The sequence below is a fragment of the Melanotaenia boesemani genome, chromosome 22 (assembly GCF_017639745.1).
Source record: "Melanotaenia boesemani isolate fMelBoe1 chromosome 22, fMelBoe1.pri, whole genome shotgun sequence".
NCBI classification, from domain to species: domain Eukaryota; kingdom Metazoa; phylum Chordata; class Actinopteri; order Atheriniformes; family Melanotaeniidae; genus Melanotaenia; species Melanotaenia boesemani.
Genome location: NC_055703.1, coordinates 27,146,560 through 27,269,059, shown reverse-complemented (window position 1 = coordinate 27,269,059; position 122,500 = coordinate 27,146,560). Strand labels below are relative to the sequence as shown.

The 122,500-nt window shown below is 42.1% G+C and overlaps 3 protein-coding genes across 8 annotated transcripts in view; all 3 read right to left on the bottom strand.

The window, feature by feature from the left end:
* Window positions 1–1,145, bottom strand: part of LOC121634100 (gastrula zinc finger protein XlCGF57.1-like) — a 540,387-nt gene extending 539,242 nt beyond the window's left edge. The window contains exons 1-2 of one of the 4 annotated variants that reach the window (XR_006009178.1): window positions 1,059–1,145; window positions 849–985 (exon numbers count right to left, since the gene is read on the bottom strand). The gene's annotated coding sequence lies outside the window, so the exon portion shown is untranslated. Of the gene's footprint in view, window positions 1–848; window positions 986–1,027 lie in introns of all 4 variants that reach the window. The other 3 variants (XR_006009179.1, XR_006009177.1, XM_041976549.1) reach the window with 3 other exon arrangements.
* Window positions 1,146–26,161: 25,016 nt separating this feature from the next.
* On the bottom strand, window positions 26,162–35,048 carry LOC121633786 (solute carrier family 35 member D3). The gene is made up of 4 exons (XM_041976031.1): window positions 34,459–35,048; window positions 33,090–33,300; window positions 29,094–29,251; window positions 26,162–28,040 (listed from the first exon to the last, which is right to left on the bottom strand). Exons 1-4 carry the CDS (start codon window positions 34,681–34,683, stop codon window positions 27,303–27,305), a joined length of 1,332 nt encoding a protein of 443 aa, XP_041831965.1. The 5' UTR covers window positions 34,684–35,048; the 3' UTR covers window positions 26,162–27,302.
* Window positions 35,049–40,613: 5,565 nt separating this feature from the next.
* Window positions 40,614–105,142, bottom strand: pex7 (peroxisomal biogenesis factor 7). Of its 3 annotated transcripts, none has more exons than XM_041976032.1 (11): window positions 104,981–105,142; window positions 104,379–104,496; window positions 102,577–102,634; window positions 101,868–102,018; window positions 101,693–101,770; window positions 101,388–101,496; window positions 80,125–80,231; window positions 79,027–79,140; window positions 75,846–75,901; window positions 54,150–54,249; window positions 40,614–41,502 (listed from the first exon to the last, which is right to left on the bottom strand). In XM_041976032.1, exons 2-11 carry the CDS (start codon window positions 104,485–104,487, stop codon window positions 41,422–41,424), a joined length of 963 nt encoding a protein of 320 aa, XP_041831966.1. In that variant the 5' UTR covers window positions 104,488–104,496; window positions 104,981–105,142; the 3' UTR covers window positions 40,614–41,421. The 3 variants fall into 3 exon arrangements, with proteins under 3 accessions (XP_041831966.1, XP_041831968.1, XP_041831969.1); XM_041976034.1 differs by having other exon boundaries at window positions 104,379–104,493; XM_041976035.1 differs by having other exon boundaries at window positions 104,379–104,490.
* Between the last annotated feature and the right edge of the window lie 17,358 nt (window positions 105,143–122,500).

Genomic DNA, 122,500 nt, shown 5'->3' with positions numbered 1-122,500 from the left:
TAACTCACCCAGAATATCTTTCTTCTAGATTGTGTATTAAATAACTTTATTTAAACATTGTTCTTCATCAAGCTGACTGTTCTGAAGTGTTTTTCTAAAGCTGGACTGATAATCCTGAGATGTAGTTTTCAGTCATGTACAGCGAGTTATGAGCTTAACTGCAGAGCAGGAAAGGGTGGTGTAAACTTATGGAAACAGTCCTGTTTGACCATGAGGAGAAACCCACAGACAGGAACATAAATGTCAGATTAAAACGGACGGTTTTATCAGCTTGTTTCTGAAATACACTTAAAGCAGTTATCAGACGTTATTGAAGCTGGAAACACTTCATTTAACTTTTCACTCTTTACTTTTGTTCTGCAGGTCAAGTCATGCTAAAGTAAATTTCTACTGTTTGTATCATTGTTAAAAACTGGAAAAGGAGCCGCTGGAGAAAAAACTTACCAAAGCTGAAGCCATCAGGAGAAGCCTTCTGCTGCTCCCTCTCTGCATCTCCCTCCTCATCCTCGCTGCTTCCTCTTCAGCTTCAAAGTAGAGCATGCTAACAGCAACTTTTGCTGTTTTCAGCTCATTTTTTGTGTTTATTTTTTTCAGCAACAGCAAAGGATGCGGCGTCTATGTACAAATGTCTGTGTGCAGATTTCTGCAGGAGCACTTTCATTAATGGCGTTAAACGTTGCAGTCAAGTTGTGTGTGTTCTCTCGGTCTGTTGCACCATCGGTTCTCTTTTCTCATCGTGGTGAACATCCAGCCCCCCACTTAGCACCAAACATCACAACCACACAATCCCTGTGAAATTTACCACTTACCGATAAAAACAAACACGTCACACCAAGGTCAGTTCTCACCTTTCCCGACGAGGTTTCCCTCAATAACGACTCTTTGTCAGATCCTTCCTCCGCTCCGCCGTTTCTCCAGCGAGCTGGCCTCCGCAGAGGACAGAAACCAACAACCTTCAGTATTCAAGACACGTCGGAGTCTCCAGCTGGAGTTTAAAGTTTTAATTAAATTATGTTGCAGATGTTACCTTGTAAAAAAGCGAAGGGGATCCTCCACACCTTCAATCTCTACAATAAGTTTAATCTAGTGATGTTATGCTTGAATCCGTCTGCACCACTCTGCAGCGACCTCAACAGGAAGTTGCGTCAGCCTACCGAAGTCACGTGACCACACTAACAGCGGCCTCCATCGTGCGTTTTAAAAATATATTTTTATTTAACAGACAATACAAACTGAATATAGCCTATTGATTTTTTTTTATTCAATAAAAGTATAAAATAAAAAACCCACAATGGCAAAAGAAGACCTCGGTTCAGGTGATCACGTGACTTGGCAGGCACCAGTAACTTCCTTTTGACAGGATTCCGGCGGAGTCTTAAAATATAGATATATTATTATTCAAAGATGTACAGCTAGGTATATTGACAAAGGATAAGAAAAGAGAGAGAATTTTTAACGAATAATTTAATTTAATCACGAAATATTATTTTCATAAATGTTTTGGCAAAAACCCCCGCCCTCTTAAAACGATGCTTCCTGTAAAGTTTCTTCACTGTATAAGAAATATTCACATAATGAATCAATAACATGAAATAAGCATTATTCAGATCAGATGCAGTTCAAAGTCACAGCCACTAGATGGAGACAAAGTTCGACATTTTACATCTGTAGTCCAAGAAGAAAGAGAGAAGAGAAATGGTTCACATTAAAAAGGAACCAAAAACAAAATGTAAATAATAATAATAATGATAATAATAACAATAACAACAACAATTTAGATAATATAGTATTAGTGGAATGATAAAAAATGTAAAAAGTAAAGGGATATTGAGTCATTTAGCTAGTGGTGGAGATGACAGGAAGGTTTTCTCCTCATATTGTTTTTAAATGAAATTCATTATTGTCACTACAAATTGCTCTAACAGTAAAACAGGCTGTTAAATATTCAGTTCTGTGTAGAAAGTCGTGTTTCTACTTCAAATTATTTAAATGTAGCACATTAAAATTTCAGAACTTTTTAAAAAGAAAATGTTCAGAAATGTAAATTCTGACAATTTGTTAAATAAAATCATGAAATCAAAAGGTTTTAATTGACTTTAGCACAAGATGGACATTTTTTTTTTTGGTGGGGCGGCGTGGCTCAGTGGGTAGATTGGCCGTCTTGTAGCCTGAGGGTTGCTGGTTCGATCCTCGGCCTGTTCAGTTTAATATTGAAGTGTCCCTGAGCAAGACACCAAACTCCAAGTTGCTCCTTATGGGTCGTGGTTGAGCGCCTGCATAGCAGCTTCCACCATCTGTGTGAATGTGATGTATGATGTAAAGTTCCAGGTACAGTAAAGCACTATTTACCATTTAATTTTACTTGAAAATACACTAAAAATGTGGCATAAAATGAAGAATCTTGGCTTTAAAAACAGGCCCAGATGCTTTTTATTGCACAAAACTGAATGTTGAACTTTTTTTTTTGCCCCAACAGACAGAAGGGTCAGTATTTATTACACGGTTATATTTAATGGCTCAATAACAAATAAGCTGGACCATCACTTACACTCTCCTCCGTAAACCCAAATATGTGTACTCCACAGCAAAAATTAGGAAACTGGCCTCTCTGGTCCAATACTTGTGGAGGGAGTGTAACTGATGTTTAACTTATTTGTTATTGAGCCATTAAATACGACCTTAGAGGATTCTTCCTGCAGACCTGCTGGGATAAAAAGACTCAGGAGGATTTCAGAGGAGGAACAATGTTTCTCGCCTCTAAATGAGCAGATACGTCGACCCGGGAAGCTTCATGAATATTAGAAAGAAGAAAACAAGATAAAAAGCTTCATCACCCCGAGTCAAGTACAAAGAACTTAACATTTAAGATAAAAGTCCAACAGAGAGGATGAGGAGGAGAGGATGAAGACACGAAAGAAACAGCTTTGATTCCAGGCAGAAGGATTTGGTTGTTGGTGACAGAAGATAAGAGATGAATTAATGAGAAGTCCTCTTCATCATGTTAGAGGTTAAAGTCTTTTATTTAGAGTTAAAACAGAGCTGGTTTCCATGGAGATGAAGGAGGTTTTATAGAGAAGGATTCCCTCGTCCTACCATAGACGATCTGGGCTTCACTTCTTTCTGGATCCTCATGCTGGTTCTAAGGTGAATGTGGGGCTATCCCTGATCCTCCTGACTCTGACCATTGATAGAAGCGTCCATCATCATCATCATCATCATCATCATCATCATCATCAGTCGATGGCTTCCGGAGATTTTTACCTGCATAACACCTCCATTAAACACCTGGAAACCTGCTCAGGTTCAATTTTACCTTCTACTGTAGCACAGTTCCTCCTCAGATATTACTTTACTCATTCCTAGGATGACTTTTCTAATTCCAAGGATTACTTTACTCCTTCCTAGGACTACTTTACTCATGATTACTTTCATTCTTGAAGCTTTTGCATGATTACTGTCCTAATGGGATGAATTTGGACAAGTTTCCTTGCTGCACAATGAAATTACGTCAAAGATGCATCTTGTACTCTAAAAATAAAAACTCAACATTTAAACATCAGACTAACTTGTTTCCACTTCCAATGTGAAAATACTGGAACGCATCACCTTCTCAGTGACAAACATTTATCTGCTTCTGCCCACGTCTGCACTGTGCTGAATATTCTGGTGGTTAAATAGCATGTTGATCACGGGTTCAGATCCCAGAGGGGAATCTTTCTAAATTAGATCTGCTGAATGCCATCCTTTCAACTGCAGATCTGTCACTGTTATTTACATAACTATAGTTGTTCTGCATATTTTCACTGTTACAAATTCTGCTTTTTACCCACCATCTTCAGCCTTTGTGCATTTAATTTCAGTCATTCAGCATAATTCAGCATTACTACATTCACACATGTCGTTATTCAACAACAGCAATTTTCTAGCTCAGATTTGAGATGCTTGTATTTCAGCCTCAGATTACGGCTGGAGTCATCATTCAGCTCAGTCTGAAAGTTTTACAGTTTTCAATGTGGATGAATCTGCTGCTGAAGGAACTAAAGCTGTAATCTGCAGCTCAGCTCCTCACATCTGTCTGACGTCCACGCAGCTTCGCTTAAACTTCTGCAGCTCCTTTAAACCGAACGTTCACAGGTTTTAAACCCTGACTGTAAATATGTTGTTAGAAACTGCAGGTGGAAGATGTGAAGCAACACACACACCATATCTGCAGGAAACATGCAACACCTGCCTCCACACTGCAGGATACTTTCATGTGTGGGTGATTAAACTGAGCCAACCTGATTTATCTTCTCTATAGGATCAGCAGCAGTTGTGTGAAATTACTCTGACAAGGAGACAAAGAAGAGATGATGACGGTCTACCTGCTGACCAGTGGTTAATCCAGTCACACCTTCAGGATTCGCTCTCCTCTGTTACTGCCTGCCATTAAAAACCAGCATGTTTGATGCACTTTCTGTGGATGAATTAAAAAATGAGCCAAAGGGTCTGAGGGCCTAAAGATATGGTAAATGGTCCGTATTTATATAGCGCTTTACTGTACCTGGGATGATACCAAAGGCGCTTTACATTATACACCACATACACCTGTTCACACACACACACACACACACACATTCACACACTGGTGGCGGAAGCTGCCATGGAAGGTGCTCAACCATCAGGAGCAATTTGGGGTTTGGTGTCTTCCTAAGGGACACTTCGACAAGAGCTCGACAGGCGGAGAATCAAACCCACAACCCTCAGGCTACAAGACGGCCACTCTACCCACTGAGCCTCACCGCCTCCATAAAGATACAGCAGATACCGTCTCTTCTGTAAAGATACAAAAAGAAGCAAAAAGACTACAAAGAGATGCAAAAAGACAACAAAGAGATGCAAAAAGACAACAAAGAGAAGCAAAAAGACAACAAAGAGATGCAGAAAGACAACAAAGAGAAGCAAAAAGACAACAAAGAGATGCAAAAAGACAACAAAGAGATGCAAAAAGACAACAAAGAGATGCAAAAAGACTACAAAGAGATGCAAAAAGACTACAAAGAGATGCAAAAAGACTACAAAGAGATGCAAAAAGACTACAAAGAGATGCAAAAAGACAACAAAGAGATGCAAAAAGACAACAAAGAGATGCAAAAAGACAACAAAGAGATGCGAAAAGACTACAAAGAGATGCGAAAAGACTACAAAGAGATGCGAAAAGACTACAAAGAGATGCGAAAAGACAACAAAGAGATGCAAAAAGACAACAAAGAGATGCAAAAGGACAACAAAGAGATGCAAAAAGACAACAAAGAGACGCAAAAAGACAACAAAGAGATGCAAAAAGACTACAAAGAGACGCAAAAAGACAACAAAGAGATGCAAAAAAGACAACAAAGAGATGCAAAAAGACTACAAAGAGATGCAAAAAGACAACAAAGAGACGCAAAAAGACAACAAAGATGCAAAAAGACTACAAAGAGATGCAAAAAGATAACAAAGAGATGCAAAAAGACTACAAAGAGATGCAAAAAGACTACAAAGAGATGCAAAAAGACAACAAAGAGATGCAAAAAGAAAACAAAGAGATGCAAAAAGACTACAAAGAGATGCAAAAAGACTACAAAGAGATGCGAAAAGACTACAAAGAGACGCAAAAAGACTACAAAGAGATGCAAAAAGACAACAAAGAGACGCAAAAAGACAAGAGACTTAAAAAAGACAACAAAGAGATGCAAAAAGACTACAAAGAGAAGCAAAAAGACTACAAAGAGATGCAAAAAAGACAACAAAGAGATGCAAAAAGACTACAAAGAGATGCAAAAAGACAACAAAGAGACGCAAAAAGACAACAAAGATGCAAAAAGACAACAAAGAGATGCAAAAAGATAACAAAGAGATGCAAAAAGACAACAAAGAGATGCAAAAAGACTACAAAGAGATGCAAAAAGACAACAAAGAGATGCAAAAAGAAAACAAAGAGATGCAAAAAGACTACAAAGAGATGCAAAAAGACTACAAAGAGATGCAAAAAGACTACAAAGAGATGCGAAAAGACTACAAAGAGACGCAAAAAGACTACAAAGAGATGCAAAAAGACAACAAAGAGACGCAAAAAGACAACAAAGAGACTTAAAAAAGACAACAAAGAGATGCAAAAAGACTACAAATAGAAGCAAAAAGACTACAAAGAGATGCAAAAAGACTACAAAGAGAAGCAAAAAGACTACAAAGAGATGCAAAAAGACCACAAAGAGATGCAAAAAGACTACAAAGAGAAGCAAAAAGACTACAAAGAGATGCAAAAAGACAACAAAGAGATGCAAAAGACAACAAAGAGATGCAAAAAGACAACAAAGAGATGCAAAAAGATTACAAAGAGAAGCAAAAAGACTACAAAGAGATGCAAAAAGACAACAAAGAGACGCAAAAAGACAACAAAGAGATGCAAAAAGACTACAAAGAGATGCAAAAAGACAACAAAGAGATGCAAAAAGACTACAAAGAGATGCAAAAAGACTACAAAGAGATGCAAAAAGACAACAAAGAGATGCAAAAAGACAACAAAGAGATGCAAAAAGACTACAAAGAGATGCAAAAAGACTACAAAGAGATGCAAAAAGACAACAAAGAGATGCAAAAAGACTACAAAGAGATGCAAAAAGACTACAAAGAGATGCAAAAAGACAACAAAGAGATGCAAAAAGACAACAAAGAGATGCAAAAAGACTACAAAGAGATGCAAAAAGACAACAAAGAGATGCAAAAAGACAACAAAGATGCAAAAAGACTACAAAGAGATGCAAAAAGATAACAAAGAGATGCAAAAAGACTACAAAGAGATGCAAAAAGACTACAAAGAGATGCAAAAAGACAACAAAGATGCAAAAAGATTAATGAAAAGCAGTAGAGAATAGTGACCCGTGAACCATTGGCTTGGACCAAAAGGAGTTGAGTCAGATCATGTCAGAGTTTTCAGTAATCACTTGGTTAAAAGGTTTGGAAATCACTTCAACTGGTTCAAGTCCCTCTCTGCTAGCTGACCAGATACTGGGGATTAATTAAAGCTCATGGAGTAATTAAAGCTGTAGTTTTAGTTTCATCCACCAGAATGTCCCAGCAATCTTCCTGATGAAGACTGAATGAGCTCCTATGAAGAATCTGGACCATGAGAAAGCGAAACAACCAAACACAAAGAAACAACCCTTATGAAACCTCCAAAAATTGTACTTCTAGGAGCAGAAACAAGGATTTTTCTGCTGTTTCTGACACTGCTTCATCCACACACCAGTTTTCCCATGTTTTCATCTGGTTGGCCGTGTAGAAGCTGGCCTGAAGCAGCAGATAGCTCACTCCCTAATATCTGCAGCTAACAGGTATTTTATAGATTCAAAGATTACATCTTTCTTGGATATTTAGAGGTGAACTTACAGCTAAATAACAGCCTTTTTATGAGTGGCTGCTTCATAAAAGAGATCTCACATACATTGTTCACAATTATGGACATATACTTAAAAAAATAAAATAAAATAAAAACCTAATAAGCATTGACATGACGCTACTTCAGTTCGGAGTTCACGTAGGATGACGTAGGAATTAGTCTCCCACAATGAAAATAAATGTTTGATATCTCAGAGACAATATGTAAATGAAAGAAAAAACAGAAAACATGATCAAATTTATTTTCTTTTTAGAAAAAAAACAAAACAAAAAAACATGTAATAATTTGCCTCATAATGAGATAATTACTCATATTTACAAAAGAAAAACTAATATCCAAGTAAGGAAAATGTTATCAGACGTTTTAGAATGAATGAAATGGTCCTTTAGGACAGATGCTGCCCCTGCATGATGTTTAACGTTTAAGCTGGATGGTGCAGGAGTCATCGGGAGGCGGGGGTCCTTCAAAGAAAGGAGAGAAATCGGGAGCCTGAGGAGCCATGGCATCTTAATGCAGCCAGAACTATTAAATCATTTCACCCCGTTTCTGCTCAGAGAACAAACTGCACCAACCCTCGAGTACCTGCAGTCATTTCTGTCTCTGGAGGAACATCTTGTGTTTAACTGGCTTCAGATCTTCTGTGTCACAGTCGCTGTCACGGACAGTGTGACTGGGTGGAGGGGCTGAATGCATGGGTGATGGAGGCCTCATCAGCTGAACACAGAGCTCCCATTTCAGGTCTGATTGGTTGTAATTTCTGCCGGCCAGACGTTCAGAACAGGACGGTTCCATCAGGTGTTAAACTTCAACAACAACAAACTGATTTAATGCTGACAGAGAAGGAACGTTTCTCATCTTCACCTCGAAGCAAGAATCTTTTCTTTATAAGTAAAAAGAAACACCGTGAAAAAAACAAGCTACTGTCAATATTTACAATGAAGTTGGTTAAAAAGCGAGAGGATTAACTTCTTCACTCTGTGACAATAAAAACTCATTTTTACAACCAAATTCACAAAAACACGAGAAACACGACCAGAAATTCACCAAATCCTCACTGACCGACCAGGAGTTAAACAATCTCAGCGTCCGCGAAGAAAAATCCGGCCGTTAGATTAGAAAAAAATAAATTCTCTAAATAAAAGTTCATCTTTCTCTTCATGGTGCGTTTGCTTTACCGACCAGGACAGCCAGAGGGACATGGGTGTGGTACCAGACAGAGGACAGAACCAAAGGAGACTTATCTGAATCACAGGAATCCTCCTCTTTATCCCAGCCGGTCCAGCCAGTTTCATCCAGACCTGGTTCAGGACCAGCTCCACCCTGTTCCTCCATCGGTCAAGAGCCAGCTTCTCCTGAGTGGTTTTACATGCAAAACTCTACTCTGTCTGTTCTCCCCCAGATTCTCCTGATTTTCCTCCCCTGCAGCTCACAGGTGAGTCTGATTTGTCATCAGCCTCCTCTCCATCCGTCCAGCTGAAACTCTGAAGCTACAGAGGCCGACGGGGCAGCAGGAGGCCAGGATCCAGACCAGAACCCAGAATTTTCTCTTCCACTTCATGTTAAAGGAGATAATAAACCTTAAAACCTTGTTAACATACAAACTGTTTTACATGGAAAATCAGAAAATAAATGTGTGTAAAACAAAAGAACAAAGGCCTTCCCTGAAAGAGACGTTGTCTGGATGGAGCAGATGTTGCTCTAAAACCTCCATGTACTTTTCAGCATTGATGGAGCTTCACAGATGTGAAAGCTGCCCACGCCATAGGCACTAATGCAGCCCCATCCCATCAGAGATGCAGCTTTTCACCTGTCCACTGATAACAAGCTGGATGCTCCCTCTCCTCTTTAGTCTGCAGGACACGCCGTCCATGCTTTCCACAAACTACTTCACATCTTCATCCAGGTTTCCACTTTGCCTCAGAACATTTTAAATGAGCTTTGGTCCAGAGAAGACGGAAGAAGCTGGTTCTGGATCCTGTTCACATCGGGCTTCTTCTCTGCATGATGGAGCTTTAACCTACATTTGTGGGTTTCAGGGTGAACTGTGTTCACAGACAGTGGTTTCTGGAAGTCTTCCTGAGTCCATGCAGTGGTTTCCAGTAGAGAATCATGTCTGCTTTTAATGCAGAAGATCACCAGCATCCAGCCTTGTCCCCAGCACACAGAGATTCCTCCCGATTCTCTGAATCTGTTGATCTACACCAGGGGTACCCAAAGTCGGTCCTTGAGGGCCGCTGTCCTGCAGATTTTCCAATGTTTCCTGCTTCAACTCACCTGACTCAAATTAAATGGATCCAACAACCTATTAAGTTTTGCATAATGACTCATCAGTTTGAGTCAGGTGGTTCTGGAGCAGGGACACATCAAAAACCTGCAGGACTGTGGCCCTTGACGACCGGAGCTGGGCAGCCCTGGTCAGATGACCAAATTACAGGTTGAAGGTTTTCTTGCATTGTCCAGAAACTGGTGTTCACAGTTCATGTATTAATACACATTTTATACATGAATGCATTTTTCTGATCAGAAAAAAGACCAGAGTTCATTTAATCAGCACCTCCATCAGTCCTTACCTAACAGGAAAACCCGCCTTTTCTATTTTAGATTTTCTGTATCACTTTCATTGTTCCTTTTATTCTGTTAAAGATAGATTTAACAATAAAGAAAATACTTTTTAATTTCAAGTATCAGTTTTGTAATTTACTGACTGGGAGTTTTGAGCGACATGATCCAGAGATTCTGCTCTCCAACACGACCCACTGCCATCTTTTTCATTTTCACTGCAACCATTACATTTAATTTAACACTAATGTGGTTGTTCTGAAGGACCTGCACTGGACTCATTTAACTGGGTGCAGCTGCTTCTGCTTCGGAGACGTCACCACCTCTGCAGCTCCAAACTGTGGTTGTTAATCCTGCTTTTTAAGGCCTGTGAAACTCTAACCACAAAGGGAGGGGGATGTTGTGAAGTGGACCCGAACCACAGTTTCATCTGGGCTGGTTTCTGCTGATGCTGATGATCTTTAACAGCAGATTTCTGTCTTTTAGTGTAACGTATAATGTCTGGATGATCAAATGCTGCCATGAATGCTCTCTGTTTGCAGAAATGTCTTGAATAGAAGTAAAACTCAGAGTGGTTTTGATGCCATCAGGCTCGCAGAATGGCCAACCAAAGATAAGGAGTAACAATCAGACTGTTAAAGGGGCCTTATTATGGTGTTTGGACTTTTCTGAGCTCTCTACAGTGTTTTAGTGCTGACTCATCAGACAAGTGAGCGGCATCGTTTGATCATGTTTGAGTTTTCCAGTTTGCATGGTGCTGAAAACAAAAGGTTTTAGAGATTTCTTTACTTCGATATTTCAGTGACGTCCTGCAGGGTCATCTTTTCCAGGTTGTGCACGTTCACGAGAAGAAAGGCCCACCCACCTTCACTGCTCAGCGTGAGGTGGAAGACATCGCAACTTTTTCAGTGTCAACGTGTCACACAGAAATGCTTCTTGGCTGTGAGGGAAAGCTGCATTTGCTCAAATTCCCAAAGCAAACAACGGTTAGACAGCAATGGAGAGCCAGCCACAGAGTTGCTGCAACACTTCTGGATGAATAGGGGCTGGTACAACAAGGGATTTACGACCAGGCTTTAGATGAAAGGAGGGTCTGTTCCTACAATCAAGGACTGCCTTTTCAATCCTGAGCCACAAGCTGTAAGTAAAACTGAATAAGTTGTCTGTTTTGTTTTGATAGTTAATGTGTGAGCAACAGTCAAACTAAAGGAATTAAACCACACTTACTTCACCTGATCGCTACCAGCAGGTAACACACATGTCATGATAACCAGAAAGTTAGCGATCAGCGCTGTAGATGGAAATGCTGCAAATGTAGCAACCAGGCTAAAAAGCAACCAGGCTGAGTCGTCGCAGGTTGTTGAGTTGATGTGGGTTGCTGAGTCGCTGTGGGTTGCTGAGTCGCTGCGGGTTGCTGAGTCGTCGCAGGTTGCTGAGTCGCTGCGGGTTGCTGAGTCGTCGCAGGCTGCTGAGTCGCTGCAGATTGTTGAGATGCTGCAGGTTGTTGAGTTGCTGTAGGTTGCTGAGTCGTTGCGGGTTGTTGAGTTGATGTGGGTTGCTGAGTCGCTGCAGGTTGCTGAGTCGCTGCAGGTTGCTGAGTCGCTGCAGGTTGCTGAGTTGTCGCAGGTTGCTGAGTCGCTGCAGATTGTTGAGTTGCTGTAGGTTGCTGAGTCGCTGTAGGTTGCTGAGTCGCTGTAGGTTGCTGAGGAGTTACGGGTTGCTGAGTTGTTGCATGTTGCTGAGTCGCTGCAGATTGTTGAGTTGCTGTAGGTTGCTGAGTCGCTGTAGGTTGCTGAGTCGCTGCAGGTTGCTGAGGCGTTACGGGTTGCTGAGGCGTTACGGGTTGCTGAGTCGCTGCAGATTGCAGAGTTGCTGCAGGTTACTGAGTTGCTGTGGGTTGTTGAGTTGCTGTAGGTTGCTGAGTCGCTGCAGGTTGCTGAGTTGTCGCAGGTTGCTGAGTCGCTGCAGATTGTTGAGTTGCTGTAGGTTGCTGAGTCGCTGTAGGTTGCTGAGTCGCTGTAGGTTGCTGAGGCGTTACGGGTTGCTGAGTTGTTGCATGTTGCTGAGTCGCTGCAGATTGTTGAGTTGCTGTAGGTTGCTGAGTCGCTGTAGGTTGCTGAGTCGCTGCAGGTTGCTGAGGCGTTACGGGTTGCTGAGGCGTTACGGGTTGCTGAGTCGCTGCAGATTGCAGAGTTGCTGCAGGTTACTGAGTTGCTGTGGGTTGTTGAGTTGCTGTAGGTTGCTGAGTCGCTGTAGGTTGCTGAGTCGCTGCAGGTTGCTGAGGCATTAGGGGTTGCTGAGTTGTTGCATGTTGCTGAGTCGCTGCAGATTGCAGAGTTGCTGCAGGTTACTGAGTTGCTGTGGGTTGTTGAGTTGCTGCAGGTTACTGAGTTGCTGTGGGTTGCTGAGTCGCTACATGTACGCCTGTATGTTTTGTTTTGACATTGTTTACTGAGTTTTTATATCAATTTGGTTTGTTTACGAGTTCTGATGGTGTTTTTATGACGAAAACGGTGCATGCTCCCAACAACTACCCCCAGTAGTTCACCAATCAGAGGCAGCCTGCATCAGGGGAAGGCGGGGCTTAGGGCAGAACAGTCTCATTCTGTTTGTTTCTGGCAGAAGTCTCAGAGGATCAATATAAAATAAATAAAGGGGTCTGTGAAAAATGCTGGATTGATTCCTGCCCACTGAAATGAGCATAATAGAGCCACTTTAAAGAGCTGCATCACAGAAGCTGCCTTCCAGGGAGGTTTCATCTATGTATCCTGCATGTTTTGTACTTTTTCAGAGGATCTGAGAGGCCTGAAGAACAAGTTACAGTTTTAATCACATTTTTTATGCTGACACTACCAAACAGCACATGGAAGAGAAAGGAAAAAGTGACTGGAATGAATTTCAATCTCAAGAGTTTTTGTCTGGTTTGATAAAGAGGGGTTCTGGTCATGGTCCATTTTTTGTAGTCTTTTCAAGTCATTATTATTATTATTGATTTTTTATATAACCAGAAAAATCCCATTAAGATTAAGATGACTAAAATTATGTTATCTTAAAGAAATTACACCTGAAAAGAAATGAAATATCCAAAAGATTCCAAAAGTCCAAAGATTTTTCCCACCCATCCATCCACTCCAACATCTTCCTCCGCCTATCACCCAACTTCCTGATGTGCTCTGATAACAGTATCTGCAGCCACCAGGGGGCGTCATGACACGAGCTTTAACATATAAACTACCCCAAACTGTCAATTACTCAATAAAAACACCAAACTGTCCCATCACTTGACCTCGACTTTATGCTTTTTCTTTTTATTTGATGCAGGCTGGTTTTCAGCCTCATTCTGGAAGGATCTGCAGTGACAGTCGAGTCAGCTAAACGGCCACAGCTTCATGTAGGAACTGTGTGAAATCACTCGGTGTGAATAGTGCTGCTGCAGCTCGTCAGCTGGGCAACATTACCGCTGACGGCTCTTCACTTTGGCTTTCAACGCTCTCCCTCCAGATCAATGCTTCACCTCGCTGCACACATTTCCTACCCCGACTCCATTATTCACTCCAGAGCTTTGGCTTCATTTCTTTATTTACTCCTTGTTTGTGTAACTACATCCCTGTTTAAGGCCAGTTGTCTTCCAGTGATCCTCTTCATTCTTCCTGCAACCAGGAGGCTCATAATGAATGTGTCAACAGATACTGGATGGTGTTGAAATTAAAGTTTCCTTCAGAGGTCGGCTGATTCATTGATGCTAAGAAGTCTCAGTCTGGGTGGGAGGCTCTTTACATAAAATCTGGTAAATGTCAGTGTTTGCCGATAAAGATGAAAGATCTCCCAGTAAGAATTATGTCTCTGATTTTATATGTCTCACATATAAAGATCTCAGTGACCAAGCTCTTGTATATCAAAGATATATAAGTGTCATATATAATCCTAACAGAGCTCCCCTCTCTTAGTAGGGCTGTGCTAGAGTGCAGTTTACTTTATAAAGGAAAATATTTAAATGTTAACATACATGTCTAAACAGTTAAATAAATTATAAACCCCAACCTGGCTACTACCTACATTATTTGTGAGGAAATGGTCATCCTCATGCAACAAAACATAAATCTGTCTTCTGCTCTAAACAGCACATTTTCCAAACTTTTTCTATCATGTATATATAAGTTATATCCATTATCCAGTTATTCCAGTGACCTGTTTCTCCATATCGCTGTTTCTTTTCTCCCTTCAGTAAACCCTGATCTCTTCTTCTTCTTCTTCTTCTTCTTCTTCTTCACATTGGTTTGACTGCTACATTTTCCCAATCCCATACGTCCCCCCCCCCCCGTCATGTTGCCACGCCCTCCCAAGGGGGCCCACCCCCCAGTTTGAGAAGCACTGGTCCAAACACAGCGGACAGCTTGTAGCATTGATAAGTGCTTCATGTATTTGAATGTGATGGATTATGATATGAAAACTTTAACAGAAATTTCTACCATTGAAATAAAAAGTTTCGGCCTACCTGTCGTGTGAAAACAGTCTGTCCTCAAAACAGAAATTATGCAGTGCTGTAAAATTATCAGCACTGGGCACAGGAAACTTCCAAAATGTACCCTTAACATGACTCACTGCCCAGCATTTGGGAATTTGTAGCCTCTTCTGTATAACAGTAGTTGATCCACATGTCCTGGTTTCTTTGTGACGACATCTGCAGGAAAGAAAACTGGCTCTGCAGACACACCTGTGTCTGGGATACACAAGCATCGCTTTGACAGCTGGAGAGGAGGGGAAAAGTTATCTCATGGACATGCCACCAGTTCAAAGGGTCCTCAGTGGGAGGGGGAGGTAGCATCTCCCCATTTCCTCTTCAGCTCTGGCACCGGGGCTCTGCTGCACCTTAACAAATGTCTGTCCCAGCAAACTCACGAGCAGCAATGAGGACTTTCTTTTAGCAGCAGAGGGGCTGGGCTCTGTGGGTGTTTCTTCTTCTTGAGTTTCTGTTCCCCCGGTGCTCTGTCCTCCTGAACACATTCTGTGTTTTAACAAATGAATAGGAAACAGAAAATAGCACTAAAGTAGCTGTAACTGTGAAAAACATTTTGTTTTTGTTTTGTTACATTTTAAGTTTTACATGAAACATGGTGAAATTACCTCCTATGATGCAGACCCTTTGGTTACTCCCTCCTCTGTTAGGCAGGGCAGTCGGTGGAAGAACACGGATATCCATCTGACTCTGCACAAGAGTCTGCAGAGTGTCGACACTTGAAGCGCCTGCTGGGCTGCAAGACTCAGTGAATGGACGAAGCATGAGGGAATTTTCTGACTTGAACTGCAGTCACTATATTAGATGTGTTGTCTGCCACAAGCATTACATCTTTATTTGATAGCTGCCAATCTTCCAAAGCATGAGACAGTAGCCCATCCAGATGAGCACCTATGTGAGACTCATTTTGCTCTCGTTTGCAGGGCATGCAACAAAATCTGCCAGTCCTCTGTATTGTAAGGTGCAGTGACAGTTATACAGGACGCCGTTACAACAAAAGTCCAAGAATCACATGTTAAAAATACTCGTCTAGCTTGGTTTCATTGTAAAATGCAGATAGGACCTGTTCTGTAAACTTGTACCGTGGCTCCAACATCTTCAACAGTGAACCCAGAATTTTCCACAACCGAATAAGGCCGTTGATCCTTCGCGATGTAAGCTGCCACGGCCTGGGTGATTCACTTTCTTTTTGCAGAGTTGACAGCGTCTCATACATTCTTGGCTTGGCTGGATCCACTGATTGCTGTACAGTGGCAGGCATTAGCTTCTCAAAGTGAAAACAGCTAACATGGCTAACATAAAAGTAATTTCCTGAAAGACTAATCCCAAAATGAGCCTCTTCAGAAATAAAAAGTTGAGTTTCTCTTTGAATGCGAGCCAAAATGAATTAAATCTGACTGAAAAGATAAAAGCAGGGTTTCAGATGTGTCCTCTTTACTTTTATTCCACTACACCTGCTTTCTTCTCCTCCTTTTTTCTAGCCATTCTCTCATTGTAGCTCTTCATCCTCCTCCTCTTTCGTGCAAATGGGTCATTATTGGCACTGAAACCTGAAAAATGAGTCATTACATGCAGGTGTGTGTGTGTGCTCTGCAACCCTACTGAGGCGTTTCAGATGGTTTTCCAGTGGTGAAGTGCTGATCGAGCCACAGACAATTTTCTCTTTACTTCTCACTTGTCTTCTATTCCTCCTCTTCCTCCTCCTGTAGCTCCAAACTAACATTTCTTTTGCAGAATCCTGCAGTTTGACTTTATGACATTAGCTTCAGTTGTTTAATGTTAGTAAGAAAATTAGTTATATTTATTCTATAATTAACCTTGTTATGGCCCACTCCTCAACCTCATAAATATCTACTCAGCATTTCCTGTAATGGTGTCTCCCTGAGGACCCGGAAATTCAGCCACACACACAGTGATAGATTCCAAGAAAGTAATTTATTCAGTCTGGGTAATGGAAGAGATGAGCAGGGTTTGGTCCAGAAGGAAGCGGTGGCGCCTTCTTCAGGTAAAGCAGGGAATGATATCCTGAAAGGGCTCCAGAAACAGTCAGGATGATCCACAATCCAAACGAGCAGAGATTTAAGAAGCCAAGAGTCATAAACAGGGGTAGGAGGCAGACTACTTAGCTGGGGCAGGCGAATATCCGTGGTCGTTCCAAAACAGGTCAAAATCCAGGAGAGCACAAGGCAGGAGCAGTCCGACAGGGGATGAGGCAAGAGAAGTCCAAGGGCCGTAACTGGGTCAAACACAGGAATCAGAAAACAAGAGTAAACGCTGGACATCAACAAGGGAAAACAATGCTGACCATCTGGCAGGGAAGCAAGGACTGGAGTGAGCTTAAGTAGGGAGGGGAGCAGGTGAAGAGAGTGAGCAATCAGGATTGCCACAGGTGGAGCAGATGAGCATGATGAGGGACTGGAGGCCCAGCAGAGCAGCAACCATGACAATTTCCATACCATCTGTCACACTGTCAGAAAACTAGGTACAGTAGAGGTACGTTTTTGATCCCTGAGGTACATTGTGGAATTAAGTACCCACTAGGATCATAACTGAACCTCCAAGTGACTATGTGAATGTTTCTGAGGGCCTGAAAAGAATTGTTATGTTCCATTTATTGTATATGCTGTCTCTCATAAACATTACAATATCTGGAGAAAAAGAAGGAAGAAAGAAAGAATCCAATTGGGGGGGGGGGGGGGGGGGGGGGGGTGTGAGGGTGAAAAAGGCAGGGTAGGGGGAACTGAGTCTGGAGGGTTGGGCTGTGGGAGACCGGGTGGCACCAGGGTGTATGATGGATGGTTTCCTGGGGAGATGTTTGTAAGTGTGAGTGTATGTGTGTGTGAATGTCTGTTGGGGGGGGAGATATGACATATTTATAAAATCTGTCCGGGATTTTGCTTTATCTCAGACATGTATACATTGGATTTGGGTTGCGTTTCATTCCCCACAAACACTTTTTTCAGTCCACACCAGTCACACACCTTTCTAACAGTAGATGCCATACTGAGCCAAAACAACCACAAAACAATGAAGAACCCACTCCGGGCTCAGGGGTTATCCCGGACGAGCCCCCATTTATGTTAAGGCCCAGCTTGGCTAGGGAAGGAGGAAGTAACATAAAAGAAGCCCAGATCTAAAATGGAGTAACAGAGAATTTATTGTTCTTTGGCAGGTGAAAGGTAAAATAACACAAACAAACAGGAGGGATGGGCGGATGGTGCTGCTCAAATCAGAGAAACAAATAAAACAGAATGAACTACATAAGTGGAAGACAACAGCCAGTCTAACTAAGGTTCAAATAAAACACAAACAAAAACCTAACTGCAAAACAAAACACAACCGGAAACAGCACCGCTAACTGACTATAACAAACCCAAGAACTACTGTGGAAAGAAGACAAATCGAACTGGCCCAAATGACTTAAAACAAAACAACGGCTATGATGTCTTCCTGTCAGGTTTTTGACAGCACCACAGCACTGAGATGCTCAGGCCAAATACAGACAATAGAAAAATGCCAGTCTTAGTTTTACTGGACTTCAGTTTGATACAGTTGACCACAACATATTACAGAACAGAACATACTTTGTGTCAATAGGTAACTTTACATTTGAGCAGACAAGAATTACATGTGGAGTTCCCCAAGGTTCCATCCTGAGGCTTCTTCTGTTTAACATCTATATGCTCCCACTGGCACAGGTCATAAAGAACAACAACATTAGTTACCATAGCTACGCAGATGACACACAGATATATATGACACAGGTGCCAGTACCCCCACAGATCTGTAGGAATAGCATCTATAATCCAAACTACAGGTAGGAACGGGTCTTCAACGACCCGGCTCAGAGCTCCATGGTCCACGGAGCAGCCAAACACCAGAGCATCTGATTCAACAGATGAGGACAGTGTTCTGGTGGCAGGACCAGCGTCATTCAGCACATCTGCCCAGCAGAATAAACCATCTACCAGCGGGACATGTCCTATTTGACAAAAGGAGCTTCTATCCGAGATATTCGGGACAGATCCAGACAGAGACGTTCCTGCTCAAGATCTGAGGTCAGTGCTAGAGACCCACAGAGACAGCGAGCCTTGGCTCAACGAGCTGGTGCAGGAGCCACCCTGCACAGCCAGGATCCTGGACAGAGACCCAGAAAACCTGCAGAGTGAGCGCACTGCAGAAAACCATTTCATTAGTCAAGGCTTAGCAAGACGAACAGCATGTTAAGAAGCAGCTGGCTCCCCCAGCATGCTCTTCATCCCCAGAACCAGAAAGAGAACCGGCCACTCTCTGGTTTTCCTTACAAGGTAATGAGTGACGAAGGCAGCAGTCATCGTCTGGGTCGTCAGCTTCCAACTGCACCGGAAAATGTGACCATACCACATGACCATAAAACATGGCGGGAGCCCCTGACTGCAGTCGGTGTGCAGCTTCTTGTCTCTCTGTTGACGACAGATCTTGGTCCTCTGGTATCACCATTCATGAAGGTCCTGGTTCACCTCAGACCACAGCTGAAATAATCTAACAGGTCCAGACAGACCTCAGTTTGTACGGCTGGGAACTTCCTGTCTGATGAGGGTGTCGGTGACACCGGAGCACCTCTGGGAACTGTCCTGTCACCTCCCCTCTGCAATGAATATTACAATTATCTTCGTCTGGCAATGCAGGTTTAACCGTGCAGAGAAATGTAAGAGGAATGAACCGCCTCCCTGGTTTGGATCTTTGGGATTTCCAGGTACATAATTGAAAATGAAATAAACCCAAGTCATCGTACTGTAATATTTATTTGCTGAGGGGTCCCTTTAGATGCAAAAAACACAGAGGGAGTGAGTATAATTACAAGTAACCAACTTTATTTATGACAACTCATTAGGCAGCCTGTTTCAACCTGTAAAGGAGCCAGGATCAGTCAGTTCTTTCATCCAGCACAGGGCCGCGCCAGTACTTGCATTTCATGCACGTGAGTCACAGAAGAAGCCAAAACCGAGCAACCAAACCACCCCCATAAGGCACAGCAATAGCACAGCAATTAAAGAGCTTAAGCCATCTCACACGGCAAGCATTACACTGCAAACCAACATGATCTTCCCCAACCCCAAGTGTCTCTAAGACAAGCCGCGGGCAGCACCGAACCTTCCGACTACGCTGACTTCCCTGGATTCCCCCCGGACAGGTTTCCCCACTGGCTGTAATTAAAACTCTAACACTCAATCACACACTCATACACACAAATAAATGTTCTAAAAGGCCACTTAGCTCTCTGGGGGCTCAAGACCCTCCCCCGGGGTCTGAGCTTTGGCACTGGTCCGGCACGATCGAGTCTCTGCCTGGAACACCGCCCCAGCGCCGTGAGGTTTCCAATGGCGGCTGGAAAACCTCTCCCACAGCTGGAGAGTGGACAGCGTGCTCCTAGATGGCCCCTCTAACTCCCACTTGCCCTGCCTACACCGCAGCCTTACCCTATGGCCCCCTAACTATCTTCGCCGCCGGCAGCCCTAACCAGCTACGATCGGCACCCTCCCCCCAAATCCACTGAGCACCAGACAGTCTGCTTGGCTGAACTCAGGCCCAATAGCAGTCACCAAGCTCCTCTCTCCAGAAAACACACACACTGACTGAGCTTTCTTTAAAGACTCACCTCACTCCCAGGTGCTGCCACTCAGGCAATCAGGTGCTGCCACTGAGGTACTGACAGCTCTGTCCCAGTGCTGCTGCACCTCCTCCCCCTCACTAAATCCACCAAAACTCACTACAGTACAAACAAGCTCTTAAAATCCTGGATAAGAAGACACGACGCTGTCGTACTAAGCAGGTATAAGACGTTATGGTTGTGCAGACGTATTACATGGCTACACCTCCACCATTGTTCACCTCACCTCCGCACAAATGAAAAGTAACGAAGCGACCTCTAGATGGCGCTGTAGCATTCCTAAACGTTAAACTGGAGGTTTCTAACGTTAAACAATGTTAAACAATCAGACTGTAAAGCTATAAAGGAACAGAACAACCTGCACAAATGATCCTATTTTCTCCAGAGAAAAAAAGGGACTGTCGGCACAGAATACTTCTTTAATGTCTCGGTTGTCACGCCTCTTTTCTTCCTCTGCAGCGTAACAAAGTGAGTCTTTATGTACTTTTCTCACAGTAACGTCGTAGCTTTGTATCTTTGGTTCTGTTTGGACGAGCTTCTGCACTTCATGCCAATTACATTTTGTAATGCATTTTAAGTTTTTAGCCTTTTTAAAATTTCTTTCTATCTCTAAAGTCTTAGTTTCTCTTGCCTGCTACCGGGACTGTAGATGGAAACGAGCTGTAATCAGTCTGCTCTGAGTTTAACTTTTACTCTACATGTTTACTGACAAATAAACTGTTAAAATAAAAATAAAATAAATACTTCTGAAGGATTTTTTCAGACAATTTTTCCTTATGAAGAACTTTTTTTCATTATTTCTAAAGTAAATTTAATTTGCTGCTTGGTTCATTTTGCAGTTTTAGCCTGACAAGTTTCATAAAACCTGTCTGCGTAGAAAAGGGCAGTTTTAGAAATTCAAACAGTAAGCAAACTGTTTGTTTTGGGGGGGGGGGCTACAGATCCCTGAAGAAATGGACCGTGATCATATTTGCATGTCATTTAATTAAAATTGGAATAATAAAGCTGTAGAGATGACTATTCCTCTAAAATACAAACTTCTATGCAGTTCCAGTCAAAATGATCATCAGTCAGCTGTAAGATTAACTCTGTGTTTATAATTTTGGTAATTATCAGATTTTCCTTCAAGGATTCATTAAGTTGATGAATTTAAGTGAATTTCTTGTTCTGTGTGATTAAAATAGATTTCTGTGAACATCTTTCTTGCTGTTGTTAAGAAACAAAATGCCAACAGATGTCTTCAACTCATAAAAAGACAGAAATCATTAAGTAAATAATTCTGGATTAAGTTTAGACAAAAAACTAAACATAAAAAATTTTATTATCAAACCCAAAAAAGAATATTTTGCATTATGAAATTCTGTTTTTCGGATTTCCTTTAGATGATGTTGCAATTAAAACTTTCTGCTCTGTTTTTTATCTGGTCTCAGAGGACAGAAGCGACTTCTTCTTGTTTTCTTGCAGCGTGAACGCAGCAGTTTGGTGCAGTGCTGCCACCTGCTGGTCAGGAGTGTGTGTCGGATTGCCAGATGCACAACGTTAATTCCACAGATTGTCTTTGCATTAACGCCTTAATTTTTACAGCCACAATAAAAATCTCAAATTTATTTAATAAATTATTTTCATTTTATTTGTTTTGTTTGTTTGAGTTTTTAATGGTCTGGATTTGAATTGGAACCCCCAGTTTTACAAAGGTTGCAACAGAGCAGCTTTGGGATGGTGGAACGGGAGATTCTCATGGATGCAGGATGGAGGAAGGTTTCCACCACCTGGTTCCATCTACCACACCGAGGATTAACAAGGTCCGACCCGGTACTAGAAGGTGGACCTGATGAAGAGGACGGCTTATTATCATCATCATCATCATCATCATTATTATTATTATTATTATTATTATTATTATTATTATTATTATTATTATTATTATTATTGTTATTATTATTATTATTATTGTTATTATTATTATTATTATTATTGTTATTATTATTATTATTGTTATTATTATTATTATTATTATTGTTATTATTATTATTATTATTATTATTATTATTATTATTATTATTATTATTATTGTTATTATTATTATTATTATTATTATTATTATTATTATTATATCTTTGTGCATTTTATGTGTAAATAAAAATGACTGTGTTTAAAAAAAAAAAAAAGAACCAACGTTGCTTCTACAACCTTTTTTTTTTTCCAACCAGCTGATGCAGTTTTAGTCTTCACACTGAAGACAGGACCTTTAAAATGTGGAATTCTTGGAATTTGAGAGTTTTTTCTCTTGGTGATGACAGAGCATCCTCTCACTAACTGGACATCATCTGGCCTGTTTGTGCTGCACATGAAGAAGAGTCATATAAGGTAAAAAAGGGCTTTTCTGCATTTGAATTATGGATTTATTTAGACAAAAACATGACCGTTTGGTAGAGAAAATGTTTCTCGTTTCTCATGCATGGAACACGCGTGTCCTGCTCTTTGTCCAACATGCTGCTGCAGCCGACCTGAAAACGAGGATTTCTCTGAAACACAGAACAGTGGCTGCAGGTGGAAACAAGCCAGCTGCTTTCTATGTTCATCTCAAGGTCTCTTTGTTGTTGTTTTGAGTCTTTCTGGGTGTTTGTGTTGTCCGTGTTTATCTTTGGGTCAATGATCCATCCAGGCCTCTGAGATCAGGAACGTTTACAGACAGAAAAGCAAAAATACAGACAGAGAGTTGATGTTACAGATTCTTCACATGTACCGACAACATTTAGCTTAAATTCACATTTTTCGGAAGTTAAACTGACCTGGTGTTCAAAGATTAAAAGAACAAACAGAAAGGAAATTATTTCTTTGGAGAAAAGTGCAAAAAACCTAAAAACAAACTGATTTAATGTGAGCTGACGGACCGTTTCTGTCTGAAAGAAAAAACATGAAAACCTTCATGTTCTGGTACATGTAGTCTGTTTCTCCTGAGTCACAATAAAGCTCTGGATCAGGAGCAACTACAGTGGATTCATCAAAAACCGATAAAAAAGAAGAAATGTCACATCCAGCTTGGACTGGTGCATTTATCCTCTGAACGTGTTGATTGTGGGCGCGCGAGCGCCGCACAGCTGGAGGCGGCATCACAACTCCTGCTCCAGTAAATGAAGTTTGGAGAATGTGAGAGGAAAAAATCAATGCCGATCAATTTTCTCTCAAGACGCCCGGAGCTTCTTCTGAGAGAAAGAGGACACGTTTGAGGAGAGAGATGCTGCTGGGTGTGAAACGATGCTGCAGACACCGATGAGGAGGTTGTAGGTTTTTTCTTCCATCTTTGTCTGATCTAAACAAAAAAACCCTAAAACTAACCGGCAGCATCCGCCCTCCATCTTTGTCTGAGTTTTTCATTTTAATGCTCAAAGACTTACGAAAGTTGATCTTATTCAAACGGGAAAACTAAAGTAAAAACTAAAACCACAACGTCCACAGAAAGGAGAAAACACAACCTTTCACCCACCAATCAACACTTTTCTGATAAAGATCAGCCAGAAAAAACATCTGCTGGCACCATTTTAATAATGAAGGTCGTAATTTGAATCAGGTTTAGTTCTCCTTTGTTAAAGTTGACTTTAGACTGAACTCCTTTATTAATTTTAGTAAATCTTTGAGCTAATTTACAGAAAAACCTCATTTAACAGATTGGAAATATTTCCAGCTGAAGGATTTAATGTGGGACCAAATTCTGGCAAAATCTCCAAAAATGAGCTTTTCCTTCGACGGTTATTCTCCTGATGGAGCTGCAGTCAGCTCTCTGGCTGCAGCCTCTCACCTGCAGAGCTGCAGGGTGGATTTCTGGATGCTACCTGGACAGAACCAGCCTGCACGGCTGCTTCCAGTCTCCTCTCATCTACTCAGCACCTTTAGGCTCTCAGCTTGAAACTGAAGGACAGATTTGATGTTTTCTTTCTTTTAACTGATAAATGATCTCAGATGAACCTCAGAAACTTTGGAGGAACAGAAGCAGCCGTGACGGTTCAGCCCGTGTGGATCGGGCCTGACTCCAGCTGGCTGATGTGAATAATCCTTTCAGACGTGTGTGAGGCTCTCCAGCCCACTCACGTCCCTTCAGAGAGGCTGATTTTGACTGATTTTATTAGAAACTGTGGCCGGGAGGTGGGCGACGAGCCTCATCAGTCAGACTGCAGCATTCTGCTGAAACTCAGCTGCTTTCAGGCTCTGTTCAGGGCGCATCTGAGGAGGCCATTATTCTGGAATGGCTTCCTGGAAAACATTTCACTGATGTTTTATATCCTCAGCTGCCTTTTATATGCCACTAAATAAGGAACCTGTTTGTTTTATCATTTAAAAATGCAGCGTTTTTAGTGGAACTGAGCTCTTATCTTTATATATCAACTTATCTCTGAACCTAAGATCATGTATCTAGAGGCCACAGTCCTTCACAGAGCTTTATTGTTGTTCAGCTGTTTGTAGCCACAGTATAGAAGCAGACTGCATTCACTTAAAAAAGCAGATTTACACGTTCTGTGGCCATTTTCTACCCTGCAGGAGGTAATAATAAACTAAATGAATGTAACGTATCTGACAGGACGTCCTTTAGCTGCATCATTTATGGTGGACCTGCAGCTCATCGTGCAGGAAGAAAAATGGCCGCTGGTTAAATTTCTGCAGAACCACAAGCTGCAGTTTCAGGACCCTCATTTTCAGCACTTTTCTAGCTCTTTTCGGTGTCATTTACACCATTTTTCAAACTTTCAAGCTGTTTACGTTAATGTTTTGGGTAAAAGTACAAGGCAGGGTTGAGATTCTCTCGCAGAACACATCATAAACTCTTTATCACTCTGGGTTTTAATAATTTGTACATTTCTGAAGGAGCTCTCGTGAGGAATGAAGGTTCTGATCCTGCTGGTTCTGATGCACCAACCTCTGGTTCTGCAGAGACCCTGTACTCATCATGATGCACGTCCTGGATCATAATTATTTCATCTTATTTTTCTTTGGTTTTTGTGACTTTATTAGTTCTTTATTACTTTAATATTAGACAAATAAAAAAATATGGTTTTGTAAAATGATGTAATTAAATCAGAAAAGCAGCTTTTCTTTCTGAAGTGATTGCAACATGCTTCTGTACATTTCAAAGCATTAAAACTCTGAGTTTGTTAACACCGCTGACAGCTCCATCGCAGCAGAATTTTAGACATGCTGAACTTCATTTAGCTGCTCTGCTGCAGAAGCAATGCTGAATCTTCCCGACAGGAAAAGCAAATATGCCTGTTCTCTCGTTAGCAACCAAGCTAACAAGCTAAGTAGCTGCTGTTAGCTGCCTAGCGAGGTGTTAGCGATAACAGCTGCTATCTTATGCTAACGGCTGTTATCTGAAAACAGTAAAGGTTCAGCAGTTAAGACGTTCCTTATAATCAACATTCAGCCATATTTGTGTTTTTATGTCACGTTAATTTCAGAATAATCATCATAAACTCGCCTTTTTGTTGAAATTCTTCCAGATGTTTCAAAGTTGTGATGACTCCTCCAGCCCTGGGAGCATAATTTAATCATGTGTGCAATAAAAAAGCCTTGTGAATTTTGAATTTTAGCAGATCTGATACAGAACTTTGGTTCCAGATCACAGAACAAACAGTTGTTTTGGAGGTCGACCACTTCCCAAACTTCTCTATTTAACAGTATGGGGTCATATTTGTTTATTCTGGCTTTCCAGAGGGCAATGCACAGTGAAATGCTGAATTTCTGAGCTGGATTTATTTAATTTAGTAGTGTAACAATCTTTTCCTTAAAAAAAAAGTCCATAAGCAAACAGCCAATTAATGAAAGCAATGAAAAGAAGGAGCAAATCATCGTCTAAAGGGGCTTTCAAACTTCACTCTCTTGTTTGTGGACCAAAACATGGGACTGGAAACCTGGTATGTACTTTATATAAACCAGTTTGTTAGAAAAATAAAGAATTCTTCAGATATTGTGACACATTATTTCTCACATACGTGTTAATTATAATGACACAAGACAAGATCACACATCAGCAGTACAGACGAAGTCCCTTTATGAGATGAATGAAAGAAACAAACACATTTTACTGTCAAAACGGGTTTAAACGGTTTCACAAACGACTGTTCGTCCTGAAAAATGAAAACTCTTTTCGCCTCTGAATCAGTGGGTAAAAACGTTGACCTGGAGCTCACGCTAACATTTAAATCGTTTAAGCACTGAAGATGGAAAACCAAGAACCTGAGGAGCAGAAACCAGAAAACCTTTCGGCATCTTGATCAAGTACTACACACACACACACACACACAAACCCACACACACACACACACACACATATATATATATATATATATATATATATATATATATATATATATGTATATATATATGTATGTATTATGTCTTTCCCGCTGAACTGGGGAAAAATGACAAGCAGCACATTTACGTTCGAGTTACAACCAGATTGTTGCAGTTAGAAGTAAAAACGACGTGAGATGAGCTCCGACATGTATCATCTGGGAAATTCTTGCCGTCATGGTTTGTGTTGACAGTGAGGGAAACAAACGGTAAAGCGACAGTGAAGTGGACCTGCAGGGTTTGAGAGAAACATTTCAACTCATTTTCACACCTACGACAGCCAGGACAAAGTTAATCCCACTCCCACGCCGCTCACAGACGGTTCCCCAGCTTTTAATACAAACATAAAGTTTGGTCATGTGCAGATCTTTCCAGGTTGGATTTTCATCTTGACCTGGGAAATCAGCAGGGATGCAAACTGCATCATGCTACACCATGGCCTGCAATCTCCCCGCTGCATGCCGGAGGGACGAGAAGCTGAATTTATCACCACCAGGCAGCTTCTCTTCATCCACTTTTCCTCCACCGGGAACCTCTTTTCTGTCTCTCGATAAAGGACATGTCGACTGGCCTCCTGCTTAGAGGCGCTTCTTTAGTTCTGGGTGATGAAACTGAGCTTTTAGCACTAAAGCTTCCACTGAGGTGTCGCAACAGCAGCCAACATGACCAACAAGCATTTGTTAAGCGCTGCTGATGCTAGTAAAAGAGGTTCCAGGTGGACATCTGGTTGAGGTTTTGTCAGTAGTTTCTACTCCTCTGCTTTCTTCATCCTGGAAGTTATTTCTTGATTTCCTTTTCAGGTCCTGTCAGGTTTACGGACTCTCCTGCTCCATGTTGTCGATCAAGTTCTCTTTCTTTGTGAACTGCAGATGCCTGATGGACCTCCAAACCCCGACAAACCTGTCACTGGCTGATTGACCATCTCCGACGTTCTCCTTGTGGATGTGCTCCCTCTGCATCTCCAGCATCTCTTTTTCTGACATCACACCAGCCTTCAGGCCTCCTTCTTCTCCTTCATATGGTCCACTCTCTGTCTGCAACTCTCCATTAGCTAAATGATCTGTCACCACTGCCTGCTTCTCGTTCGTCTCTCCTCCGGTCCCTGGTTGTCCTGAATCTGAACCAGGGGTGGCCCCGTTGTCGTCCAGAGGTGGTTTCTCTCTGCAGGGCTCCCCAGGCTGCAGGGCGTCTCCTCCCACCTTCTCCAGATCCTCATACAAGCTCTTTTTCTTGGTCTCAAAGTATTTGACCACACAGTAGGTGATGGAGCCGACAGTGTTCACCACCACGCCGCCGATGAAGAGTTGCGTCGGCGCCACGTCTTTGAACGCCAGCATGCCGACGGTGATGGTAGCAATGCTCTTGACCACACCGACGAAGCTGGTGGTGACGGCAGAGTTGATGTAGGTGCAGTGCAGCGTGGTGAAGTTCATGGCGCAGCCGATGAAGATACAGAGGATGAAGATGCCCGTGATCTCAGGCTGCTTCCATCCCTCATACGACCACATGTTGAAGGCGTCCATGGACATGACGGAGCAGATCAGCAACACCTGGAAGAGACGAGAAGATGATGGATGAAGGCGATAGAGGAAGAGGTCACAGCGGGGTCACGGCTTGATGAGGGAGGAGCTGTTGCCGTTGTTCTCTTGGAGTTGTGTGAAGCCTTCGATACAGTAAACCATGAAGTCCTTATCACTAAATGTTATCTTAAATTTCCAACACAAACATGGTTTTCATTATATTTACTGAATAAGATGCAGCGAATTAAAGATGTATCCTCAAGTTATAGGAAGAACACAGTAGGCGACCTCTCTTAGGTCCTTTACTTTTTGGTCTTTATAGTAAAGATCTTCCACAACACTGTCATGGAGAACACATACACACCTATACTGATGATACTGTTTTGTACACATGTATGAACCACTCAGCTAGTACCTGGAAAGTTAACGTGTAGTTGAATGACTTGATCAATCTTGTCTTATTTTGAAAATTAGCAAAATGAAATGTATTTTACTTTGTAAAACCAGCTATCAGATATTTTCATTAAATATGAATCTACTGATATATTCAGTCATTTAAACATCTTTGTGTCACTTTAGATTCAAATCTTAACTTCCAGAAACACATCAAGAAAATGATAAAAAACTATTAAATACAACACTCCCCATAGATGTATGAAATATGCATGCTTACTTAAATTCCTTCCACATATTTCATAGTGTATCATTACAATCATTATATGAACAAGTTATAAAAATCTTTTATAAAAAGCTAATCCAGTACCATCACTATAAGTTTTTAATTTAATTTATTTAATTTAATTTAATTTAATTTGTAGGATTAATAAGGTTTTTCATTCATATGGGGCTCCATAAATAGTTTCAAATCTTAAATGAAAAATATTTGAAAACCCGAATCCACATGGGGTGCCTCCAAATGTATTTGTCTGTATGCTTGTTACTGTGTCCTGGCTGGAAGCTGCAGATGTAAATTAACCTAAAGCTAATTCTGGTACATTGCATCAAATGGCAACATTTAAATTTGAAATTCTACATGGGTCCTAAGAAAGAGAATAAATAGATTAAAGACAAAACATTCCTTACCGGAGTTGCCATGATGGTGATGGCATACTGTGCAGTGAGGGGTCCGTACTCACTATCCAGGCTGGTTTTCTGGATCAGAACCAGGTAGGAAGCATGGATGATCACTGCCAGTACACCGGTGATGTAGCCAAAGGGATCGCCAGTCAGATCACCGGCACCTGGAGGGAAAAATATGATGAACATTGTGATGATGAGCAAAAGAAAACAGTTTCAGTACAGATTCTATTAAATGGATTTATTTTAAAAAAAAGTTTTTAAAAGTTGCTTAAATTAAAATAATATCTTGTTTCCTCACAGTTCTGAAGTCTGAGGAGGATGTTTTCCCTTCAATTAGTGATTTTCTCACTTTTCCACAGTGTTAAATAAACTGGGAGCTGGGTCCTCAGGAGAAAAGCTGGAAATCTGGAAAATCCTACATCTCATTTTATTCCTGGAAGGGAGATTTTTTAAAATAAGATGAAGTCTTTCTATTAAGATGTATTCTTAGTTTTAGAGATTACCACACCAGAGAGGCTAAAACCGGAAACACAGGTCAGTCCTCAGGAACTGGAAATCTGGTGGTTTAGCTTTGATGTGATAAATGTTTTAGCCAGTTTTCTGCTTCTCTTTGGGCCCTGATGCTCCTGAGAAGATATAATCCCATATTTGGATTAGAAGGCTGTTCTAAACTAAAAACAGCTCCAAATAGAAAACTGTCCTAGTAAGTTTTTCATTGGTTGGTGGATTTCAGAGGTTTTCAGACCTAAAATCAACAATTTTCTTTTCATTCAGCAGCAGGAAATAAAGCTCATCCAGGACTGAACATCGCCATGAAAAACCTGCAGGAAAAACTGGTTAGTTTGGTCCAGTTTTCTAGACAAAGAGTTGAGTGTCATCGGCGTAACGTTGAAATGCATCCAGTCAGTTTCCTGATTAAGGGGGGTTATATCTATTTTTTTAAGGAGTTATGAGGTCATTTTCCTTGTACATAACTTTTTCTTAACAGGAAGAAATGAATAAACTAAAAAGCAGAACCAGCCATCGATCAATGAGCCCTGACCTGATTATTTAATGCTGCTCAACCTGGACGTGTTTCTGCTTAGACTTGAGAAGAAAGTGGTATTTTTCTTTTTATCCCTTTTTCTTTGCTCTAATGATAAATCAGTTTCACAAAGGTGGAAACAAGAAGTAGAGACGTGACCAGATTCTCTGTTAGTTTGAACAGATGCTGTAGAGATCGTTAAAATTTGTAAAACTGGACACAAACATGAACAATACCAAGACTTTTAAGATACTCTGTTGAAGTTAATTTCAATCTGACTCAGAATTCAGACTCTTAAATAACAGAAGGCCATGAAAAAAAAAACCTCTCCACTGAAAACAGTCTTTAAAATATTGACCTTTTCTGCCTTTTTGGTCATAAACTGTTTGTAAAAGATGGATGGAGTCAGTTTGGAAATGCACTAATGTGCATCACCCCTGAGTGCTGCCACAAAATATCTCAGACTCCAACAGAATCCTGTTTAAAAAGCCTCAAAGACACGGTGAAGACGACTTGCTGAATAACAAACTGAGCATCAGAATGAGGAAGAAATGGGATTTAAGTGAGTTTTAACGTGGCATGGTTGCTGGTCTGAGTATTTACTGGGATTTTCACCCACAACCATCTCTAGGGTTTCCAGAGAATGGTCTGAAGATGAGAAAATATCCACCGAGCAGCAGTTGTCTGGACCAGAATGTCTGGTTGTTTGGGCCCCTTAGTACCAACGTGGCCTGGTTTAACCAGCGCAGCCTACCTGAGTATCGTTGCTGACCATGTCCATCCAGCAGGATAATGCACCATGTCACAAAGCTCAAATGCAGCCAGCAAGAATTAAGGCAGCTCTGAATGAAAAAGGGGTCCAAATGGAACTAGAAGGTGGACCTGATAAAGTGGACAGAGTGTGTAATATCGGCCGTGTTCAAAGGATTCTTTGCTATGATTTTTCATCATCTGAGAGGCTTTTTTAAGCTAATTCATGTAAAATTTCCATCAGTGAAGCTTCCTTCATGCAGGATTTGTGTCTGCAGGGAGTTTTAAATTACCTGCCCAGCTCAGGGATTTCAATCCAGTTTAAAGTGACTGAAAATCATTTTACTCCTTATGACTTAACCTACTTTATAAAATTTGCCCACAGCCATGCATACATGTCTCAAATAGAAATTTTTCCTCAGATTTTGAGTGAAAATTGAGCAGTTTTGTCAGTCTGATTTTTTGTATCTCTATCACAGTAAACGCAGACAGAACGAATGAATGAAACAAGCTGGTTCTGCTGCTTTCCTCTTTTCTCAGTGTCCATCTTCATAACAGAGTTAAACTGTAAGCTGGTGCTCATGTTTCATTCCCATCTCTTCTGTAATCAGGTCAAAAGATAAATTTTTCATGACGTCTGACAACATGAGAAAATTGTTAACAAAATGAAATGATCTAAATCCTCAAAACATGCTTTTAAAATCACATTTTTTAACAACAGAACGGGCAATTACCACAGAGATTAAACCCAGAATGATGAATATGTCCATTAGATTCATATTCTACACATTTCACAGTCCATGTTTTCCTTTCCTGGCTCAGTAAGACTGTGCTGCATCAGCAGAGATTGATTCAGGAAATGAACTATGTGTAGATTTATTTTTTTTGTTTGCTCTGGGATCATTAACATTGATGGAAGAACCAATTCTGCAGCTGGGAACAACGATTAAAGCGCTTGTAAGAAGAAAAAGGTCACCAATAAGCTGTTTTAACTGCAGGAAAAAAGATAATGATCTGTGTTCATGGAAATCAGGAGCCACTCATGACAACATGTGATCACTTTTTAGGATTTGTAAAAAAAAACAAACAAAAAAAAACAACCCTTTTAACCCTCATGCATCACTGTGGCACTGTTTCCTTCCATTTGGGCAAAATTTCATCTTCATCTGGCCAGAATTTTGGCTGTTTTAGTGAATATGTCTCTCTCTCTCTCTCTCTCTCTCTCTCTCTCTCTCTCTCTCTCTCTCTCTATATATATATATATATATATATATATATATATATATATATATATATATATATATATATATATATATATTACCATTGTGTAAACAAACTGTAATTTAAATGGTTAAAATCCCAATAATTATGAAATATTTGATTGTTTTGATCAGGCCTGAAGTTGATTGGAAGATTTAAATTAAAAAAGCAGAAAACATATTAATGTGTTAAGTTTTTTAAAGTGGACATTTTTTTACCTTAATGACTTAAAAGGGTAGTAAATTTTAAATTTGACTCGACTCAAAATCTAATAAATCACCAAAGTCACTATTTTGGGTGCATGAAGGGTTAAAAATAATCTGCCAGCAAACTAAAATTTGTCTTATGAAAAATAAATAAAATCAGATGTAATATCTCTTAAGTAATTTCAGTACAATGTCTAATTGACTCCCATTATAACCACCTTTTAACCTCCTGACTACTGTTAAATATTATTATGCATTTAGTGATGTTAAGGTGTCTTATCAGAGAAAATGAGTGAATTTAGACATTTTTACTGTTCACTGCTAAAAAAATGACCTATGCATACAATGTTACAAGCAAAAACATCAGTGACATTAAGTCATCATGCTGACATTTAAAGGGTTTAAAGTCTTTTAAATCTTTGAATGTTTGGTAGTTTTGATCAGGACTGACGTTGTTTCAGAAATTAGTGCAGAAAAAAGCTGAAAAACACAATCTGTTAGATAGTTAAAGCAGTTTTTATTAATATATTTATGACTCAAATCGGTGTTAAATTAAACTGCTGAGAGTTGATGTGTTTTAACAACAAATCTTTGATATTGTTATTAGATTATATAAAGTCTTAATATTTAGGTTGCAAACAGAGAGTCTGCAGAGCAAACAGAAACCTGATGTGTGTGTGTGTGTGTGTGTGTGTGTGTGTGTGTGTGTGTGTGTGTGTGTGTGTGTGTGTGTGTGTGTGTGTGTGTGTGTGTGTTTACCGGCCAGCACGGCTCCACCGGTGGTGATGAGCACGGCGATCACCACGCCGATGGACGGCACACCGTTCCTTAACACGCACACACCAATGCTGAGCGTGAAGAGGGGCAGGCAGCGCTTGAAGACCACGTACATGGGCAGGCTGAGGCCGCGCAGCGACCACAGGGTGAGAGTGGACTGCAGCGTGGAGAGGATGCACACCGTGGCAAACTCCTGCAAAACACACAGACTTTTACAAAACGCTCCCACTTGTCTTTATTCCAGCAATGAGTGTGTTCGTCACATCATTTATGTTTACTTTAAATCCAGGTTAAATGTAGATTAGCATCCCCCTAAATGTTTATGGGTTTAAGACAAATTACATGATCCAGTTTCTGAAATCACAAACGTTTGGTCTCGGGTCTAAGGATCAGTTTCAGACTTTAGAGGAACAAAGTCTCAGCTCAGTCTCTGTGATCAGGATCATAAATAACAAAAAATACACGAAATGAGTTGAATGAGTGATGATGGGGCTGCAGAATGAATCTAACTGGAATTTTCTCAGACCTGGAAGAAATCCAGATAAAGAAATAATAATAAAATTAAATAAATCTAGTTTGACTAAAATGATTTTAGATCTGTTTCTGTCTAATACAAATATCCCCATTTAGATTTAAAACCTGAGAATTAGTCTTGATTACGTTGTGATTATCCATCCATCCATCCATCCATCCATCCATTTACAGCCGCTTAGTCCAGCAGGGTCGCGGGGAAGCCGGGGTCTATCCCAGCAATTAGCAGGCAAGAGGCACGTGCACCTGCGCGGGTCGCCAGTTTATCACATTGAGATTATAATTTAGTTATTATTGCTGGAAAGGAGGTGCGAAACTGGTCAATATGTAAGATTTCAGTTCAGTTCCCACACAGAAAATGGACCAATCAGAAAGCAGCTGATCTCTGCTCTTTATTCTGCACCAGTGATAAAGAAAAAATAAATGACTTCCAGCAGATTTAACGCTTGAGCTGCAGAAACGTCCACAAACAGCCCCGACAGTCAGCAGTCTGCCAGTCAGTTAATCAGTCAGTCATCAGCAGGCCGACAGGGAGCAACTGGAAGTTTCCATTAATAATTAAATAAAAAACACTGATGGAAATGTGAGTTTATGGTGTTGAAAAGTTGCCTGATTAACTTTTGTGATGCAACAGTCTCCTGAAGGAGGAAGTCTGGTTGATTAAAAATAAAAACGTGAAGCAGATTAACCCGCCTGGTTATAACAAAGCTTGACAGGTGCAGAATCAAGTTAACTTCGGGATAAAGCAGACTCTGCTGCAGCTACAAACAGCCCTCTAACGGGGTTCCTTTCTTTTTTGAAGCCATTCTTTACTTCTTACCTTGGAGAGCTGTATGCTGAACGGGGGGATCTGGACCTTCCCCAGCCGCCTCAGGGTCTCCAGGGTGATCGCCGCGGTGAAGCTGGTCAGGAACTGGATGAGCGTCAGGAAGTTGAAGTGATAATTACTGATGAGGAACTTCAGCAAAATGTTGAGCGAACCGGAGAAGACGCCGTGCGCCACGGCCACGGAAATCCCCAACAAGCGGCTCTTAAACACATCCATGTTAGAGGTGAGAGGACAAGAGAGACAAGAGAGACTGGAGATGCTGGAGGTGAGGCGGGCTGCGGAGGCTCTGATGAGGGGGAGGGCTGGGGTTTTACGCACTGCTGCTGGACGGAGACGCGGGGAGAGAGGAAGGACGCACCGCGAGGCAGTGAGGAGCTCACAGCATCACCAGAGTAGGAAACGACCTCTGCTGCGGGAAGAAGGGAGAAAAACTTCCCAAACTCTCCTCGGATGGACTTTCTTCTCAGTCCGGATCCAGCTGGAGTGACTTTTCTCCTCGCGCAGCAGCTTTCGGATGGATGCAGAGGAGGACGAGGATGAGAGGGAGTCCCAGGGAGAGTGAGAGGAGGCGCAGCAGCAGCTTTCCTGCAGAGACGAGCTCGTGCTCCCTGAGCACGCAGACACGCAAATTACATTTTTGCCGCAGCGCCTTTTGGCTGCGCATCTGGCAGAGGGGAGGGGGGCGGAGAGGGAGGGCTTGTGTGCGAGAGGAGGGAGGGGTGGTTGCTTTTTACATCACTGAGGGCCCCACGCTGAACAGACTCCCACATGAATGAAATATCTGTTGTTTCTCAACTTTTCACTCTTTTGTTTCTCATCTCCTGGAGCTTTTTTCTTTTTTAAAGACCGGTTCTGATCTGTGGACCCAAACCTGACCTATACCAGTCTTACAAAACAGCACGAGGCGTTCTTGTGTTATAACACGTGACCAACATATTTTAAATAATAATTCTTTAAAAAGCCACCTAACGCTGACCTGCGTCCTTCAGGCAGAAAAAGGCCCCAGACTGAAGAGATGAACCAGTGTTGGATCTGTTATTGGATCTTTAGGCTCTTTGTCACAAAGATGCTCATTTGTTCCCATTTCTTTCGTTTTTTTTTTCTGTGAAAACCAGCAGACAGACTGACAGAAAACAGGATTTCAGCAGCAGATGGACAGGTTCTGAAATCCAGGACCAGGACCTGAGAGATGCATCTGGACCTTCAGTTGATCCATCTACTGAAGCCTCATCAAAAATGTAGTTTACAACATGCTGTGGCTAGGATAACCTATTAACTCTTCTTCACCATGTTCATAATATGAAGTAAGTTTTTGTTTTCAAGAACCTCAAGAACCGTTTGAGGTCTGAATTAGTCATTAAATGGATATAAATCCATACATGACGGGGTGGAGGTGGAGGTGGAGGGGGGTATAACACACCAGTTATTACATGACAGTTCACGTCCAGAGTCCTAACAGTTGGCATGACACAGACCTTCAGAGCTTTAGTTTCAGAGAGCATCCTGTACCTAAAATTAAACTTTTTGATTTTCCCTTCAGTTTTTTGGGATGTAATTTCTAAACTGACTCACCTTTAATTGAATTTTTCACAACCTAAGACATTCATATCAGCGTGAAAGAGGCCAGATATGCTGGATTTAGGGTCAGCACACAGTCTGTGGGTCAGAGTCAGGGTCACACCACAGATTATCAAATATGTACATGCTCAGGCTAAGATTTCAAATCACTATTTCAATAGAAAAAATTAAATGACAAAGTTTTATTAAGGTGAAATCGGAAAGTAAAAACTGTTTACAGAAGCCAGTAACATCTGGTTTTTAAACTGGACATAAACCTGAAATAAAATATTTGCTTGTGCAAAAGTAATGAAATTATACACCGCTGGGTTTTTAATACAATACACGAAAGTTTGATAAAATAAATAAAAGTAAAGCTGGTTTTCACAGCTGATGGATCCGTTGTGATTAATTAAATAAAGTTATTATGACAAAACCTTTATATATTTTGGTTTCATGCTTTGAAATAAAAAACAAAGTAAAACTCACAATTTAATGTTTTTCCTTTAATTAACATTTAATCTGACTGGAGTTTTTTCTGATTTGTAGCTGCAGATGTTTTGCGTTACAAATCAAAATTAGAATTAAGGAATTCCGTAAAAAAAACAAAAAAACAAAAATGGATCCGGGAACGGCATCTGGACCAGATGCTTTCGGTCTAGCAGATTTTGCCATCAGTCTGAAGTCTGACTGGACGCTGAGATTCACCGAACAGCTGCTGCGACAGACTCAACATCCTCGCATGTCTGACAGCACACGGCCTGATTTCAGTCCTTCCAGCTGATGCTGACACTGCTGCAGGGATTCCCTCCCATCCTGAAACTGTGGGATGTTCAGGGATCCGTGCAGCACAGAAAACTTTATTAAAACCACGTTAAACTAGAGACTGGGAAGATTTCCTGTCTGTCTAGAAAGACGTTTGGATGTTTGCCATCATGGTTTACAGCCAAAGATAATTTAGTTTTATTTCTAAGAGTGTCCTCCTCCTCATTTTTATCAAAACCGGAAACATCTCTGTTGCTCCTAACAGGCGTGAAAATGACTCGGACAACATTTTAATTGGAATATTTCATGAGAAAATCAGCTTCCAGGCTGCGAGGGAGGCGGATCCACCCTTATCGAGGGGAAAACATTAGCTTTCAATTAACCCAGAGAGAAAGAAGACGATGCTTTAAAATGTGGGAGGATTAAGACCAGGACTGCAGACTCTGCAGGGTCTGAAGGAGGAAAGACTGACTGACTTCCTGCAACCATTGTTCTGAGATTAGGCTGAGAAAGTCCACACACACACACACACACACACACACACACACACACACACACACACACACACACACACACACACACACACACAGGTGAGTAAGGAGGAAACATGTCAGTCCGGAGTGGAAACGTGCACGTTTAACCCTGTAAAGCCCAAACCAATAAATAATACAGAAAATTCTTTATTGGTCCTTTTTGAACAAATGAATAAAGTGTCCATATGTAAGTTTTCATTTGTATCATATTTGATACATCCGGTCAAAATAAAATAAAGTATTTCTATTCTATTCTATTCTAAAAGGTCAAATTTCCTTTTTTTTTGTTGAAAACACTAATGTAACTGGCAGAATGGAAGATGAACATTTCACTTATTCTGACTCATTTTGTGCTTCACAACCTTTTTATCTTCCGGGTTTGAAAACAGTTTCCTTGTTCAAGCAGAGATGAACTCACATTTCTCACAATAGACATGGGAGAAGTGGTCTGTGCAGTGCTGGCCTCTCTGTCGTGTTTCCCATGTTGGGAAACGATCGAGGCCATCCTTTCTCACCCCAGTGGTTTTCCTCTTGCGGGGCGGTGTTGGTGTTCCTTCTGGAGAGGACACACTTTTTGACTTTTCCTGCGCTTGTGAGAGAGGTGCCAACAGAAGCCTGAAACCTTCTCAGCGGCAGGGGTTTCAGCTTGGGGTCCAGTTTTTCCAAATCTCTCCTGTAGCAGATCCATGCATTGATCACTGCCACCAGATGTATATGTACCATCTTCGGGATCTGAAGCTGAACTTGTAAAGTGCAGATAGCATGTCAAGAAGGTCCACACCTCCCATGAACTTGTTACATGCGTCAACGATGGCTGGTCTGGGGACCATTATGTGGGTTTTGGCTTTCCGATCCCAACGCTTCACATTGCCCAGTGGTTCAACGCCAACAAAAGGAGAGAGCAGGTTCACAGCTTTGTTGTCACGCCATCTTACGATAATGATGTCTTCCTGGTTCACTCTAAAATCAAGAGACCCTCTTCCTACTTTCTTCATTTCTTTCTCATCCATCAGCTGTTAGTTCTTTACCCTGTTCATTCGGACTGATGTAAAGAAGTTGTCTGCAAAAACTTTGTGATTTCTTCCTGCTGGAAGGGTTGAGGTCATTTTCAGGACAACGTCTCCGGTAGCACCAACATCAGATTTTTCTTTATCAGGATTTTCTGCCCCTTGAGTCATACAGAAAGCCACTGTTTGTCCACTTTGTCCAGCACGTCCCCACATCTTGAAACCCCACTTGTGAGGTTTTCCTGGCATGTAACACCGTAGATGTGACTTTCCTTTGAAAGGCACCATAATTTCATCGTGACATTCTTCAGGAGGTGCACAAAGAAAGCGTTGCCGTAGTTTCTCTAACCAGGGCCTGAGTTTCCACAGCTTATCTTCTTTTGCATCTTCAGACACATTGAGGTTGTCCTGAAAGTGGACCAGTGTCAGCAAATTCAGGAAACGACATCACATCACGAACTGCAGGACACCTTGTCTCCAACAGGCTCGTACGTTGGGCGTTTGTACTAACCCCATGTGAATGTACATACCCAGAATTTGCTCAGTTTCTTTGGCGTTTGTGTTCACTGACTTTCTATTTTTTGGCACGCTGTACAAGTTTGTTTCTTCTGCACTTTCCTGTAGCATTTCCTCAGTGACAAAATCTTTGAAATACATGCATGGTGTCCAGTTCAGCCTGTCTTCACAGCCTCCTCAACAGATTCCACAAACTCAACAGCTGGAGGATCAAACTGTTTTTTTCCACTGGTACTCCTTCCTTTTCACTTTGCCCTTTGTTGACTGCTTTGGTATTGTGTCCTTTGCTTTGGTTGTCTCCTCTTCTGGGACCTCTGGATCTTCCTCATCATCATTACGATCTGTGTTCTCTTCAATTCTTGCAGGAGGGGTCCATTCCTCCTCATCATCGTCATCATTTTCCCCTAGCTGCTCAATGTCACTAGCCTTTCCATCCAGAATCATTTTCAGAACTTCTTCAACGCTGTATTTTTTTTTTTTTTTTTGCCATCTATAAACATAAACACAAGCGACAGATAAAACAGGCTATTGTGAATTTTTTTGGTACTGGTCAGTTTTCAGTGAAAATCAGTAAATTACGGTTAATTATAGCGTAATCAGGGTATAACAAGTTGCATAATCTAAATGTGTTGTGTACCAAATTATGTCATTTAAACATTTAATCAGTTTATTTGAAAATTAAAAGACTATGTTGCTTGATGATATGTATAATTCACGAAATTCAATGAAATGACAATTTACTGATTTTGAGTTGCACAACCTTAATATACATTTTAACACGGTTTTATTAAAACATGAATTATGAAATATTAAGTAACAACTTAGTAACTGTTCATATTTATGTTTCAGTAAAAACTAAAATGTTTTTCTTACCTTAACCTGAGTGTCTCATTCCTCAGTAGCAGGAATCTGCTAGAAGCTCTGGAAAACCCTCTGGTGAGTGAATTACTGCCCCCTGGTGCCTAATCTGTGCACTGCATGTAATTAATCATATACAATGGGTTTTTAAAGAAAATGTTTGTCACACTGATGATGTAGAGGACTCAAAAAGTCATGTATCACATATGATACGTTTGGCGTTATAGGGTTAAAGGCACATTCCAGTTTATTCCAACCTAATTCCTGGAAGGACGGGAATGCCGGGAGAGAAGTGGAAGCCAAAGAAAACGAAAAAGATTAATAAGAATTGAAAGAAGAGAAAAACGACTAAAGTTGTAGGAAAAAATGTAGATGTTTAAAAGAAGTGAAAAAGAGATGAAGAAGTGGAAGATGGATGAAGAGCAACAAAGATGATGATGATGGACAACTAGAGGAAGATGAGAGGAGGAAGAGGAGGAGCGATGTGTGGAGAATTTTCATCCACATGATCCCAATATTTTTTTTTTATCAATTTATTTTAATCAGTTTTTCTTTTGTTCCAGAGCTGCAACTGATTTTTCAAACAAAATCTAAAATAAAAACAAAAATTAAAGAAATAAACTACAAAAGTAAAATAAAACTTAAAAAAAAGAAATAAAATAAGTAATGAGAACCACTACAGGTCAGGTCCATCTTCCAGAAAATTCCTTCGCATGACGGCGCTCCACTCGACCCTGAAACGTGTTTGTACTTCTTCATCATGTCCGTTAATGCCGGTTTCCGTGTGATGAAGCACGACACTGCATCACGCCATCATGTTCCAGGTAAACATTTTTCTCACCACAAACATCTGGTTTCTCCAATTAAACTCATTTCTTTGGGCAGACAGAATTTTGATAGAATGAAATGATTAAACAGTTTTATAGATTTATTAAAGCAGACAGATCATCATCATCATCATCATCATCTGTAACATTTACAAGTTCAAGTGATTTCTACTAAACATGTTCAGAATTACATGAAAATGATGCTCAGAGAACATTTACATTTATTCTCATAGAGAGAAGAAAGTAAAACACATTTCTGTCTGATGAAAACACAATAAACTATTTCAGGGTGAAGCTTTCATGTTTGTCCTAAAAGGTGAATTTACCTGAAGTATTTCTGGAGACAGTTTTTACAGAAAACATGGAGGAAGAGGAGAAGCGGCAGCACAATGCCTTCCAGCTGGAATATTCCATGAACGGACGTCTGGATATTTGGTGGCGCGTGCCAAGGCCAACTTGTATCATTAGCTTGTGCTACGTTAGCCTAAACAAGCTACCGTGGCTTTATAGAATATTTAGCAGTGATGTCCCGCTGTAGCATCTCCATCTGTTTATTTCTTTCACCAGTCTCTCTTCTCTGCACCATGTTCGGTGCTTTCCTCTCTTCTGTGGAGGTAAGCTGTGTCTCCTCTGATGAGCATCAGGTACAGGTGGCGTTGGAGGCCATTTTGATGATTTGGTGACCACCAAGCCCTGGTTCTCACCTCCAAAATAAAAAACCAATTGCCCAAAAAGGAAAATTTGCTTTAACCATCCAGCTCATTGGATGTTTCCAGTAACGACGGAACTCGTTCTGGTTGTCATTAAAGATGTGGACAGAATTCGACAGGTTAGACAATCACAGTTAATTATACCATAAACAGCTGGTATAAATCAGCCAATCGTTGCAGGCTAATTATGTGTGTGTGTTCCAGCAGAGAGGCAGGCAGGTGTGTAGATCTTCACCGTCTCATCCCAGGAACAGTCCACCACCTGCAGACAGCACAACCAAACAAGCTGTTAGAGGTGGAAACCCGTCAGGAACTCCTTTCTGCACATTTCCAGCAGCTCCTCATGATTCTTCCTTCACTGAATTAAATCTAAGACTTGGAGCATTCTTAAAAATAGCTCATCATAAGACAGAGAACACTTCAAAGGAACAATGGCCGAGCTGTTTCTATCGTTATCTACTCATGACAATGATCCAGCAACTTCTGGACGTAATCCTTCTACAGACAGCAGCACATGGGCGGGATGACAGTCACACATAGCGAAGCTGAATTCTGCCAGCACATGACCGTCATAAAACCACTGCAGAGCTCTATGGGTTTAGATCTGTGCCAAAAAGATCAAGAAAGACACTTTGTACTTAGACACTTTGAGAGTCATTTTAGTTAAAGCTACATTTTACTATATTTTTTTTACCTGATCACATTAGCCAACTTTCTATCAATCTATGACTAAAGTAGCCATACTGCTGGTCTACAGGGAGTGTTTTGGGTTAACGGACCGGATCACGACCACGACCATGAGTCCGCATCACTGCAGACGTTCACCAATCCACCTGTAGATTTCCCACTCCATCCTTCCTTCACTTGTGAACAAGACTATGAGATACTTGAACCCCTTCGCTTCGGGCAAGACTTCATTCCCTACCCTGAGAAGACACTCCACCCTTTTCCGGCTGGGGACTATGGTCTCAGATTTGAAGGTGCTGATTCTCATTCCAGCCGCTTCACACTCAGCTGTAAATCACTTCAGCGAGAGCTAAAGATCACGGCCCGGCGAAGCCAACAGAACCACATCATCTGCAAAAAGCAAAAACCCGATTCTGAGGCCACCAAACTGGAACCACACCCTGGCTAGAAAATCTGTCCATAAAAGTTCTGAACAGAATGACAAATGGTACCCTTGGCGGAGTCCAACACTCACTGGAAACAAATCTGACTTACTCGCAGAAATGTGGACCAAACTCTGGTATCGTCCATAAAGGGACCAGACAGCTCGAAGAAGGGGGACCAGTACTCCATACTCCCAGAGCACCCCCCACAGGAGCCCCCTGGGGGATACAGTAAAGTGCCTTCCCCATATCCACAAAGCACATGTAGACTGGTTCGGTGAACTTGCATGACCCCCTTTCCCTATATGTTTTTCCTTAAATCCTGGGAACACTCTCCCTTTTTCATCAGTTTCATGATTTGAATGATTAAAACAACTAAAAACAGCACAAATATGGGGAATTTCCAGAAATTAAGACCACATTCATCACATACGTGCAATGAGCTGGTTGACCACCACTAACTGTTACACTGAACCGCTGAGGAGAAAACATTTTAAAAGTTTTTTTTTAGATGAGATTCACATCGAAATCTTTTAACTAGAAGCTTTTCAACCAGCAGACACCTCAGTTTTGAGAAGTAAATCTTTAGGAATGAATGAAAGCAGTTTTTGTTGCAACATCTCCTCCATAAACAGATTTAAACTGTGAACAGTCACAAGAAACGGTTTCTTTCATTTCTACAGCCTCCAGTATGGTCTGAGCCTCAAGCCTCCTCTCCTGTTTTTTAACTTCTAATAAATGTTTACACATTACATTCAGAGTGAATGAACCAGCTCTGAACCACTATGACAGAATGATTAACCTCAAGTCATAAAGAATAAATGCTCAGTTAGCATGCTGCAAACATACACATACTGCCTGAAGCAAAACATGAATCATATCTGTCCTTGGAGTTTGTAGAGTTTCTAATGTTAGCTTGTAGAGTTTGTGATGTTAGCTTGTAGAGTTTGTGATGTAAGCTTGTAGAGTTTGTGATGTTAGCTTGTAAAGTTTCTAATGTTAGCTTGTAGAGTTTGTGATGTTAGCTTGTAGAGTTTGTGATGTTAGCTTGTAGAGTTTGTGATGTTAGCTTGTAAAGTTTCTAATGTTAGCTTGTAAAGTTTCTAATGTTAACTTGTAGAGTTTGTGATGTTAGCTTGTAGAGTTTATGATGTAAGCTTGTAGAGATTGTGATGTTAGCTTGTAGAGTTTGTGATGTTAGCTTGTAAAGTTTCTAATGTTAGCTTGTAGAGTTTGTGATGTAAGCTTGTAGAGTTTGTGATGTTAGCTTGTAAAGTTTCTAATGTTAGCTTGTAGAGTTTATGATGTTAGCTTGTAGAGTTTGTGATGTTAGCTTGTAGTTTGTGATGTTAGCTTGTAGAGTTTGTGATGTAAGCTTGTAGAGTTTGGGATGTTAGCTTGTAGAGTTTGTGATGTTAGCTTGTAGTTTGTGATGTTAGCTTGTAGAGTTTGTGATGTAAGCTTGTAGAGTTTGGGATGTTAGCTTGTAGAGTTTGTGATGTAAGCTTGTAGAGTTTGTGATGTTAGCTTGTAGTTTGTGATGTTAGCTTGTAGAGTTTGTGATGTTAGCTTGTAGTTTGTGATGTTAGCTTGTAGAGTTTGTGATGTTAGCTTGTAGTTTGTGATGTAAGCTTGTAGAGTTTGTGATGTTAGCTTGTAGTTTGTGATGTAAGCTTGTAGAGTTTGTGATGTAAGCTTGTAGAGTTTGTGATGTGAGCTTGTAGTTTGTGATGTTAGCTTGTAGAGTTTGTGATGTTAGCTTGTAGTTTGTGATGTAAGCTTGTAGAGTTGTGATGTTAGCTTGTAGTTTGTGATGTTAGCTTGTAGAGTTTGTGATGTTAGCTTGTAAAGTTTCTAATGTTAGCTTGTAGAGTTTGTGATGTTAGCTTGTAGAGTTTGTGATGTTAGCTTGTAGAGTTTGTGATGTTAGCTTGTAGAGTTTGTGATGTTAGCTTGTAGAGTTTGTGATGTAAGCTTGTAGAGTTTGTGATGTAAGCTTGTAGAGTTTGGGATGTTAGCTTGTAGAGTTTGTGATGTTAGCTTGTAGAGTTTGTGATGTTAGCTTGTAGAGTTTGTGATGTAAGCTTGTAGAGTTTGGGATGTTAGCTTGTAGAGTTTGTGATGTAAGCTTGTAGAGTTTGTGATGTTAGCTTGTAGTTTGTGATGTTAGCTTGTAGAGTTTGTGATGTTAGCTTGTAGAGTTTGTGATGTAAGCTTGAAAAGTTTCTAAGTTTTCTAAGTTTCTAAAACCTTACAACTAGCTCTGTCCAGATGTTTATTGGAACTGAACGTGCTGAAAAATAACACAAACATCAAAATAATTGATGGCCTTTGTTAAAGTAAGCAGAAGTGTTGACATCTTAAAGTTCCTCTTTTAAACTTGTGTAATGCCTGTTCTGCAGAAAATGGATGTGGCTACAACTGCTCTTCTTGTTAAATGTTATGAAATGATGAATGCTGTGTTTTTCCATTCTGAATGACTTGCGCTACTGATTCATGTAATTTGCATAATCGGCATAATATAAAGGCTGCGCTGGGATTGAGACTTTGGAGTTGACACCAGATACTCTCTGAGTGCTGAACCACTGTCTCTCCCCATCGCGATGTTGAAAACCTCACACTGAGTTCGTTGTAACTTATTTCTTGATAGAAAAATACCCATCAGCCTTATTGACATCAGCCACAAGGAGTTTAATGATGTAAGAAGCCAAACCAAATTTTCTCATGTAGGTTGTTTTGTGTTTACCACATGTAAAGTTTTAGTAATCAGAGTTGGGAACATAGTTAAGAAAATATCTCTGACTCCCTCATTATGCTGTAGGACTGGTTTTGTTATGCTGTACAGACACCACATTCCCTCTGCCTGCAGACCTCATAGCTGTTGCCTGGAAACCATGTTAACCATGTTCAAAAATGTGGGATTATCTATCCAGCTAACATTAAACTTTCACTTTCCCATAACTGACACACCCACTAGCTTATTAAATAAAAACTGCTGATGTGCATACCTGAAAATAGTCCCCCTCCCAAAAACAGAACAGAATAAATGCTGGCAGTGTGGCTAATTCTGATCTCTTATACAAAAATACAAAACACCAATTAGAAATATGCCAAATTCTTTACAGAGATTTTTTTTTAAATCCAGAAATATTGTGTATTGAGTCTATGGAAATTCCAGTCCTTTAAACTCTGGATTTAAGGATTAGCATTTTGAAATATCGAATTTTAACCTTTTTAAGGATCCGTGGATACCCTGACTGATGTGAGTTTGCAGAGTTTGTAATGTAAGCTGCTTCACAACTACTCTTTTGTGGTGAAGGAGGACAGAAAGTAGAAGAAAGGCTGGTTAAAAACACTGAAATAATGCTGCCTCGTGTGCCGTCTTGTCGCAGCAGGTGAAGTGTTGACCCTAGAAAGATGGACGACTGAGATGAGATGCTCGTCCCTCCATCTCCTCTTAAAGACACATCAAAGAGCTCCATCTGAATCAGCTTCTATTATCTGGTTTGAGATGACTGGTTGCTCTACGTAACAGGCTGCATCTCGTAAAAGACTGGTTGCATTTGCATCAAACCCCTGCTCTGAGTAATTTATCCTCCAGCTTTCATCATTCTCCACTGACTCAGAGGGAATTATGCAGCTGGACTGAAACCTTTCATCACTTTACTGTTGATTGAAAGTGTTTTAGTTCAAATGTAACACTAGAAAAGTCAAAGAAACAACACACATTAGTTTTTCTAAATCTTTGAAGATCAGCATATATTTTAACAGGGACAATGCCTGTTTGACTCTCTTTGATTTTGTATTTCAGAAAAGATGTTGCATTTAATTGGATAAAAATCGGTTTTGTGGAGTACCTCAGGGGTCCGTCCTCAGCCCCCTTAATTTCTGCAGACATATAATCCACGTTTTTTTCTTCATGCTGCATGTTAGCATTAAAGTTTTGACACGATAACTGAAAAGTTTAATCTGGAAAAATTTTTGTAAAATGTATGACAGGAGATTATTGTTTGGATTTTAAAATATTCTGACCCACGATCCCATCATTAAAGAAAAATCTGATTGGATGTCACTCAGGACAGATTCAGAAATCAGGTTTTAGTTGGTTTTGTCCTCCTAGAATTTTAAACTGATATGTGAATGTGGTTAAAATACTCAATGTAAATTTTGTAAACAAAAAACTGAAATATTCAGAATTATATGGAAGAAAATTAGAATAAATTCAATAATTATTAGGTCAAAATAATCAACCAAAATCTCTGAGACTGAAGTTTTTTTTTTTTTTTTTTTAATTAATTAAATGTTGCATTTTGTATGAATTTATTTCCCAACAGAAACTTTTCAGGTCAGTAAGTGAGGTGATTAGGGTGGTAGCGGGACGGGGGACTGCAGGAGAAGCTGAAAATGACACCTCTCAACAGAAACTTTTCAGGTGATGAGATGGAAAAGAAAACAGTTGTGGAGCTGTGTTCACCCCTTCCTCTGCTCTATAATCAGTCCGAACATCTATCATCTGGATGGCATGCCTCTGTGGGAAAGTGGTTATCATCTGGATGAATTGCAAGGTTATAAAAATATGACTGATGGAGCAAAGACGCAAGTCTTTCTTCAGTCCGGATGTTTATGATCATAAGAGCTCAGACGAATAAGGTTATTACTGTATCTTGATATGTTACTATCTTAAAGCAATGCTCCACATGTTTCCAACTATAAAACTGTTAACGCAAAGATTTAATTTTATCTTAATGTTATAAGGATTTTTTGACATACCTGCAGACGTTTCTGAGGATGGCTGCAGGTGACAGCCGAAACCTGTCAGGTGTGTTACAACATCCTACTACTACTGTCTGAATAATACAAATGTTTCTGCCTCGTTTCAGTGCTGTTTAGTAAAACAACTCTATTTACCACAGCTGAGTAGTTTATTTCTAAGGTAATCAACAGGTTTATCTTTGTGTTTAGGATGAGAAGTCCCCAAGAGGCGTTGGATCGTGTTTGTCTTCTTATGGTCAGTTGATAAAATTTTTAGAAACATGACATGACATTAGAAACATCTCTCTTTATTACCCACCATTACCTGGTCATGACCAGAAAGACCGGTAGAGAGAAAGAGATGTGGGACGGAGCAAGAGATAAGTGAACAGTCAACATCAGCATGAGCTTCCAACAAAGTGGTATGGAGCCATTACGTCAGCACGCACTCAGCTGGAAAACACACAGAGATGTTCGGCAGGTTGAAGTCCTGACGGATGAAAACCTTGAGAACATGTTTTCCATGCTTACTAAATGGAACAGTAGCATCATGTGTACATGGCAATGTTAGCAATATGGCATTAGCCAACTCCGCAGACCTGTTGGAGGTGGGATATTTGAAAAACGGTTGAATAATTCTCAGTGATTTTAAACCTCCATCCCTTACATGAGTTGAGCAGTAACTAATGGGAATCCATTACAGTGACTGATACAATGAGCCCTTTTTATGACATGGGATCCCTTTCTGTTCACCTTTGACACTTTAAATGAATCCATGAGCAAGAATTTGGGAAAAGACTTGCAAAACATACTGTAAGTTAAAGTTCCCTGGGAACAACTGTCATCAGAAAAAATTGAGTCAGCTTCTGTTAATTGGGAAGAAAAACATGCATGAGATGTTTTCAGTGAGATTCTGTCTGTCAGGTGAGTTAAAGCTGTGCTTCCATGCAGCTGTTAGCTGTGGTCACATGGTGTAGCTGGACGGTCTTCGCCGGCTTCCCGCCACCATCGGGCTTCCCTCCCCTCCCTGCTCCATCCAATCCCTGAATCAGAGAGTCAACCAGCTGAACGGCCTCTCAGGGCATGAACAAGCAAAGTGGTCGTGCAGTGACTCAGCCACGAGGAGAGAAATGCCCTTCTTTAATTAAGTTTAACAGCCGGTCGTAATATGAAGGCTGCCAAGACTGCAGCAAAGCACCAAGAGGAGAGAGTGAAGGGAACAGAGAGAAAGGACAAGATGTGAAGCGAGGGGGAAAGCTGGGAAATAAGAAAGCCTGAAGGGAAAGGAAAGGTAAGAATGGGTTCAAAGTCTGAGGAGTGTTTAATGTCCCTGAAAAACGAGGAAAAGATGAATGAAGAAACACTAATTAAAACAGTAATAAGCCTGTGGCAGCTTGTTCTCTCAGGGAACGTCACAGTTCAGTACTCGTGTTATCAGTGTCGGAGCGTCGTGGTAACACCGCCTCCGTGCTGAAAATCCTGACTCACCACGGCCGACTCCTCCGTTCTCATTCAATTAGAGGACTTCTGTAAAATCCAGACTGGCATCTTCAAAAGTCAGAGCAGCCCGTAAACCAAATATTTAGTGTGCAGATAAACTGACTGGAGAACATCAGTTTTATAATTAGGAAGCAAAACCCAGAAAAAAATGGTTCATTTCTGAATGAAAAATGCATCAAAATATGAAGTTGGAGAGAATTTCATTTAACTTAAACATGTTTAAAACGGCTCCGATAACAAACCAGAGAAAGTTCTTGTTTTATAGAACTGTAGGATGCAAACAGGGGAGCTGAAAAACAAAAGAGCTGCAGTTTATTACTTACACAGACATCATGTTTGACTTAAACTGGCAGCAACAACTGCTCGTATTTACGTGATCTCACATCCTCCTCATCCTGGAGGTGCTGCTCGCTCAGCTGGACGAGGAGGTGGAACGGACTTTCTTTTTTCTAAAAAGTGGAACTTTACCTCTCCGTTCTATGGCTACCTGCTCATCACTTGAATTCTCTGTCTTCCTTCCTCATGTCACTCAAGCGGATCCTAAAACGGCGTCCTACCGCAGAAACTTGAGATCTCTCAGACCTACACAGCTGTCTGATGAGGTTTACTCTTCCCTCCCTTCCCACTCAGACTTCTCCTTACTGACTGTTAATGAGGCTACAGAAACACTCTGCTCCTCTCTCGCCTCCTCTCTGGACAAACTCTGTCCTCTGGTTTCAAAAACATCCAACACCTGCAGGACACCGGCCATCGAGGCCGGAGGTGGTGATCCCTGATCTTGTGTTTTATATCTCCAGTCTGGGGGAAGCAGCTTTTTGATTATATGAGAAGTCACAGTTCATTTAAAGCCACTGGATGACAGAAACAAAGCTTTCTTCTACTACAGCTTCAACTCTAACAATAAACTCTGAATGTAAAAGTCACTCGATGTCAGGAATGAAGACATCAGCAGATCCTCAGAAGTTCTCCAGAAAAAGTTTTATTTAAAGCCGGACTTATCTGAACTGGTTTTTGTTCTCATGGATCCGGAACATGAAAATAAATCCCGCTCTGCTCGGCTGGAGGTTATTTTTGTAAAATAACCGAGCCACACGCCTGCAGATGGGCGTCACCCTGCCTTCCTGTGATCTATCGCCTCATCTCGTCTCTGAGCAGCACACAAACACAGAGAACCACCTAGCAAGCACAAAGCTGTGTTAGCGTGGTAAAGTGTGTGAGGTTTGGCTTGTGATGTTGTAACGAGGGTCATCCATCAGACATACATGGGTTACAACCGGAGGCGACCACAGTCGCCGTGTGGAGGGGAGGGGAGCGCCATGACCACAAAAACTGATTTTATAAACAGTGAAGAGCAGCGCGTGTGAAGCAGAAAGATTAAAAAGCCGAGCAGGGAGGAGGTTTGATGTATCCTGGTGGGACAGATGATGCAGAGTTGTTGGGTTTCCAGTAGATTAGCCTGACGTCAGGATTACCAGTCTGCTATCATGTTCATGGAAACGATGCCGAGTTCACAGCGACTTCTTACAACAAGAAGCTCCGTGTTTTCTTCCGCTGGCCTCTGATCATCTGTCCATCCTCCTCTGTAGACATGTTCAGGATGTCACAGATGTTTCAGAGGAAAAATCAAAGGAGGATAAATTCTTTCCCTCCAGTCAGCCTGAAACGTAATCTTTAACAGGGTTACAGCTTTTTGTCCACATTCAAACCTCGTTTCCCTGAATCTCACAAACAACAGACCCATAAAGACCCATAAAGACACGATGCACGTTTCAATGGGAAATAAAGCAGAATTAATTTAGTCTTGTGGTCGAGACCTGCTGACAGGTCTTGTGAATCTGTCTGTAGTCACCTGCATCTGGTCCTGAATCTCTGGATAAAACATCCGCTCAACGCAGCTCAGAGCGTCGTGCTCGGATCGCTTTGTAGATGAGGCTAAACGACGTGACTCAACCAGCTGAAATCAGAGTTTTTCCTCACAGATTTTAGTTTTTAACTAAGATTTCTAAATACCATAAAGAAAAACATGTCTGACATTTGTCTGTCAGATCAGCCTTTTTGGTTACCATAGCAACAAGAGTCAGGCCAGGTGCCGATGAGGGAACATCAATCCAGTTTAGTTGGTTTCAAGGTAACATCAAACTTTCCTGATTTCGCTGCAGTGGCTCCTCTGAAGCCTCAAAGTGGTCAAACAAACCAAAATGCAGGAAGATGTGAGGCATTGTTAGTCAGGGCCGGTGTCACCACCGACTTCCTGAACCAATTCAGTTAGTTCCATTTCCAGATATCTGTGTAACAAAAAGCTTTATCGAAAGTTAAAAACATTCCCAGGTAACTACTTTTTATAAAACACTGAGCCGTTTACATGACCATCAGAATCATATATCTGGGAGTAATCAGATTACTACAATGATCTGGATATGAGGCGTCTACATGAACATCAACGATTGTTGTCTATGTTTACCGGTCCTTAACATAATTTACTTAGAGTACGTACGTGCGTGGTGATGTCACTTTGTTACTTTTAAAGCAGGTGTGGCGGATCCCACAGTCTTAGCGTTAGCTGCTATGTGAGAGCTCGCAGCCTGAGTGTTAGCTGCCAACGTGAGAGGTAATAAGCAGCTAAAGGTTTACAGGCGAATGAAATCCAATGGTGAATGAAAACATCTGAATGTGTCAGGCTTCGAATGTGTATATATAAATATATATATATATATATGTATGTGTGTGTGTATAAGTAGTCCATCCAAATAAGAAAACACCATCTAACCACGGCTAATCACTCCAATTCTCACAGACCATCAGTCTGCTGCTGCGATGCTGGACAGGACAACGTAAAAAACATTTTTAAACTGGTTTTATTTGATTCAAGAAGAAAAAAATCTACAAAGATGGACACACTGAAACACAGACGTGTGTTCATGTTTAACAGGCGACCTCATGATGATCACAGCTAACAACACGTCGTCTCTCAGACTGAACAGTGTGGCTGGTTGCCGTGGGAAACCGTTTACTGTGGTCAGTTCCCGCTGATTCGGACGGACATGATCCAGCCTCAGCATCACCGTCTTTACTTACTTTATTCATACAGGTCGTCCCACTGAGACACACAGTCTCATTTACTTTTCCTTAATATGAGTTTCCATCAAGTTATTTCTGCCCTCAGGTCGAAAACCCATGAATGTGTGTGTGTGTGTGTGTGTGTGTGTGTGGATCTCATCTCAATAAGTCGATCAGATGTTTCTACCTGGTCTGCTCTTTTCTGAAGGACAAATTGCAGCCATTCAGGAGTAATTCCCTCCGAGGTTTCAGAGCGATCTGAGACCAGGACGATAATTTAAACCGTCACTTAGCTGTGATTTCCAGCGTTTTTGTACCATTTAGAGCAAAGTTTGTTCTCCACTTATTCCAGGAGTCTGAGAGCAGTTCAACCTTCATCTCTCCGACCGTGAGGACGGCCTCGCTGGAGCTTACCCGAAGACGGTTTATGTAAAACTGTGGGATCCCTGCTGCTGGAGAATCATTCAGCCAGTTTAGTAAAATTAACAAACAAAACCTGGTCTGACACACAGCGGATTTATTTAGACGAGAATACTGAAATAATCTCACATTAAAATATTTTCTATTTTATTCTGAAATATTTTTTCAGTTTTCTGAATTAAATAACTTCCATTAAAAAACAAAATGATCTGTTTTTTTAATAAATTATTTTTTTTATTAGAATTATTATTAGAATTTTTTTTTCACATCAAACAATATTACCTATTTATTATTTTTACCTAATGATTTTATTAAAATTTCACCTGTTTTTCTGAAATAGAATAATTTTAATTTAAATAAAAGACAAAATATGATTTTTTTCTGCGTTATGTGATTGTCTTTTTAATAAAAAAAATAATATAATTTTCTTTTTTTCTTTTCTAACTGAACTTTTGTCATTATTTTATTTCATTTTAAAGATTTTTAATCTAAACCATCTCACTAATTTTGTTTCACAGTCAAACAAGTAGCTCAGAAAAACTACAAAACCTCTTATAATCTGAACTTTCCATCTTCCAGTAATTTCAATATTCCATGAAAACTGATCAGTAGAGCCTCGTCTGAGCAGGAATAAACTTTATTACTTTTCTGACAGTGAGAAATATTGACCCGCTGGCCGGATGATGAGATAACAAACACGACAGCCGATGGGCTGAAAGGGTTTGAAGTTCAGCAAAGAAAACCTGACGTCCACGCCCACGTTCTCCCTCCTGCATCACGGCCGAGTCTGCAGCTGAAATCCTTGTTTCCTGATCTGATCCCAGCATCCTTCCTGACAGGATTCCCCCGGCCCGACAGCCACTGTGTGTGTGTTGTGTGTGGGTCAACCTCAGCCTGTTTGATGGATGAGCCCGTTAAAGAAACTGAACACAGTGATCATTTCCTTAGTTTTAATAAAAGATTCAAAACCACTTTCAGCTCCATGATGACAGAAGGAGGTGAGAACAACCCACAGATGTTCTGGATCTGCTTGCAGAACCGAGGAATGAAGGACAAAGACCAGAAACCAGCAAGGCTTCGATCTCTGGGAATTACCGGTCAAAAGATGCTTACATTTTAAATGACGTTTCCTTCAGGTTGGGAGACAGCTCCCAGTCTGAGATAGGAACTAAAGCTGTAGCTCCCAGTCTGAGCTAGAAACTATAGCTGTGGCTCCCGGTCTGAGATAGGAACTAAAGCTGTAGCTCCCAGTCTGAGCTAGAAACTAAAGCTGTGGCTCCCGGTCTGAGATAGGAACTAAAGCTGTAGCTCCCAGTCTGAGCTAGAAACTAAAGCTGTGGCTCCCGGTCTGAGGTAGGAACTAAAGCTGCGACTCCCGTCTCAGGTTGGGAGACAGCTCCCAGTCTGAGGTAGAAACTAAAGCTGTGGCTCCCGGTCTGAGGTAGGAACTAAAGCTGTGGCTCCTGGTCTGAGGTAGGAACTAAAGCTGTAGCTCCCAGTCTGAGGTAGGAACTAAAGCTGCGACTCCCGTCTCAGGTTGGGAGACAGCTCCCGGTCTGAGGTAGGAACTAAAGCTGTGGCTCCCGGTCTGAGGTAGGAACTAAAGCTGTAGCTCCCAGTCTGAGGTAGGAACTAAAGCTGCGACTCCCGTCTCAGGTTGGGAGACAGCTTTGTTTGTTGTGTCGATGAGGAAAATGCAACTGAACGTGTTCATGTCTCCCAGGCCTGTAAATACTGTACGTGTATGACGGTTTTCCATATGGGGAACAAGTTGAGGAGTTTATGACAACATATGGAAAAGTCCTGCTTTTCTAGTCCTCTACAAAACAACCCAGAATAAAAAAGCTTTCTTTTTCTGGATGTCCTCATCTGAGACCACTAGAGGAGCAAAAGGCCTCGGTGAGCTGAAAACTATCAATCAATCAGACTTTATTTATATTTCACTTTTCATACAATTTTGGAATTCAAAGTGCTCTACAGAAATAATAGAAATACAACAGAAATAAAACCAAAAGTCTTCCTGTTGTAACCTGTTACAGAAAGAGTCTGAATGGAATACACAGCGTGTTACCTGGTTGGGGACATGCAGGTTAAAGTCTAATCCACAGACGAACTCTGAATGATGCTCCACGGAGTCCAGAAGAGGCGGATCTCTACTGTAATCCCAGAACCTGAACACACACATGAACACATAAAACAGAAACATATTTTTAACTAAAAGTAATAAAAAAAAACCTACAGCCACATCATAAAAAACTACAGCCACATCATAAAAAAACTACAGCCACATCATAAAAAAACTACAGCCACATCATAAAAAACTACAGCCACATCATAAAAAACTACAGCCACATCATAAAAAACTACAGCCACATCATAAAAAAACTACAGCCACATCATAAGAAAACTACAGCCACATCATAAGAAACTACAGCCACATCATAAAAAACTACAGCCACATCATAAAAAACTACAGCCACATCATAAAAAAACTACAGCCGCATCATAAAAAACTACAGCCGCATCATAAAAAACTACAGCCACATCATAAAAAAACTACAGCCACATCATAAAAAACTACAGCCACATCATAAGAAACTACAGCCACATCATAAAAAACTACAGCCACATCATAAGAAACTACAGCCACATCATAAAAAAACTACAGCCACATCAAAAAAAAATCTACAGCCACATCATAAGAAACTACAGCCACATCATAAAAAACTACAGCCACATCATAAAAAAACTACAGCCACATCATAAGAAACTACAGCCACATCATCATTTCCCTTCAGGCTTAAAAAAGTATTTTATACTCCTGCAGAAATCTGATCTCCACTACAATCTGGATTTCTTGTAAGGAAGCATCAGTAGAATAATCTCAGAGTTTCTCTTCTTTCTCTGCAGTTCTGCTGCTTCTTCCACATCTAACTGGTCCAGGCAGATGGCCGTCCGTCCCAGTTCTGGTTCTGATGGAGGTTTTCCTCCCTGGTTCTGGATCTGATGGAGGGTTTTCCTCTCTGTTTCTGGTCCTGGTGGAGGTTTTCCTCTCTGGTTCTGGTCCTATTGGAGGTTTTCCTCTCTGGTTCTGGTCCTCGTGGAGGTTTTACTCTCTGGTTCTGGTCCTGGTGGAGGTTCTCCTCTCTGGTTCTGGTCCTATTGGAGGTTTTCCTCTCTGGTTCTGGTCCTGGTGGAGGTTCTCCTCTCTGGTTCTGGTCCTGGTGGAGGTTTTACTCTCTGGTTCTGGTCCTGGTGGAGGTTTTACTCTCTGGTTCTAGTCCTGGTGGAGGTTTTCCTCTCTGGTTCTGGTCCTGGTGGAGGTTTTCCTCTCTGGTTCTGGTCCTGGTGGAGGTTTTACTCTCTGGTTCTGGTGGAGGTTTTACTCCCTAGTTCTGGTCCTGGTGGAGGTTTTACTCCCTGGTTCTGGTCCTGGTGGAAGTTTTACTCCCTGGTTCTGGTCCTGGTGGAGGTTTTACTCCCTGGTTCTGGTCCAGGTGGAGGTTTTACTCTCTGGTTCTGGTCCAGGTGGAGGTTTTACTCTCTGGTTCTGGTCCAGGTGGAGGTTTTACTCCCTGGTTCTGGTCCTGGTGGAAGTTTTACTCTCTGGTTCTGGTCCTGGTGGAGGTTTTACTCCCTGGTTCTGGTCCTGGTGGAGGTTTTACTCTCTGGTTCTGGTCGTGGTGGAGGTTTTCCTCTCTGGTTCTGGTCCTGGTGGAGGATTTCCTCTCTGGTTCTGGTCGTGGTGGAGGTTTTACTCCCTGTCTCTGGTTCTGGTCCTGGTGGAGGTTTTACTCCCTGGTTCTGGTCCTGGTGGAGGTTTTACTCTCTGGTTCTGGTCCTGGTGGAGGTTTTACTCTCTGGTTCTGGTCGTGGTGGAGGTTTTACTCCCTGGTTCTGGTCCTGGTGGAGGTTTTACTCTCTGGTTCTGGTCCTGGTGGAGGTTTTACTCCCTGGTTCTGGTCCTGGTGGAGGTTTTACTCTCTGGTTCTGGTCCTGGTGGAGGTTTTACTCTCTGGTTCTGGTCCTGGTGGAGGTTTTCCTCTCTGGTTCTGGTCCTGGTGGAGGTTTTACTCTCTGGTTCTGGTCGTGGTGGAGGTTTTACTCTCTGGTTCTGGTCCTGGTGGAGGTTTTACTCTCTGGTTCTGGTCCTGGTGGAGGTTTTCCTCTCTGGTTCTGGTCCTGGTGGAGGTTTCACTCTCTGGTTCTGGTCGTGGTGGAGGTTTTACTCTCTGGTTCTGGTCCTGGTGGAGGTTTTCCTCTCTGGTTCTGGTCCTGGTGGAGGTTTTACTCTCTGGTTCTGGTCCTGGTGGAGGTTTTACTCTCTGGTTCTGGTCGTGGTGGAGGTTTTACTCTCTGGTTCTGGTCCTGGTGGAGGTTTTACTCTCTGGTTCTGGTCCTGGTGGAGGTTTTCCTCTCTGGTTCTGGTCCTGGTGGAGGTTTCACTCTCTGGTTCTGGTCCTGGTGGAGGTTTTACTCTCTGGTTCTGGTCCTGGTGGAGGTTTTACTCCCTGGTTCTGGTCCTGGTGGAGGTTTTCCTCTCTGGTTCTGGTCCTGGTGGAGGTTTTACTCCCTGGTTCTGGTCCTGGTGGAGGTTTTACTCCCTGGTTCTGGTCCTGGTGGAGGTTTTACTCTCTGGTTCTGGTCGTGGTGGAGGTTTTACTCCCTGGTTCTGGTCCTGGTGGAGGTTTTACTCTCTGGTTCTGGTCCTGGTGGAGGTTTTACTCTCTGGTTCTGGTCGTGGTGGAGGTTTTACTCTCTGGTTCTGGTCGTGGTGGAGGTTTTACTCTCTGGTTCTGGTCGTGGTGGAGGTTTTACTCTCTGGTTCTGGTCCTGGTGGAGGTTTTACTCTCTGGTTCTGGTCCTGGTGGAGGTTTTCCTCTCTGGTTCTGGTCCTGGTGGAGGTTTTACTCTCTGGTTCTGGTCCTGGTGGAGGTTTTACTCTCTGGTTCTGGTCCTGGTGGAGGTTTTACTCTGCTCTGTCGCCTCGTTTAGCTCAGGCTGGAGGACTGAAGTGAAGAGTTGAATTGGTTTATATGGACACATTTATAATTAATTTGATTAGTGTTAATTATATAATGAATTTGTTTTAACTGGGTTATAACTGGACTACTGTCCTTTAGAAATGGATTAACTGATTGTGAATTAACAATAAAATAATGTTCTGAAAAGGATCTTTTTCCAGGATTCCCAACTAAAATCCCACTGGACATTCATTTAAAACCAGTTCAGGTTTGGATCTGAGTTCTTGTATTTTTTTTGCCGATAAGACTTTTTAAATCCAATGTGGAAGGACTGCAGTTCAGATTTATCTCTGCCGTCAGCCTAGATGAAGAGAATCAGAGATGCTTTCACACAAAGAAAAATGCAGAACGTTTTTAAACCAAGAAACCAGATCATATCGTTTATAAAATTCTGACAAAGCAACAAGAAGCACTTCATTATTGCTACGTATGATGACAAAATCATGTTATCCAGGAGGATGATGGTAACAGGGAGGAAAGACGCTGCTTTTAAGTCTGCGAGGAAGACGGCCATCTGGACAACGAGGTTATGAAAAATCAAGAGGATGAAGAAGTAGGGAGCAGGAGAGGAAAGTGGAAAGAAAGACAATAAAACACTGCCTGCAGACCTCAGGCAGAAGAGGCCAATCAGACTAATTGAAAGACTGTTTCTCTTCCTGGTCCTGACAGAATGGCGTGTGTGTGTGTGTGTGTGAGTGTGTACGAGAAGCCTGACGCAGCAAACACTCCCTCCAGACTCATCCACTTTGCAAATGTAATTAAATCATTTTCAGAGGGAACTGCAGCTCCCAACAGGCTCCATTAGGCCTGTATTAATACTGCAAGCTCAACACACACACATTAACGTGCACACACACTCGTGCACACAGTGAGTCATGGGTGTCTGGGGAGAGTCAGGCATTGAGAGGTATTATCCACTGAGTGAATGAGTTGTTAGTGTAAATCACGGCTCACACTGAACACGTACACGCGTGTGCTTTTGTGTGTGTGTGATTCTGTGCTTGCTTCTGGATTGAATGGATGTGAACAGCAAACACACATTTTCTCAGAGAAAAGGGGGAAGATGGCCTGACTCCATCTGACATCCCAGAGTTTTTCAGTCTGTAGTTTGTAGGGCTGCAACTAATGACTATTCTGATGGTCGATTAGTCACCGACTATTAAAATGAGAAGTCGACCAATCGGATTTTGTATCTGATGATTATTAAATGGATCTTATTTCACTTTCAGCTTTGAAATCTTGCATGAGGTTGTTATGTAAATCCGACGTTCCTCCTCTTTAAATGTTCGAGCATTGCAGACGTTCTTCCGTGGAACGCAAGGTCCGCTTTACAAACCTCTCACGTATTTGTTTTGTAAGTTTAACTTGAAGTTATTTCAGACTTTTGAAGTCTTTTTATTCCCTGGTCCGTGTGCAACTCTCAGCAGAGATAGAGAACAAGATGATGTCTCACTCTACGTTTTATTAGCTGACAATAGTCGAAGGGTAAATTCGTTGTCGACAGTAGTCGACAATAAATTTATTTTATTTTTTTTTACATTAGACGATCACTTTAATTGTTCTCAATTTATAAAATTTTAATTCATAAAATCTAGACCTGAAAAAGGTCGCATTTATGCCCCCCTTTTTCCTGGTCAGTGCTCCTGGCCCCCCGATCAGAGCTTTTTTAGACCCGCCCCTGCATATCTGAAGTATAAACCCCGTCTACCACCAGCCAGCTACTGTTAGAGAAGGTCCTGCCAAAAACAACACTTTGAGGTAAATATGTGACGATGTGAACCATGAACTGCTAGTTTCCTCCCTCTCAGCTGAACAATCAACAAAAACACAACAAGAGAGAAAAGCCGATCAGCTGATCATCGACAGCCGTCGTGATTCATGGAGCAACATGAAAGATAAGGAAAGAAACAGCTATTGCACAGAGATGACCAGAGATCCTCTAGAGCAGCCATGTTGGTGCAGAACGCAGGTTTAAAAAAGAACGCAGGAAAAATGTGGGTGTACCGCGAAAAGAGTGTGTGTTAAAACCTCATTCTCCACAGAAGCGACGTCCATGAGTCGCTCTGTTAATGTTGAGTTTATTCTCACATCCATCGATAGAACAAGCTGGCTCGTCTTTTCCATCTCGCTCCATTTCCCACCGTCATAACAGGGAAATGACGGGTGTTTGGGGCTTTTCATGCCGTGCATGAGTTAAAAATATTAAAGCAATTAATTACATAAATTAGTTAACACTGTTAACGCGTTATTTTTGACAGCCCTAGTATTTACGCTTCATCAGCTGCTCTGTTAGCAACATCAAGCTTTGACTGTCCATTATTTGTTCTGAAGACCCAGATCCCCGAGACAAACAAAAGAATTCACAAAGCTAACAGAAATGATTTCCTCATCTGATACGATGGATTAGAACATTCTGTTACAAAGGCTTGGAGATGTTATTGGAATTAAAGGAACCTCTGGTTTAAGTCAGATTTAGCTGATAGGTTTCACTTTGATTTTGTAAACAATGAGTCTTTCTCACACAACAGAGTAAGTGACGGAGTTCCTCAGGGTTCTGTACTTGGACTGATACTTTTTACTTTGTACATGCTTCCATTAGGTAATATTGATATAAAAATGATATGATAATATAACATAACAATACATATATTATTGTATGATATATAATTATTATATTAATGATATATAAAAAAATTAAATAAATTAATATCTTATATTAGTAATATATGCAGATGATACTTTGCTTCATGTTTCAGTGAGTCGTTAAAATGAAAGCAAGTGTTACAGACATAATAACCTGGTTCTGCTTTTGAAATTAAACCAAGATTAAGTTTTTGTCAACAGGTCTAAATGCTTCAGATACACACTGTGAAACCATAAACACACCCTGGGTGTTCCCCAGTACTAATGTGATAAAGCCTGAGGTTGTTTTCGACCACGGTCCATCCTTTAAATAACAAATTCTAACAAAAAATCTTGATGAGCATCTTTTTTTACTTGCTATTTATGATGTTTAACTACACAGACTTCAGTGTTTATCTACCATTTCAATGACTGGAGAGGTGGTTTCACACATTGTCACAGGGAATATATCTTAAATAACCACCTTCATGCTGCGTACCCAAATAATTTCTTCCACGTGTTTTTCCTTCCCCTATAAGTGATCTAAAACAGTCTGAGGCTTGTTCGAGGCTTTGAGTGTCAGAACGCTGCCACCCCATGGATTCTACAAATTTAGGATTGCACATTGTCTTTCAATATATAAATGTTTTATTTAAATAGCACCAAAAAACCTATACTTGAATAAATCCATGTACTATCATCCATATAATTTTGCGAGCACACAAAGAATGAAGTTCAGCTTATTTATGGCACCTACTGCTGAGTAGTGTGAAACCTAATGAATGCAGTAGCAATAAAAATAAATAAATAAATAATCTGAGCAGCAATGAATGTGTTTCTGTCACAGAGGCCTTTTTAGTGCATTAAGAGTCGGGGTGACATTCCTGCAGCTAACAGCCGCTGCAGACCAGCCTCATAAATGGGCTTCAGCTGTGATTTACAGCTGACAAACCACAGCAACAGAATTCACTTTTCCTACAGATGAAGGCTTAATTGATTCATTGATTGGTAGACTTTTAGAGAAATAAGACATAAAACATACACTAAAGAAATAGGAAAAACTTTGGATATAAGGCAAACAGGAAAGAATTTGATAACCATTCTAAGACAAAAGACCACATCATGAAATGGGAAGCCAGAGTCGTCCACTCAGAAAGAAATAAATACCACTGATTGATCAGGGAGGTCATAGAGATATGGAGGCGGGCCCCAACGACTACACACCTGGGATAGCATTAGCCACAAGACACCGGACCACAGGGGGTGTAATTGTTGTCTGCTGTCTGGAAAACTTATTAAAGAGCCTACAAGACACTTCATAGCAACTACATGTGACCTGTCTGAGGAAGGCAACATGTCACGAGCCGAGGGCGCGAGGATGTAAGTGCAGGCAGAAACGGCAGGACTGGTGCAGGTGAAAAGGGTTTGATAAGGAAAAACGTAACTTTTTTTTTTTTTTAACTTGTCCTGTCCAGCATTATAGCAGCAAAATGATAATCTGGTTGCTTTATCGTGCTGAACAAATTTGCTCTGTCAAGGGGAGGCCTATGGGTAAGGCTCCTCATGATAATCTGATTCATTCATTTATTTATTTACTTTGAATCACGGAATCTATGTAATCTTGCTGGACCTGACCGGAGGGGACATAAAAAGATAGAAAATTGCAAAAAGATGCAAAAGGGAAAAAAGAAAGGAGACAAAAACATCACAGACAGAAGGAAACGACCCTTCAATCCACACCATCACCAGACAACAAACTGTTACACCTGTACATGAACACACCAGAAAATTTCCTACAACTTTTACAAAAAACAAAAACAAACACACACAAACCCCCCCCCCCCCCCCCCCCCCAAAAAAAAAACAGAGCTGCTAGTCATTAAGAGTTTTTAAATAATAACCAAATCAAAAAGACATAACAGCGACCAGATACTAACTCACGGAAAAATAAAAAAAGAATTATCTCTTAGTATAAAAACCCACTGGACAACTCAGTGACTGTGTCAGCATGCAGAGCATGAGGAAGAGGAGTGATCAGTGATGAAGAGTGGTGAGTGAGATCGTGCAAATGCAACCACGCCTCCACGGAGGCCAGAGGCAGACCAGGGCAGCCGAGAGACCCGGGCGCTCAGTTGCAGCCCCGGAGCACTAACCCAAGCTACCCCACCACAAAGACAATTCCAGCCCCACCCGAAGGGCAGCAGAGGAGAGCCCCAGCAAGAGCCCCCCACGGTCTTGGGGCACAGGTCCCAGTGGGCCAAGATCGGCAGCCGCCAGCCCTGCCAGGGTTCAGCCACCCAGGGCAGCCCAAGCAAAGGGCCCAGTGCCCCAGAGGCGGCCGCCCCACCCCCCAAAGGCAGAAGGCCCGCACCATGCCTAGGAGGACCAGGCCCCCCCAGACAACCACCAGGCGTAGGTCAGCACACACCCCGATGTTCCAGCCACACACCCCGGGAATCAGGACGCCATCGACCCCTTCCCCCCACTCCCCACCTACTCCAATCTGCACCCCATATAACCCCACACTTACACCCTCCCCTGTGCCGTACCCACAAGCACTCACCATCACACAGTCACGTCACACATAACCCACCCACCGTGCCCCGTGGGGGACACCCCAGGCTGACCAGAGGACAGCGAGCCCCAAGCCCCCCCACAGGATCATGTCATCCCTCCCCACCCCACCTACTCACCTATGATCTTACACACTCCCACTCATCCTAGCACATGCATACGCACACACACAAACATACCCTCACACCCACACAAACATCATCAAAAGCATAGACACACACACAACATACAAGCATCCCTGCCTCACACCCCAGCACCACCCCCTATAATCCCCCAATCCCACTCAGCCATCCTTTAAACCCCTACACCCCTCCTGCCCCCGGGCCATACCCTGGGTCCCAGGGCGGCAACCAGACACCAGGATATGCACCAACCCACACCATGGCAGCACATCTGGGCAGGCCTAGACCCCCGGCACATACAGACTCCACCACCTCGGAGGGAGGGGGACCACCCCCAGGCACCAGAGCCAAGAATCCCCGCCCAGCCTGCCCCGGAATAGCCCGGCCGCCCGGCCCAGGACCGACACCCACCGACCCAGGTGCCACCAGTGGCCTCACCCCCCGCCATGAGGCGACTCCAACCGCTGGCCCCACTGATGAGAATGTGTTAATAAGTGTGATTGTCTGGGGGAGAGATGTCGGTGAGTTCTGGAGGAAAAGTAATACATCATCAGCATAAAGACTTATCTTATGTTCTATATTTTTGGCATGGATTCCTTTAATCTCTTTATTTTGTCTTATGGCAGCAGCTAGGGGTTCAATAAAAATAGCAAAGAGTGATGGAGGAAGCGGGCAGCCCTGTCTGGTGCCTCTCTGCAAACAGAAGCTTGGAGAAGTTTGATCATTGGTCTTCACACATGCATTTGAGTTGTTATATAATAGTTTTATCCAATCTATGAAAGATGACCCAAACCTGAATTTGTTTAACGTTGCAAATAAAATTTTCCAGTCAAATGTTTTTCTGCATCTAAAGAAATAACTGTGGATTCCAGATTATGTAGAGTAGAATAATCTATGATGTTAATTAATCTACGCATGTTAGTAGAGGAATGTCTCCCTTTAATAAAGCCTGTTTGGTCAGGATGTATTATTAGAGGGGTTATTTTTTCTATTCTTCTGGCCAAAGCTTTGCTTATTATTTTGAGATCTACATTTATTAATGAAATTGGACGGTAACTGGATGGAAGTGTCGGGTCTTTACCTGGTTTTAATAGTAGAGTAATATTGGCTAGGTTCATATTTGAAGGTATTTTTTATTTTTCCCTTATTTCTAATATCATATTGTAGAAAGTGGTGCCAGCGTTGTCCAGAATTCTTTGTAGAATTCTGCTGGGTAACCATCTGGACCTGGAGCTTTATTGTTGGGCATATGCTGGAGAGCTTCATGGAGTTCGCCGACTGAAAGGGACGAATCCAAGACCATTTTATTTTCATGTTTTAATTTTGGAAGATTGATGTTACTAAGAAATTTATCAATATTGTCATATTTACCTGTCAGAAAATAATAATAATAATAATAATACATTTTATTTAAAAGCGCCTTTCAAAACACCCAAGGACACTGTACAAAGGAACATTAAAATAGTTTAAAAACCACTATGTACAAAACAAACATCAAAACAGTTAAAAACAATAAGTGCAAAACTAAGCAGAATGGAGGACAACAGAAAGAAGGAGAATGACTAGATGGCATAGGACTGTCTGAACAAATGTGTTTTGAGTTGTGATTTGAAGAAAGGAAGAGAGTCTATGGTACGGATGTCAGGGGGAAGAGAGTTCCAGAGATGGGGAGCAGAGTGGCTGAATGCTCGGCTCCCCATGGTGGCGAGACGGGCAGGGGGGACAAGAAGCTGGAGAGAAGAGAAGGAGCGAAGTGAACGGATCGGAGTGGCAATGTGCAGGAGATCAGATATATATGGAGGAGCCAGATTGTGGAGTGCTTTGAATGTAATGAGGAGAATTTTAAAGTTAATTCTTTGTTTTACGGAAAACGTTTTAGAAAAACGTTACTTACAAGACAAAAAGACTCTGGGGGCAAAACTCTAGCATGACTAAAATCTCACAGAAACTGACATCGCAATAGAAAGCAAACACAGAACATGACACTGAACACCAAAAACCAAGAACAACCCAAAAACATGAAACAACCAAACACAAGAAAGCAGAACATACACCGTGCATCATGACAGACTACAGGAAGTAGCCAAAACATGTCAAAGTAAAAGTAGAGACCTAAAATTTCTGATTTGTCTTACAAAAAGGAACCTTTGACTGATTTAACCAAGAACATGGTACGAACATCTTTGGACTATTTAGTCTTCTTGTTCTTGAGTTTGTCAGCATGGAACATCTGGACTTTCTCTGACATATTGTGAGGACATCTCTTGTTTTCAGTCCTTTTCATGCCACCCCACAGATTTAGATTGGGTTCTGGCTTTTTCTGGCTTTCCTAATATTTAATTTTTATTCTGATCCTTTTGTTGATCTGGATGTGCGTAAGGTGACTGGTATTCAGAATTCCCTCCATTTTGACTAAAGCTCCAGTTCCAGTTGAAGAACAGCAACCCCAAAGAATGAAACTGCCACCACCATGCCTGACTGTTGTCCCATAGTTTCTCTAAACTTCTCAACACTATGTAGATAGTATATAGATAGATCTTGGGGATGCTTGATAGATCTAGTTTCCAACAATGAAACAGCTAAGATTGGCATTTTATCCCTGAATGAGCTGATCTGCATATTACAGTTTATGAACAGGAGTTTTCTGGCAACCAGTCCGTAAAGATCAGAATATTAGCTGGTTATTGGACTGAAAGCTAAAGAGAAACAGGAACATTTTAAACACGTGACACTGCCGCCACGACATCAGATTACAGGTACAGATGATGTGAATGTTTGTGTAATAAAAGACCAGGCGATTATTCTGGTGAGGCAAACAGTGTATGATTTGTATGAATAAGGCTTGCTCAGCCTTTTGTCTGCAGCTTCCACTGCAGGTAATTACTCAGCTTCTTTTGTATTTCACTCAGTGGGAGCGTCATTCATCTGTCAGCTTTCTGCCTTTACTGTAAAACTCGCAGCAGGATGGAGGAAAAAATAAAACACAAGCCACGAGGACAACAATGAAAAGTAAAGGCTCAGCAAATAAGAGAATGTGTGAATGAATCATTTAATAGAAGGAAACGAAGCGGTGGAAGCCATGAGAGGGATCCAGAGCTGATGACACTGATGCTTTCATTTAAATGGGAAATTAATATTAACACTCATGGAAACACACACACACAACTGATTGTTATCTAAATCAAACATGAGACATTAAATGAGGCAAACATGACCTCAGCTCTTTTTGTTAAATAAATACTAATTAAATCCAGAAAAATCAATCATGTAAAACACATCCTGTAGTAAACGTGCAATCCAACCAAACCAAATTAAAACACACTTGAATCATGATCTCGTACACACTCATACACAAAAAGCTCATAAATGTTCTTTTGTTTTCCATCAGAATTTACAATCAGCTCTCCATGATTTCTCAGTTCCGTTTGTTTACAGATCCGTTGTTTGGGCTCTGGTGCATGGACCATAAACTGGACATAGTCATGACACACAGCCCTGTTTATATAACGTACATGGTTTATGGTGTGTGTCAGAGTGAAATTTAAACCACCAGGTTGGGAGAGCTGTCTGCTGGCCTTTATGACGGGACTGCCTCCAGTCACAAACACAACAACACTGCAGTGTTTAAAGCAGGATTTCCAGCTCTGGTCCTCAAAGGGGCACTGAGATATGATGAGTTTTGCACGGCTAGCAAAAACATGAACAAATTTGTGAAAGTGCCAAAGGCCAAATGATGATGAATCAACAACAGAGAATTCAACTACCAAAAACAAAAAGCCAACAAAACATGATGGGGCATGTCTTGCCCTGTGCTTGACCAGGTAAAGGTCAAGTAATGGTCAATGGTGGGTAATGAAGAGAGATAACGGTGTGTTGTATGTCTCAAAATATCACTGTCTGACGGTATGAAACATCTCATCCTGAACACAAAGAAAAGCCTGTGAATTACTTTAGAAATAAACTATTCAACTGTCGTATATGGAAGAGTTGCTTTACTAAAGCTCAACTCACCTGAAGTAGTTTGCAGAGTTTCCTGGTGTGATATGCCTCACACTACAGCAGAGGAACTGTTAACGAAGAATCCACCAATAAACTAAAGACCATTTCGTGGCACGTTTCTTTGGAAACATTGGGGTGCATGTGGCAGTGGGATCGGGGGGCTTGACGTCGATGAAAAGGGGCCCTGCAGAGATCGTTTGGGAACCACTGCACTAGAGTGACAACATCTGCCGGCAAATAATTCCTTGCTTGTGTTCATATTTAGCGAATAAAGACAGTTCCTCATCAGGCATTACTGTACTCATTCCCAGGATTACTGTACCACTTCCTGGATGAGCCAGGCTGCTGTCCTCTTGTTTTCACTGAAAGCAACGTGGTTTTATTTTAGGAGGAGCTAACATTTCCATTTTCTACCATGTTCCAGCTGAATGTACCCTGACACAGTAGCACGCATCTTATTCTGACACTTCTGCAGTAATCTCACGTCCCAGCTTTCTGTAGAGAGCAGATTACACACAGCCCTTGTAGTTGTGAAGGTAACAGGAGGCGGTAAAAATAGGCCTTGTCATGTTGAAGTTAAAGCCCATCCAACCTGGCTGAGATTGACCATTTCTGCAAAACCAAACCACAACAGAACTGTAAACCTTTGGCCTGTATTTGCTCCCTGCGTACACTCATGAGTGGATCTGTATGCAGCTGGACTCTTTCTGTTTACATCCAGCAGAACAGGTGTGTTTATGCAGCGAAGGTGCAATAAGCTGAACACACATATGCTGCTCAGATTTAGACGAAACTATCAGAATGACTGACAGCTACAGTTCAGCTGCAGTCAGTGGAGCACGGGCTCAATTTAACACGCCACACATCAACACGTTTACAATCTGAGCCTAAAACAGGAAGCCATGCATCTTCTGTCATGTCCAAGTCAACTGCAGAGCGGCTCTCTGTGTGAAGAGATGCATCTCCTCTTAATGAGGTGATTAGAGCCACCAGTGCTCACTGCTGATCGATGCTTACCGTGTTCACACACACACACACCAGCTGGATGCTATTTGTGAAGAGCTGATAATCACTTTGATACGCTGGATTCTTCACAACAAGCACACATACATACGGAGAACTGGGCGGTTCATTTGTCGCCATGGTGCTGCGTTCTAATCAGAATTCAGATTAAATAAACCAGCTGAAGCTGTTATCAGCAGTTATAAATGGATGCAGGATTTTCTCTGAGAATGGACAGTAGGCAGGGTAATTGTGGGGAAAACTTCCTCCAGAGGCATTCATTATTAACCCTAAAAACTCCACTAGATCTTCGGCCCCCGCAAGCACTACAGAGTATACTGCCAGCATTAGGAACACCGGCATTTTTGTCATTAGAACTTAGACAGTTTAAGCACCTCAACCAAACCAGTAAGTGAAAACCAGCCACATTTCAAATTAAATAACTTTAGCAGGACCATCTCCTAGTACCTGGTTTAACCCATTTTCCTCCACAACCGCCTTTCTCTGTGTTGGAAATCTTCCTCAGAGGTTTTGCTCCACGTTGACATGACAGCAAAACACAGCTGCTGCATCCACGATGAGAATCTCCCGTTCCACCACATCCCAAAGCTGCTCTACTGGACTGAGATCTGGTGGCTGTGGAGGACGTTGGAGTCCAGTGAACTCATCGTCATGTTCTAGAAAGCAGGTGGAGATGATCTGAGCTTTGTGACATGGTGCATTATCCTGCTGGAAGTAGCATCAGAAGATGCTCCACTGTGGTCATAAAGGGATGGACATGGTCAGCAACAATACTCAGGTAGGCTGTGCTGGTTCAACCAGGCCACGTTGGTACTAAGGGGCCCAAAGTGGGCCAAGAAAATCTCCCCCCACCATCACACCAGCAGCAGCCTGAAGCGTTGATCCAAGGCAGGATGGATCCATGTTTTCATGATGTTTCCAGCAGATTCTGAGCCGAGCATCTGAATGTGGAGCTGAAATGGAGACTCATCAGACCAGCAACGTTTCTCCTTCTTCTATTGTCCAGTGTGCTGCTCTGGATATTTTCTCTTCATCTCTGGAAACCCTGGAGATGGTTGTGTGTAAAAAATCCCAGTAAATACTCAGACCAACAACCATGCCACATTTAGAGTCCCTTAAATATTCTCTCTTCCTCATTCCGATGCTCAGTTTGGCCTTCAGCAAGTCACCACGTCTCCATGCTGCCACGTGATTGGCAGGTTGGATATTAGTGTAAACAGCTGTTGAACAGGTGGAGCTGTTAAGGTGGATGTTGAGTTTATATTGTAAAACACTGAATTATAAAACAGAAAAAGTAGTTTTTGCTTCAAAGTTAAAGATCCAGGTTTGTGTTTCATAGATTGATCCTTCCGCACCTTTAACCGAACAGGTAGCAAAGGTTAAAGAAAAAAGCTGTAAAGAAAGCGTTTGTTGTCATGAACCATTACTGTGCAGCTTTATAAATTCTGTTTTTCTTCTTCAGGTCCGGTTCTTACTTAAAAAGACAAGCTGAGCACAAGAGAGCTTCTTTCTTTGGTCGTGTTCTGGATCCAAACACTGGGAGTCCTCCATGTTTTCAGGCTTTAGAATCTCTGGTTGGACCAAAATGTTTCAGCCTTGAAGAGTAGAAGAGATTTCATAAGGCTGAGGCTTCACGGTTGGATCAAGTGTCAAAGTTTGGTCACTTTTCTGGTTGGAATTTGGGTGAAGCTGCAGGGAAGGTGAAGAGACCTCCCAGTAGTGATGTGAGGCTGTGTGTGTGAGGCAGAACTTAATGAAATTAGTTCTTAGCACAGAGTAATTGAGCCAATAAACCGCGATCAATAAAACAATAAAACAGAGCGTTTGACAAACAGCCAGCTTTACACTCTTTCTTTCTCATTGGAGTTCCCTTCTTCCTTCTCTTTCTTTGACATGTTGGATGTTTGTAGTTCATTTCAGCTCGTCACCATCATCCTGCCATCATGTGATGAGTGTATCATCAGCTCCAGCAGGAGGCGACCTGAGACCTTCTCCAAACCAGAACCACGGACCAAGATGTTTTAATAAGTAAACAAGACAATCTGAACCGGGTCCTTTAACATATTTACCAAACAATGCGTCCGAGTCAGACTCTAACTATTATCCAGGTTTCTGATGCTCTAATTAATGAGTCATCAAGCCTCATCGGCCATTTTTAATCTCTGAACAAACTTTTCTTTGTTATAATATAATCTAATAGTTCACTTTATTTGTAGCCCATTTAAGGACACTTAAAATAATAAAGTAAACAAGAAATTTCAAATAAATTCAACCAACATATCTGTAAATGGTGAAGATTAGAAGGTGGAAGAGACTCCAGAGTCGGGACGGGGTGTAAGGATGGAGGAGTGAGGTTATGCGGCGGTGTGACGGAGGAAACTTTGGAAATGATGGTGAACAGAGCAGCTGTTTATCACTGTGAGGTGGCAGAACGCTAAACGATGTGTTTATGGACTGACCTGAGGTCGGTTTAACCTTACATTCACGTATGCAGCCACCTCTTGACCTGACGAAGATGTTTTAGATGTTTTTTACTCTCCGTCTTATTTGACTTACAGAACATGGTAAAATGTACATCTTCTGAAAAAAAACCCTCCCATCTCTTTCAGTTCATTCACTGCCTCCCTGCTTCTGTTGAGTATTTCCAATTTTTATCCGATAAGAAGAACAAACCGTCTTGGTCCACCACCCTAACAAAGCGTTTTTTCTTTATGTCCATAAATTTCTGTAAGAAAAATCCGTTCTGAAACTTATGAAGTGGGGAGCTGAGAGATGTTGAGGCAATGCTGCAAGTCAGTGAACGCACCTTCGATTTATTTGGTGACTTTCAGGAATCTGATGAATTTTCACATTAGCCAAAAACAGAAAATGAATAAAGCTAATTTAGAAAAACGAAAATCAGCATTTTCCGTTTTAGGTAATTTACATTTGATGTGTCTGATGGTTTTGGTTAAAGTCTGTGAGGGATGAAATCAGCTGGTTTTTCCGAGTGACTGGCTGCTGTAAGCAGCCTGCAACGAGTTCGATATTTACCCGTCTGTTCAGTCTGAGCTTCTCAGAAGATTCTCCACAGCAGAAAGAAAAACACAGAAATGGACAAAAAGGAAAAAAGAGCCGGTGCAGCAGAACATCCTCCTGAGAAACCCAGAGGCAGTCGAGCCTGAAATTACAGATTTTATTAACTGCCCTCTGCAGCTCAATAAAGGAAGAGCTCGTCGTGTCTCCATCTTGTCTTTGTCCATTGGTCTCTCCTCATCTCACACACCAGCTCACCTGATCACACATCATCACTCACCGTCCTTCCTCATTACCCGCTGATGACGACACCGTCCACCCACTCGGTTCGTCAGCATGTGGCTTCACCGGACCAACGCTTTGTTTTCCGAGTCATTAAACGCCTCACTCCGACCGGACCGTCATCCGTCCACGGTTTAAATACCACGAGCACCGAGGCCGTAAATAAAAACATAATGATCTGATTCAGAGTTTCCATCCAACGCTTCAAGCATTAGTGAGGAAGATTCCGTCCTCCTCATCACTCTGCTCAACACGTCTGTTTCTTTTGCTTTTAGAACAAAAACAACTTTACTGCCTCGACCACGTGTCCTGTAGGCCAGAGGCCCCAACCCGGTCCTCATAGCCCACCATCCTGCAGGTCTTAGACGTCTCCCTGCTGCAACACACCAGATTCAAACGAAAGGCTCATTAGCAAATGTGTGCAGAGCTTCTCAGAGAGCCGTTTAGCTTGAATCAGGTGTGTCGTAGCAGGGAAACATCTAAGACCTGCAGGATAGCGGGCCTTGAGGACCGGGGTTGGGGCCCTCTGCTGTAGGATATCTGGTTTCATGTCTGTGATTTTTTGCATCTTCCTGGTTAAACCAGGATCACCAGGGATGAAAATGTTTGCTTAATTTCTTCATCTAATTGGGGCAGTGCAGGTTAACGAACACCAGCAGCAAAAAGTTTGGTGTAAACATGCCGGATTATAGAAGAACGCTGATCTCCATCAAACCCAAAGCAGGTAAGATATAAGAAAATAGCAGGACAGAAGCATCTTTGACATGTTCAACAAATGAAAAACTGTAGACGAACGTGAAGGAAAATGTTGTTAAAGCTGACTAAATATCTAAATGAGCTCCGTCGGGTCGTTTCCTCGTTTCATTTCTTTGTGCAAATTAATTCAATGTGACTCCTCAGAGATTCTGTTAGAAAAAAGCTAAAAGAAACAAAGAAGAATCAGCAGAAGAACCAATAAGACGTCAGAAGTCCTCCACAACGCTGTCATTATTTCATCCTTGCAGGAAGGAACTCATTTCCATGGATCATTAATACAAAATGAGGCTGGACACACTTCATCTGCTGTTTTCCAACACAAAGAAGAAAAAACGGACTCATGATGAGAACACAAACATCAGCAGGCGTTACCAAAGTTCAGATGCTACATTGGGCCAGCAATAGTATTCACACTAGACCCCTGGCTCAGCTGTAAAAAGCACAGAAAGCAGATGACTTACAGTTTAAAATATCGGCCTGCAAGTTTCTGATATGTCAGAAACTCATTCGAGGCATCTAAAAGCTTTTTACCCTCCTCAGACCCTTTAGCTTGACCTGCGTTCAGACTAAATAAACCACAAATAGTAGAATTCTTCTAGCTTTCTGTGTTAAGGAGGAACCAGAAAATATAATTATATGACTATACACGCTTCATCCTATACGATGCAGATACACATATCATTTTAAATTGAAAAACCAAATATGTGATGTCTCCTACGAGGACCCCGGGTTAAGGAGGTTAAACATTACGATTCTATCTCGTTTCTCTTGTATTTCATGCTGGTCTCCAGCAAATAAGATGAATATCTGGATAGTATCACCGTTGTCGGCTAAGATACTGAGTTTGGCTCTGTGTCTCCACTGACCTCTGAACCAATGAACGCCGTAACCAGAACTACCTGTAGGTGGCGCTGTAGCATTCCTACCTGTAAAACTGCTTCATTCGTATAAAGCTTTAAAGCAGGTGTGTCCACAGTCGCCCTTAAAGGGGCAATAAGCAGAAATTCTTCATTTCTAGACGGAGGAATTAAAAATGTCTATGTGAAGAGCTAGAGGTGTAATTTCATCCGTCGTATCACATGACGTCACACACCGTCTCTCTGTGTTGATCTCCAGCCCTGTGTTAACCAGCCGGTCCGGCTGCACGTTCATGCAGGTGAAGCTCCGCCTCCTTCCCTCCCTCCCTCCCTATAAAAGGCTTCAGCCAGCGAGCAATGGCAGCACATATTTTCTAAGCAAAATGGCGGCGAGCGGAACAAAACATTGACCAGAAGACGACCAGGAACCAACATTAACTCAAAAAAAAAAAAACACTACTGTCGTTGGTGAAGAAGTTGTCGGCTAGAGCAGGGGTACCCAACCTGGGGTCCGGGACCCCCAAACTGCACAGGGAGTCCCTGAGGCTTTGAACATCGGAGCCATTGTGATTAATGTCCACACATTGTCCCTATTTTAGAAAACAGATGAAGGCTACATGTTGTTCATTTAACTTTGGCTGTATGGAAGGACAAGACTGGGCAAGAATACGTTATTTATAGTGAGAATCCCACTTTTGAAAGCATAAAACCAAGCACGGTGTCAGCATGGGGTGGGGCAGGGGCCCGTGGCTTTTTAGTATTTGCATGAAAGGGGTCCCAGAGGAAAAACGGTTGGGACCCACTGGGCTAGAGAAAGGGACATAACCTGGATTAACATCAGCCTTGTCCTTATAAAGAGGAGAGCACTGCCAGAGCTATAGAAGCTACAGTTTGACTGGAAGCTAGCTCTTCTCCGGGACGGTAACAACATAAATGCTATAAGTTACTTCCACATGTTTCTCAGCATGAGGAAACTGTTTTGTTCAGTGTGTTTGCACTTTGGTTTGCGAACGAGGCGAGTGGGGGAGGAGGTGGAGGATGTGGCTCATTACACGCTATGTTTCTGTCTACAAACCAAGCGGTGAAACCATGTTGCTTACTGCCCCTTTAAGGGTCGCTGTCCTGCAGGGTTTCAAGCTCCCCACCGATCTGACAACCAGAACAGATGACAGAATTTTCTCCAGAGAAACAAAAAGAAATCTATGAAATGAAAACAGTCAGCAGAGACTTTTAAAGCCTCTAATGGAAGTTATACCAAACGACCTCTTTTACGTCTTTTACCATGCTCTTCCTCCCTCCCTACTAGACGGTGTTTTCTCGAAGTGGTGTTTAGATTTCCAGGGACCAGTATGTGATGATGTCTTTGCCTCTTTCCAACGTCTCTCCTGGCACACATTGAAGGGAAATCTCTGTTTTCTAATTTACCTGATGATGAAACTTTCGACGTTTGTGACACCGCCTCGTTGCATCCATTTCTAATAAAATGAGTCGTCTGCATCCAGAGCTCATAAAATCTGTGTAAAATCACTTTGGGAGGAAGATTTGGGAACGGCAGTTTGAGATCTAGACCGAGATCTCATCAATCCTTTATTTGTGCCAGACGCAGTCTGAACCAGTGGTACATATTAAACCAGTCTGCTGGCAGAGATGTATGATGGGATATCTCCATCCAGGGATGGATGTTGGGGATCTCCTGCAAACCTCATCCTCATGTTTTAACTCACACCAAACTCAAAAAAGAAGACGTCGCCTTCGCTACCCTGCTGGTCAGAAGACTGATGAATGGAAATCAGGAAGATCACCGAGTCCACCACTGGATTAGAGATAAACTTCATCTTCTTAAATGGGACCAAATGAAACTACGTTCACGCTGCAGGTCTTAATGCTAAATTCCAAATTTTTGCAGAAATCGTATTTTATTTTGTGGTTGTTCACATTTTTTAAATGTAACCTTCATCAGACCTTCATTAGACCTTCATCAGACCTTCATTAGACCTTCATCAGACCTTCATTAGACCTTCATCAGACCTTCATTAGACCTTCATCAGACCTTAATTAGACCTTCATCAGACCTTCATTAGACCTTCATCAGACCTTAATTAGACCTTCATCAGACCTTCATTAGACCTTCATCAGACCTTCATTAGACCTTCATCAGACCTTCATTAGACCTTCATTAGACCTTCATCAGACCTTAATTAGACCTTCATCAGACCTTCATCAGACCTTCATTAGACCTTCATTAGACCTTCATTAGACCTTCATCAGACCTTCATCAGACCTTAATTAGACCTTCATCAGACCTTCCTCAGACCTTCATCAGACCTTCATTAGACCTTCATCAGACCTTAATTAGACCTTCATCAGACCTTCCTCAGAACTTCATTAGACCTTCCTCAGACCTTAATTAGACCTTCATCAGACCTTCATCAAACCTTAATTAGACCTTCATCAGACCTTCATCAGACCTTAATTAGACCTTCATCAGACCTTCCTCAGACCTTCATTAGACCTTAATTAGACCTTCATCAGACCTTCATTAGACCTTCATCAGACCTTCATTAGACCTTCCTCAGACCTTAATTAGACCTTCATCAGACCTCAGTATGAACTGTACACAGCCTGAAGTGACCTGCATGTGCAGAAGACACGTCACACGCAGTGTTTACAGAAGTACATATGAATGAATGAAGTTATTAAGTTTGAACAAACAAAAGAAAAAACAATAAAAAAGAAAATAAAAGAAAACGAATAATAATAATTTTGCATCATTAACTTATAATAGAAAGAATAAAAAAGGAGTGGGAAGAAGTACTTGAATATGATGCTACATGTTTTCGTATTAATGTGGAGGTTCTTGTGCAGTCGGAACCGACAAAATTACAACCAGCTGATGACAGAAAGAAGCAGGTTGATAAAAAAGGGAGAACAAACCTAAAAATAGCTTCTCTGTTGATACGAAGTCAGAACCCGGTGCAGATTTCTGACGTCTGTCTCATTTCTATGATGGTAAAGTCAGATGAGGAGTGACGTGAGCGTTCAGAAGACAGACCTGGTCGTATTTTTAATAAAAATCCTGTTTGCGCTGTTCAGACTAATAAAAGATCAGATTTGGGTTACTAGTCTGCATCGTGGAGGAAACAAGTGGATGCTGTGGTGGATTTGGGGAAACGTGAGGCTCTTTCATCTTGTTAGGAGGACAGAGCTCCGTCTCACCGCTAACTGAAGCCTCTGTGAGGCTTGGAGAGTCTTACCCTCCGGACGTAGCAGGCAGGTCTGCTGGTGGATGATTATGGTTGTTTGCTCCATCAGTCGTCGACTGATGTGGGTTTTTCTGTAAGCTTGTTTATTGTTGTTCTGTTGTCCTTTTTTTTCTGTCAGTTCTGCTTTAGGTAAACAATGCAATTCCATGTCAGCAAGCACTGACCTCTTACGTATCTTTTTATCTCGTTGCCTATCTGTACAAATGTTTCCCTCTCCCCCCACCTCTTACCTGACGGAGAAGTCGTAGGAGCAGGACGCCAGCACCGTCTGCCTGAACGGAGAGAACTGCAGGAGGAAGAATATTCAGGATCAGAATCAGGAAAATGATATGGAATAATATCACCTGTTTGTTGAAGCCGTCGATCACGTCTGATAAACGTGGATCATAAAAGTGACGCAATCCAGAGAAACCTGCTCGTTCTTAAAGTTTCATCCTTGTTCAACGTCCAGCTTCTACTGAGCTGGACTTTCCACCATCACTAACATGAGGTGTTTGTTCTCAGCCGTTTTACACAAAACCGGAGACCTGCAGCGGTGTTTACATTTCCTTCTCTAGAAAAGAACATTTTCACGTTGTTTTTGATCCTCAACCCGAGTCTGCTGCTACCCTGAAGCTGGTTGTTCCTCTCCTTAAATGAAGTGAATCTGAGTGAAAAACCAGCTTCCAGCAGGTTGAACCGAGTTTCCAGCTTTTGGTCTGCTCAGCAAAGCAGGACAGGTTTCCATGTGCATCACATTTCATGTAAAAGACAACTCAACGCACTTTATGTAAAACAAATCACAGCAAGAAGAAACATTACGAAGTAGAAGAATTACAAACAGAAACTACTGTATGTAGCAGCTGGAACTTTTAATCCCAGTATAAACCAGTCTGTAGCAGCTTTTAATCCCAGTATAAACCAGTCTGTAGCAGCTTTTAATCCCAGTATAAACCAGTCTGTAGCAGCTTTTAATCCCAGTATAAACCAGTCTGTAGCAGCTTTTAATCCCAGTATAAACCAGTCTGTAACAGCTTTTAATCCCAGTATAAACCAGTGTGTAGCAGCTTTTAATCCCAGTATAAACCAGTCTGTAGCAGCTTTTAATCCCAGTATAAACCAGTCTGTAGCAGCTTTTAATCCCAGTATAAACCAGTCTGTAGCAGCTTTTAATCCCAGTATAAACCAGTCTGTAACAGCTTTTAATCCCAGTATAAACCAGTCTGTAGCAGCTTTTAATCCCAGTATAAACCAGTGTGTAGCAGCTGTCAGACTGGGAGGTAAAATGATGTAAAATGAATGTATGAATAGATGTAGCAGCATAAAGGTCGACCAGAAGAAGAAAGCAGAATTTATTACTAACAGAACTTTGTAGAAATAACACACAGATCAACAGTGACCAAACCTTTTCTCATCTCATCGTTCTCTCAAGTCTTGGCTTTCAGGAGAAAAAATATTGTTATTGAAACAAACACACAACAGAAACTATTTCCATGTTTCCACTTTTTCCTCATTTCCAGTTATTCCTGCTACTATTTACCTGCTATCCTCACTAAACCAACTCCAGCTCAGCTGCTTTGTGGCGCCACCGTGCATCAGAAACGTCTTTATTCTGTGTTCACATGACAGCCACTGTAAAAGATACCTGCAGTTATATCCAGTTTGAAGGTACGATGGACATGCTTATTGGTTCATCCAGAACAACAACACCAACAAAGAAAAAGTTAATCTAAAAAGCTAACTTCTGGCCAGCTAATTTGACTATAAAGTCTGTCCACACTGCAGGTATCAAACCTTTTCCCACTACTCTACAGATTAATTCAACATATGTGACAGTAAACAGCTGGATGTGTGAGATGTGATTATACTGTTAACAGTCGTGATACTCTTCCTGTTACAGATGATCTGAGCTTTGTGACATGGTGCATTATCCTGCTGGAAGTAGCATCAGAAGATGCTCCACTGTGGTCATAAAGGGATGGACATGGTCAGCAACAATACTCAGGTAGGCTGTGCTGGTTAAACCAGGACACGTTGGTACTAAGGGGCCAAAGTGGACCAAGAAAATCTTCCCCCACCATCACACCACCAGCTGGGTCTCTTTGAAGATAGAAGGTTTCATAAAACAGGATAAAAATATTCACACACACTTCACACAAAACTCATCTCCTTTCAGCTGTCAGAAGTTTACCACCTCCACCGAGCTAACACCAGCCACTCAGTGTTGCCAGATCATGCAAGAAAAACAAGCAACCAGCTCGATGAAAACAAGCCCAGAACAAACGAGTGGCCCCTATAAAGCATTAAACTCTCTAAACTCGTCTAACTTTAAAACTCGGATTAAAAAAGGCCACACATGAGCCTAAACTAGTAAAGCCTGTCTCCTGTCCTCGTCCTTATGAGACAGCGAAACTGACGTCCGTAAGCCTCAAGACACGAAAGTTGTTTTGTTTTTTCTTGTGCCAGCATGCTGCGCTACACTTCAGCCCTCCAATGCACTTTTTAGTTTATATTTCATTTTTCTGGGCGTTGTCGCTCTGTCATGTGCATGTGTGCGTGCAGGTAAGAACACCGGCTCACATGGATGCTGTAACCATGGAAACAGAGTTCTGGACCGGTCCTGAAAGAAAGGACGAAGTGTTGCGTTCATGTTTCCCGTCCCGCAGCCAGCAGATACTACTGTTTTTGTGGCCAGCTGTGGTTGAATCAGGAAGGCTTCATGAAGGGAGCAGGACAAACCAAATGAGCCTAAAATCCAGCAGCTCCGGGCGACTCTGGTCCCAGTGAGGTGGTCGTCGTGTCCACACCTGGGCCGCTGCTGCTGCTGCCTGGTGTTCACATGTGCTGTTAAACGAAGGGAACTGTGTTGTTAACGGCTGGACAGGAAGTGTGCGTCTCGTCTCCGTTTATCGGGTTATTTTTATCCGTCCTCTCGTGCTGCTGATCTCGTCCTTTCTCTTTGCTCTGATGAATCAACACGAGCCGACAGATTTACAGACGCTGATAAACGGTTTGGAGCGAGTCGTCTACATCGATTGGTGACAACTGCCCAGAAAACTCCACATGAGCTGTGCGGAGTGTGTGTGTGTGTGTGTGTCACGTTGTGGGGAAACTCCTTCCTTCTGGGGTCCCCACCAAACAGAAAACCTGGATTTGAGGCCTCCAGTCAGCAGGCGTCGTACTATTGTGTGTATTTACACACGAGAAAGTGTTGCTAATCTTAGTAACTGGGTCGTGTTTGGGGACTGCGTCTGTCTGTTAACACACACGCCTAATATGTGTGTGTGTGTTCTTATTAGGTCAATTAAAGTGGGTGTTTTGATGCTGTCAGGCCTCACACTGCATCTGTACGAACACACACACATCTCTGAGGACAAAGCGCTGTGTCAGCGTCGGATGGAGTGTAAGGAGGAAGCAGAGATGTGTGTGTACCTTGACTCTGCGGATGGCGTAGGTGTGTCCCAGCAGTCGGCTGACGGGTTGTCGGACGTTCCTCAGGTCCCACACACACACACTGCAATCGACTGAGCCTGTGGCAACGATATTCTGCAACCAGAAAACAATTCGGCAACGTTGGGATGCTGTGCAAGATGTAAACGAAAACAGAATGCAAAGATTGATAAACTCATCAAGACGTATTTATTCCCAGGAGAAGATAAACAACATGTCAGATGCTGAAACTGAGACCTTTCATCATTTCATGGAAATATGAGCTGATAGCGAATCTGATGGGCAACAAAAGGCTGGAAAAATAACGCCTGGAGGAGCATTTGGCAGCTAATCAGGTTAGTGACATGACTGGGTATAAAAAGAGCATTTCAGAGAGGCAGAGTCTCTCAGATGGAAAGATGGACAGAGCTTCACCAATCTGACACAAACTGGATCTAAAACTGTGGAAATATTTTACAAAAAAAAAAAAAACACTGTCTGTGAACACAGTTCACCCTGAAACCCACAAACGCAGGTTAAAGCTCCAACATGAAAAGAAGAAGCCAGATGTGAACAGGATCCAGAACCAGCTTCTTCCGTCTTCTCTGGACCAAAGCTCATTTAAAATGTTCTGAGGCAAAGTGGAAACCTGGATGAAGATGTGAACTAGTTTGTGGAAAGCATGGACGGCGTGTCCTGCAGACTAAAGAGGAGAGGGAGCATCCAGCTTGTTATCAGTGGACGGGAAGGCCTTGCAGATTTCAGCAAGACATGCTGAACCACATCCTGCATCCATCACAGCAGCATGGTTTTCTACGTTTAAAATCAGCTCATGTTTCCATCAAATGGTAAAAATGTCTCAGGTTCAACATCTGATATGTTGTTTATGCTGTACTGGGAATAAAATATGGCTTGATGAGATTTGGAAATCAATCTGTTTTATTTTAACTCAAATTTAATTAAATACAGACTATATAAATATTTTTCAAAGACAAGAAACCAAATAAAACACAGCAAACAAAAGAAATATATATAAATAAAATAAACCAAGAATAATTGGTACACATGAAAAAGAAACCTGATAAAGATTTGAGCAGGTACCTGATCATATTTACACCAATCACAGCTCAGGATTTCTGCCTTGTGAGCTGGAACGGCCAATCGGCACGCAGCGCCCTTCACATCCCAAATTCTGAGAGTCCCGTCACCTGAGAGCGAGAGACAGGAGAGGCAGACCCTGAAAACGGCGCTTTCACCGACATTAAGCTTGTGTCCGACCAGTGAACGGTGGCCTGGTGGGGTTCTGTGGGCCACCGTCCATCCCAGATATTCAGACAAATGATGCGACACAGAGAATAAACGGCAAACGTGAGGACGACCCCTGCAGGGAGGAGAACAACTCACTACAATAAAATATTTAAGATTTGGAAAGCTGTGAGTTTCTAGATATCACCCTGAAGCCCAAACATAGAGGCCAGCTCGGCCCGCAGAAGCTTCTGGATGCTTTGCTGCTCCAGATAAGATAAATACGTGGTTTATAAATGAGTCTAAAAAGGTTTCCAGTGTTTTCATTTAAGAAAACAAACTAAGTAAAATAAAACTGCCTGAGAAGAAGATTGGCATCTTCGAATGGGATCGAACGGACGGACGTTTTCATGACTCCGGCTGCGTCGTTGACCGGCTTTCGTTTTTATGCTTGAGGCGTCCTCCCTGCTGAGAGGATGGCGTTGGGTTTAATCCCAATAATGTAATACTTTTAACTGGAAAAAAAGCCAATAACATAATAATATCGAGCCAATAATTCCAGCTTATTACATTACTGGTGTATAATAACTGCAGCTGATTATGTAATGATGAGTAAATATGGCTGCTTTTCTTGGATTCAGCAGATTTTTGTGCAGTTTGCTATTAAAAGGCACATCTAGTGAACGGCATCGTTGTCATATCGATCCATCAGGAACCACCTAACTATGGATGTGGGAGCCAATTCCTGGATTATTTATTGTACAAATCTTTGGTTAGACGATGGCTGGAATCACCACAAGTTTCCTGAATCAGTTTGATTTGATTCACAGAAGCTTGATTAGACAAAAAAAAAAAACTTAAATAACGAGGATTATTATCTCCCTGGATTAGTGCCGTTTCTCATGGATGTTCCTGTAACTATGAGCCTGAAGTAACTCTTGGAGATGAAGATGAAGAGGGTTTCCTTCAGATTGTCTTAAAACCTGGTTTTAGGATTCAGGTGAGGAACTCTGTGACGTAACTGTAGTTCATTATGTCAGCGAGGGTCCTCAGAAAGCCTGAAATACTAACGTGTGTTTTACAGGCTGAGGTCTGCCAACACACTGCGACATTTACCAAGCAGAAGCTTCACCCTCCTCCTCCTCCTCTTCAGCCACTTCCCAGCCAGCAGGTTCAGGGTCTTCATCCATGTGTAGAGAATAAAAAACTGAACGGAGACGAAGCCAAGCTGCAGAAAATCTGCAGGAACTGAACGTGTTCGTGTGAGAACAGAAAAAAGATCATTCTGCAGAAACTAACAAGTTTATGCGTGTAAATGTTAGTTTGGGGTTCTTACAGGACCAAAGATCTGAATGAGGACATGTTTCACGTCAGCTGGTGGCGAGCTTTAAGGAAACCACAGCCGAGACCTGGACTTCAACTCGGCTGTTTTCTCAGCTTACAGTAAACCGTGTTTGGTTTTCTCCTCAGGGGTGACATGTGCAGGTGTGTATGCACCGCAGAGATTTCCACCTTTGGGAGCCTTTTTGTCTGTGATTTGTCATAATTTCTATATTTTCCTGAGGTTTACGTTCTAGTCCTCAGGGTTCACCATCCATCTGGTTTTAGATTTTTCCTGCTTCAACACACCCGGTTCAGATTAAATGATTTTACATCAGTTTTACTACATTAATCCAAGCGGCAACCTCCGGCAGTAAAATGTGAAGCCATAGCCATGCAGTCCCCCCCTCGTCCACTAGGGGCTCCAAAACAGAGCAAATCCCCACAGACTCCCATGTTAAAAAGAAAAACTTCACAGCAGAAATAAACATGTTTAAAGCCTGGTACAAAAATCCATTTGAGGATTAAAAGGTCAAGTTTACCTTTATGACAACTGTGAGGGGGGTGAACTTTTTTCTAACTCATCTGTTTGGATGATATTTAATCTTGAAATTAGTCATAATTAGGGGCGTGTCCTTTTGATTGACAGGTATCCAATATCCGTGGAAAGAAAAGAGAGTGCATCACAATCGCAGTTTTTAGCCGGCTAACAGCTTTAGCTCGCCTACCACCGTTAGCTCGGTTAGCTCTTAGCTACACGCAGCTCAGAGTGTGATGGGCAACAATCATCCACCCCCACCTTCACAGTCCCCCTCTCAGCTCCACCTCTTTGCCCTTTTTTGGATTTTTCAGGCATGACGACACGTTCACAGGTTTTAAACCCTGACTGTAAATATGTTGTTAGAAACTGCAGGTGGAAGATGTAAAGCAACACACACACCATATCTGCAGGAAACATGCAACACCTGCCTCCACACTGCAGGATACTTTCATGTGTGGGTGATTAAACTGAGCCAACCTGATTTATCTTCTCTATAGGATCAGCAGCAGTTGTGTGAAATTACTCTGACAAGGAGACAAAGAAGAGATGATGATGGTCTACCTGCTGACCAGTGGTTAATCCAGTCACACCTTCAGGATTCGCTCTCCTCTGTTACAGCCTGCCATTAAAAACCAGCATGTTTGATGCAGTTTCTGTGGATGAATAAATAAATGAGCCAAAGGGTCTGAGGGCCTAAAGATACCGGAGGCTCTGAGATTCACCTGTGCAGTGATACAAAGACATGCAAAAAGACACAAAAACTACAAAGAGGTACAAAACGACAACAAAGAAATGCTGAAACACTCCAAAGAGAAGCAAAAAGACGACGAGCTGCAGAGACTAAATGACAAAGAATCTCTGAGTCTGGAAACGCTGCTGTTCAGGTTCGCTTATCTCGTTCCATGTCGGGGGAAATTAAGGAAAGTTATCAGGACGACTTCCATGTTACACAAACTACAAACCCGATTGTTAAACTTCACACACCACCTCCTTCTGGAGGGCAGGGAGGAGAGCCCTCACTTTACAAACCCAATGTCCAGAAAAGAAAAGAAAATTTTATACAAGAATAAAAAATACTTTATCCCTGATGGAAAATGATAGAATAGTTAAAAATAGAAATAAATACAAACAAATAAATGTAATTCAGCTTCAGGAAAATATTACAAAAAAATTTAAGCCTTTTTGTTATTGTTTTTATTATTTTTTTAATATTATTACGATCATTATTATAAATGTTTACTAAATCGATGATAGAAATAAATTCTGTATGTAGTATTTAAATTTCTTTGGTACAGAGTAAAATGAAAAAGTTGCCTTCAATAAAAAAAAAAATTTATTTACCAAAAAAAAGTCGTAACTGTAACCGTAAATGTAAATAAAACGACACCGAGAGGCTCTGCCTCTCTGAAATGCTCCTTTTACATCATCTTAACAGGTGTTTCTGGTGTACCAGGTACTTTTCCAGCCCTTTGCTGCTCCTGTTTGAGCTTTTTTTAAACGTGTTGCTGCATCAGGTTTAAAATCAGCTCATATTTTCCATCAGATGGTAAAATGTCTCCGTTCCTGCTGTTGTTGTTTATCTTCTACTGGGGATAAAATGTGGCCGGATGAGATTTATAAATCATTTTGTTTTTATTTACAGTTTAAAAAGAGTCCAGCTTCTTTGGAAATGGTGTTGAACATTTAAATATTTATTTTTAGTTTAATCTTACACTCCAAACTCAGAATGACCTGCTGACTCCTCCATCCGTAGAGCTACACCTTCCGTAGAGACCAGCATTATACGTAGCTGTGAAGACGTCATTTCATTCAGGATTTTAATCCGGGCCGGGAACAAATGTTAAGTCAGAAAATTTCAGTCTTGGAAACGTTTTTATTTTTCCAATCAGAAGCCGGCATTTCCTGGCTTCCGTTTGGAAGCTCCAAACTAAATACGTGTTCTCTGCAGGATTCAATGGCTGCTCTTCCAAACAGGTCGGAGCGTGTTGGAATCCCGACTCGTGGACAGTTCCTGACTCTTTGTAGGGAAGAGATTAAAGAGCGCGCATGGGGAACTCCTTCATGCCTCCCCTCACATTTGCTGACCAGCAGATACCTCCTCATCCTCCTCTTTAATCCCAACAATGGATGAGCCCCTCCCCCGGTCCTGGAATCAGTTTCCTCCAGACCACCTCCTCCCGCTCTTTATCGATTCTGTCAGCGCTGCTTTAACTCTTCCTCCTCCTTCTCCCCGTCCCTCTTCACACTCTCAGCCATGCGTGGAAACTCCTCTGGCATCAGGAACTGGGAATCGCACACACTGATCTGTGAGCTGGTGTTTGTGTGTTTGTGTTGTCGTCTTCTTTCTTTTGCTGCAGCAGCAAATGCATCCGGCTGTGTGTGCGCGGCGCGTTTGGAGGCTGACTTCTGTAAAAGGTTCTGGCTCTCTTACACCTGCTGCCTGTGCTGTATCAGCAGGTTCACACACACACACACACACACACACACACACACACACACACACCTTTAATCATCTCACTGAAGTGTGACAGCTGTGTAACACACACACACGCTGTCACTGGAGATGAATCCCGACCACCCGCCAGGTTTTTCTCATTTCCACTGAGTCCCGTTTGCAGCTGCAGGAGTCTGATGATTTCTGGGATTTGAAGCTAAAACACATCAATTTAATTCATTTTACTTTTGGAAATGGTTAGCATGACGGCTTCAGCGCGGTCACGGTGCTCCAAACCAGAAATTCTGTAACGTGAAAAATGCAGCAGGTGAACAACTCCGATTCTAAAAAGGTTGTGACGCTGTGAGAAAAATAAAAACAGAATGTAATGATTTCCAAATCTCATTAACTCGTATTTTATTCCCAGTATCAAAAACTGAAACAGAGACATTTTTATCATTTCATGGAAATATGAGCTGGTAGTGAATCTGATGACAGCAACATGTCTGTAAAAGTTGGAAGAGGAGCAACAAAAGGCTGGAAAAGTAACACCTGGAGGAGTATCTGACATCTAATTATGTTCATTTGCAGCAGCAGAGTCTCTCAGACGGAAAGGTGAACAGAGGTTCATCAGTCTGAGACAAACTGGCTCGAAAAGCCGTGAAATAAGTTCAGAAAAATGTTTCTCAATGTGAAATGGACTTTGAAGATCCCACCGTCTACAGTGTATAATATAAACAAAACTCAGAGAATCTGGAGGAATCTCTGTATGCTGGGCACAAGGCTGGATTAATAGCAGACCAGATGTGAACAGGATCCAGAACCAGCTTCTTCCGTCTTCTCTGGACCAAAACTCATTTAAAATGTTCTGAGGCAAAGTGGAAACCCGGATGAAGATGTGAACTAGTTTGTGGAAAGCATGGACGGCGTGTCCTGCAGACTAAAGAGGAGAGAGAGCATCCAGCTTGTTATCAGTGGACGGGAAAGGCTTGCAGATTTCAGCAAGACATGCTGAACCACATCCTGCATCCATCACAGCAGCATGGCTTTCTACGTTTAAAATCAGCTCACGTTTCCATCAAATGGTAAAAATGTCTCAACATCTGATTTGTTGCTTATGTGTGTAAACTGTAGGATGGAAACTTGCTTCTGGGTAGCTGCTGTCTGTGACACGACAGGAATTTTTCTAACTTTAAACTTCCTTACCAGGTGACCAGGCTGTGCAGGTGATGCTGCACGACAAACGGACGAAAACAGTGTTGAACCAGCAATCTTTCCCACAATGCTGCTCCACAAATGTCAAATGTGTTAAAGTAAACACCAGAAACACGCTGAACATGGACGTCATCACATGAAAACACACACGCACACAAACTAGAACTTAAGATGCATCAGGCTGGGAAACGTAGAAGCTGTACATTTGTCACTATTTCCATGTTTGGATTATTTTAATTGGGAAAACTGGATGAGTTTTAGGGATTCGGCCGATGTCTGAGGAGAGCTTAAATCAAATTTAACTACATGTATTACAAGGCAGCAGCGTGTCGATGTGCATCATGTGGGCTGAAGAGCTGCAGACGGCGCCAGGAAAACAGATGGCAGGTGTGTGGAGGATGAGAACAAGCCAGCGTTTAAAAGCTGGAAGGCTCAGCTCAACACGTGCTGGTAACAAAGGACCAGGCCGCCTACCTTTACCTGGAAGTCACGGCTGAGCTGCTGCAGCTCAGAAACACACTGCACAGCTGATGCTGTCGGCTCAGAGAGGGAGAGAAGGAAAAAACTGCCCATCATATCATCATCTGTTCCCCCAGAACATTAAAACCACCTGCATCGTGTTACACAGCCTTCCTCTGCTGCCAGAAACAGCTCTGCCCTGTCAGGACGTGGACAGAAACCACCAGAGCATGTTCTGGAGCTTCACACAGATCCTATCGGAACCAACCAGAACCCACAGATCCTGTCAGAGCCAACCAGAACCCACAGATCCCGTCAGAACCAACCAGAACCCACAGATCCTATCAGAGCCAACCAGAACCCACAGATCCCATCAGAACCAACCAGAACCCACAGATCCCGTCAGAGCCAACCAGAACCCACAGATCCCATCAGAACCAACCAGAACCCACAGATCCCGTCAGAACCAACCAGAACCCACAGATCCTATCAGAGCCAACCAGAACCCACAGATCCCATCAGAACCAACCAGAGCCAACCAGAACCCACAGATCCCATCAGAACCAACCAGAACCCACAGATCCCGTCAGAGCCAACCAGAACCCACAGATCCCATCAGAACCAACCAGAACCCACAGATCCCGTCAGAGCCAACCAGAACCCACAGATCCAATCAGAACCAACCAGAACCCACAGATCCTGTCAGAGCCAACCAGAACCCACAGATCCTCTCAGAACCAACCAGAACCCACAGATCCTATCAGAACCAACCAGAACCCACAGATCCTGTCAGAGCCAATCAGAACCCACAGATCCAATCAGAACCAACCAGAACCCACAGATCCAATCAGAACCAACCAGAACCCACAGATCCAATCAGAACCAACCAGAACCCACAGATCCAATCAGATTTTCAGCAGTTTTTGTGGGGCCCACTGCTGCTGGGGTGGAGCTGGTGTGGGGAGCATGACTGGTCCCCAGAAATGTTTAGCTTGGTGGGAAATGTCACCAGCTGGTTCTATAAAATTAAAATAGTCTTGTCAGGTATTTAGCGCATGAAAAGTAGCTGGATTTGGAAAATCTCTCCAGTTTGCATCCGACCAGGCAATGTAGCATGTAGGGCTGCAAAGATTAGTCAACACTGTCTACAATAGTCAACAATAAAAATAGTCGACAACGAATTAAGCTGTCGACTATTGTCGGCAAAAAAAAAAACAAAAAACAAAAAACTACAGAGTGAGACATCATCTTCTAATCCTATCTTTGCTGAGAGCTGCACATGCGCCATAAAGTCCGCCAGGTGAAAAATATGGTGGCGGACCAGGGAGGAAAACCGCGGCAGAGAACGTTAAAAGTCTGGGATAACTTCACGTTAAACTTACAAAATAAATTAACTACATGTGATATTTGTAAAGCGGACCTTGTGTACCACGGAAGTACGTCTGCAATGCTCGAACATTTAAAGAGGAGGAACGTCGCACAAACTTAACAACCTCATGCAAGATTTCAAAGCTGAAAGTGAAATACGATCCATTTATAATAATCATGAGATACATAATCCGATCGGTCGACTAGTCGTTTTAATAGTCGGTGACTAATCGACCATCAGAATAATCATTAGTTGCAGCCCTAGTAGCATGCTGTATCCCATAATGCAATCTGTTCCAATCTGTTCTACTGAATTATCTTTATTATAATTATTAGTGAATTGGGTGAAGGACTTGTTTATTCTCAAGGTTCTAATGAAGGTTTTGAAGGTCCACCTTTAGTTGTGGGATTGACGTAGGGCTGGACAGCTCAGTTGGCAGAACATCCATCCATCCAAGTCGCTTTGGAGAAAAAGCGTCTGTTAAATGATCTGCTGCTGACTTTTACTTATTATTATTATAATCACCATTGATTGTTGAATGTATGTGGGTTTTGGTGGTAAATAAAACTCAACACATCTGACAACTTCTTAAATCAGTTTTTCTTTTTATTTCACCACCAATTACTCTTCTTCTTTTACACGTCACCCCTCCATCAGGTAAATAAATATAACAGCTGTATGACAAAGATGCACATTTTTTAAATTAATTGTAGTATTAAACTAGATCAAAGCAGGAATGTGACTTTCTAAAGCTGGACCTGGTGAAAAAGTCTGTACAATGCTACGAGATTAAGTGCCGGTAAGGTTGCGTTCTACATGCTAGCGACTGCGTACGATGTTTGCTAGCATGTAGTAATTCGTTTTGTAGCATGCTAGGGCCCTTTGAGCTAGTCTCTAATCAAAACAACTGACCAATCGATTTGCCTGTCAGTGGTTTTAAAGTTGTGGCTGATCAGTGTTTCACACATTTAGATTTCTCCTCTCACAACCTGCTGCTGCTAAAATGGTTAGCTAATGGCAGGAACAAGCAGATAAATGTCAACAAAAAGATGGATGTGGCCATCATGACATCACCAGTTCATGTGTGCCACCATCTTGGATTTTAGAACCAAGATGTAAACGGGCTCTTAAACAACAAGACGCCCCCGCTGGATCTCCATGCATCTGTAATATCTGAACAAACCGAGGAGCACCAGGAAGATGAATTCCTACAACCACCCACAACATAAACGTAAACCTAAAAACTGGGAGCTGGTCACGAGTCGTGATCATCCGTTCCTTTCATTACTTTTCGTTACTTTTCTGCCATCGGTTGCTGTGCTGAGCAGCCAATCAGAGCGAGCCCTCTCAGACGGAGACAGAGGTATCACCGCATCCAGATGACTTACGATACCAATGATCCGTCCATCACAGACGGCTCCAAGCTGACAGGACGAAGGAAAACAGATCCCAGCGGGATGTGAAGCTGTCAGTCTCATAAATCTGATCATTTCTCAGCGACACCATCACAAACTATCCAGAGCCTCCCGTGTTAGAAAATACCGACTTCCTGCCTCGCTGCCCTTTCAGCTCTATCGTTGCTGATTGGCTCATATTGGTCCATTCTGACCAATCAAAGAGAGTTCATCATCCGCTGGACTGTCACTTTCTGACTGCAGCTTCCTGAGCTCTGAAGAAAAAATCCCACATGCTGCTCCTTCTTCTTCTGTTCTAGCAAGTCGGACCAGAACCAGCTGGTAGATGTGGATCCGTCTTTTAGCCAAAGTCTCGTAAAACTGCTCCAAATCCCAGCAGAACTGCTGCTTGGTCAATAAACCCCCGATAAAGGTCGTCATTCCTCCATCACATGTCGGCTGGATCAATAAACTCTGGACGACCTTCGTTCCTCTTCTGAGTTCTGGTTCAGTTTTAGCTGCTATGTTGGAGACATATTTTTATTTTGGTGTCTGATCACACTCGAACTACATGGGACAACATGTGTCTTCATCCAGCTGGAAATCAGACAGAAACGCTGCAGGGAGGCGAAGACGCAGCTGAACACGATCAGGGATTTCCAGTATTATTCGTAGGTTTTATTAACGTTAACACGTCATCTGAGATCTGAACTTTATGAAGATTTAAAACAACTCAGTAAAACCATCTTTATTCACTTCAGCAGGACATTTCACAAGCTGGACAGTTTCCTGTCCTCTGGGAGTTTCATTTATGGAAAATTAGTCCGTGATGATGTTTCGTGACGTTACAGGAATACGGACTGAAGGAGTGGATTTGTGGACGCTGCAGGTTTGAAACCAGGAACCGTGTTACATAAAAATTAATCCTGCTCCTTCAGATTTAAAACGTTTTAAATTGTGCTTCCGATTTAAAAAGAGTCATCGTTCAGTCCTACCACTGAGACATTTACTAGTTTTAACAAATTTACTGGAACTCCAAAACAACCATTACTGTGCTAACGGTGCATTCAATGACAAACAGCAAATAGGATTTCCAACCTCAACTGGGGAGAAAATTAAAAAATGGAACTATAAGGTCGGGTTTCCTTGTGAGCATTTAAATGTTTTCTTTCATCAGCTTATTTATTTCGTCAGTGAAGAGCTTCAGTTTCCCATTCCTGAGGTGCAGTGAATGCAGCATCATCTGAAGTTGAAGGTGGAGATGCAGATGGAGGAAGTTGGGAAGCTGTGACATAACTTTATCTTTAAAAATAGATGAATGACACATTTCTATGGAGATCTGGAGTAACTGGATCATGGACTAAAACAAGATGCTGAGTTTTTCTGCTGCTTGGTGACACAAATAAATGATTTTAAGCCCATTAAAAGGTAATTATGATTTTATAATCGTTAAAAAAAAAGCAAAAAAAAGTCGTGCTGGAAAGATGGGAACATCGGACTTCTTCCTGGTGCAGCTGATGGCATCTTGTGCAGCTAATCCTCTCCTGGTGGAGGGAGGCCCTTCTCTTTCATCGTGCTCTGGCATTTGCATTTAAAAACATTTTTCTTGTTTCATTTAATTTCCAGAGTGAGCTTGACTGATCACAGCAAGCATGTAGGAGACTGTAGCAAAAAGGCTTAATGTTCGACAGCAGAGAGCGGTTTTCTTCCAGGTTTACAGGATTGTTCACGTTGGCAGACGGAGCGGAGATCTGCCACCGTCAGAGCTTATCTGTAAAAGCACAAATACTCTTACAGTGTGCACATGAAGAGGCTCCCACCGAGGTGAGCTGGCAGAGCAGCGGAGTCATGACAAACAAACAAAAAAAGAGCAATTACATGCAGAAAGAAGCCATCATGAATCTTCTATCCTGGGATTTCCTCTCATTCTAGCTGAGCTCATCTGCATTTCATTCTGAGACAGAACACAGCCGAAGGAAAAAGAGTGGTCAGTGGAAACCACTGGAAAGATCCAAACACTAGACCAGCTCTTCTGTAACTGCAAAAAAGTCATTTTATTTAAGTGGCGCTGAACGACTTGCAGGCTCCAGTACTTCCAGTGAACATGTGGTGGGTGATTCCTTCTTGGAAGGAGCTGCAGCTTCAGGGTTTTTCTTTTCACACAGCAGACGTGAGCTGGCTTGCAGCCAGAGGAGCTGTGGCAGTTTATGCTGAAGCTTGGAGCAAAAGCTTTACATTGTCCACTGAACAGGCAGCTTATCACAGCTAACCCTTCTGCTCTGCCAGAGCTCACTGATAAAGTTACACCATACTTATTACACAGCGCTGTCAACATTAGCTAACAATCCTCCTGCCCCCCAAAAATAACAGACTCTTAAAAATGTGCATGAAGCTGGAGTGTAATATTAAAAACAGGAAAGCACGATACCGATGCAAGGATCAGGACCTGTCTGATACGTTGTTGTAAAAAACTAGGGCTGACGAAATTAATGTGTCATCTGCAAAATCAGCAGATTGAGTATTTCATAGTAAACTTGCACCATCAGTCAGTCCAAACCAGGACTCACAGGTGGACATATGAATGACTTAATGACCCAGAAGGCGCGACTCAGGCAGGACGTACAACAAAAACCCAGATGAGAACTGAAGACTGACTGACACGGTTCAGCGAACACACCGAGCAAAGAAACCTGGAGCATAAATACAGACTAAGCACAACACGGGAAGCAGGCGGGACAACCAGGAACCAGAATCCTGCAGCAGAAAGTAACAGGACTACAAAAAAAGAGGAAACAAAGCAGCGAACTCAAAAACAACAAAGAACAGAAACTAAATTTAAGACTACAATAAAAAAACAAGAATTAAACCCAAATCCACAGAACATGAGTACTGTTACTGGTTCCCAGTCTGAAGAAGCATTTATGCTCCCTTTACACACATAAACAGGTATGTTTGTTTCTATGACTGCTCATACTTCCCTTACGCTGGCATGCCTGTTAGAGAATAAATCCACCAGAGGGCAGCGCAGAGGTCAGAGCTGAGTTCTGGTTTTCAGACACGCCAACGAGATCATGATAATATAAAGAAAGAGGCGTAAAGAGAGGCGGAGCAGGAGACAGCGGCGGCCTGCGAACCATTAAATACGTTACGCCTTCTTCTTCTTTGCTTCTTTTCGGTTCGCACATCAACAGTACTGCTCAACACTGCCCCCCATGGCTTCCTGTGGTACTGTTCAGTTTGCTCCATCAAGTTCTGCATCTGCAAGGGACCCAAAAACGGACCGAATTACACCATAAAGGAGAGGCCGGATGCAAAGCTTCGTGCTCATCTTTAACGAAGAGCAGAAAAAAATCCAAACAAATGATGACACGGAGCCGTTTGGGAATGAGTTCTTCCTGCAGGGTGGCGCTGGCGGGGAAAGCATGGAATAAAATCCATTTATCGTCCAGCTCTGTCTGCAACCGCAATCACGATGAGGACAACAAGAAAACGGCTGTGGTTTTTATGGCTTTGGCTTCTTTTTTCTCCCAACCGAAGGTTGATAAACCACTTTTCCCTTCAACTGTTCATAAAATCCTTGGAACTCTGAAGTAACTGGGACAAAGAAAATTTTCCAGAGATGAAGAACATGTTCACCGTGCTGTGGTGAACTGGTGACGAACACAATCAAGAACTCAAATTTTAAATAAATTCAAACACGTGATTTTTGATAAAAGGATGTAAAACAAATCCAGAAAACAAACCCTAAAAGTTAAAGGTGACAATACAACGTGACAGCGTTGGGAAAACGTGTGAAGGAGCTTCGTCTTGCAGCTCTAACCAGCAGCACAGCTGATCCTGGAGATGGAGAGTAAACTGATGCTGGAGGCGGGGATCACATGTGGCTCTGAACCAAACTGGGTGGATGGAGAGAAAAAAGAGAGGAGAAGAGAGAGAGGAGAAGAGCATGTGAAGCCCTGATAAGCTTCACGACGACACCGTCACCATCTGAGCGTATCTCTGTCATCCCTCCCCTCTCTTCAAAGTGGCGCTAGCTTCTCAAGCTAACAGCCAACAGCCACCAGAGGGGAAGCCTCCACACAGAGATAAGGCTGCAATTTTCCACCGTGTGCTAACGCTAACTAGCATTCTGACGACTCATTATCCTCCACCCAACACAGCCACCAGGACGTCAGGGTCTTTCTAGTTAAAAAACCCGACAACAGCTCCAACGTTTCTGCTTCTCAGGTTTGAACTTACAAAGCCGGAGGCCTCTGAGGAGTAGCGGAGGCCTCATTCATGCAGGTTTTATCACTAGAACACACATGATACACTTATGCAAAGAGTCCTCTGCATAAATTAAATGTTCACGGTTTTTATCTCTATTCTAAACGTGACAAGTTAAAACAGTGAGAATAATTAACCTTCAAGAGAAGAGAAATCATCCATGAGTGCTTTACAGCAGGAGGCTGACAGAAACTCTGCTGCAGTGATGAAAAGTGTCAATTATACAACCTCCGTTCTAAAAAGCTGTCTAAAATGTAAATAAAACCCCTCATCAAGCCATGTTTCATTCCCAGCACAGCAAAAGCAACATATCCCATGCTGAAACTGATGCTGAGACAGTTTTAGTTCTCATCTTCATCCAGGTTTCCATTTTAAATGAGCTTTGGTCCAGAGAAGACGGAAGAAGCTGGTTCTGGATCCTGTTCACATCGGGCTTCTTCTCTGCATGATGGAGCTTTAACCTGCATTTGTGGGTTTCAGAGTGAACTGTCTTCACAGACAGTGGTTTCTGGAAGTCTTCCTGAGTCCATGCAGTGGTTTCCAGTAGAGAATCATGTCTGCTTTTAATGTAGAAGATCACCAGCATCCAGCCTTGTTCCTGGCACACAGAGATTCCTCCAGATTCTCTGAGTTTTGTTTATATTTTACACTGTAGACGGTGGGATCTTCATCGTCCATTTCACATTGAGAAACATTTTTCTGAACTTATTTCACGGCTTTTCGAGCCAGTTTGTCTCAGACTGATGAACCTCTGTTCACCTTTCCGTCTGAGAGACTCTGCTGCTGCAAATGAACATAATTAGATGTCAGATGCTCCTCCAGGTGTTACTTTTCCAGCCTTTTGTTGCTCCTCTTCCAACTTTTACAGACATGTTGCTGCCATCAGATTCACTACCAGCTCATATTTCCATGAAATGATCAAATGTCTCTGTTTCAGTTTTTGATACTGGGAATAAAATACGAGTTAATGAGATTTGGAAATCATTACATTCTGTTTTTATTTTTCTCACAGCGTCACAATTTTTGGGGGAATTTTTGTTGATAATTCTGATAGTTTTAGCCGAACTGTGGACGAGAGACGAACCTGTAAGGATACCAAAGCAAATGATGACAAATATTTAAGAGTTGTTTGAATTTTGCGTCGTCATAATAGTTTGCTTGTTGAAAAACGGCTGTGCCAATGTGAAAGGTCAGAAATAATTATAGAATAAACAATTACATAACTGTTTGCATGGGCAATCATTTAATGAAAGTATTCAGGCATGAGTTGCTTCTCTGCATCAAATGAAGGTTTCAGCGTCAAACCGATCAGCCTGGACTCGACGGCTCCGCTCAAACAGACACCGTGATGTAAAAACTCCACATTAAGAAGAAATAAGATTCTTAGAGTTGCTGGGCATCTCATGACCTGCAGCTGTGACTGTGATCACAATAGATGCAGATCTGGACCAGAATCTCTTCATGTGACCAGCATCATGTGAGCGCTGACCTACGAAGGGTGAAACCTCCGTTTTATATAAATCCACAATGAGAGAGCAGCAACATGACTGAGTGCAGGACACATCATCAATAACTACTAAATAGTTTCCAATAAAATGAACTAAATGTGCAGAAAATTTGTGACTGTGGGGTCAGACTCTGTCCCACAGAAGAGGATGCAGGAGGCTGAGAGTGGACCGGACCGCAGATCGATGCAACTGTTCATCTCAATAATGATTAACAACACAGGCTGTTAAAAGTCACACACCTGCTTTTCCCCCATCAGACACTGCTGTTTCCTGTGTGTCTGAAGGGAAAATACATCCTCCGCCCACCTTCTAGTACCGGCTCGGACCCTGTTTTCCTCCAGAACTGCCTTCATTCTTGGTGTGATAGATGGAAGCGGGTGGTGGAAACCTTCCTAAGAGGTTTTGCTCCATGTTAACATGACAGCATCACACAGTTGCTGCATCCATGACGAGAATCTCCCACATCCACATCTCAAAGCTGCTCTACTGGACTGAGATCTGGTGGCTGTGGAGGCTGATGGAGTAGGCTGTGACTGTACTCAGGTAGGTACTCAGGTAGGCTGTGCTGGTTAAACCAGGCCACGTTGGTACTAAGGAGCCCAAAGTGAGCCAAGAAAATACCCCCCCCCTGGTCCAGACAGCTGCTGCTCTGGATATTTTCTCTTCTTCAGACCATCTCTGGAAACCCTCTCTTTCTTCCTCATTCTGATCAGTTTGACCTTCAGCAGGTCGTCTTCACCACGTCTACATGCTGCCACGTGATTGGCTGGTTGGATATTTGTGTTAACAAGCAGTTTTCAGAAATCTATCCCATTTTGATCAATACAAAGATAAACTGCAGATTTCAGTAGAGGAGCAGACATCTTCTTTCTTTTCTTACATTTTCAGTTTACCGACTTAGAAAAGCAGCCGCTGTGCTTCCTTGTGGGGCTTCGGTCTCTCCGTCTATTGATCGCTGGCTGTCTGATAACCACTCGGACCTGCAGCCTGCAGCAGCTATCTGATGAGACCGGACCTCTCCATCAACACCAGCTTGACATTTTGTGGCCCTTGTTTCTGAGCCGTCGCAGCTCATTGCCCCAACATGGGTTTAAAACCGAAACGTGTCAAGGTGTGAGTGAAATATAAGGAATTTTAGATGAAGGCGTTCTTTATTTTCACTCAGAGGCATGAAAGTCAGGACGATGTCGGGTTTGGATCAGGCTTTCTCCGATCATTTGGTTGTGCTTTTTCTGGGAAAGGTATACTGCACGGCAACCATCCTTACTAATTTAATAAAAAGTTATTAGGTGATTGTAGGTGAATTTTCTTAGAAAAGATGAACGCTGCACCCAGAAACCACACAGGTGCAGACCTGTTCAGTCAGGTTCACACCAGCATGGACTGGGAGGAGAAAGAAGCTCCAACATGACAAAAGAAAAGGTGTCGGGAGGAGTAAAAGTAAGACGGATGAATCCAAGAACATCAAACCACCTGGTCGGCTTGGTACCATACAGGGTTGGGTCATTTCCAAATCATCATTTAATTCTAAGAAATCCAATAATTATGGGTCACATGCTGAAGGCATTAAGGGACATACATTCAAATCTCTCACACTTAATACGCTTATTATTCACAAATTTCTGTGCATGACTCTTCATAGATTTGAGAAAATCCAACAAAAAACACATTAAAACGTGAGGCTCAATCAGAAGAAGTGAGCGTTGATTTTTAGTAGCGATTCATTCAATGGGGTTTACAAAAATCAGAAAAAACTGCCCACCGTGGAGCCCTGTAACTCATATAATCCCTGATAAAGTTTGAAGACATTTGTGTAGAGTTTCCACTCGAGGCTGTGACATCGCACACTTTTATTTTGCCCCTCAAAATTATTCAACAAATTCCTCGGACTTCTTTCATGCCTAAAGTTTCTCCTGTTCATACACAAATTATACCAAAACATGCGTACTTTTCGCCATCATTGTAATAGACCTGATGGTTGTCTCTCAAATCCCCTCCGAGCACACGGTGCACCCACCATGAACTAGAGATTTTCTAGTTTATGTGACTATCGCCTGGCTAAGCGATGGTCTTGCTTTAATTAGCATCTGGTAGTAATACGTTAATGCCACCACAAGGTGGCGGTGCTAGCAACATGGTGCTAGCAACATGGCGCTAATAACATGGTGCTAGCCTGCTCGAACACCAGAGGGGTGCTGGAAGACAACTTCTTAGTGATTGGGAAATATTTTTGCTTGCTGGTCTGTCTTGCTCCGGGGCTGCAGTCTTGCATAAGCTCAAGCACTTAGATTGCATAAGAAAGATGGACGAACCTCCAGAGAGCAGAAGAGCCTCAACCCGTCTGCACTGGGAGAGACGGACTCTTTGGGGTCACCAGAGCATTTTGTGGGATAAATTTGGCTTCACTTTCAGCCGTGCGTGTTCTGAAACTCAGAAAAATGGAGTTTAATCACTGGAACCAGCTCAGGCTGCATCAAAACGGCCCCGAGGCGAGTGCACAACACACCCCGCTGATACTGAGAGGCAAGCAACAGAAGTACAGCAGCTGTGTGTGTTTATGTGTGTGTGTGTGTGTAACAGAGAACTTCTGCTGCGATCAATTATTTAACCAGACGTTATCTACAACGGTGGAACAAACACACACACCGGGTTAGCAGAAGTGAGTCCATGAGTCACTGTCATGAAATAATGTTTGGCTGGTGGGCACGCACGCACGCACGCACACACACACACACACACACACACACACACACACACACACACACACACACACACACACATCGTCAGTGGGAGAACAAACAGACAATGTTCTGGTTCAGCAACACGTGGCTGCACACGCCTGCTGACATGCACGGTCACACTTTCAAAGAGCGATTCCTCTTAATTTCTAAACCCATCAAAGTCCTGGTCACCCGGGCAACGCACCAAACTCCACCAGATGTTTCAGTACTTTTATTTGATCCTTCATGCTTCACACATCAACGTCCTGTCGGTATCTGAGCCAACAATGAGCCCGTTTACATGCACACCAAAATCTACCTGCTTCCTGGAGTTACCGGGTAATTCAGGCGGTCAATCAGGCGGTCAATCAGGCGGTCAATCAGGCGGTCAATCAGGCTGTCAATCCCAGCTCCTATCAGATAACTGTCATTATCTGATTATTAACACAGATTTTCCTTCTAATGTCCAGTATCCGTGCATGTACACCATGCATGTGCAGAGTTCACAATCAGTTTCTCTCACAGAGATGATCCGATTTTTAAAATCACACATAAAAACTAAATAATAAATGTATCACGTCAACGTCAGATCACCCGAGGAGAGGATGCCGATGCAACACCGTGATGCAACCAGGACTCCTGGAAAACACTGGCTTACGTTGTTAAAACATGCTGCTGATCAACAGGAAACATGCTCCCAACCAGAGAGCCGTCAGTGGAAACTGTGGGAAGGATCATAAAACTCCTCAAAAAAGGAAATTCCACTCAGAGTGGAAATGAAATTAAATCATTTGTAAAGCACTTTTCATGCATAACAGCAGCACAAAGTGCTTTACAGGATAAAACAAGTGTTTGTGTATTAAAACCACAAGGAATCACACAAGGATGCTGCTTGTTCCCAGTCAGTCCAGGCTGGTATTTGGAGCAGGAACAAACAAAATGGAAAATCTGGAAAAAGGAAACATGCATGTGGACGGTCGTGAGGACAGAAACCTCAGAGCAACCCGACGCTCGGGATGAGGCGACAGCGGTTGAAGCCGGATAGAAACACGTGATGATGGGAAGTTCGGCTCTTTGAAAAGATTTGGTTCTTTTCTTTCGGCTCCCATAAAGGAACCGGTACTTATGGCTCCCAAACGACTCAAACCACTCAGAGCTTTGACTTTAGTCTAATTTAGCAGCTCTGAATGCTTTTATGTTGGGAAGCCATTTTATTTATCTAGTGTTCACATAAAAACCTGGTTTGTTTGTGTCATGATTGTTTTAATATTTTAATCCAACTTTTTTTAATGACTGAACATAGAATCACAACAAATTAAATGAATGAAGATCAAAGTTTTAATGACAAACACTTTACATACTTTAACTAAGAGGAAAGGTTTAATGTTTTATGTTTATTTTTAATCATTATCTAGCTTTCACCCAGCATGTGGTATTAAAGCTTCCTGTCTGCGGAGCTCAGAGCTCTGCGGTGTGTCTGGATGAGCTGCTGCAGGTTGCAGGAAACAGCTGGAACTCAGCGATGGTCTGATTGTGGACGTCAGCGCTAACTCGTTTAGCTGCAGAGCCGCTCTTATCTGATCTGGAATCAGTTTCCACAAAGATAAAATGAGCCCTGCTCATCTTTATTTATTCACTCTGTAACAGGCTGACGATGAGCTATAACACAAGAGCTAAATGTGCACTTTTATTTGGTCTTGTTAAATTTGGTTTGTTTACTATTTTTCTTTTTATTTAATATCATTTTAAAAATTCTAAAACCTTGAAAGACAAAACATTTTTTAAAAAGTCCAAAAACGCAGTCGACAGGCACAGAAAGGCTCTGATTGGTCGGTTCTCGGGGCCTGATGAGGCTCCACCAATCAAACTGCAGATCTGCTGGGTTTCAAGATTTTGACTAAACATATTCCTGGATTTTTATTCTCTTTTTACTTACTTAAAAAATAGGATTTTTTATAAAAGCTTATGAATGATGCATTTTTAATGAATAAAGTTTCATTTGAAGCATTCAGGTAAAGTTAAAGGATTTTTCCCTTCAAACTGCACATTGAAGGAAATGAAACGGTGGAGGATTTATTATCTCATTATTACTCATTCTTTTATGTAAAAAACTGCACTTCTAACAGTTTAAATCACATAAAAATGCACTTTGTCCCAAACGACAAAAATTCTGCTGCTCCTGTTTTTTCTCTGTGATCCTGAAAATCCCAGTAAATCCAGGCCCGGTTTGGAATAATTTGGGAATCTCTGATGATCTTATAAACCTGAATGCACCACAACGATCCCGTCTAGCATATATCATTATAGGTGCAGAACATTTTATCTTGTTTCTATGGAAAAAGAAAGAATCGCCCTCCTTGGAAACCTGGACTTGGCGGCCCTGGTCTCTTATCTAAACGAAGACACCAGGTGGAGTATTCACGTAGAGGTGGGATAGCGAGTGCTGTCATTTGGGTATCTTTAATGTCCTTCTTGTCTTTTTCCTTTTGGTTTTTTTCCATGTGTGTTTGTTAATTTCTACGTGTTAAAGAAACATGTTAATAAAAGTGTTAAATGATGCTTCTCAACATATTTGAAACAAAAACAAGATGAGTGAGCTTCACGGACCAGCCGCAGCAGACCTGATTCCACGATCAGATCTGCAGCGTGACAGAGCCCACATCCATCAGCGCTGCAGCTCCACCCTCCACCCCAGCTAGTGCTCACTCCCACACCGAGACAACAGCAGACAAACCCTCCTGCAGGGCATAAACTCAACCGCCTCATAAACGAAGCCCACTTCTGTCTGGAGAGGAGGAAGAGGAGGAAGATGCATCATCACCACCAGCTGCTTCAGTTATTACGTTACCTTTAATGAAGGAGTAAACTAGTTGATGATGCCCTACCAGAAAACTGGACTTCTAAATGTCTTTTTTAACTTTTTACCATTCAAAAGATAGAAATTCCAGTGTGTCACTGAATGCATCGTCAGTTCAGCAGCGTAAAGGGTTTACATGTCGGCCATTTTTCTCCCAGTCTGGATCGGTCTGAGCTCTCAGGAGTAACAAAGGTTCTGCCATAGCTGCTTCTCTGAAAAGAGGCGGAGCCTAATTAAGAGAGGGGCGGAGCCATGATGATCTGCTTCTTAACATTCTTAACTAGACGTCCTCATAATTTACAAACATTTGATGGAAATACATGATGCTTTATTATGAGATATATGTTATCTTATGTTTTAAGGTGCCTCAGCACCAGAGATGGAAATCAGACCTAAATCTAATATAAATAAATGAAGAAACAAAATGAAAGAACATCATCCAGAGCTCAGCAGGACTCCTGCTTCTTGTTTTAAGACATTTTTTGTTGAAGGAAATCCACATGTTGAATCAGAAGAGCGGCGCCTCATCTCCAGCTCCTGCAGCTCCACTGCATGGCCTCTGCAGCAGCGCCACCTTGTGGCGACAGCTACTCACACCTCATCAAATCCCCCAGAACCCGAGCATCAGTCAGACCTTCGTCACGTTTTCTTTACCCTGAATTCTGTGTTTTATTATGAGAGCTCATTTTTTCCAGGGAAACGTGTCTAATCATGTGGCAGGTGTTAAAAATGTTAACTGTTCCATCAGAACATATTAAATATGCTTTCTATCTAAGATTTTATTTTTGGCTCTAGAGGCCTTTATTGGACAGAAGCTCGGGGTCAGAGGGTGACGGGGTGAAGGGACCTGGGCGTTGAACGGAGGAGCTGCGTCCGGCTGCTCATCCAGAGTTTATTTTTATCCACGGATCTCCTGCAGGACAGACTCCAGCTGCAGCTCAAACCCTGGAGTTTCACCACTAAAAGCCTTTTCAGTCCAAAAGACGACGAACACACCAAAACATGTTAGGTTTATGAGTCAACTGCAGCTGCTCACCTGAGGTGGAAGCAAAGCATGCTGGGATGTGAGGAGACCAAACTGTGCTGTAGACGACGCCTTCGTGACCTCGGAGCGTCGTCAAGGATCCGCGGAGAGTCGGATCCCACTGCAGGAAAAATAACACACAGCTGTCAGAGGACAGAAAAAAGGAAGGAGGAGAGGAGAAGACGGAGGAGAGGGGGAGAGGGAGAGGGAGGAGAGGAGGAGAGGGAGAAGAGGACGAGAGGAGAAAAGAGAGGAGAGGGAGGATAGGGAGGAGAGGAGGTGAGAGGAAAAGGAAGGAGGAGAGGGAGGAGCCTCACCACTTTAATGGTCTGATCCCACGACCCCGAGACCACCAGGTTCTCTCCTCTGGTCTGACTCCAGTCCACAGCGTACACCTTAACACACACACACACACACACGTACGTTTACATCTGGAGCAAAAACAGAGTGACATCATATATATGCGTGTGTGTGTGTGTGTGTGTGTGAAACCTCTTGCGTGTGTTCTTTGGCCACGCTCAGCGGAGCGTGCTGATTGGTGGTGTCCCACAGCTGCAGGCTGCCGTCTCCTCCGGCGCCCACCAACACGTGCTCGTTGGCTTCACTCCACGCCACGTCGAACAGGCCGTCACCCCACTCCCAGCTAACACACACACACACACCTGGATAGTTACGCTTCCCTTTCCCAGTTCACTCCTAAAACTAAAACGCTGACAGTTTTTGTCGACTAAAACTAGACAAATAAAAAGATGTTTTCTTGGACTAAAATAAAAACTAAAAAGTTCGACTTATAGTCGACTAAAACTTAAATAAAAACAACATGAGTTTGACTAAATGTGATAAAAACTAACAAGCGCAATTGAAACTGGACTAAAACTGAGACTAAATTAAAAAATGGCTGATAAAATTAACACTAGTTCTGATACTTCCTCCTCCTCTCATCGTTGCCATGACAACTGCATCTCTCCTCCATGTTTAGTTCTAGTTCTATTTTAACCTCAAAACTCTTAAAAAAACTCTCAAAAGGAGCTGAACTTCTTTCAAATGAACAAACACACTCAGAAGCCTGTCCTCAACAGGCTCGTGCACAGCTGAACACACAGTAGTTTGCTGCAACATCAAGCTCTCATTGGCTCAGTGAGCTGTCAATCAAAAGCTCGCTGAAGAAGAAGAATCCTTCTGTCAGAAAAACAAACTTTACCTTCTGACTGAAGAGATCCCGGTCTCCGTCTCATCCAGGACCAGGAGAGTACCACAACCTGTAAACACACACACACACACACACACACACACACACACACACACACACACACACACACACAGTGCTGTTGTTAATTCATTTATCTGCTGTAACAGCTCAGAGTTTAGATGAACCCTGAGAAGGTGGTCTGGACTCGAGCTGGAAGTGGACTGATGAAACGTTTCGGTTCAGACGGGAATACGATGCTGATCCTTGTTCATACGGAATCTGGATTCAACATGAAAGACGAGTCAAAGCTGTGGATGCTGAAACCTGACGGTGACGCAGTTTCTCAATAGCCACAGACGTCCGAACACGGTGGAATAGTACCGATTACATGATGGAAAGTCTGACTGAACAGACGCGAGCACGGCCTGCTTATTCTGCTGAAAAGCAGCTGCTGCAGGCCTCATGGCAAACCAGCGGGCCGGAAAAACGATGACCTGTCTGGAACCGTTTGATCAGCGAGCTCAGCCACAAACTCCACAGCTGACCCTCTTAGCAGCTGTTGACAGTGTGGAGGACGAACCTCTGTTTGCACTTTCCCGCTGCTGGACCCACCAAACACAGACAGGTGAGACTGTAAACATGCTACATTACAGGTTAAAGCTCAATAAATTAAGAGTATAGTGAAACATTTTATTTTTGTTTTATCGTTCTTTGTGGCAAACATTTTACAGCTTTTTTAGGACTTAAAATTAATAAATGGTAAACACATCATTTATTGTATATATTAATAACTTGCACTTGAAAACTTAAAGCAGGAAAAACTGCATTTGTGGTTGTTTTAATTTCATAAAGTATTACTTTTATAACTGAACCCAACATTTTTTTATTTATTTTTTATCAGCACAGACTCTGCCTAGCATGGGAAAGCCGCCCTAGGCAGGGAAATGGAGGCAGACTTGAGGACCACCACCATCGATACAGCATCAAAGGCCTCCAGGGTAGAAGCAGCAGCAGCACCGAGAGGAAGCAAAGGCCGCAGCTGTTTCGTGATAAAATTCGGGGGGAACGGGAGGAAAATCCCAGTGCAGCTGCAGCTGCTGTACAGTTGCATGTAAATTTTACAGAAGAAACAATCCCTGTCAGATGATCCAAACAAACACTGGGGAGTAAACCTCCAGCGGTTTCCTGGCCTTGCTGCCTCTGGCTGTTAAACGTCTAATCGCACTGACTGAAAAAGGTGAAAATTTCTTCTATTTTTTACACGTTTGACCAAACCTGTGAAGCTTATTTAAGATGACTGAATGGAACAAAGTTGTTAAATAAGTTTTTCAGTAAATTGTGTGTTTGTTCTTAAAAATTAGGAAAATAATTTTTAAGTCAAGTCTGATGTTGTCTTGCACAAAGTAATAATTTCAGTAACATCCACTCAATGAGACAAGGTTTGTCAGGTAATAGAAAAACTGCTTTTTTTTTTGTTTGTAACTGGATCGGATCGTTATCGGCTGATACTAAAACTCATGTATCGTATCGGAAATTAAAAAAGTGGATCGGTGCATCTCTAGTGATAAATAATGCTGTTATCATGGATCACTGTGGATTTACCAGATGGAGTCTCTGAATAAAACTACATTTCGTGGCTGGATTGTAAACCTCCTGGACTGACCCCTGAGGACAGCAGGTGTTTTTATACCTACATAACTTTTTCTGAGTTCATGTTTTCAAGAAGCGTCCTGCAGCCATGAACAGATTTATTTCACACTGTAAACCTGCAGTGAGACTGGATCCCTGTCTGCATGTCGTGTGTTTACACTCACCAGTTATTCCATAATACTGGGAGGCAGCGCAGGCCACTCTGCTGGGGATGAACGGCGAGACCTCCACAGCGTAGCCATGACGGGCCGGACTGCGAAACACCTTCACCATCACCTGCTGCTGCAGATACAAACACCTGCGTTAGAGAGGACATTTATTCATGGTTTACACATCTGCATTTTAACCCCTAACCAGACTGGATGCAACACGACTGGAGACACCTGCACATGTTCAGGTTTCAGTCTCAAGCAAGAGTCACATCAGTTTCAAGGCATGCTTCTTTTTTAACTAAAAGCACTGGATGTTTACCTTTTCTAACAAGTTTTTCTAATGTTTTTTAGAGGGTAGCTTATTTTTGTACCTTTGTTAAAGCAGAATAAAGGTCACATAACAGCAGCTGGTGGAAAATAAACTAAAACTTTGTTTTCATTTAGCTTTCTGCGTCACTGTGCTTTCACTTATTTCTCTAATATTTAAAATGTACTTAGTAATAAATGGAAATTAAAGGGCAAACGTTTGTCTCGTTATAACTTTATTAGTTAACGTCAGAAAATGAAAAATGTGACATGAGAATGGACCAAACTGCCAGAAAGTCCAACATTACCGAGCAGTCGCGTTAAACACAGAAAAAAGACGGAAACTTTTTGCGTTCAGCCGCTAAAATAAGCTTAAAACTGCTCATGAATCCGTCGTATGAGATGCTTCTCCGGTAATTTATCTCCTCTCTCCTCACGGTTCTCTCCCCGCGTGCAGAACTCTTCACAGCTTCAGACACTTCCGTGTTTTGATCAGCTGACTCGGTTACCCGGATGTGACATGCTGTGTTTACTTTTGGCCACCAGAGGGCGGCATTTCTCAGAAATACAACCAAACTGACCCGCTCTGAGATAATTTATCGCTTTTCTTTAATTTTTATTTGAACATGTTAAGATACAGATTAGTAAGCAAATAAATAGATAAAATAAAAACCTAGTAAACATATGAACATACTGTATTAGTCATACACAAGAAGTAGTAATTAAAACACCAATTCCTTCGTTCTCCCCATATCCTGAAAAAACATATTTTTTAACCTGTTTTATACTTTTTTTTTTTTTACTAACGACTGAGTTTCTATTAAGCTTTAGCTGTTAACAAGTATACAAAACTATTTTAAGTAAGTAATACATCTTTATGATAAAAAAGGAATTAATAAGTATTAAGTAAAAATGAGTAATAAGTATTAAGTAAAAACCCATCTATCTTATTTTAACTTGGTTAAAATTAAGAGAATAAATGAGAATAAATTTATTTACAGTCTACATCGTTCTAAAGAAGACGCACATTATTGAATGTTTATCCTGGTCTAGAAGTGCCATCTAGGAGCTACTGGTGATGAAAACAATCCAGTGTTGAAGGGACTGACGTCGGGTCGGTTTTAATGGAGTATTTTAACGGCGAGGAGCAACGACTGGCATCTCACTTCTTGTTTGCACAGCTTTGCATACCATAAAGTTTTTAACTTGTCCTGTCCAGCACGGTAGCAGCAGAATCATGGTCCCCGAGTAAAACTGTAGACTGTTCACGTCCCAGATCTGCGTCTGTACCAGCACCAGCCTGCGCCCACTATCAGAGTCCTGAGGAGGTCGGGGGTCACGTTGTCCCTTCAATAAACTTTAAACAGTCAGAACAGAACACAATGAATAAGTGTAATATAGGAACAATCAGTGTGAATACAATTAATAAATGAAAGAATAAATGAATATAATAAAGGAAGTAATTATAGGTGTGATTATAATATTATATATAGACTATAATAAGTAAAATGTCTTCTACACTTCCCCTCTTTTGATTAAAAGAAAAACTTGTTTTTGTATTAATCACACGAAGCACAAAGAAATTTACTGTAACGCTTTCACACAACAGAATACCGCAGTTATAAACACATCAAGGTCAAAACTCACACAAATTAAAAAACCTCATAATCAACACAAGTGGGAAATGAAGGAAGGACGAGCGCTGCTGTCGTTGCATGCACAAAGGCTCCAGGAGGTTGTAGTAAAAGCTAATGTTTAGAAAATATACACTGAGGTACAAAGGGTACCATCAGTAGAAAACCCAAAGCCGAACCAGTATCATCATAAGTACAGGTCATCACCTCGAGGAGGTCCCTGAAATAACATGAAACAGCTGAAATGTTGTTAGAAGCATCAGGAATCCAAGTACAACACTCAGCACCTGTTACCTGGCAGGAAGAGAGACGTAAGAACAGGGACCACAAACCCACACCACACCTGTGGGACACCCAGGACCCTGAGGAGAAGGTGTTAATTAGGAGTTGACAGGAAAACTTGGTTCAGGATGGATTGGAGGATACTCGCCCTGGGGTGTCGGTTAGGACACTAAGGACATGAGGCGGGATGTGGTCGAACAGTTTAATGAAGGGTTATTACATACAGCACAACAATGCGGCAGGCCCGCTGACGTAGCAGCTATTAGGCTTGAGGTCTTTAGGTAGAGTGTGCAAAGTGGTCTGGAATATACAAAAAACACATACACCAATCAGCATAGGAGCACATCATTACAGACAATAAATCAGATATTGTACTGCTTATGCAACCATAAACCTTCACTATGCAGAGAGCTATAGTCATATTAGCACCATTAGACCAGAACAACCCGCTTGTAAACTCAAAACATGAACAGAAAGACGCACCGCGGCACGACGGGCGGCATATTAGCTAACATGACTTGTATGAAATAACAGGCACGCAGCATAACATCATTCAGAACATCAGGGAAATTACATAGAACTTACTATCTCTTCATGCACGCACTCACACACAAGGAAACAGTCCGTGGACGAGGGTGAACAGCAGGTGGAGGGACAAACGTCGTTCGAGGGCGAAGGCGAAAGCATGAAAGAAAATAAACTTTGTCTTCTCCGGGCGCTTATTCCCGCCGCTGCTCGTTCGGCTGAGCTCGTGTCCGCTCGGGTGCTGTCGGGAGCGCTCAGCTTCGCTCGGCTGCACTCGTGCCCGCTTGTGCGCGCTGTCGGGACAGCAGTGGACTTTATTACAGAAGGTGTGTGTAAAACAGCGCAGTCCAACCATTAAAACCCAAAGCAGTAAAATTCCCATCATACAAGGCAGCAGCAGGACTACGAACACACGGAAATCTGTTTTCACAATAAAAACTACCAGATGCAGGAAATAATATGACAGAGTGACGTAGTCCCAGGATAACATGAGGATGCTCCACCCGGAGGGTGGAAACATACTGAGCCTGCGGAGTGTGAACTGAGTACGGAGCAGTTATTACTGCATCAGAAACAGTCTGGTGGGTGTGTGCAGAGAAGTTGGAAGGAAAACAAGCTTAAGTGTGTGTACTGTGTGTGTAACAGGAAGTGTGTACTGTTGTGACTGACAACAGTGAACGAAAAGGATGCTCGGGTGACTCGTGTGGCAGCAGGGGGGACTCACGTCGCAGCGGGGGGGACTCAAGTGGCAGCAGGGGGGTTTGGGTCGCAGAGGGGGGGACTCAGGTGGCAGCAGGAGGGGCTCAGGTGGCAGCAGGGGGGTTTGGGTCGCAGAGGGGGGGACTCAGGTGGCAGCAGGAGGGACTCAGGTGGCAGCAGGGGGGTTTGGGTCGCAGAGGGGGGGACTCAGGTGGCAGCAGGGGGGTTTGGGTCGCAGAGGGGGGGACTCAGGTGGCAGCAGGAGGGACTCAGGTGGCAGCAGGGGGGTTTGGGTCGCAGAGGGGGGGACTCAGGTGGCAGCAGGGGGGTTTGGGTCGCAGAGGGGGGGACTCAGGTGGCAGCAGGGGGGTTTGGGTCGCAGAGGGGGGGACTCAGGTGGCAGCAGGAGGGACTCAGGTGGCAGCAGGGGGGTTTGGGTCGCAGAGGGGGGGACTCAGGTGGCAGCAGGGGGAAAATGAACAAAGACAAAGTACTTGTAAGTAATGAGAGTGGTCGTCCTGACTTTCGTGAATCAGGACAGACTCTGCTGGAACAAAGTCAGACAAAAGTTTTATACCTTTCTGTTTACCATTGAAGCTCATCCTGAACAGATAAGACAAGGACAGAGTGGCGCCTCCCTTCCTCAGAATCTGGATTTGGGTGCAAGAACATTAGTTGTTCCAAGGGTGAGGATCAAGACATACAGCGAGACCTCTTTCCTTTGTTATGGCCCTCGACTGTGGAACGGTCTGCCAGAGGACCTCAGGGCTGCAGAGACCAATGATGTTTTTAAAAAGAGGCTTAAGACCCACCTTTTTAGTTGGCTTTTAACTAAATTTTATTTGATCTTACTTTATTTTACATCATTTTATTTCACATCAATTTCTTTTCATTTTACTCAACTGTATTGCTTCTTATTTATTTATATCTTAGCTGTTCTTACTGTTTCTTAAGGTAATGTAATTTTCGTTTTAACTCCAGTGTTTTCCTCATGGGGACCCTCCACGCCGGGGGTTTTACCTGCTCGGTCTGGGGGTTGTTGCTGCGTTGATTGCCCTTGTCTGGTTGGCTGGGGCCCTGAACTGCAGCCTTATGGCTGTGGTGTGGGCCCTGGTCTGGTTTTAATATGCATGAATTGAATTGTGCTTCATTTTTTTTTAATCTTGTAAAGCACTTTGTATTGCCTTTGGCATGAAAAGGGTTTTATAAATAAAGTTTGATTGATTGATTGATTAAATCTGTAGGATGGTGTTGTAAACAACCTTTGTTATCTTTAAAGAGTTAAGCTATGTCCCAGGTCTGCGTCTGTACCAGCACCAGCCTGCATCCACTATCTAAGTTCTGAGGAGGTCGGGGGTCATGTTGTCCCTTCAATGAACTTTAAACAGTCAGAACAGAACACAATGAATAAGTGTAATATAGGAACAATCAGTGTGAATACAATTAATAAATGAAAGAATAAATGGATATAATAAAGGAAGTAATTATAGGTGTGATTATAATATTATATACGGAGCATAATAAGTAAAATTTCTTCCTCAGTATTCAGGTGTGTTAACACAAGGATGAAAGACATCAGCAATGATCTTAGAAGAAAATGTTGCTGTCCATCACTTTGAGGGTTATAAAAAAAAACTTTATTAAATCATAAAAGCAACAAATGGCTTTGACCAAAGAACAAATGTATCAATACAAACATACGTAATTTAAAAAAACACAAACAAAAAGACAGAAATTTATCAAGAATAATTTTTTTTAATGAATCGCTGAAAAAAAGTAAAGTAACAACTGCAGTTGTTGATCCCGACCAAAGCACCAACTCTCCACCTTACGGCTCAGGACATCCAGTCATTCCAGCAACTCTGATCTGTCACCAGGGCTGCCCTCCGCTCTGCGCACTCGGTGTAAGCTAGTTACAGTTAGAAGCTAGCAACTTTTACCGTAAGTTACATTTACTAAAGCAATTTATCAGGGAAAGGGGTACAGCTCTATCAGGAATAAATGTAAAAAAAAAAATACATTCAGTTTTGTCAAATGAAGAATCAAAATGGGTAAGAACATCAAATTCACCTTGCCCTCCACTTATCTAATGGTAGTCACAAAACCCTGATTCTCTCTTCCCTTCACCTTTCCCTATCTCTGGCCATCTGAGCTGAGGCTGTGTGAATCCATCAAAATCTTTAAGACTTTAGAGAGCTCTCCAGCCAAAACTTTCTTTTAATCTCTCAGGGTCGGAAATATCCCCAGAAATATCAGAAATATTAACATCTTTTTGTGTGGTGATAAGTAATCCGCAAGTCCCTTAAATTCCACAGTGAGATCTGAATCCTTGTAATCCAAATAACTGTATTCCACAAGGTACAATATGCCATCTTTGACACGAGTAAGCCAGGGAAACCCAGAAGAACGATTCGAAGTCTGAGTAGTTTGGAAGTGTCACATTTTCTTAACTTTTTCTGAGTCCTAATCCATCCGTAGTTATGGAGAAGCTTTCTCCTTCCAGAAGTCCAGGCAAAATTTTATTAAGAAAGTGTATTAAGGTCATATGACAGTCAAGGCAGATGAGATAATACCTTTGGCAATATTATGTGACTGTCGAGTCTGACTCAAAGAATGACCAAGGGGTCAAACCCGGACTCCAATAGAGCGTTCTGCCATATGTGAATTCTGCAATCCATGTCATGTAATAAGATATTAAAATTGAATAAAAACCAAAATGGTTGATAAAGGTTTAAGCACAACAGAGTGAGACTAACATTTGCATGAAGAATAAGCGAGAAAGACACAGAGCTTGACAGACCTTTGTTCAAGTCGGTCTTCCATGATTAAATAAGGCTGAGCTGGACTTGTGGAACGTCTTGACGCTCGCTTGAGTCAGACTTTTTAAGGGCGCTTAAAAACAACACATGGTTTATAGATTAGCTGGAAAATCCTGCAATTGTGTGGTTTCTATTTTGTGTGGACACGCATGTGTCCATTTAAAGTTTTTTGCCACCTAAATACTTCACCACAAACCTCACAAGGAAATGGTCTTTCTCCCGTGTGGATTCTCATGTGTCTGTTTAAACTTGTCTTTTGACTAAATCTACGTCCACATTCACCACAGCTGAACGGTTTCTCTCCTGAGTGGATTCTCATGTGTTTGTTCAAGTCTGACTTTTGACTAAATCTACGTCCACATTCACCACAGCTGAACGGTTTCTCTCCTGAGTGGGTTCTCATGTGTTTGTTCAAGTCTGACTTTTGACAAAATCTTTGTCCACATTCCTCACAGCTGAACGGTTTGTCTTCTGTGTGGATTCTCATGTGTCGGTCTAAGTGTGTCTTGTGATTAAATCTATGTCCACATTCCTCACAGCTGAACGGTCTCTCTCCTGTGTGGATTCTCATGTGTACGTCTAAGCTTGACTTTTGAGTTAATCTTTTTCCACATTCCTCACAGCTGAATGTTCTCTTTCCTGTGTGGATTTTCGTGTGCATCTCAAGATCTATTTTATTACAACAGATTTCATCACAAACATCACACCTAACTGTTTTTTTTCCTGACATTGGAAAACTGGTGCCAGTTTCTACCAGCGTGTCATGAACTGCTCCCCATCCTGATTGGGCCATAGTTCCTCCAGTTCCTCTTTTAGAGGCTCTGCATCATGCTTGTCCAGACTCCATTTACCTCCTCTGTAATCACCAGCAGCTGCTGCAGTGCAGAGAACACTGAAATCAAAAATAAAAAATAAAGCGTCATTACAAGACGCTGCACCAGAGAAATTCCTACCTCCTCATCCCTTCAGGGCCTCTTCAAGGTTAGACCTTTAAAAAACCTGCATGTACAATACCTCAGTCAACAAGAAGAACATTATTTTATGAAATACAAAATAAAGTTGCAGAAGACCTTGTAAAAAAGAAAAGCTTATTACCACCTTAACTTTATTTGTTGATCAACAGACAACACAGCGCTGCAGCAGACAAGTGGTCAGCGGTCCTAACAAATTCATGTCAGCCGCCTTGATTGGCTCTGTGGATGGTGATGGGCATGTCTATAGCTGCGTTTTCATTACAGTTTTTCGCAAAATAAAAGCGTTATTTCTAACATTTCGACAAAGTGCAATGGCGATTTGCAGGTGTTTCCATTGAAAGGTGTTTAGCGCATTAACCTTTATTCTCGTAAAATCTCGTCCCACAAGACTCCACTTTGAGGAGGATGGAGTTTCTAAATCTTTGTAAAACTCTGCTTTTCGTCGTTGTTTGCTATCAAGGATGACGATTACATTCCTTTTTTTAATTATTTGTAAAAAGATTTCCGTCTCCTCCTGCGTCTAGTCATACTGCAGCATCTTTATTTGAAATTCACTGGTCACGTGACCGGCTACGTCATGTCCGGTGAAGAGTTAATGCGAGAAACGTGTTTCCATTACATTTCTGCAATATACTTCTGTATCGACAAGTCTGAAAAGCCACCTCATGATAGCGTAAACTTTTTAGCGATATTTGAGTTTGTTTTAAATGTAGGTATTTCCATTACCGTTTTTTGCGATAGTTAGCTTTTGCGCAATTCGAGGGGTAATGGAAAATCACCTACTGGTAAGAGATCAGTTTCATTCCTTCTCTCAGGTGATTTGTCTTGCAAGCAAAATTCCTGTCTCATACAACAACTTTGCTCAACTACTGCACTGGGGAACATATACCTAAACTCCTAAACAGGAATCCTATTTTAGATTTTATACTTCTAAGCAAACTTTCCATACACGACAAAGTAATTATTTCCCCACTCATTCATTCAAGTCACATTGGTTTTTGGGCCTCGTTTATTAAACAGCTAGACTGAAGTGCTATTGACAATATTTTATTAAAGTTACATTATATCAATAATTCCAGGCCACTATTCCACACCTTCCCTCCTTTGGAAGGTGTTGAACCTTCCATCAAACCTTAAACTTACCTGCTGATGACAATGAAAGCAGAGGAATTACTCATTAGAAAACGTCCCAAACAGTATTGAAAAAAAGAAAAAAAAAACATGAGGGAGACATACGTAGGATTTCAGAGCTGTATATGTTACTTGATGTTAATAATCCTGAAATATTATGAGGTTACATGATTATGCATTAACCTGGTTACTACAAATTACCTAACTTTACCTAAATATGTGCTTACTGCTGACTGACTCTACTTAAATAAATGGTGAATGGTCGTTCATGTCTAAACTACTAGAGCGTGCCGTGTTCAGTCAGGTCTCACAGTTCCTCCAAGACAACAACCTGTTTGATCCATATCAGTCTGGCTATAGGCAAGGCCGCTCTACTGAAACTGCTTTCCTGTTAGTTACTGATTCCCTACGGCCTGCTAGATCCTCAATCCTCAGTCCTTATACTGCTGGACCTGTTTGCTGCCTTTGACACGGTCAACCATCATATACTGTTCTCCATCTCCACACTCTCGGAGCTTGGCATCTCAGGATCTGTCCTCTCGTGGTTCATGTCCTACCTCACAGGAAGATCCTTCAAAGTATCTTGGCAAGGGGGGATGTCCAGATCACATGGGTTGACAACAGGGGTGCCTCAGGGCTCGGTGCTTGGCCCTCTTCTCTTTTCACTATACACCTCCTCACTCGGTGCATGGTTTCTCCTACCACTGCTATGCAGATGACACTCAGCTTTTCCTTTCTTTCCCACCTGACGACACAACGTCTCAATGTGAATATCAGCATGTTGCTGATATCTCCGCATGGATGAAGGATCGCCACCTTCAGCTAAATCTGTCCAAGACTGATCTTATTGTCTTTCCAGCCAATCCTTCCATACCGCCACAGATAAGCGTGCAGCTTGACTCTATTACGCTTGTGCCTACGTCTTCTACCAGCAATCTTGGTGTCATGGTAGACAACCAGCTGACCTTTAAGGACCATGTTGCCTCGGTTGCTCGATCTTGCCGATTTGCTCTCTACAACATCAGGAGGATCAGACCCTACCTGACTGAACACACGGCCCAGCTCCTGGTCCAGGATCTGGTCATTTCACGCATTGACTACTGCAACTCCTTACTGGCTGGCCTGCCTGCATGCTCAGTTAAACCTCTGCAGATGATCCAGAATGCAGCAGCACGTCTGGTCTTCAACCAGCCCAAAAGAGCTCATGTCACTCCGCTGCTAATCGCTCTCCACTGGCTTCCAGTTGCAGCGCATCAAATTCAAAGCTCTGCTTCTGGCTTACAAAACAATAACCCAAATGGCTCCGGTCTACCTCCACTCCTTAATCCAGAGCTACACTCCCTCTCCACAGTAACGTTCTGCCAGCGAAAGATGCCTAGTGCTCCCACCACAACATGGCGCAAAATCAGTAGCTAGACTCTTCTCTGTTGTTCCCTGGTGGTGGAACGATCTACCAAACTCCGTTCGATCCACAGAGTCCTTATCGACTTTTAAGAGCAAGCCAAAGACTCAGTTGTTTAAGGAGCATTTCCACACTTAGCTTAACTCTTCTACTCAACAGAATAAGTTAGAAAGATTTGTCCAGCTCTTTGGCTCAACCAAGTACTGAAGAAGCTGCTGCACATATGCCCAAGTTGATATTGTTTGATGAATTTGTGATCTTGTATTTAAACAAAATGACTTCCATAAAACTATAAAAAACTAAAAAAATGCACTGCCTCTAGCACTACATGACAGCACCTGGGTCCAACTGGACTCCCAGCAGTCTGACTATCACTTAATGATTATTTGAATTCTTGCTTGTGTTGTTCTTACTCTCAAATGTAAGTCGCTTTGGGTAAAAGAGTCTGCTAAATGACTGTAGAATAGAATAGAATAGTATTTATAAAGCGCTTTACTGTACCTGGAATGACACCTAAAGCACTTCACATTATACATCACATTCACCCATTCACACACACATTCACACACTGATGGTGGAAGCTGCCATGCAAGGCGCTACCCACGACCCATAGGGAGCAATTTGGGGTTCAGTGTCTTACTCAGGGACATCTTGACATGAGCTCAACAGGCCGAGGATCGAACAAGCAACCCTCAGGCTACAAGACAACCACTCTACCCACTGAGCCACGCCACCCCTATGGACCTCGAATGGACCTTGAACAGTGCCCATTGACTACCCAATTATTAAATATACTGCGGCATTGTTATATGTGCATAATCAATACTCGCTGCCCCAACCTGTGTAGGGTGGTGAACCCTAGTCAGCACCAAATCAACTCACAGTAATTTTCAGACATGGGTGAAAACCTAAGAGGTGGAAATTAGGGAGATTTGCCTCATGACTCCAATGAATTAAGCGTTCGTACAGCCAGAGTCAACGGCTGATGCGCAAAGCAGTCCAAATTCCTAGATTATCCAAACACATATTTCCTGATATTCTTGGAATGTGCCACAACAGTAATCTCCCTCAGGCCCACCCTTCATGCTAGAACTCTTCCAAGATGCCAAAATGTCAATGCCACGAATGATATTCTTACTGATGAAATTACTCTAAGACTGAAACTTGGAATTTGAAATAAAATGAAAACTCAAGTATTGTAACATTAACATAATTACGCTGGTCTCCATTCGCTATTAATGGTAAAGTTCCTGAACCTAGAACCAACTGACACATTGCCCTTTGAGATGATTGCTTCTCTATTCCAGAAAAAAAGGATGTTCTAGCTTCCAAAGACAAAAGACCCTATGCTTGACTGTAATCATAAGGCATTAGTGTTTCTCAATCCTGGTCCTCAGGGACCACTGCGCTGTATGTTTTAGTTCTTACCAACACCAGCACAGCTGATAGTTGCAGATAGTTCTTTGCAAGCCTGCTAATGAGCCATTCGTTTAAGTTGAGTGTGTTAAATTATGGACATTTCTAAAACATGCAGGGCAGGGTTCCCTGAGGACCAAAATTGAGCCTAGATTTGGATGAGTGATTATCAGTGGTTCAACCCTCAACATGCTTTACCTTTTAATGCCTCTTGTTTTATTTAAAGAGTACTCATTGTCACCAGTACCCATCTTCCAGCACCTCCATCGTTCTCAGTTCCCTTCAGATTGGCTTCAGCCAGTGTGTTTTAAGATTGCCCCAATCTAACAACGACAGAGGCAGCAGTTGATGCTCTGTTTCGGCTGGTGGCTGTGTGTGGGTTGATCTGTTAATCAACAAACACAACACAGCCCTGCAACAAACAAATGATCACTGACAAATTCCTATTAGCTTTTTTTAAACTGGTTCTGTGGTTTGTGATGTGTATCTCTCACCCTATGCTAAGCCTGTTAAATACTCTGTGAGAAACGAGATCTATTTTCTTGGTCTTGAGGCCGCGTGAACCAAATGTCATTTGACGATGGGAGCCATCTTGCGACTTGTTCTTAACCCACCAGCCAAGCAGAGCTTTCTTCTCGGGGGGTGATTGTTGGACATCTGAGGTGGGCGGGGTTAACAGAAAAGCGTGAAGCAGAAAAGTTGTCACTTATTAAGATGAGTATTAAAATGAATGTGAGTTGTAAGAGATGCATATGAGCTGTATACGACTGCCCCATCTAATGAGGGCAGAGGTAGTGGTTGACGCTCTCTGTCTGCTGTTGGCAGTGTGTGGGATGCCACCCAACCAGAAAGCAGAGAAGAAATGATGACGTACAAAAAGCAGGATAACTGTGAGATCACCGTATAAGATTATCATATCAGTAACTGTGGGCCACTGTCTAATGTCATCAGCCCAGCTATCCAGGCTGCTGTCCATGTCAGCAGGAGGTAGCAGAGATGAGATAATTAGGACTCGCCAAAGCAGTAATGGCAGTACCGCAAGATAGCGCAACACCAAAAATGGCTGCTGAATTTGTCGATATGCATGGTTTTCTGGTCTGACACACTTGAGCCTTCTTCATCAGATCATCCAGCTATCCCAGGAAATCAGGGTATATACATGTCTGACCTAATTTTCCTTATCTCAGAAAACAGTCCTCTTCCACTGACACCTTAATGGCATCTGATTTATAAGCCCAGGTAGCCTGGTGTGTTAGTATCACCTCCAATTCTTCACATTGTGCAACATCAGATGTGTCCTCAAACAGCCACAGGGATGGATTCTTCCATCATATTTACCTATTTTCTTGAATGCCGTCCAATCTTATTTGCCAGAAGAAGGTTGACACTACTCAACTCCTTCAGTGCAGATTGTGAGCACTGTTTTTGGCTCAGCAGAAGCTTGACTTCAAGGTACATATGCCCATTTTTTACCATGGTTTCCAGCTCAGTATTGAATTTCCAGGGGCAAAAACTGGACAATTACAATATCTGATCTGAGTCATGAGACTTTTTTGAGGACTTTGACAATATCCTCCATTCACCTCTTCCTGGAAAATCCTAGAGAATGCTGGAAACAGGCTATGAGCAGCAGTCTCCACGACAAGATAGCACAGCGATGCGCAGCCAATGAACCGCCACCAACCGCAGAAACCATCCACCTACCACATCTGGAGAGGAGGACAGCTGGAAAGCTCAGACCCATGTTAGTTAACAGTGATTTACGTCCAACTTCTCTTCTGCCTACCAACTAAAACAAAACATACACGATAGCGTTACCTCCTGTGTCTGTGTGGCTGGATAGAGAATTATGATTCCGCTGCTGTAGTATCGGATGGTGTTTAGACAGAAATACTCGCTGAGCCCTAGCCCCTTAGTTTTGGCAGTATTAGAGAGTACGTCCGATGCTAGTATTGGTATTAGTCCAACTTTAGAAGAATTGTGCCTCTCACACTAAAAGCTAAAAAGATTTTCCGATTTTAAGGCAAAGATTTGTCCAAAAGCACAAAAATGTGCATAATTATGCAAAAGATTTACTGTTCTCTTAATGTTCTGACAACAGAACTCCAGATACAGATCAACGTCAGCAGCAGTTTCACCAAATCACTATAAAACGAGAAAGTAAAATCTTAACAGACCTACTGTTGGATTAAAAATGCAACTGCACATGAAATAAATGATTACAACTTATCACCACCACAATAAAGCAGAATCATTCTGACACAGGGTGTTGTTGAACATGCCAGAAGCTGCTAATTAGGTATCAGCTAAAAGCTGTTAGCTACTACCTGCGGAGCTCTTAGGCGTAGTTATGACCAATGGCAACCTCTGTCTTCCTATTAAAAAAAGATGGTCACCAACAGTGGATGATGCTTCGCCTTTCAGAATGCATCAAAGTTTTCAACTTTAAATTTGCTGTGATGATCGATTATGAGCCTGTTTTACAGCACTTGGTGCCCTAGACGGTGAGATGTGCATGGCGAGAGCAGCGCTGAGCCTCTCTTCAGTCAGCATATTAATCAGATCTGTTTTCCTCCACCTTTACGCCACAAGCTCCACCAGCAGCCGCTTCATTCAGAAAACATCCATGATGACCACACACACACCATCCCCAAAATATCACAGCATCAGAGGTTAGTGCCCTTCTTGAGATTAATTTCAGATCTACATCCTTCAACAAAGTCTGTTCCCAGGATTTACTCTAACCGTCCCAAACACTCCAGCTGTGGAAGACGTCCTCAGTCTGTCTGGTGTCAGATGGAAAATGAGCTGAATGTCAGAGCAGATACAAGACATTATTTAAATGGCTTGAAGGAAAATAAGTTGCTGTAGATGCTTTAAATGATGACTTGGAATGAATTCTTCTAATGTAGAGAAGACACTGTTTTTATATTACTACATTATATTTATCATATTTCACTTGTGAACTGAATAAATGCACCTGTAACCCCGTTTACTGTTCTAACCAAAAAATATTGTAAAATATTATTAGAAATATTAAAATAATCAGTCAGTCAGATCTTCAAAAACACACAACTTTTAACCAAAAATGACACAATAAAACATTTTATTATGAAATAATTTTATTACACAGTGTCCAGGGCTTTAGCCAGGTTTTAGAAATACTGAGTTCCACCTGCCTTTATGACCCGAACATCTCAAGAGAGCAAAATCTGTTTAAAACAGAAGCAACTTATGTTTCACAGAAACCACTCCCTCTATCGCCTGTCACATCCTACCACATGTCCTACCACATCTTCTACCACGTCCTACCACATCCCCTACCATATCCTACCACATATCCTACTACATACTACTACATCTCCTACCACATACAACCACATCTCCTACCACATCCTACCACATCTCCAACCACATACTACCACATCCCCTACCACATCCACTACCACACCTCCTGCCACATCTACCACATCTCCTACCACATCTCCTACCACATCCCCTACCACATACTACCACATCTCCTACCACATCCACTACCACATCTCCTGCCACATCTACCACATGTCCTACCACATCTCCTACCACATCCACTACCACATCTCCTGCCACATCTACCACATCTCCTACCACATCTCCTACCACATACTACCACATCCCCTACCACATACTACCACATCTCCTACCACATCCCCTACCACATCTACCACATCTCCTACCACATCTCCTACCACATCCCCTACCACATATCCTGCCACATCTCCTACCACATACTACCACACCCCCTACTGCATCTCCTACCACATCCTACTACATCCTTCCACATCTCCTACCACACATTTTGACTTCGGCACACACCAGTGATGATGTTTCTGGCTGTTACGTATCTGCTCCACTCGGCCTGAATATAAAAAATATAGTTGAGTATGAATAGCAGTGAGTAATGAAACAGTCTCCAGTGTGTGATTGTAGGTGAGATGAACAGGCAGCAGGCTGACGGTACTGGGTGATTACACAGACAGGATGCTGTATCCACCGTCTCCCAGCAGAAGGAACCCTGATGGAGCAACATTTGGACCAACATATTAACGCTGTCTTAGACGGCCTGAAAGCCGGTTTTAGGTCAGCTCCAGAAAAACCAGGTCCAGGACCGGCACATTGGTGTTCAGCCGGCAGTGCCTCTGTGCAGGATCTTGCTCCTGTAGGTTGGAGAAACTTACAGTTAGACTCATTTTAAACTGAAGGATAAATTTATTTAATCTAGTTTTTATACTTTGCAGCGTAACCTAAAAATTTAACTCACCCAGAATATCTTTCTTCTAGATTGTGTATTAAATAACTTTATTTAAACGTTCTTCTTCATCAAGCTGACTGTTCTGAAGTGTTTTTCTAAAGCTGGACTGATAATCCTGAGATGTAGTTTTCAGTCATGTACAGCGAGTTATGAGCTTAACTGCAGAGCAGGAAAGGGTGGTGTAAACTTATGGAAACAGTCCTGCTTGACCATGAGGAGAAACCCACAGACAGGAACATAAATGTCAGATTAAAACGGACGGTTTTATCAGCTTGTTTCTGAAATACACTTAAAGCAGGTATCAGACGTTATTGAAGCTGGAAACACTTCATTTAACTTTTCACTCTTTACTTTTGTTCTGCAGGTCAAGTCATGCTAAAGTAAATTTCTACTGTTTGTATCATTGTTAAAAACTGGAAAAGGAGCCGCTGGAGAAAAAACTTACTAAGCTGAACTCATCAGGAGAAGCCTTCTGCTGCTCCCTCCTCATCCTCGCTGCTTCCTCTTCAGCTCCAGCTTGTTTTGTTGTTTTTTTTAACACGGCGTATTCAGTTACGTTTTAGATGACGTAATGACGCACCGACTTCGGAAAACTCCGTCTGCTCCAGCGAAACTCTGTCTCATAATGATGGAATGTTCGGCTCTTTTTATTTTATTCGCTTCTTTAGCTCATTTAAAAAGTGTAACTTTTTTTCTGTCCACGGTATTTTTGGCAGCTTTTCAGTCATTTACGTAAAATTATCGCGCCTGGTTAAAAACAGGAAAAATCTTCCACTCAGATGATGCAGATTTTTTTTCATCACATGTTTTGGTTGATCAAATATAACAAACAAGGGAAAACAATAGAAGTTGAAGTGCTGGTTATACGTTTTATATGACTCGCGTGTTTAACAGGTAGAATTTCAGTCATTCAAATCTTATTTATACAACTCTAGTCGATCAAAGTGAAGGACAGAGACAAAAACAACAATAATCCAAACCATCATCACCCCCACAGAGCAGCAACACCTTAACCTCACTAAGCTCCAAACATCACAACATCACGATTCCCGGGAATATTACCACTTCCCGATTAAACCAAACACATCACACCAAGGTGGAAATTCTCACCTCCCTTCCCGACGAGTTTTCCCTCAATAACGACTCTTTGTCAGGTCCTTCCTCCGCCCGCCGTCTCTCCCCAGCGAGCTGCCTCCACCGAGGACAGAAACCAACAACCGTCAGTGTCCAAGACACGTCGGAGTCTCCAGCTGGAGGTTAAAGTTTTAATTTAATCATACACCGTCAATCTCTTTCATCTAACGATGCTAAGCCTGCATCTGTCTGACCACGCCGCCACGGTCTCATAAACAGGAAGTTGTTAAAGGTTCTATGGCAAGCCAAAGGGGTCAAATCTGGCCACTCTACTGGCGCGTTTGTAACAAAACAGCGTGTTTTGTTCACACACAATACAAGATATTTATGTGTATAGGTAGATATTTGTATATGTATGTATGTCAGTACATATAGACAGATATTACCTAATTGTATATTTCCATATGCTGACTGTACATGCGTGTACACAGAACACCAGTTACTGTGGTATATAGCTTTTATTCTACTGCATTTGCATTTTATATTTGTATTTTTTTGTGTTAATCTGCTTTTCTCAGTTATAGTAACACACAAGTTTACCCGCTGTGGGATTAATAAAGTTTTATCAAATCTTTTTATTATGCTGTTCTTATTTCACTCTCCAGGTTTTTTTTCCCCCAAAAGATTCGGAATATTTTTCTTTAATTTTCCTGTTATTTCAAAAGCCAATGAAATTCGTTTTAAGATCCTCAGTGGAATTTATCCATCAGCTGATTTCCTCTATAGCCGTTTTGGTTTTTACTGTAATAACTTTAAATTCTGTTTCAGTCACACTGAAACCACAGATCACATGTTTTTATGATGATTTATTTAACTGGTTATCTAAATTTCTGCCCGTTCCTGTTCTTAAAAAAGAAAATGTTTTATTTGGTTTTATTGTAAAAATAACTGTCACAATATGTTGATCAACTCCATCGAAATACTTGGAAAGTTTTTCATACAGAACAGATTTATGAATCCATTCCCCAATGTTTTATTTTTCACAGAGTTATACCAGAATTTCTCTTCTCTAAATCACACGAAAGGAAAGACGGCTGTGAGACTCTACACGATAGAGCTACATATGTTTAAATATCCCTAGCCCCCCTCTCTCTCCCCCTCTCTATCCCCTTCTCTTATATTTCTCACAACCCTTATGTGTCTGTTGTATTTGACTTTCTCTGCACAGCTTGTTGAAAATGATTGTTTGTAATTGAAAAAGCTTGATTAACAACAACAACAACAACAACAACAATAATAATAATAATAATAATAATAATAATCTCAATAATAATAATAATAATAATAATAATAAACTTCAGACATTTCCGTGTTTTGATCAGCTGACTCGGTTACCCGGATGTGACATGCAGTATTTACTTTTAGCCACCAGGGGGCGGCGTTTCTCAGAAAAACGACCAAACTGACCCGTTCTGAGATCATTTATTCATAGTTTTCTCTTTATTTTCCAACATGATACAAATTAGTAAGTAAATAAATAAAATAAGACAAACAAAAACAAAAGTAGGACAAACTATGAGG

What these genes read in the sequence shown, in the direction of transcription:
- LOC121633786 (XM_041976031.1), bottom strand. Translation starts at nt 34,683, where the DNA reads ATGGATGTGTTTAAGAGCCGCTTGTTGGGGATTTCCGTGGCCGTGGCG. An exon ending in TCAGCATACAGCTCTCCAAG is followed by an intron (nt 33,301 to 34,458) that starts GTAAGAAGTAAA and finishes TGTGTTTTGCAG; the next exon opens with GAGTTTGCCACGGTGTGCAT. An exon ending in TCACCATCATGGCAACTCCG is followed by an intron (nt 28,041 to 29,093) that starts GTAAGGAATGTT and finishes CGTCTCTTCCAG; the next exon opens with GTGTTGCTGATCTGCTCCGT.
- pex7 (XM_041976032.1), bottom strand. Translation starts at nt 104,487, where the DNA reads ATGGTGAAGGTGTTTCGCAGTCCGGCCCGTCATGGCTACGCTGTGGAG. An exon ending in CCAAAGAACACACGCAAGAG is followed by an intron (nt 101,771 to 101,867) that starts GTTTCACACACA and finishes GTGTGTGTTAAG; the next exon opens with GTGTACGCTGTGGACTGGAG. An exon ending in ACGCCATCCGCAGAGTCAAG is followed by an intron (nt 75,902 to 79,026) that starts GTACACACACAT and finishes TTCCTCCTGCAG; the next exon opens with TTCTCTCCGTTCAGGCAGAC.